At 37.6% G+C, this 139,127-nt stretch overlaps 4 protein-coding genes and 1 long non-coding RNA gene across 21 annotated transcripts; 3 read left to right on the top strand and 2 right to left on the bottom strand.

Annotated features, from left to right (window-relative positions):
- Positions 1–2,051: 2,051 nt before the first annotated feature.
- LOC106074466 (potassium voltage-gated channel subfamily C member 3-like) lies at positions 2,052–55,741 on the top strand. 4 transcript variants are annotated; one of them, XM_056032898.1, is made up of 9 exons: positions 2,052–2,189; positions 5,072–5,164; positions 5,697–5,822; positions 31,314–31,489; positions 32,179–32,437; positions 33,987–34,130; positions 34,968–35,127; positions 45,387–45,709; positions 51,907–55,741. In XM_056032898.1, the coding sequence occupies exons 4-9, from the start codon at positions 31,335–31,337 to the stop codon at positions 52,381–52,383; spliced, it is 1,518 nt and encodes a 505-aa protein (XP_055888873.1). In that variant the 5' UTR covers positions 2,052–2,189; positions 5,072–5,164; positions 5,697–5,822; positions 31,314–31,334; the 3' UTR covers positions 52,384–55,741. The 4 variants fall into 4 exon arrangements, with proteins under 4 accessions (XP_055888873.1, XP_055888875.1, XP_055888877.1 ...); XM_056032900.1 differs by lacking the exon at positions 5,072–5,164 and having other exon boundaries at positions 2,059–2,189; XM_056032902.1 differs by lacking the exons at positions 5,072–5,164; positions 5,697–5,822 and having other exon boundaries at positions 2,066–2,189.
- Positions 55,742–61,077: 5,336 nt separating this feature from the next.
- Positions 61,078–63,355, bottom strand: LOC129926796 (uncharacterized). Its single transcript, XR_008778537.1, has 2 exons — positions 62,840–63,355; positions 61,078–62,286 (listed from the first exon to the last, which is right to left on the bottom strand). It is a non-coding gene; the product is annotated as an uncharacterized LOC129926796 (long non-coding RNA).
- On the top strand, positions 61,891–85,361 carry LOC106074464 (uncharacterized). 8 transcript variants are annotated; one of them, XM_056032815.1, is made up of 5 exons: positions 64,326–64,657; positions 64,883–64,978; positions 65,712–65,853; positions 78,760–79,029; positions 83,690–85,361. In XM_056032815.1, exons 4-5 carry the CDS (start codon positions 78,843–78,845, stop codon positions 84,397–84,399), a joined length of 897 nt encoding a protein of 298 aa, XP_055888790.1. In that variant the 5' UTR covers positions 64,326–64,657; positions 64,883–64,978; positions 65,712–65,853; positions 78,760–78,842; the 3' UTR covers positions 84,400–85,361. The 8 variants fall into 8 exon arrangements, with proteins under 8 accessions (XP_013090692.2, XP_055888790.1, XP_055888791.1 ...); XM_056032816.1 differs by lacking the exon at positions 65,712–65,853 and having other exon boundaries at positions 64,883–65,003; XM_013235243.2 differs by lacking the exon at positions 65,712–65,853.
- A 10,169-nt stretch (positions 85,362–95,530) lies between these two features.
- Positions 95,531–107,158, top strand: LOC106074456 (uncharacterized). Its single transcript, XM_056034241.1, has 8 exons — positions 95,531–95,702; positions 96,952–97,041; positions 97,624–97,730; positions 98,869–99,070; positions 102,083–102,130; positions 102,517–102,622; positions 102,912–102,982; positions 103,712–107,158. The coding sequence occupies exons 2-8, from the start codon at positions 96,975–96,977 to the stop codon at positions 103,789–103,791; spliced, it is 681 nt and encodes a 226-aa protein (XP_055890216.1). The 5' UTR covers positions 95,531–95,702; positions 96,952–96,974; the 3' UTR covers positions 103,792–107,158.
- A 1,273-nt stretch (positions 107,159–108,431) lies between these two features.
- Positions 108,432–130,654, bottom strand: LOC106074462 (uncharacterized). 7 transcript variants are annotated; one of them, XM_013235234.2, is made up of 7 exons: positions 130,558–130,654; positions 130,121–130,197; positions 128,440–128,626; positions 117,960–118,077; positions 112,947–113,097; positions 112,036–112,331; positions 108,432–108,801 (listed from the first exon to the last, which is right to left on the bottom strand). In XM_013235234.2, the coding sequence occupies exons 3-7, from the start codon at positions 128,600–128,602 to the stop codon at positions 108,678–108,680; spliced, it is 852 nt and encodes a 283-aa protein (XP_013090688.2). In that variant the 5' UTR covers positions 128,603–128,626; positions 130,121–130,197; positions 130,558–130,654; the 3' UTR covers positions 108,432–108,677. The 7 variants fall into 7 exon arrangements, with proteins under 7 accessions (XP_013090688.2, XP_055889487.1, XP_013090687.2 ...); XM_056033512.1 differs by lacking the exon at positions 130,558–130,654 and adding an exon at positions 129,149–129,285 and having other exon boundaries at positions 130,121–130,170; XM_013235233.2 differs by lacking the exons at positions 130,121–130,197; positions 130,558–130,654 and adding an exon at positions 130,272–130,531.
- Positions 130,655–139,127: the final 8,473 nt, after the last annotated feature.

Here is a 139,127-nt window from a genome sequence, read left to right on the forward strand (position 1 = left end):
TAGGTCATACAGTTGGTGATATTACAGGTCTAGGCCGTACAGTTGGTGATATTACAGGTCTAGGCCATACAGTTGGTGATATTACAGGTCTAGGCCGTGGCGCTAATCGTTTTTCTGTATTGCTGAGCTTCAGAAACTCTTCCATCTGGAATCTACAATGCATTAATACTATAATAAAAAAAGAATTACATTAAGAAGGGTTGGAACGGATTGATACTGAACTGTGAGAGATATTCGAAGCGGAAACAGCATGTCAGTTTGTAATGAGCTTGATCGTCGTATTCGTGAAGACGTCTCGTAGCGGTCCATTCAGTTCACGCAAAGGACAGAACCGCGGTATTTTACTCAAGAAACATTTGTCGTTCTTGATGTTAAAAGATGAAAGACTCTAGAGTTGTGTTGGTGAACACGCATTGAAATTTCTTCTTGAAAAGTACTTTTGGAATCGATTTCATATCTAACGTATTTCACTAAAAAAAACGTTATGCTTAAACATTGAATTTCTTAAACATTGGTCATAATTTCGTATTTTCTCATATATGGAGTATCTGAATTACAAAGACAACTGATGTTTTTCATTAAAAATAGTTCCCCCCCCCCTGCAGGCCCTTGTGACGCCACTGGCTGAGATACCCCCACACCACCACAAAAAAGATTGGACTATAACGCCCTGAGAATGCCATAAGCATGAAAGAAGGTACAAAAACAATTAAGATTCTCACAAAATCCCACAAGGGACACTACTTTGTTTAGTTTCAACGTTTTGTATTCTGTTGTATAGAATGTCAAGTTGATCAAGGTAAGAACTACATACATGTTAGACGTAAGGTAAGAACTACATACATGTTAGACGTAAGGTAAGAACTACATACATGTTAGACGTAAGGTAAGAACTACATACATGTTAGACGTAAGGTAAGAACTACATACATGTTAGACGTAAGGTAAGAAGTACATACATGTTAGACGTAAGGTAAGAAGTACATACATGTTAGACGTAAGGTAAGAACTACATACATGTTAGACGTAAGGTAAGAACTACATACATGTTAGACGTAAGGTAAGAAGTACATACATGTTAGACGTAAGGTAAGAAGTACATACATGTTAGACGTAAGGTAAGAACTACATACATGTTAGACGTAAGGTAAGAACTACATACATGTTAGACGTAAGGTAAGAAGTACATACATGTTAGACGTAAGGTAAGAAGTACATACATGTTAGACGTAAGGTAAGAACTACATACATGTTAGACGTAAGGTAAGAACTACATACATGTTAGACGTAAGGTAAGAAGTACATACATGTTAGACGTAAGGTAAGAACTACATACATGTTAGACGTAAGGTAAGAACTACATACATGTTAGACGTAAGGTAAGAAGTACATACATGTTAGACGTAAGGTAAGAAGTACATACATGTTAGACGTAAGGTAAGAACTACATACATGTTAGACGTAAGGTAAGAACTACATACATGTTAGACGTAAGGTAAGAAGTATATACATGTTAGACGTAAGGTAAGAAGTACATACATGTTAGACGTAAGGTAAGAACTACATACATGTTAGACGTAAGGTAAGAACTACATACATGTTAGACGTAAGGTAAGAAGTACATACATGTTAGACGTAAGGTAAGAAGTACATACATGTTAGACGTAAGGTAAGAACTACATACATGTTAGACGTAAGGTAAGAACTACATACATGTTAGACGTAAGGTAAGAACTACATACATGTTAGACGTAAGGTAAGAACTATATACATGTTAGACGTAAGGTAAGAACTACATACATGTTAGACGTAAGGTAAGAACTACATACATGTTAGACGTAAGGTAAGAACTACATACATGTTAGACGTAAGGTAAGAACTACATACATGTTAGACGTAAGGTAAGAAGTACATAAATGTTAGAAGTGTACAAAGAGATCCACTGAGAATCACGTTGTCTGATATGTAGTGCAGAATGTCCAACTTTGTATTTTAACTTGGAGTGAATGCATGAACGATTTTGTCCTTGTCCAATATGACTACTCTGCTTACACAAGTACGTTCAATGTCTGAGACAAGACAGGACCAATTACCTGTGTTGACAGACTACAACACATGAGCAGACAGTGGCTTGTTGTCTGGTTCTCAGGGGAAATTCGTTTACAATGAACGTGATTGACAGCCAACAAGTAAGTCACCTACATTAAAAGTGTTTAAAACCTTATGCTACAAGGTAGTCTTCAAAAATGTCCATTAAGTTGACAGAGAATTTTTTGTAATTGCAATAATAAAACTGGCCTACTCTCAGAGTCTGGAGGTGTACATTATATCATGTGGCTATACAGGCCCATATGTGACCTATATATTTTGTCATATTTGATGTAGACGTGCTCTGTCTAAAATCTAATTAGTGGCGTCACTGGGGGGTGCAGTCCGCACCGGGCGATACCCACAAAGTATTTAACACCCAAGCGACAACTTTAAAAAAGAAATTAAGAGACTCTAACTAGATACTAGATAACTAGATACTAGATAACTAGATACTACATAACTAGTTCAAAAATAATGTGTTTTATTCTATTAATTTATAGTTTAACTGTCCAAAAAGTTAAATGCTGACAAAGGGAACGTGAAAGAGATCTTTTTGTTTTAAATGCCAAATAGTGGTTTCATGTGCACTGTACTTGTTCTATATTGACGCTAGTAGCTAGTAAAAACGACATTACTTGCAAAGTTTAAGAAATGAAGTCACCTTGTGAAGTCGTTTCTTCCTTTATGATATTAACAATACCATTCAAAATGTTCTTTGAAAGTAGTGTAAGGCGCTTTCGTGATGTGCCTTGTGCAGATACATCAGACGAGGTAACTCTAGACAAAACGAACTCAAAATAACACAGGCAAAAGGACAACAGTATAAGTCAGTCGACGCTGGTAGCGAATGTTGAACAAGACGTTTCATAATAACGAAGAGAACCGTCGACTGTCGTCAAGCTCATAAAAACGTCCTCTCTCTACAGCCGTCAATGGTATTATGGTTACGTTTCGCTATTCTTCTTCAAATCCTGTTCTTGTTTTTACTAGTCGCGTCATTGTCTCGAAGTCAAAACTTCCCTCTTCATGAAACAAATAACTAATTCCTAATCATGCCATAACTGTAGACATTTGTATGCCCCTTCACCCACGCGATTCTAAAGTATTTCTATGTCTTATAGCAAAGCTAAAGTCCCATTTCTCACGGCTACTAGACGATTTGTTGAACACAGGACGATCAAGCTCATAACAAACTTACATGTCACAACATTTCTCAAACTTGGGGAGCACAAACTAGGAGTTGGGGGGGGGGGGGTTGCGACGTCCATTCAACGGGACAAGACGTCCTGACAAAGGTGAAGGTGACTAAGAAGGTCAAATGTTGGGGAAATAATAAAAGTTTGTAGTTCTTTGTAGTTATCAATTAACGTTTATATGTTCACCCAGTAAAATGATATTATTATCAATGTTTTACAAAAATTAAAATATGGTAAAAGACGTCTTATCATCTTATAATAAAATGTAGACTTTTTAAAAAATGTAGACCTTTTTTAAAATGTAGACCTTTTCAAAATGTAGACATTTTTTAAATGTAGACCGTTTTAAAATGTATAACTGTTTCGTGAGAGACATTGGCAACACTATCATCTCAAAATTTTTGTAAAAGATATTTCGAAACATTTACAATAAAGGAATCATTTTCAACTTTCTTATGTCAAAATGGTACATCGTTATGTTGACGACTTTTGTGTGACAAAAAAATAATGTCCGAGGCCAGACGTTCCACTAAGACAAATATAATCTTATACGATCACGTCCATTACAGATGTATGTGCTCTATATGTGCCTGGTATTCTCTTGTATAATAGTATAGGCCGCTTCCTTCTTCATTATACTTAATTTGACTTGAGACATTTTTTAAAAACTTTAATGAATAGTGCGCTAAGACTTAGCTTTAAGAAACATCAATTACGTAACTATGGATTCTAAATTATGCAAAATAAAATCGGAGAAGCGTGATATGATTATATGCTTTAAGGTTTCCTTTCTTTTGTTACATTATTGAGTCCCTCCTAGAGCTCACTGTTGGAGCCTTCAGAATTCCACCAGGTCCCCAGCTAGTTAATTCGATTGGGGTAGAGGGGGGGGGGCGAACGAAATTTATTTTGACTAGGGAGTGCCAACTTTTAAAGTTTGAGAATTATCGCTCTTTAGCTTCGAATGTCTCTTACTCGGCGCGTCCAACTCATTCATATATTTTTTTTTAAAACTTGGAATCTACCAAACTAGGATAAAAAGCAATCTAGACCCAAAAGACGAGGGAAAAAAAGCATGACGCCCGGGGCTCCGCACCGAAACCCGGTGATGTAGCTTTCAGCGCTCCCCCGACCAATAGCTGAATAAGGGGGAAGCGAACGTACAATTTTGTATATATGGATGTCACTAGTAAAAGTTTGAATAACACTGGAATAATATAAAACCTATTCCGTTACGTTTAAGAGTCTTTCAAGTCTTTAGAAAAAAAGTGTCAATAATATTAACTATATTTCCAATTTTAATAATACAAAATCTGTATACTAATATTTGTAATAACTGTTGATAAAATGTCATATATATTGAAATTAAACAGAATCAACTCGTTTTACAGGTGTGTAGCAATCAATGAATATAGGTAACAGGCTCAATGTATTAACTCTTTCTCTCCGTAATTATTTACCACATTCTGGTGGAATCAACGTTGGTATCGTCAGTTAGGAGAGAAAGAGTTAACGTTTAACGTATAGAATAATTATAAACTAAAGATAGCTTCTTGTGGGAATTTTGTGTGGGAACGTTTTTTTTTTTTTGGGGGGGGGGGGGTAAACACGGAGTTAACTTCACCGGATGACACCAACCCTAATGACGCCACTGAGTCTGACTAGGGGATCAGAAGACGTTAGCTGTAATAAATATCTACAAAATGAGGTGCATTTGTGATATTATATGAAAGATCAGTATTATAACAAAAACAACTTCATTAAAATGTTTGTCGTATTTGTAGGCTTGTCTGTCTCTCAGTCTCGGGTTCTTTCAAAGACTTGATGCATTTGCCGACCTTGTTATTGATTGTTTGAACACACCTACAGAAACAAAGGTAGTGCGATTGTGTTTTCACCTTAAGTCATAAATTATCATAAGTTAACACTTTTTTGTTGTTTGTCACATGTCACGTATGCAGTCTTAGCCTTGGAAATAGTTTGCTAACAAGTTTCATTCCCAGTTAGAAAAATGTCCGGTCCACCTTTTTAGATTATAGTCATCCGAACGTCAAAAGCTCAACACTGTATAATCTTAATTTTGAAAAATTCAGAGCTTTAGGCCTCTCTTTTGCCTTGATAGAATACATCATTGAATTAGTAAGAACACAGATAACAGGGGCCTAAAAGGGACTGTCTAAATGCATGTGCCCTAGAGTTGTATCATTGTCAAGACTATCTTCACTAAACCTTCTTCTGTCAGGTCACACAATGGATTCTCTCCAACCACTCCTTGTCTGTATCCCCGCCCTGTATCCAGAGTATTAGACTCAGTTTTTTTGTGTCATAGCCTTCACAGGACAGGTGAAATTTATTATTGACACTCTCCTTCTTTCGTCCCACTTGTGATTTCTCAAGCTTATTTCACAGGGAGACGATAAGGGAACAGATCTAGCCTCTAACAGCGGGACATAGGTAGACACACATTCTGAAGTAATGAACATTGGCATGCAGTTTGTATAGAATAATCCAAGTTCAGTTTGATTCTTTAAACATGTAAGTAACTATGAGTAGCATTACTAATAAGTAAAGGATACTGTTTTTGAAGAGATTCCTAAAGATAAAAAATATGTTCCTATACGATTAAGTTTCACTCTGTTCAAATGAGTCGATGACAGATATTCCTATCTCCTGAGCAACTCTAAGCAATCCCTTGGTGAGAAAAAAAAAGTGTGAGAAAGATAGTAGAAGAGCGACCAATCTGAAGATGAACCTATTTGCTTTTTAAAGTCTTTACACACAGTTGGTTTGCACGCGGTGTTTATACCAGATCTAGCAAAGCGTTCCTTGAGATGTGTTGCATACCTTTTATGTTTTGTCACTTTCTCTTCACTTAGACTTGTCATGGCCAACGTATTTTTGATTTCAATTAGCTTCAAGTCATCTTCTACATTTCTTAGTGCAAAGAAACTTTCATTAAAAATATCTTTTTATATAATTCTCTTCTTCCCTCAAGAGTTTGGACGAGAAGAAAGGAAGATCACTCTCTTATTTCTGCAATTTTTTTTTTTTTAGTTTTCAAAAGATTTTTAATAATTTTCCGGATATTTCCATGACTTTTTCGTATATTTTGTTAGAAGTTATAAAATGGTTTAATTTAATAATTTACACCTAGAATTAGCACGGGTCCTTTAAAGGTGCAGGGCACACTGCGGTCATATAGGGCCTAAGGCCGCCCTGCAAAATAACGGCGTATGCTACGCCGTGGGTCGACTTGTGACTTTTTCTGTCGCTACTTTTGCAACATGGAGTACAGATAATGGAGCATTCTGTTTATTTTATAGTTTTCTAAAAAAAAAAAGACTTCTACGTGTTTCTACTAGCCAAAACTTTGGCATTTTTTTCTCAAGGAAATGAAGATATAGATCACGATATTTTTCACTTGGATACCTAATGACTTCTGATGTACTAGATTCCAATCTGAAGTAGCACTAACCTACTTTATTTGGATACAGTATTGTGGTTGAAATGTGATTTGGCCCGTTAATTCAAGTTATACACTTTCCTTTTATGAGTTCCGGGTGGGGTGTAAAGGTATGGCAGGGTAGAAGATTGTTCCAATTTGTTTCTTCGATAACAATCTTAGCATCCTCTCTATTCCCTTTTCCTAGAAAACGTATCGCATCAAGTAAGGTCAGATTCGGACATTGACCTTCCTACGATTTGTCGTTATCTTTTTTTTTTTTTTATATGAAAAAACAATGTCACTTCTGGCATGAGTGCTACGGAAAGGGAGGGGGCGGGGAGGAAATGAGCTCAGTTACAACCAGGTAAGTCCATGCCTGTCTTGTATAAATTGGCTACATTTTATGGTGCGGAGATAAGTCTGTAAAGCCTACATATGTTAGTGCGAATATGTTAGGATAGTCTCCTTAGCACATTCAAACTCAGTCATAATAAAAACGTTGTCTTCGTGGCAGCTAGTATGACGTTAGAGAAGATACAATTCTGTCCTAAATGACTTTCAATCCTTTGTCGTCATTAGAACGATGTTATTAAGACTTAGGTCAAAGCTGTTAGTTTATTAATGTTTTGATACAACTAGAATGTTTTCCCCTGATATTTCCTAAAATAGCCTATTAACTAGATATTGTACTAGACTCTAGACTCACTGTCTGGTACAATATTCGTACACGATATTTCTTCCACATCCATTCATAAATCAAGGCGTTTTTAGTTTTTTTGGCGATAATCGAATTTTCGAAACAAATCTTAAAATATCTTCACCAAAAAAAAAAAAACGCCTTGAATTCATATTACTGCAAACGCCTTTCGAATAACTAAAGAGATGAAATGACCTCACTAAATTGAATAATTTAATTTTTAAACATTGTAAATGTTTCACTTGATACTCAAATAATAATTATAATAATAATAAGGCTTGTCTACGAGTCCGAAGATTAATGAGGAATGCAGTATTTCCCTTGACTACGCATCCTAGCTGTGATCTACATATTTTGCCACATCCAGGGAAAGCATAACCATTGTCCATCGGTGGTCCATAAGATTTTCTTTTCACCGTCTGCGTGAATCCTCGGCAGCGGATTTTCTTTTAGTTTCAAATGTGTATCCGCGGCCTTTGTGAGTGACCTCCAACTGTCTCGTTCTAAGGCCACATGCAACCGGGTGCTCTCTTCTATGTCAATTTAGGCAAGTTGGCTTCTAATCTGGTCTTTAAAGCGTTTCCCTGGGCAACTCTGTTACGTTGACCACATTTTAGCTCACCAAAAAAAGACTGCCTTTGGCATACGTTTGTGGCCCATACGGAATACGTGTTCTGCCCAGCGTAACTGTGAGACCATAAGAAGTCCCTCTATACTGTCCATTCCGGCGTTAGCAAGAACATCACTGTTTGTAGTGCGGTTCTGCCACCGTATGTCCATGATGGAGCGCAAGCATCTTTGGTGAAAGCGCTCAAGTAGTCTTAGTTGCTTTCTGTATAATACCCGTGTCTCAGATCTATATAGAAGGATTAAGAGAACCACCGCCTGGTAGACATTTGATTTTTGTAGGCAGGCGGAGCGATTTGTTCCGCCAAACTCTTGCCTGAAGGCGTCCAAAATCACTATTGGCAATGTCCAGACGGTTATCATCTTCCCTTGAAAGTGAGGCGTCATTTGACACTATACTACCTAGATATGTGAAGTGGTCTACCACGTTAAGGCGCTGTCCGTTTACGGTGATCTTTGGAGCTGAGTAGGTTTTTAGTGGGTTATTTCTGGAACATGACTTCTGTTTTCCCGAGGTTTACAAACCGAAAGAGGCTGCAGCGTATGCAAATTCAAATGTAGATAACTATATAAAACTATATAAAACTAATATAACATGTTGGTGTTGTTCTTATTTTAATTCCACCCACCAACCTGCCTTCTGATAGGTGGACACTGGGTGAGTGGAAACTAAGTTTGAAAACAGTTCTAACGATTTTCCTAGAAATTTGACAGTTTATCCTTATTTCAAGAAAAAAACAAAATAACTAGCTAATTGCCACAAAGTGAAATATCTGGTTTGACATATATAAATTTCCAAAAATATAATAATAAATCTTAAAATTAAATGTGGCCTATTTTCAGTTTAAGTGTGGATTCATGCACCCATTCAAATTTGAGCGGCTCCCCCCCCCCCCGAAAGTGGAATAGCCGCTATTAGTTTTGTGTGCTTATCTATATAAATACATCATTTTTACAACTATTCAACATAATAGTAAAAAAAAAAAAAACACAACACGGGAGACTATTTAGTAAGGGAGGTAACTATTTAGCATTTTGAAGCATATTTATGTAAACATTTTTAGATTGTTTTGTAAAAATAAAAGATTTCTATTGCTTAATTAAATACTTTGTGTCATGTTAGCTACTTACATTCTAAACAAAATGTTTACTTTTTTTAAAAAAGAGAAACATATATGCAAAAAAAGTCAAACATGATTTAAAACAACAATTGGTAACTAGTGTTTCATATTATACAAGTTCAATGTCAACATTCCCCAGCCGGACTATGCCCATTGCAATCAATTCATTGAATGCATACAATCTATATATATAAATAGCTTCTCCTTCGCGATGGGAGATGAGCACATTTCTCATTTCCTATGGACTCGAAGATGACAGTAAAGGCCAATCCTTGCTTTAAAAAGCCGGCAGCATACGTGGGTGGGTTTGGTCAGTTGCAGATAGGCCTGCTTCTTCTCTTAGCTTTTTGTTGGTTCGGCGCTCTTTCACCCTGGCCACTCTTCTTGCTTCAAATTATGAGACTTCAATACTCACAGCTTCAAGCTGTGAGGAGCGATCGAGAGCTAGTGCTTCCCAGCCGTGAATGTAGAGTGTCTTCATAGCATTTGTATTGACCTCTCTGGGAGCACCTTCCTGCACACAACTCCTAGTACAGAAGTCGTTTGGAAAGGCGATTGTCATGCGGACTACATGTCCATCCCATCGAAGTTGGGACCTTTTTACTGTCGCATTGATATTGTTCATGTTGGACAGCTTTAAGATTTCTGTGTCTGGTATCTGGTTGGACCAACGCACCTTATGGCTACTCCTTAGTGTAGTGTCTGGTATCTGGTTGGACCAACGCACCTTATGGCTACTCCTTAGTGTAGTGTCTGGTATCTGGTTGGACCAACGCACCTTATGGCTACTCCTTAGTGTAGTGTCTGGTATCTGGTTGGACCAACGCACCTTATGGCTACTCCTTAGTGTAGTGTCTGGCATCTGGTTGGACCAACGCATCTTATGGCTACTCCTTAGTGTAGTGTCTGGCATCTGGTTGGACCAACGCACCTTATGGCTACTCCTTAGTGTAGTGTCTGGTATCTGGTTGGACCAACGCACCTTATGGCTACTCCTTAGTGTAGTGTCTGGCATCTGGTTGGACCAACGCACCTTATGGCTACTCCTTAACGTAGTGTCTGGCATCTGGTTGGACCAACGCACCTTATGGCTACTCCTTAGTGTAGTGTCTGGCATCTGGTTGGACCAACGCACCTTATGGCTACTCCTTAGCGTAGTGTCTGGTATCTGGTTGGACCAACGCACCTTATGGCTACTCCTTAGTGTAGTGTCTGGTATCTGGTTGGACCAACGCACCTTATGGCTACTCCTTAGTGTAGTGTCTGGTATCTGGTTGGACCAACGCACCTTATGGCTACTCCTTAGTGTAGTGTCTGGCATCTGGTTGGACCAACGCATCTTATGGCTACTCCTTAGTGTAGTGTCTGGCATCTGGTTGGACCAACGCACCTTATGGCTACTCCTTAGTGTAGTGTCTGGTATCTGGTTGGACCAACGCACCTTATGGCTACTCCTTAGTGTAGTGTCTGGCATCTGGTTGGACCAACGCATCTTATGGCTACTCCTTAGTGTAGTGTCTGGTATCTGGTTGGACCAACGCACCTTATGGCTACTCCTTAGTGTAGTGTCTGGTATCTGGTTGGACCAACGCACCTTATGGCTACTCCTTAGTGTAGTGTCTGGTATCTGGTTGGACCAACGCACCTTATGGCTACTCCTTAGTGTAGTGTCTGGCATCTGGTTGGACCAACGCATCTTATGGCTACTCCTTAGTGTAGTGTCTGGCATCTGGTTGGACCAACGCACCTTATGGCTACTCCTTAGTGTAGTGTCTGGTATCTGGTTGGACCAACGCACCTTATGGCTACTCCTTAGTGTAGTGTCTGGCATCTGGTTGGACCAACGCATCTTATGGCTACTCCTTAGTGTAGTGTCTGGCATCTGGTTGGACCAACGCATCTTATGGCTACTCCTTAGTGTAGTGTCTGGCATCTGGTTGGACCAACGCACCTTATGGCTACTCCTTAGTGTAGTGTCTGGTATCTGGTTGGACCAACGCACCTTATGGCTACTCCTTAGTGTAGTGTCTGGCATCTGGTTGGACCAACGCACCTTATGGCTACTCCTTAGTGTAGTGTCTGGTATCTGGTTGGACCAACGCACCTTATGGCTACTCCTTAACGTAGTGTCTGGCATCTGGTTGGACCAACGCACCTTATGGCTACTCCTTAGTGTAGTGTCTGGCATCTGGTTGGACCAACACACCTTATGGCTACTCCTTAGCGTAGTGTCTGGTATCTGGTTGGACCAACGCACCTTATGGCTACTCCTTAGTGTAGTGTCTGGTATCTGGTTGGACCAACGCACCTTATGGCTACTCCTTAGTGTAGTGTCTGGTATCTGGTTGGACCAACGCACCTTATGGCTACTCCTTAGTGTAGTGTCTGGTATCTGGTTGGACCAACGCACCTTATGGCTACTCCTTAGCGTAGTGTCTGGTATCTGGTTGGACCAACGCATCTTATGGCTACTCCTTAGTGTAGTGTCTGGTATCTGGTTGGACCAACGCACCTTATGGCTACTTCTTAGTGTAGTGTCTGGTATCTGGTTGGACCAACGCACCTTATGGCTACTCCTTAGTGTAGTGTCTGGTATCTGGTTGGACCAACGCACCTTATGGCTACTCCTTAGTGTAGTGTCTGGCATCTGGTTGGACCAACGCACCTTATGGCTACTCCTTAGTGTAGTGTCTGGTATCTGGTTGGACCAACGCACCTTATGGCTACTCCTTAGTGTAGTGTCTGGTATCTGGTTGGACCAACGCACCTTATGGCTACTCCTTAGCGTAGTGTCTGGTATCTGGTTGGACCAACGCATCTTATGGCTACTCCTTAGTGTAGTGTCTGGTATCTGGTTGGACCAACGCACCTTATGGCTACTCCTTAGCGTAGTGTCTGGTATCTGGTTGGACCAACGCACTTTATGGCTACTCCTTAGCGTAGTGTCTGGTATCTGGTTGGACCAACGCACCTTATGGCTACTCCTTAGTGTAGTGTCTGGTATCTGGTTGGACCAACGCACCTTATGGCTACTCCTTAGTGTAGTGTCTGGCATCTGGTTGGACCAACGCACCTTATGGCTACTCCTTAGTGTAGTGTCTGGTATCTGGTTGGACCAACGCACCTTATGGCTACTCCTTAGTGTAGTGTCTGGCACCTGGTTGGACCAACGCACCTTATGGCTACTCCTTAGTGTAGTGTCTGGCATCTGGTTGGACCAACGCACGTTATGGCTACTCCTTAGTGTAGTGTCTGGTATCTGGTTGGACCAACGCACCTTATGGCTACTCCTTAGTGTAGTGTCTGGCATCTGGTTGGACCAACGCACCTTATGGCTACTCCTTAACGTAGTGTCTGGCATCTGGTTGGACCAACGCACCTTATGGCTACTCCTTAGTGTAGTGTCTGGTATCTGGTTGGACCAACGCACCTTATGGCTACTCCTTAGCGTAGTGTCTGGTATCTGGTTGGACCAACGCACCTTATGGCTACTCCTTAGCGTAGTGTCTGGTATCTGGTTGGACCAACGCACCTTATGGCTACTCCTTAGTGTAGTGTCTGGTATCTGGTTGGACCAACGCACCTTATGGCTACTCCTTAATGTAGTGTCTGGTATCTGGTTGGACCAACGCACCTTATGGCTACTCCGTAGCGTAGTGTCTGGTATCTGGTTGGACCAACGCATCTTATGGCTACTCCTTAGTGTAGTGTCTGGTATCTGGTTGGACCAACGCACCTTATGGCTACTCCTTAGTGTAGTGTCTGGCATCTGGTTGGACCAACGCACCTTATGGCTACTCCTTAGTGTAGTGTCTGGTATCTGGTTGGACCAACGCACCTTATGGCTACTCCTTAGTGTAGTGTCTGGCATCTGGTTGGACCAACGCATCTTATGGCTACTCCTTAGTGTAGTGTCTGGCATCTGGTTGGACCAACGCATCTTATGGCTACTCCTTAGTGTAGTGTCTGGCATCTGGTTGGACCAACGCACCTTATGGCTACTCCTTAGTGTAGTGTCTGGTATCTGGTTGGACCAACGCACCTTATGGCTAATTCTTAGTGTAGTGTCTGGCATCTGGTTGGACCAACGCACCTTATGGCTACTCCTTAGTGTAGTGTCTGGTATCTGGTTGGACCAACGCACCTTATGGCTACTCCTTAGTGTAGTGTCTGGCATCTGGTTGGACCAACGCACCTTATGGCTACTCCTTAACGTAGTGTCTGGCATCTGGTTGGACCAACGCACCTTATGGCTACTCCTTAGTGTAGTGTCTGGCATCTGGTTGGACCAACGCACCTTATGGCTACTCCTTAGCGTAGTGTCTGGTATCTGGTTGGACCAACGCACCTTATGGCTACTCCTTAGTGTAGTGTCTGGTATCTGGTTGGACCAACGCACCTTATGGCTACTCCTTAGTGTAGTGTCTGGTATCTGGTTGGACCAACGCACCTTATGGCTACTCCTTAGTGTAGTGTCTGGTATCTGGTTGGACCAACGCACCTTATGGCTACTCCTTAGCGTAGTGTCTGGTATCTGGTTGGACCAACGCATCTTATGGCTACTCCTTAGTGTAGTGTCTGGTATCTGGTTGGACCAACGCACCTTATGGCTACTCCTTAGTGTAGTGTCTGGTATCTGGTTGGACCAACGCACCTTATGGCTACTCCTTAGTGTAGTGTCTGGCATCTGGTTGGACCAACGCACCTTATGGCTACTCCTTAACGTAGTGTCTGGCATCTGGTTGGACCAACGCACCTTATGGCTACTCCTTAGTGTAGTGTCTGGCATCTGGTTGGACCAACGCACCTTATGGCTACTCCTTAGCGTAGTGTCTGGTATCTGGTTGGACCAACGCACCTTATGGCTACTCCTTAGTGTAGTGTCTGGTATCTGGTTGGACCAACGCACCTTATGGCTACTCCTTAGTGTAGTGTCTGGTATCTGGTTGGACCAACGCACCTTATGGCTACTCCTTAGTGTAGTGTCTGGTATCTGGTTGGACCAACGCACCTTATGGCTACTCCTTAGCGTAGTGTCTGGTATCTGGTTGGACCAACGCATCTTATGGCTACTCCTTAGTGTAGTGTCTGGTATCTGGTTGGACCATAGCACCTTATGGCTACTCCTTAGCGTAGTGTCTGGTATCTGGTTGGACCAACGCACCTTATGGCTACTCCTTAGTGTAGTGTCTGGTATCTGTTTGGACCAACGCACCTTATGGCTACTCCTTAGTGTAGTGTCTGGTATCTGGTTGGACCAACGCACCTTATGGCTACTCCTTAGTGTAGTGTCTGGCATCTGGTTGGACCAACGCACCTTATGGCTACTCCTTAGTGTAGTGTCTGGTATCTGGTTGGACCAACGCACCTTATGGCTACTCCTTAGTGTAGTGTCTGGTATCTGGTTGGACCAACGCACCTTATGGCTATTCCTTAGCGTAGTGTCTGGTATCTGGTTGGACCAACGCATCTTATGGCTACTCCTTAGTGTAGTGTCTGGTATCTGGTTGGACCAACGCACCTTATGGCTACTCCTTAGCGTAGCGTCTGGTATCTGGTTGGACCAACGCACTTTATGGCTACTCCTTAGCGTAGTGTCTGGTATCTGGTTGGACCAACGCACCTTATGGCTACTCCTTAGCGTAGTGTCTGGTATCTGGTTGGACCAACGCACCTTATGGCTACTCCTTAGTGTAGTGTCTGGCATCTGGTTGGACCAACGCACCTTATGGCTACTCCTTAGTGTAGTGTCTGGTATCTGGTTGGACCAACGCACCTTATGGCTACTCATTAGTGTAGTGTCTGGCATCTGGTTGGACCAACGCATCTTATGGCTACTCCTTAGTGTAGTGTCTGGCATCTGGTTGGACCAACGCATCTTATGGCTACTCCTTAGTGTAGTGTCTGGCATCTGGTTGGACCAACGCACCTTATGGCTACTCCTTAGTGTAGTGTCTGGTATCTGGTTGGACCAACGCACCTTATGGCTACTCCTTAGTGTAGTGTCTGGCATCTGGTTGGACCAACGCACCTTATGGCTACTCCTTAGTGTAGTGTCTGGTATCTGGTTGGACCAACGCACCTTATGGCTACTCCTTAGTGTAGTGTCTGGCATCTGGTTGGACCAACGCACCTTATGGCTACTCCTTAACGTAGTGTCTGGCATCTGGTTGGACCAACGCACCTTATGGCTACTCCTTAGTGTAGTGTCTGGCATCTGGTTGGACCAACGCACCTTATGGCTACTCCTTAGCGTAGTGTCTGGTATCTGGTTGGACCAACCTACCTTATGGCTACTCCTTAGTGTAGTGTCTGGTATCTGGTTGGACCAACGCACCTTATGGCTACTCCTTAACGTAGTGTCTGGTATCTGGTTGGACCAACGCACCTTATGGCTACTCCTTAGTGTAGTGTCTGGTATCTGGTTGGACCAACGCACCTTATGGCTACTCCTTAACGTAGTGTCTGGTATCTGGTTGGACCAACGCATCTTATGGCTACTCCTTAACGTAGTGTCTGGTATCTGGTTGGACCAACGCACCTTATGGCTACTCCTTAGTGTAGTGTCTGGTATCTGGTTGGACCAACGCACCTTATGGCTACTCCTTAGTGTAGTGTCTGGTATCTGGTTGGACCAACGCACCTTATGGCTACTCCTTAGTGTAGTGTCTGGTATCTGGTTGGACCAACGCACCTTATGGCTACTCCTTAGTGTAGTGTCTGGCATCTGGTTGGACCAACGCATCTTATGGCTACTCCTTAGTGTAGTGTCTGGTATCTGGTTGGACCAACGCACCTTATGGCTACTCCTTAGTGTAGTGTCTGGTATCTGGTTGGACCAACGCACATTATGGCTACTCCTTAACGTAGTGTCTGGTATCTGGTTGGACCAACGCACCTTATGGCTACTCCTTAGTGTAGTGTCTGGCATCTGGTTGGACCAACGCACCTTATGGCTACTCCTTAGTGTAGATGGTGTGTCGGAAATATAGTACACTTTCGACACGAGCACGTCTCTTCTTTTTGTATCGGCCGAGATATGGTTGTAGTTGTTGATAGGGTTGTAATTGTTGATAGGGCTGTAGTTGTTGATAGGGTTGTAGTTGTTGATAGGGCTGTAGTTGTTGATAGGGCTGTAGTTGTTGATAGGGCTGTAGTAGTTGATAGGGCTGTAATTTTTGATAGGTTTGTAGTTGTTGATAGGGCTGTAGTTGTTGATAGGGCTGTAGTTGTTGATAGGGCTGTAGTTGTTGATAGGGCTGTAGTTGTTGATAGGGTTGTATTTGTTGATAGGGCTGTAGTTGTTGATAGGGCTGTAGTTGTTTATAGGGCTGTAGTTGTTGATAGGGCTGTAGTTGTTGATCGGGTTGTAGTTGTTGATAGGGCTGTAGTTGTTTATAGGGTTGTAGTTGTTGATAGGGCTGTAGTTGTTGATAGGGTTGTAGTTGTTGATAGGGCTGTAGTTGTTGATAGGGTTGTAGTTGTTGATAGGGTTGTAGTTGTTGATAGGGCTGTAGGTGTTGATAGGGCTGTAGTTGTTGATAGGGTTGTAGTTGTTGATAGGGCTGTAGTTGTTGATAGGGTTGTAGTTGTTGATAGGGTTGTAGTTGTTGATAGGGTTGTAGTTGTTGATAGGGTTGTAGTTGTTGATAGGGCTGTAGTTGTTGATAGGGCTGAAGTTGTTGATAGGGTTGTAGTTGTTGATAGGGTTGTAGTTGTTGATAGGGCTGTAATGGTTGATAGGGCTGTAGTTGTTGATAGGGTTGTAGTTGTTGATAGGGCTGTAGTTCTTGATAGGGCTGTAGTTGTTGATAGGGCTGTAGTTGTTGATAGGGTTGTAGTTGTTGATAGGGTTGTAGTTGTTGATAGTTTGTAGTTCATAGTTCTTGATAGTCTTTCTGAAAATATTGAAGTCTGTCTTTTTACCTGTCTAGGTGGACCACTTCGGGTCCGAATTTGAGTTTGTGTGTTCCACACAAACTGTCTAAGTAACCTTTTTGTTTTTGGTATTCAATAAAAAGTTAAATAAATAAATTGATTTTCAGGAACATTTTGCCCACCGTTTTATGTACAAACTAGACATATGTTACCCGCGACCCGCGGGTCTTTATTTGCGCATTACTGTCGATATAGTCACTGAGAGTGTTTTGTAAACAATTAAACGAAATAATAATGTAATAAGTAAAGCGAATGTGTCAATGTAAAAATAGTGTGAATGAAGCTATCAAATTAGAATAGCTAATAGGCTTAAATCCATTTGTTCAAATTAAAACATTTGCTTGTAGGCCTACATATATTTGATTAAAATTTGAGATGAATAGACTTAATTTAGTATGTTCATGTGTTACAGTATAAAGTAGATCTTGAGGTAGACATAGATCTAAATCTACACTAATCTAGAGTTAAAAATTGGCTTTTATGGAGTTCATTCTGTGTTGCGCATGCGTGACCTTTTTTCATTAATGAATATAGGCCTATCTCAACACGGCTACGCAGCTTTATTTAGCGAAAAGCGAACGAATGTATTAAAAATGCTTTAGAAAAACAAATTTGAATATTAATTTGATTAAAATATGAAATGAATGGACAATAATTAGTATGTTTATGTGTTAAAGCATAAAACAATCTTTACGAAAAGAAGTTTTATCATCTTAGAGTTCAATAAGAGTTTTAGACTTAGGCCTAGGAAAAGACTCAGTAGAGAGATGTATTAATCACTGTTAATGTATAACCATTTGGTAAAGGATGTTCGCCAGACATTACCCGCGGCCTACGGGTCTTAGTTTGTGTTTACTAATCTAGTGGATTGGATTTAGATGTATATTAAACTTAACTAATGATCCTTTCACGTTTTTTCTCTTTCGCTACGAAAATAAAATTAGTTTGGCGAAAATGGGTTTACCCGAAGCCGATACATTCATATCTATTAAAAACGAAAAGAGCGATAGCTTTGTTAAATGAATGGGATTATAAAGTGAACAATTAAACGAAATAATTTTTAGTACGCGATTCATGAATGGATATAGATCTAAGCCTATCTCAACTCGGCTTCGCACTTTTCGTAAACGAATGTAGCTTTAGAAAACCAAATTTGAATGTTTATTTGATCAAAATATGAAATGAATGGACTTTAATTAATATGTTCATGTGTTGAAGTATAAAACTATCTGTGCGAAGAGAAGTTTTATCATCTTAGAGTTGAATTAGAGTTTTAGATCTAGGGATGGGATTATAAAGTAAGCAATTAAACGAATTAATTTTTAGTACCCGATTCATTACGGTATTGTCTAAGGAAAAAAGTTCGCCAGGAAATCTGTAGTCACAGATATCAGTAACTAATTTATGTAAAAAATGCTTTTGAAACACAAAATTGAAGGTTAATTTTATTATATAATGAAATCAATGGACCTTCCTTTGTATTTTCATGTGTCAAAGTAAAAAACTATCTGCGCAAAGTGTATTTCTTAAAATTAGATCTAGGTCTAAATCCTTTCGATCTTTTCTCATGTCAACATTGTAGACATGGCCTAGATCCATAAAATACTATAGCTGTAATAGAGTCGGACAACTTTATTTTTTTTTTAGGGTCTTAAGTTTGTTTTAGGGCTACAATACATACACTACGGTCAAAGTTGGTACCCAAGGAACATTCCTGCCTAGTTTTATCAAGATTGGTCAAGCGGTTTGGATGTCTATAAGTAACATACATCCATACATACATACATACACCATGTAACATAATAGTATTATATGTACATTTGCACACTAGCGCGTCAGTGCAACACCGCTTGTGTTTACGTAATAAACGGAGTTCCTAATATGTCTTCCCTCTTAAACACTAGTTTGTTATTTGTGTAACACGAATATTTTACATGGTGTCAGAATAAAACTTGAAAAGCTGTCCAGACAAAGGTTTTTATTAATCTAATAATGGCTTCTTTTTATTTTGAGCAACCAATCTTGAATTGGAATGCTAAAGATCTGTATCAAGAGTTTTTAAGGTTTCAACAGCAGGTGAGCTTTTGTTTCAAAGGACCGTTAGCTGGTGCCGATAGTAAACAAAAAGCCGGATGGCTGGGAATGTGGATAGGTCAACAAGGCCGTGAAGTTTACAAAACTCTAAATATTACTGATAGTGAAGAGGGAGATCCGCAATTTCTATTAAAGAAAATAGAAGACTACATAAGGCCAAGACAAAATAAAAGAGTGTCTAGATTTAGAGCACATCAGAGAAAGCAGGTAGAAGGAGAAAGTTTTGATAACTTTGTTAAAGACCTAAAGCTTCTCATTATGGACTGTGAGTATGACAACCCAGACGATATGCTTATTGATTTGATCATTAGTGGAGTCATACACGAAAAGGTACAATTAAGACTTCTTGATCAGGGACAGAAGTTGACCCTTAGCAAGGCAATAGAAATTGGACAACAATATGAGATGTCGCAAAGCCAAGTGAAAATGTTTAGGGGCCAAGAAGTTCTAGCGATCAAGAGAGGGTCACACAATGTACTAAAGCAGAAGTCTAAAGATAACTCAGATAAATTATGTAGTAAATGCGGCAAGAACCACGAAAAGGGAAAATGTCCAGCAATAGGAACCACATGCAATTTCTGCAAGAAGAAAAACCACTGGTTTCAAATGTGCAGAAAAAGACGCAACGTCAATCTAGTAGAAGATGACAGTCACAGTGATGAAAATATTATACCTGTTAGCACTGCAAGTAGCCAGTATAAAAAGGGTAATATTGAGAATATCAATGTCGTTGAAGACAAGTGGACTGTAAAACTAGTTGTGCATGGCAAGACATTAATTTTTCGTATCGACACTGGTGCAAGATGTAACATTCTTGTCAAGTCAGAGTTTGAAAAGCTCAAAGACAAAGTAAAACTTGCTTATTCAGCAAAGTCGCTCAAGTCTTACTCTAATCATGTTATTAAGACTTTAGGAGCAGTAGTGCTACCTTTGAAAAATAATATCCAAGAGGTGAAAGCAAGATTTGAGGTAGTAGACATTAGCCAAGAGAACATTTTGAGTGGTGACACAGCAGAATGTTTAGGACTACTACAACGGATAGACAGCATAGAATCCAAGGCAGAAGACGAGTTACAAAGAGAATTTCCTGAAATGCTGAAAACAACTGGAACACTGCCAGGAGAATACAAGATTCAGTTACAGGAAAATGCTAAAGGAGTTATCCATCCACCAAGTCGCTTAGCAGCATCGCTACGCAATAAAGTTGAAGAAAAACTTAAAGAAATGCAAGCTGATGGATTTATTACTCCAGTACATGAACCTACTGAATGGGTTAGCTCCATGGTTGTTTCGTTCAGGAATGACAAAGTGAGAATATGTATTGATCCAAAAGATCTCAATAAAGCAATCAGACGGGAACATCACCCGATGAAAACTATTGAAGATGTGATCACTAATATTCCAGATTCGAATATATTCTCAGTTCTCGATGCCAAGTCAGGGTTTATGCAAATAAAGCTTGAAAGAGAATCTTCATTTCTCACAACTTTCAACACACCCCTGGGAAGATATAGATGGTTACGATTACCTTTTGGTATTAAATCAGCGCCAGAAATTTACCAAAGAATTATGGATGAAATGCTTCAAGGAATTGAAGGAGCATATGTCATCATAGACGACATTCTAGTAGCTGGTAGAGATGTTGAGCATCATGATCACATTTTGAAACAAGTCATGCAAAGAGCAACGAAGTACAATCTAAAGCTGAACTATGACAAGTGCAAGATAAGGCAAAACAGAGTACCTTATATGGGTCACATCTTGTCAGAGAAAGGTTTAGAACCAGATCCAGCAAAGATAAAGGCAATTATTGACATGCCAGCTCCTCAAGACAAAGATGGAATCAGAAGATTTCTAGGTTTAATTCAGTACCTAGCAAAATTTATTCCTAATCTAAGTCAAGCAGATGCTCCAATACGAAAGCTTCTAAAAGATGATATAGAATTTCAATGGAATCATGAACAAAACAAGAGTTTCAAAGAATTGAAACATCTTTGTACAAACCCTCCAGTTTTAGCATATTATGATGTCAACAAGAACGTAGAGATAGAATGTGATGCAAGTACAGATGGACTGGGAGCAGTATTACTCCAGGAAGGTCGTATAATTGCATACGCATCAAGAGCTCTCTTCGATACAGAAACAAGATATGCTCAAATTGAGAAGGAAATGCTCTCAATTGTGTATAGTACAAGCAAATTTCACTGCTACATATTTGGTAAAGAAGTAACAGTTTATAATGATCACAAACCTCTGGAGCAAATCTTCAAGAAACCTCTATTGTCAGCACCAATGAGAATACAGAAGATGCTAATAAGACTACAGTGGTATGATCTGAAAGTCTGTTACAGAAAAGGCAAGGAAATGTTTATCTCTGATACACTTTCTCGTGCACATCTACCAAATACTGATACACAGACATGTGAATTTACAGATGATTCAGTGCATATGATCTCTGTAAGTGATTCGAAATACAGTGAAATTAAAGACTGTACAAGCAAGGAACTTTCAATGCTTCGGGAAGTAATTATGACTGGTTGGCCAGACACAAGAAGCGAGACTCCAATTGAAGTCAGACCATATTGGGATTCAAGAGACCAGTTATCAACTTCGGATGGTATTATATACAAAGGTCTGAGAATAGTCATGCCACCAAGCTTACGTAAATACATGCTAAATCTGATTCACAAGTCTCACTTAGGAATAGTCAAGTGTAAGCAGCGAGCCAGAGAAGTCATGTATTGGCCAGGCATGAATGCAGACATTGAAGTGACAGTTAGGGATTGTAGCAGGTGTGCTGAACATCAGAATCAAAATGTGTCAGAACCGCTGATGCCTACCAAGACACCAGACCTTCCATACAGCATGGTTGGGTGTGATCTGTTTAACTTTGAGGGTAAAAAGTATGTGCTTCTAGTTGACTACTTCTCAAAGTTTATTGATGTCAAAGAACTGTCACAGGAAACTACATCAGATATCATCGAAGCAATGAAGAGTATATTCGCATGCCATGGAATACCTAGAAAGTTAAGGTCAGATAGCGGGCCACAGTTCTCTTCAAGGGAATTCCTGAATTTCTGTAAATCATACGGAATAGAGCATGAAATGTCGAGTCCTCATTTTCAGAGTTCTAATGGTGAGGCTGAAAGAGCTATTCAAACAGTGAAGAAACTTTGGAAGAAAAGCGAAGACAAATTTCTGTCGCTATTAGACTACAGAACTACTCCACTGAGTAATATTAATTTGTCGCCAGCACAATTACTCATGGGACGCCGACCCAGAAATTTGTTACCTTCTAGCGAGGAAATACTCACACCTAAGACACCAGATCTCAAGGTGGTGAAGAAACACTTTGACTCCGAGAAACAGTCTCAGAAACATTATTATGATAAGAGGAAAGGAGTTAAGAGTCATAATCCACTACAAGACGGAACGGCAGTCAGAATGCAACTTAATTCTAAGTGGAAACCAGGAACAGTAGTTTCGAAGCATTCTAAGCCTAGATCATATAATGTCAAAAGTGGAAATAAGGTCTACAGAAGAAACAGAAAACACATCAGAAAGTCTTCTGAGAAAGCAAACAGATTTGACAACAATTATGACTTTCCAGATGACATCTCAGAACAACCAGAACCACTAGATCTAGAGAGTCCAAGATTACAAACTACACTAGATTTTGAGCCGCCACTACACACTGCTTCTTCTAACACCTCTAGACCAAATGAACCTTATGTAACACGCTCAGGCAGAGTAGTTAACAAACCCAAGAGACTTGATTTGTGATGAACTGATTAGACTTTTTAGTTGACTAGTTTGTTAGTTATTCTGATAAATAGATTTTCTAAATTAAAGAAGAGAGATGTAACATAATAGTATTATATGTACATTTGCACACTAGCGCGTCAGTGCAACACCGCTTGTGTTTACGTAATAAACGGAGTTCCTAATATGTCTTCCCTCTTAAACACTAGTTTGTTATTTGTGTAACACGAATATTTTACACACCACACATTCTACTTTATAATATAGACTAGACATATGTTACCCGCGACCCGCGGGTCTTTTTTTGCGCATTACTGTCGATATAGTCACTGAGAGTGTTTGTAAACAATTAAACGAAATAATAATGTAATAAGTAAAGCGAATGTGTCAATGTAAAAATAGTGTGAATGAAGCTATCAGATCAAAATAGCTAATAGGGGAAAATCCATTTTTTTAAAAATTAAAACATTTGCTTTTGAATAATCTAGTGGATTGGATTTAGATGTATGTTAAACGTAGCTAATGATCCTTTCACGTTATTTCTCTTTCGCTACGAAAATAAAATTAGTTTTGCGAAAATGGTTTACCCGAAGTCGATACATTCTTATCTATTAAAAACGAAAAGAGCGATAGCTTTGTTAAATGAATGGGATTATAAAGTGAACAATTAAACGAAATAATTTTTAGTACGCGATTCATGAATGAATATAGATCTAGGCCTATCTCACCTCGGTTTCGCAGCTTTCGTAAACGAATGTAGATTTAGAAAACCAAATTTGAATGTTTATTTGATCAAAATATGAAATGAATGGACTTTAATTAATATATTTATATGTTAAAATAGTTGGATTAGAGTTTTAGATCTAGGGATGGTATTATAAAGTGAACAATTAAACGAAATAATTTTTAGTACGCGATTCATGAATGAATATAGATCTAGGCCTATCTCAACTCGGCTTCGCAGCTTTCGTAAGCGAATGTAGCTTTAGAAAACCAAATTTGAATGTTTATTTGATCAAAATATGAAATGAATGGACTTTAATTAATATGTTTATGTGTTAAAGTATAAAACTATCTGTGCGAAGAGAAGTTTTATCATCTTAGAGTTGAATTAGAGTTTTAGATCTAGGGATGGGATTATAAAGTAATCAATTAAACGAATAAATTTTTAGTACGCGATTCATTACGGTATTGTCTAATGAAAGAATGTTCGTCAGGAAATCTGTAGTCACAGATATAAGGAACTAATTAATGTAAAAAATGCTTTTGAAACACAAAATTGAAGGTTAATTTTATTATATAATGAAATCGATGGATCTTCTTTTGTATTTTCATGTGTCAAAGTAAAAAACTATCTGCGCAAAGTGTATTTCTAAAAATTAGATCTAGGTCTAAACCCTTTCGATCTTTTCTCATGTCAACATTGTAGACATGGCCTAGATCCATAAAATACTATAGCTGTAATAGAGTCGGACAACTTTATTTTTTTTTAGGGTCTTAAGTTTGTTTTAGGGCTACAATACATACACTACGGTCTAAGTTGGTACCCAAGGAACATTCCTGCCTAGTTTTATCAAGATTGGTCAAGCGGTTTGAATGTCTATAAGTAACATACATCCATACATCCATACATACATACATACATACATACATACACCTCACATTCTACTTTATAATATAGATTATTAGCTGGACTGTTAATATTAAGTTGTGACAATATACAGATGTATATAATACATAGTACTTATACAATTTATCAATACACAATGCCAATATTCGAGCTGTATCTCTAACTAGATCCAGTATTCTTGTCTAGACCAAATACCTCTAATGTTTATTAAGTCTGGATCTAGATCAATAAACTAGAATTTGTAAACATGGGCGTAACCAGGAATTTTCTCTGAGAGTTGGAAAGGTGAATCGAGCCGGGTCAAATATTATCTTATCATTCACTTTTAACGTAGAGCGAAGTAAAACAAAGTCGTCTGCTTCATTAAGGAAAAGTTGATTTAGACACGTGGCATATACATTTTGTTGATTTAGACACGTGGCATACACAACTTGTTGATTTAGACACGTGGCATACACATTTTGTTGATTTAGACACATGGCATACACAACTTGTTGATTCAGACACGTGGCATACACAACTTGTTGATTTAGACACGTGGCATACACAACTTGTTGATTTAGACACGTGGCATACACAGCTTGTTGATTTAGACACGTGGCATACACAACTTGTTGATTTAGACACGTGGCATACACAGCTTGTTAATTTAGACACGTGGCATACACAACTTGTTGATTTAGACACATGGCATACACAACATGTTGATTTAGACACGTGGCATACACAACTTGTTGATTTAGACACGTGGCATACACAACTTGTTGATTTAGACACGTGGCATACACAACTTGTTGATTTAGACACGTGACATACACAACTTGTTGATTTAGACACGTGGCATACACAGCTTGTTAATTTAGACACGTGGCATACACAACTTGTTGATTTAGACACATGGCATACATAACATGTTGATTTAGACACGTGGCATACACAACTTGTTGATTTAGACACGTGGCATACACAACTTGTTGATTGTTTTAAAGACAATGTAATATTAGGAATTTAGTGACTTTTTGTAGGAAGGACTATTTTACCGTTACTAATGAGGCCTAATGTAGGATATATTATTAAAACAAATGGAACATATTTGATCGCGCCCAATTCTGCTAGAAGAACAAAATGTTGGCTGAATTTTCACATTTCTCTCAGAGTAGATACAATTCTAATGATAGGCCTATAGATCTAGACTTAGAAGACGGTGCAGAAACTTAATGAACATCCGAAACATGTAACATGTATGTAAATTATGTTTTTATTATACCAGAGAAAATAGAGATTTCCCAGAGTTGCCAATTAGCTAGTAATTATTTTCCCAAAGATATACATTGACTTACAAATTTCTAGGAAAATTTTAGAGCAGTTTAAACAATTGATTACAAACACTTGGATTGCGTTATTGTCTCTATGAGCTTACTTTGGAGCTTACAGGTTTAAATAACAATCTCTGTAATGTTCAGTTTCATAAACTAAAACATTAAATTCCTTTTTTTTTAAATGATAATTCCTCCCTTATATGGTTTATAGAGCGACTGTGTTTCTCTTAATAACTAGTGAATGGTAAAGTTAAATAAAAGGGAACATTTTTTTACAATGCCCTAGTTGTCCTCCCCTTCCAGAGAAAGAATCTTGGTTAAGAGAAAGTATTGATCTACAGAAAGATCTACTAGACTTTATACTATTCCAATTGCAGTCCTTTAGATCTAGATTTAGAAGATGATGAGAAGAATATTTGTTTACATATTATAATCTTGAACAAATACGTAAATACTCGAAGACGTCTGGGTAGAGTCTGTTCAGGAGATTATAATTTCCTTTGCTTGCCAAATTTAATTTTGTTTTTTTGTTTTGCTTTGAAAAAAATTAAACTGTCAAACTAGAGCTTTCCCGATGTGGCCAACGAGCAAGTAATTCTTTTACTTACAATATACAGCAACTGTCACATTTCTAAGAAAGTCGTTAGAGCCGTTTTCGAGAATCGAGTCCACCCATTCATAAATTTCCACCCAGTTTTTTGTTTACATAAAGTTACTATTTGAATAGAGGTATCGTAAAAATTTTACGTTTTATATTAAAGAAAAAAAAACAAACAATTGTCCTTGCTTAAGCTCAGCCAAAGCAAATAAAGTTGAAGCCAACCAGTGTGTGTGTTTTCTGAGTTCAATGTCTCTTCCTACCGATCTTGAGTTTCGTTTCGTTTATAAACAATACAATCAGGTCACTGTCTTGCTTCCTGTCTTGCTACCAGACCAACTCAAACCAATCGGCTGTAATCGAATCAAAACAATGTGATCACGTCACTGTCTCTAAGAATAAAACTGGCCAATGGGAACTATACAAATGTAAAGCAAACTATATGCGTGTAGATTAAGTTTAATCAATTTTCGAATAGTGTGAATAACGCATATCGAATTCAAGCTTCTTAAAGAAAACATACAATGTAAAATAAGTGTTGTTAATAATAGAAGACGAATCCTGGCTTTTACGATTTAGAATAGCGATTTCTGGGTACAAAGGAGTTTCTTTCCCACTGTCGAAACAAGCAAAAGAGAATCCGGTCTAACAATTAGACTTGCCATGAAGTAAAATTAAAAATCATGCTCCTAGCCATGTCACTTTGATAGCAACGTCCGTGTTTTGGTTGCCAGAAACAAATTGTTTTTCTATTATTTGAACAGCGCATACATTATAAAGTACACAGGCATCGGCGTAGACAGGATTTTTTCAGGGAGGAGGGAATGGTTTAAAGGGTAATTTTGTTATTAGCTTTCACACATGCACACACACACACATAAATACATACATACATACATATATATATATATCATGGGCGTAGCCAGGATTTTTTTTTTTTGGGGGGGGGTTTGGGGGATATTTTCTCCCCCCCCCCGCACCCCCCCCAAAAAAATGTTTGTATGGATGACTGTGTGTGTGTGTGTGTGTACATAATTAATCTCTATTACATTCTGACCCTTCATTCTTTTGACAGACGTTTATTGTGCCCCAGAATGGGTTCTTCCTGAAGTTAGTGCCCCGCCGCCAAGCACTATTTCTGGTATTGTAAGCCAACAAAATGCATATTCTGAGGTACCTACAGAGCATTATTTTGCTATCAAAAAGTTTTATTTCAAAAACCTAATGAGCTATTCTTACTGACTAAGACCCTCCCGCGCCGATCGGAGCATTTGCTGGCAAGCTGCTACCACAAAAATCTGTCACTGGTAATGTCTGAAGCCTCTTCCCACCTGCTCCGAGGACCTACCTGAATGTGTGGCGCCAAGTTGTACTAGGATGTCATCGCAACTCTTATTATGCGTAATTCATTTTGTTGGAGAACGTGTCCCGCAAACCTCATGCGTCGCTCTCTCACAACCTTACTAAAGGGTTGACTCCCAGTTCGGCAGAGAATTTCCTTGATTTAGACCGATCTCTATGACTGACTCCTAAAATCCGTCTTAGCCATCTCTGTTGGGGGTTTTAAACTCAAAACCCCTTGGCTGTGCTAGGGCAAATGATGGTTTAGTATTAAAATTTCACCTAAAATAAACAAAATTAAAGCAAAAGATCAGTCACTAAAGTCCGAGTCACCCCCCTGCAGAAGGGGGGGGGGGGATTTCATCACTTTTTTGGACGTCTTTTGTACCCTAGTATCACGGTCAATGATCTTCTTGACTTCCTATCACGATCATTGAAGATCTTTGATAATGATATATGTCACGATGAATAAGCTCTTGAAGTAGTAATGATCTTGAATGAGCTTGTGTCTCTGGAATGAAGATCCCTTAACCGCAATGCCGGGGAAATGTAATCTAGAAATGAATAGGCGAACATTTTTCTCAATTCAAATACAGAAACTTTTAAATTTAAAACTTGAAACAGCAAATATCTCTATATATAATTCTCTTCTTCCCTCAACAGGTCCAACGAGGAGTAAGGGAAAGATCACTCTGCGGATAGTCCACGAGAAAACAAGAGTAATGTTCACTCTACGGATAATTGGATGCGCGCTTGACTGTCGTTTAAATTTATCAAACCTTGCCAGCTCCCATCCCCCTTTGTCCAACGGGAGGTTTCGACTACGAACTAATCTAAGTAATCTATTATGTATATATATATATATATATATATATATATATATATATATATATATATAGGTAACTAGCAGGGCCGGACATAACCATTGTGGGGCCCTGTGCGAAACGGATTTCGCGGGGCCAAATTGGGTAGGGAAAAGGATAATAAGTGAAATTTAAGTGTTTGTTTTAGAAAATAAATTCGTCTTATGAATTTTATTCATTCTTTACTACGTACAGAATTACTTTACGAGCCTTTGCGTGTAGCAAAATCATACAGTATATCATAGTAATTCTGTTTCCTACATAGATCACGCTCAATAGCAAGAATTACCGAATGTTTCAATCTATCTTTGAGAATTGTTGACCTCATGTAATTCTTCATTAGTTTGAGGCGCGAGAAGCTTCTTTCACCAGATTACGCAATTACGGCTGATGCATAATGCCGCGCATAAGATTGGCGTTTTCCATATTGAATGACACCCCAAAATGACAATTTGTGTGTATATTGTTATGACTTTTCCATGCGCATCACCATCCAGGCTAGTGCAGAGATGCGCACTTCTAGTAACCAGACTAGAACAGGATGTGGACATGGGGAGACAAACGATTTCCGCCCAAGAGAGAGCTAATATGGAGATGCTGTACTCAAGGCAGACGCCCTTTGTGTTTTTCATGTCTCTATGTAAATAAACGTCTATGTTCTCGTTGAGTTGCCTCACTTAAGTTATTACAATTGGTGTCAGAAGTGGGATTATAGGCAACTCAACGAGAGGAGGTAGGATTTACAATGGCAGCTTTGAAACAATCAGACCAACTCTCAGTTAAAGAGCTTAGGAAGGAACTTCGTTACCGATATGAGATAATTGGTGGTACCAAGGATGTGCTTACAGCTCGTCTCCGGCAAGCCTTGATAGATGAAGACGACGAAGATCCAGATACCTACTTATTTGAAATTAAACCGGAGATTCATGAGCTCATTGGCAAGATACAGGAAGAAATTGATGCAATGCGTGAAGAAATTAACAGGATGGGGAGTAAGGTAGATGAAAGTGTATTGCAAGTGGAGGGAAAAACAGATCAATTTGATAAAATGGTGTCTCAAGCGAAAGGAGGAATAGACTCGTTAGTGAAGGAGCAGTTGCCTGTAGACTCGTTGGTGAAGAAGTTGCATGGTCAGGACTGTGGCTGCACAAACAGTGGTGACGGAGACGCTGGGGATTTGAGCGCCGTCTGTGTCTGTGTTGTGGGCAAGTCTTGTGGTTGTGACTTTCAAGACGAGAAACGTGACAACGATTGCTGTGATGATCTCAACGGAATGTACCGAATTGAAGGGAAAGAGACAAATGAAGAAACTGAAGTACCTGTTACCAATACCTCAATGAGCTGGACAGATCAAGACAACGTTGGGTCTGCGTTCAAGCCTGTTGCTATGGACTTTAAAGACCTCTGCCTATCTGCTGGTGGAGAATTGTTGAAAGCCAAATCAATGTGTGGAATGTAAGTCTTTAGTTTGCATTGACGTAGAATTACTTCATAGGCTCCAACAACTTAAATAGTAACTATAGTTTTGCTTTAATTCTTTTTTGTTACGTGGAAGGGTTAACCACAAAGTCTCTTTTGGCTTCGCTCATGGACCTTTTTTTTACTATGGTTTTTCTTTTTTTTTTTATTGGGAGGGGTTTTAACCTCAAACCTCTCTTGGCTACGCTCAAGGAATGGGGAGATTAAACTTGGATACGCTCATGGAGTTCGGTATTTGTAGTTTGCTTTGTTTTTATGTTATTTTATTTATTTTATTATTATATTTTAAATTCAAACTCAAACCCCCATTGGCAACGCTTGGGCAAGTGATGGTTTATCAATAAAAACCCCCTTCCAATATTACTATTGGTCTCCTCTGCTCGCAGGTTGCGACGTTGCAGGCCACTGTTTAGGCCTACTATGGCGACTTGTCTCGGTGAGATCGAGAATTCCTTTTTTGTGGTGTGCTTAAAGAGTTTGGAATTTGTATCCTATTTTTACAAAGCTTATATCAACTCACTCTGTCTGTCTGTCTGGTACAATGTTTTTGTACATGTTATTTCTCCGACACCCAATCTCGAATCAAGCCGAAATTTGGAGATGGACATCTATTTTTTGTACCTGACAACACAAGAATCAAGTTAAAAAAAACAGTTAGTTAATAAGCTATTAGTAATTAATGATTATTTTTGATATCTCAGACAAGAGAAATTATACTTGACTGAGGTGGTGGTAAAAGCGGAATTAGTCCCCTAAAAATGTCACCGCTTTAAACTAAGTTTGAACCAAACAATAGCTAACTATACAGTCTTTTTTATACACACCTCCTTAGGAGATGGACTAGAATGTCGGATTGAAGAGGCTTGAGTCATGAGTTCGAATTAAGGCTTACCCCCTCCCCCCTTTTTTTTTTTGTAAAATTAAAAAAAAAAAACGATTACTGTAACAATGCCCCCCAGATATCCCTTCCCCCCCCCCTCAATTTCCCCAACTGGTCCAGATAAATTATAGTATCATAGAGTATTGAGAAAGCATGAAATAGCGCTAAAACAAACAAACAAAATTATAAACCTATTTTTTTAATGCTGTTCTTGTTCTTCTATCTTAATTAGCTAGACTACTAGGAGTAGATAATGAGCCTAAGTAAAGGGACACTCCATGCACTGCTGCCAGGGGCAAGGATTGATAAGCATGCCAAGAGGATTTACGTTCACGCTGGCACCAGCAACGAAATCATTCGGATAAACGTTGGCGGGACGGTGTTTGAGACCTACAAGTCAACGCTCAGGTAATGCAGAGCCTTGTCACGTGGTAGGTCTAGTAGGTCAGGCTACCCCAAGCCAGAATGTGACAGGCGTAATTTTGTGGTTATGATAGCGTTGAAAATGGAGGAATGGGAGGTTGAGACAATAAAATAAGCCGTGAAACTGGGACACACATTCACACCCCACCAGCCAGTGGTCCACAACAGAGATTGGACCAAGACATAGAGAAGGTAATAGAGAGAAAAAGAGATAGTATGAGAAGAAAGATAATTAAAGTGTATGCACGCTTCCTTAAAGAGAGAATGTAAGTAATGATATTTAGAATAGGTGAGAGGAGAGAAAAGGAATAAGAAAGGCAAAGAGACGAAGCGAGAACGCAAGAGAAAGGGAGGCTTTAGAGTAAAATGTAAGAGAGAGAGAGAGAGACAGAGAGTAACTGTTATAACGACAGTAAAAATTCTTGGATGTTTACTTACATTTTCTGCCGGTTCAACTCTCTTTCCCCTGTCAATGTTCCCTGTAGAGTCTATCTTACCATCACACTGTTAATCTTTTGGCTATGTCAATGCCAAAGATAACCATTAATATTAAATATTATTTTTCCTTAAGCAGAACCCCATTAGTTTTTGTGTTCTTATTCAAAATTGTTAATTTTCAACATGTCATTTCTGACCCCATGATCAGCCAGAGTAATTTTGTTTGCCCTTTACAGTGCTCATCCATCGTGCCATCTTTCCGATCCTGTTTTCCTGGCCAAGTATTACCGAACTGAACAGAATGACTACTTCTTTGACAGAGATCCGGAAATATTTCACTGCATCTTAAACTACTTCCGCAGTGGAGAGCTCCACCTGCCCACCTCAGTGTGCGGTCTGGTCATCAAATCGGAACTGGACTTCTGGGGCATTGATGACATCAGCATTGAGGAGTGCTGCTGGAGCCGGTACGCCACATGGGCATCCACTTTACATGTGAGAATAGAAATAAATGAATTGGCCAAATGTTTCTTTGAATAGATTAGTGACATTTGTTCAAAAAAAATGTGCACAGGAAAAATGTTAGCATTAATTGTCAACCTTAAGAACTTTATTTACTTCACCACTAACATTCAATTCAACCTTTAGTGTGTAAACTAAAATGGCGTGGACTTTGATTTCGAAAAGTAAGGGTAAGTGCAGCAGCAGTTCACGTGACCGTGCTAATCCATTCTGACATGCATACTTCACCACACCTAATGCAGACAAAGATGTTGTCAGCCGTAGATCTATTTAAGTTTTCATCTCTGTGGGTATCTTCGGCAAAGGTTTTTTTCTCTCCCAAACTGTATTTTTCAGAAGTCATCTTCTGTCTTCTGCTTTCCTAAGTGCATTGGAGAGGGTGACCACATGCCAAAGGGGATCTTTTATTGGCCAGCTCAAAGGTGAAAGTTAAAGAGATATTCTTCTTGGAAGCGCTATAAATATTAAATTATGTAAACTATTATAACTATAAATAACAATAAAATAAGTAATTCCTAACCCATTTAGACGCAATATTCACAACTTTTGCTATTTACCTTTTCAAACCTATACCTCAACATGTCATGTCTATTGAGTTTCTCAATGTGTCCTCAGTTTGGTACAATTGTAATAATCCAGGAATCACAACACTTTGACCAAATGTTTGAAAGTCAGATTATTTTATGCCCTAAAGATGCGAGGCCCATTTAGAAAAGAGTGGTAGATTTTATATTTAGTACAAAAGAAACATTCTGACTGAACAATGACAACTTCTTTTTCGTTTTTTTTTTCTTATATATTTTTATAGATAGATTTTATAATCATTGAACAATCAATGAAAAAAGAAAACACACACAAAACATATTTCATTAAATTTTGGTATGTGTAGCTGAGAGACATACAACTCTTTGCTACATATGGAGTGGACTCAAGCTTGAAATCCCATTCCAGCCGAGTTGTGGTTACTGAGCGCCTTAAAGCAGCGCATAATCCTTCTCCCAGACACCCCGCCAGCCACAAAAGAGATTGGACCAAGTGGACTGCGCTAAGTTAGAGCCATGGGAGATGTGCTATCAAAACGCTATAAAAAGAATTGTTCAGAAATTTACTATTCGTAATGTTTTCTTATTTTGTATCTAGCACATCGACAGATTTCAAGCCATGACGTGCACTACTTCGAGATTCCCAAAATGAGAGGCTGAAACTTGCTACATTTATAATTCACAAATTAAAAAATTCTCCCTTTCATTATTCGTAGAATTGAATAATATAGGCATTATGCTTACGTCTATTTAAAATATGTAGGTCACAGCTGGGGCAGCGCAGCCACTGGAAATACTGCATTCCTCACTAATCTTCGGACTCGAAGACAAACCTTATTATTTAAAATGTCTGACATAATTCAAGTTTCGGACTCGAAGACAAACCTTATTATTTAAAATGTCTGTCATAATTCAAGTTTTTTAAAGTTCTTTATCTATAAAACATGTGCATATTTTCTTTTCATATTGATTGGTCTCAGGCTTTGCGGAGATTGGAACATGACCAGAACTCTCTAGTCATCTCATGGGCATTTCCTGATAAAGACAATCCAAGCAAACTTAGACAAATTCGAAAAAAGATTTGGGAGTTTTGTTCACAGCCATCGTCCTCTAGAGCAGCCAAGGTTTGTCTGTCTGTGTGTGTGTCAGTGTGTCAGTGTATGTGCCTAGAACCATTATGCATTGTTCTTATTTAAATCAGTTTGAGGGCATTCTTTAGATTAAACAATCTTTTTTTTTTTTAAACTATCGACTCACTTTGTCTGTCTGTCTGTCGGGTACAATTTTTTTAAGATGTAATTGTACACTTCCCGTTTACGGATTCTATTGTATTCCCAATGATTCACTGTACCTCACAAAACATGAAGCAATACAAAAAAAAGTTAACCAATTAATAAATTAGCTAGTGGAAATAATAATCTTGTTTGAAAAGGAGAAATAAAGCATACAGTATTCAGAAATATGATGTTTTTATGTGGCGTTCTTCTCTTAGATAAGCTTTGTTTTTTTTCAATTAAATTAATTAACCAAGTAGTCAATTAGTTACTGGTAATTAATTATTTTGTTTGATATATTTCTGTATCTACCTGGATATGTAGTTGTCAATGTGGGGTTCTTCCTATTAGATTACCTTTTTAAAAAAAAAAAGCATTTTCTTTTCATTTTGTCAGTTTTGCATCTATAAAGAAAGAGACAGCAAATTATAGGAATGAAAAAAAGAACAAGAAAGCAATAGGTTTTTATTTTGAGCCTCGTGTTACTCAGTTTGATGTCACGCTACATAAACTTAGCTAGCTCATAGCCGCGATTATATAAGTACTCTGTTTTGTAAATATCCTCAGCGAGATTTAGTTTACAATGACTATGTCCCTTTTTTTAAATACTTTGAACTTATTTACGTTGTAATGAAGAGTTGTTACTTCCATTGACTATCCATTGAATGGTGTATATTACTACTTCAGGTGTTCGCCATAACATCAGTGATAGTTATATTCGTGAGTATCTCTTCATTTTTTGCCAGCACTCACGCTCCATATAGAAAGTACACTGATGACAACGTGAGTCACGCCTCGACTAAGAATGAGACTAATAACAATACTTCCAGAGTCCAAAAGTACACAGGTAATCTTGGGGGGGGGGGGGGGGAAACACATTTTAAAAAAAAAGATGATTGCAAGGGGAAGGGGATATATTTCTGCAGGCAGTGCCCCCCCCCTCCCCCCCCATCATCATCTTCAGGCACTGTGCTTAAACAAGCAGCAAATACCTTAATCGGAGTCATTTCTTTTATTTGATGCTGCTTAGCGCTAAGACAAGTGTGTCTATAAATATTTGATAAGGTTGGCAGCACCTGTTAGAAATTGAAATGTCTCAGACGAAAAGAGTTTGAGTTCAACTTTGGCTTTAAGGTGACAGATGTAAGACCTGTGGTATTAGAAGAGAGAAGTATTATACTTTTACTAAGGGAACTGGTTATGAATATCAAGTGTATGGTCTGAAGAGAGTGTTCACTTGGAAAGACTCGAAATGTTTCCGTTATAACTGAGTGAACTAGAAAAGTTCCAGTTATTACTAAGTGAACTAGAAAAGTTCCAATTATAACGGAGTGAACTAGAAAAGTTTCAGTTATTAGTGAGTGAACTAGAAAAGTTTCAGTTATTAGTGAGTGAACTAGAAAAGTTTCAGTTATTAGTGAGTGCACTAATGATGAGGTTATGATAAGAAAGTGTTAAAGAGGTATAGGTGTTGCCAGAGGCATAGTGAGAATAGTGCCCAGGGCATCATGCCTTATTTTTCCCTCACAAAGCGTCTTGGTATTGCTCGTTATCTTTTTTTAAAGCACTAAATGTCTATTTAAATTCGGTGCTGTGGTGGCGTTAGTTGACACAAACTTGTCCTTAAAGCACTAAATGTCTATTTAAATTCGGTGCTGTGGTGGCGTTAGTTGACACAAACTTGTCCTTAAAGCACTAAATGTCTATTTAAATTCGGTGCTGTGGTGGCGTTAGTTGACACAAACTTGTCCTTAAAGCACTAAATGTCTATTTGAATTCGGTGCTGTGGTGGCGTTAGTTGACACAAACTTGTCCTTAAAGCACTAAATGTCTATTTAAATTTGGTGTATCTGTAACTGAATGTATAATCAGTCGTTCGAATGGTTACAAACGTAGTAAGAATATTTCAACTCAAACATTTCCAGAGTGTCTTCATTATCTCAAGGACAAAGTTAAGGCTATGCGCTATCAGAAATTTGACCTGGATAAACCTTTTTTTTACTATCAGTGTGGCGTCAGGATTGAAAAGTTAGTTGGATGAGAGCCTTTGGGAACCATCTTTTGAGAGACGAATGGAAAAGAGGAAGGAAAGCGTATGCAGCCTGTCATAATGGACTTACAGTTTGTCGTGGCGATGTCTTCCCATTGACATGCACCTGTAATGATGATTTGTTATAGAGAAGGAAAACTATGATTCTTCAAAATAAACAGGTGTAATAAATATGAACTTGCTTAGAATTCTGTTAGACACATGGTCTCAGTAGACGCTGTACATTTCCTGAACATCGACATCGTTGTGTACACATAATATTACAATAACATGATAGTGAAATATTTTTTTCTTATGACTTTGACATTAAATTTCACATTTCTTTTTTTTAATTATTTGCTATATTCTTCTAGGATCTTGTACTATCGATGTTAGACTATCTATTAAGTAATTACATAGAGTTAAACATCTTACGTTAATTATGCCATGCTTGGAAAACTTTTAACAATAATAATTCCATACAAATAAAATATTTTGACAGTTGTCCCCCTTTACCTATAAGGTTGCACAAATATTATTGAAATAATAAACTTAAATAATCCGAGTCTCTAAGACTGTCTCGAAATTTGTATCAAATAATTCAAAAGCATTCTTTTTATTTAGATCATAACTTTACGACACAAGACTCTTCGAAATAATAATACACTCTCAGGTTATTACTCTAGAAAAACTTTAATATTACCACAAGTTATGTACACATGAACATTTCATTTCTCTTCCTGTCAATTTCTCCCGGCTTCCCCTTTTGAACATCCCTTCCATTCATTACACAAATTCGCATCATTATTCATTCACACCGTGCTGCGCTACGACCGTAACACCCCACCCCCCTTGAAGCAAATCAGAAGCCTTTTGGGTCTATGCAACTTTTATAGGAAATTTATCTCAAATTTTTCAGGAATAATTGAACCACTAACAAATATGACAAAGAAAGGAAAACCTAACAATATAGTGTGGACGGAAGAATGTCAAGAAGCACTGGACATAATTAAAACTTTCTTTTCTGGAGCACCGATTTTGAAATTACCTGACAATACTAAGGAATTTATTTTGGCAACAGATGCATCAGCCATTGCAATAGGAGGTTGTCTAATGCAAAAATGGAATGGTGTCCCACTTCCTGTTTTATATGTGTAATATACTAAGTCAATTCATAACCTTAGAAACAAGGCTTTATTTCAATAAAACACGACTGATACACACAATAACACAGTACAGACTGGTCACGATTCACAGACTACGATAATGCGAACACGATTACAAATACTAGCACGATTACAAGCACGGGTAACACACAAGTTCATTTAACGATCACTCCATTCACCCCTCCTTTATTTCTTTCTGGGTCTTAGGTTATAACCATGCGTATGAAGGGAAGGATCCGGAGGTATCTCTGGCGTAGACTTTTCTCCTTGCAAGTCGTAACTGTCCTGTACGGGACTCGAGTCAATATTGACCTCTGGCATTGGGTGGCTCCCCTGTGAGTCACTGATGACTTCTGGCTGGTTGTACATCATTGGGGTGGGACTCTGTGAATTACTGATAGTTTCAGGCCCGTAGCGACTCCCTGGTGAGAGATCCAAAGAGTCACCGACCTCTTGAGGCAGAATACCGTTCTCTGGTTCGAAATAGTCGTTCGTGGAACTTTCCTTTGGTGCCAGGTGCCTAAGCGACACTGTCTCCTCCCGGCCGTTTGGAAATCGTATATGGGCGTACTGTGGGTTGCAGCTAATAAGTTCAACCTCTTGTACCAATGGGTCAAATTTTGAAGATCTTACAGGGGATTTTAGTAATACTTTGCCTGGGTTCTGTAGCCAAGTAGGCAAGGATGTTCCCGTTGGCGATCTTCTGTTGAATTTGAAGATCCGTTCGTGTGGAGTTTCATTAGTAGAAGTACACAGTAATGATCGAATTGAGTGAAGTGCCTGGGGCAACACAGATTCCCACTGTGATAGTTCCAACTTCCCTGAGTCCAATGCTAATAAAATAGCCTGCCACAATGTTTTATTCAGCTTTTCTATTTGCCCATTTCCTTTGGCATTATAGGGCGTTGTCCTGCTAGTGGCTATGCCCTTAGAATGTAGATATTCTGTAGTTTCTGTGGACATAAATGATGTGCCACGATCAGAGTGGATGTAACTGGGTGTTCCAAAGAGGAAAAATAACTGGTCGAAGCACTTTATTACTGTCTTAGATGTCATATCAGGACAGGGAAAAGCGAATGGAAACCGCGAATATTCGTCAATCATTGTTAACAAATACTTGTTGCGAGTAGCTGATGGCAAAGGACCTTTAAAGTCAACACTTATTCTTTCAAACGGCTGTGTGGCCTTGATGAGCGTACCTGCAAATTCCTTATAGAATTGCGGTTTAATTCTATTGCAGGTTCTGCATTGTTGAATGGTCTGTCTGACCTCTTCAACCGAGAAGGGTAAGTTCTTTGACCTGACATAATGTAGAAGTCTAGTGACACCTGGATGACACAGGTAGTCATGGTACGTCTTCAGGCTACTTTGTTTCGTCATGGTTGCACAGTGCCCTCTAGACAAGGTGTCTGCTGCTGTGTTGGCGTTCCCAGGTCTATACTGTATATCAAACTTGAAGCTTGCTAGTTCCAATTTCCACCTTTGTATCTTATCGTTTTTAATTTTCTTGTCATGAGTGTCTTTAAATATGTATGAAATAGACCGCTGGTCCGTAATAAGGGTAAAGTGATTGCCACACAAATAATGCTTCCATTTGCGTATGGCTTCAATTATTGCAGTGGCTTCTTTCTCTATGGCAGATTGATGCCTTTCAGTAGGTGAAAGAGTTCTAGAGAAGAATGCAATAGGTCTTCCCTCCTGATTTAAAGTGGCAGCTACTGCGATGTCAGAAGCGTCAGTTTCCACAATTAGAGGATGGTCATACTTTATGGTGAAAATTGCTGCTTTCTGCAATTCTTCTTTCAAGTCTTCCAACGCTGTTTTTACTTCTGTAGGTACAGGAAAAATTTGATTTTTCATTATAGGATACATTTTGTCGGAGAAATTTGGTATCCAGTGAGCATAATATGCCAAAAGTCCTACAATCCTTTTCTGAGACTTCAGATCTTTTGGAGGTGGCAAATCTCGCAGAGCTTGAAATCTATCAGGGTCCGGCTTCAAATGCCCTTTGGATATTTCATATCCAAGCAGCTTTACCTTCTTAGTAGCAAATACACTTTTACTTTCGTTGAAAGTTATTCCGTATTCCAGAGCTACCTTCTGAAAATGCAACAGATTTTTGTTATGGGAGTCTACATCTGTACCACATATTGTTACATTGTCGACATAGGCAAACGTGTCAGACAATTTTTCTTTTTCTATAATAGTGTCTATGGTTTTCTGGAAGCAAGCTACACCGTTAGTGACCCCAAAGGGTATTCTGCAAAACTGGTAGAGTTTACCACAAGCTTCGAAGGCTGTGTATTTCTTTTCGCTCTGTTGGATAGGTATTTGGTGATAAGCACTCTCCAGATCCAATGTGCTAAAGATTTCATACCTGGAAATTTTCTCCACCATTTCATCCACTCTAGGCATGGGGTAAGCGTCCAGGTAAGTAAATCTATTTATAGTTTGGCTATAATCAACGACCATTCGCTTTTTGTGCCGCTCATTGGTCGTGACAAGGACTTGAGCTCTCCAAGGTGATTTGGAAGGTTCAATGATACCGTTTCGTATCAATTTCTCAACTTCAGCTTTAATAAATTGTGTGTCTTGGAAGGAGTAACGACGAGATTTAGTAGCAATAGGTCTGCAATCAGGGGATAAATTTGCAAACAATTGTGGTGCCTCTACCTTAACAGCATTGAGCGAGCAGACATGAAATGCAGGTCGACCACCGTTGAATGGAATTATCAGTTCTTTGTGTAATGCGAGGAAATCTAACCCAAGCACTACATCAGTGCAAAGTTCATCTAGTAACGAAAGTTTGAATTGATTGTAAACTTCCCCTTTGTATTTTAGCGATGCAAACGTGTGGCCTCTTGTGACGCTTGACAGTTGAGATGACGCCATAGAAATTGTGTGCTTTGAACGTGTCACTGACCAATCGTACTCTCTTGGTATGTTTGAAGAAATGTAGCTTTCCCCGCTACCTGTATCAATTAGGGCTTTTAGGTTCACGCCATTTACAGAGATGTGTACTGTTGATTTAGTTAAACCAGGTACAGACGAAGTAGCAATTAGTGATGTTAGATGTGTAGAGTCCTTAATGCAGCTACAATCTTTACAAGATTGTCTTTTAATCTCGTGGCTAGGAGATGTTTTGACTTTTGTTTTGGTTATAGGAGTGTTGCGAGACCTGCAAACCTTCGAAAAATGTCCATTTTTCCCGCACGAATGACACATGCAGTCTTTGGCAGGGCATTTCGCTCTGAGATGCCGACTACCTCCGCAAAAGAAACATTTAGTATTCACTGTTGCGATTGTTTCTGAGTCCACCATTTCTTCGGTTGAGATTGCCGATGACGAAAGAGATGACTCTACCAATTGAGACGGAGTTCTAAACGAACTGGATTCTTTTTGGGCCATGTCGAGAGTCTTGGCAATATCTAAAGCCATTTTCAAGTCAAGGGATCTTTTCTCAAGTAGCCTCTGTCTAATTACACTCGAACGCATGCCGCTAACAAAGGCATCGCGAATGGCGTCCTCTTCATTTTTGTCAGCACTGACAGCTCGGAACTGACAATCTCTGGCCATCACTCTCAGCTTGTGTACAAATTGATCAAGACTTTGATCGACTTCTTGTTTGCAAGTTGCAAGCAAATGTCTGGCCAATGTTTCATTAGGGGCCTTCACAAATAAATTCTCAAGAATAGATTTTGCTTCTGAGTATTTAGAACAGGTAGAAATATACTGATATAAGGATGGAGACACAAAGTTGCATAGCAGGTCAAACTGTTCGCTTTCACTAGCTCCTACCTTCGTTGCGAATCTGTCAAAACAAGAAATCCAATGTTTCCATGTAACTGAAGCATTAGTTGAACTAGGATCAGCATCCAGTCTATTGGGACGCAAAAACTTGTCCATTTAATAATGGTTTTATTGAAATAAATTGTAATATACTAAGTCAATTCATAACCTTAGAAACAAGGCTTTATTTCAATAAAACACGACTGATACACACAATAACACAGTACAGACTGGTCACGATTCACAGACTACGATACTGCGAACACGATTACAAATACTAGCACGATTACAAGCACGGGTAACACACAAGTTCATTTAACGATCACTCCAATATGTGAGTAGGAAACTGACAGCAGCTGAGTTGAAATATGCCACCATTGAAAAGGAAAGACTAGCCATTGTATGGTGTATAACAAAATTAGGGTTCTATCTAATGGGAGCTATATTTGAACTATGGACTGATCACGCTCCCTTGGGGAAATTAAATTAGAGAACAACAGAATAGCCAGGTGGGCATTGCAACTTATGAATGATAACTTTGAGGTCAGGACAATACCAGGGAAAGACAATGTGATAGCTGACACATTATCACGGTGTACCTAAGAGAGAGAAGACATGGAAGTAAGGAAAGGAGCTATGCCACGTCCATTTTGTTTCAGTAAAATCATTTTGATGAGAACATAATGAATAGCAGTGTAATGAATAGACATGTATAACTGATTGGAATATTTTGTAAATGTACACGTATATGTATATTGGTGTAAGTTAGTGTAATCGAAGACTATATGGATTGACGAAGCTTTGTTACATGTGTGAGGTGTCGAGATATTAATATATGGTGTTATATTGAGAATTTGATGAAACCATTATTACACATTTAATATATATTATTACAGTTACATAGTTAATTATAGCTTATAATTGTGAATTATGAGAGTTACTCTGATTGGTTCGTTGGGGAAGTCTGGACATTATACATTGGGATGGATTAAGTAATTTTGAACCTAAAATAATAATGTAGTGAATGGTGATATATAATTTTGCTGTTGAATTTTGTTGTTGTTGGTTTTTATCTGGTTTAACCGAATGAGAATTAATGAAGATAATATAATTATATTGAACAGTTGTTTATAATTTTATTTGATATTTAAAGGACGTTCGATGTACATCGAACTTGGCAAATAAGGGGGATGTTACGGTCGTAGCGCAGCATGGTGTGCATGAATAAATGTGCGAATTGGTGTAATGAATGGAAGGGATGTAAAAAGAGAAAGCTAAGAGAAATAGACAGGAAGAGAGATGAAATGCTGATGTTTACATACATTGTTTTAATATTAAAGTATTGCTAGAATAACCCTGAGTGTGTATTATTATTTTGAAGAGTCTTGTGTCTTAACACTCCTTCCGATTCAAAAGTAATCAGTTCGCTATCTTCCTGAATAAAATATACAACGAAATATAGATCTGAACGTAGATATACAAACACACGCGCATCGCGTACAACAATCGACTTTCCCCTCCACCCATTATTACTCGATCTTCAAATTGTAATATAGTTGTTTTTTCTCTGAATATATACTACGAAGTCCAGCAGTAAATATGCCCATAATTTGGTCTGTAGAGGATACCACCATCATCAGTCTTATCGCAGGTGATGAGAGACTGTACCATTCAGCTATAAATAGCTTCTACTAATGGTGTATATACAACTTAGTAATTTTGAGTGTCCAGAAAACTAAGTAAATGATTGTAGGTAAACAATCCAACCGTAGATCAAGTGAAAGAGTTTCAGATACCTTGGCACAAGCATCAACAACAAGGGAATGAACACTGTCGAAAACTTCACAGCAAGAAATTTAAGAAACTTTTAAAGTGAAAAAAAAAAAAAAGATTTTCTATCTACAGATACTATCAGTAGTCTAATGAGCTTGGTGATCTCGTGCTGGAACGGGTATACTCCAATGACACTAAGACATTGACTAAATTGACTAATTAAAAAAAAAGACATCTTATGTAAGTCAAACACAGCAACCTTCTCTTGAAAAACTATTTCATGAAAGATGCCTTTCCCAAAACATATAAAATCCTTTGAAATAGTTTGCACCCACAGTAGCCAGTGACATACCTAGGGGAATGATCGGCACCAGTTCATTAAGTTAATAACAGAAAGATGTATAAACTTCATTCATCAAGCGCTGATTGTGTATGTATATGTGACTATGTGTGTTTAGTTGATTTTTTTTACATATGTAATTTTCGAATGTTGTTTGTGTTGGCATCTATATTGTATTTACGTATGTATAAATGTGTATGTATGTATGTATGCATGTATTTATGTATGTATGTATGTATGTATGTATGTATGTATGTATGTGTGTGTATGTATGTGTGTATATGTATGTGTATGTATGTGTGTACCAATAGCCTGTTCCTGTAGCATGTTACGTCTCCAGAAACAATCTTTTCCCTTTGCCATTTCTCATGTGATACACAGCTTCGGTCACAGGTCGGGCATCTGTTATCACCAAGCACTTTCACTCTTCTTTCTACTTCTGGTGTGTAAGCCATATACAATCCAGGACCTTTCCTTTATGCTTGTTCTCTAAGTGGATCCACTTTTTCCCAACTGTTATTGTCGATTTTGAAGAGCTTCAAGTCGAGTTTGCATACATCAGTATTACTTTAAAAGTGAGCAACCAGCGGCTCTTCTGCCTTTTATTAGAATCAATCTTGTAGAATGCTGTGAACATGACCAAGCCAGCCAAGTCGTTTACCGCTATTGACTAAATATTTGTCAAAGCAACATCGAAATACTAGTTCAGAACAAAAACATTGCACCTAACATGATAATGAATGGCCAACAACTGGAAATTGTTGACTATTTATTTAACTTGGCTTCAGCATCTCCAACGAAGTACTACTTGATAACGACATAAACAAAATGATAACAATACCTACCAGGAACAAAACCTTCCTGACTACCAGGAACATTACCTTGCTAAGTACTAGAAACATTACCTTGCTAAGTACCAGGAACAAAATTTTGCTGACTACCAGGAACAATACTTCCTGACTACCAGAAACATTACCATGCTAACTACCAGGAACAAAACCATGCTGACTACCAGGAACAAAACCATGTTGACTATCAGGAACAATACATTGCTGACTTCCAGGAACATTACCTTGATGAGTACCAGTAACAATATTTTACTGAGTATCAGGAACAATAACTTGCTGACTACCAGGAACAGTACCTTGCTGAGTACCAATATAAAGCTCTAGTATGAATATGAAGAAGAACTGTAAATTTGAAACCATATTTTTTAAGCAAAAAGTGAAACAATTGAGCAGTCTGACGTACATTCTGAGGATATAACTCTCTTGAGTAGCAAAACGACCAAAGCTGAATTGATGGGTCGATGAGAAATAAGATTTATCTGGAGAAACAAACAGTCTCTAGCTGCTTTAATATAGTCTCAACATCTGTGAATCTCAACAAAACTGATTGAATACAGATGAAAGCCTTCTCTAATGTACATTATCAGTTGAGGTTATCACAGCCCTCTCTAATGTACATTATCAGTTGAGGTTATCACAGCCCTCTCTACATTATCAGTTGAGGTTATCACAGCCCTCTCTAATGTACATTATCAGTTGAGGTTATCATGTGTTGCAAGAGAACAATGAGGAAGGACAAGGAGAGATATTGAAGCACGCTCAGCTGAAGGCATTACTCAAAGGGTTAAGGTTTTTCACTATAATAAGTACAATGAGGTAAAAAAGTATCGATACTGCTCTCAATTATTTTTCCCACAGGCAAGGCTGCTGCCAACTTTAATAGTTCCGTTACATCTTGTCACCATCATGCATGTCTCACTAAATTTGTGTTCATCGGCTTTACGTTTTTTTTCTTCTGGCATTAAACTAAATGTGTCACCTTTAGATTTGTGACAGTAACACATGTTAGAGAATTGTCTTCGTACTTTCTCTATCCCCACAAAGCCGTCACGGCAAGTTATTATTTCTTAGTAAATTTAGAGTCTGTAGTCAATAATTAAATCTCGTTGTATATATATGTATACATCACACTCTATATAATTTGTTTTGTTCCTCTGACAGAACTGTCTTCCCATCCTGCCCTGGTAATTATCGACATCATCTGCCTCGTGTTCTTTAGCCTTGAACTTCTTACCCGCACCCTGGTGACCCCACACAGGGTCAAGTTCCTCTTGCTGCCGATGACGATCGTAGAGTTTCTGGCCGTAATGACGGACCTGATGGACCACTTGATGAGGGGAGTCCTGCTGTCCTGGACAGGTGACGAGACACTGCTAAGCGTGATCAACTTCATGAAACTTCTGAGGGTGTGCCGAGTGTTTCGACTCATGCGACACGTGCCAGGGTTGTGGGTACTCATGTACACAGTCAAAGCCAGCATTAAGGTCAAATAAGTTCTGTACTTACTTATTTTACAAGTTAAATTTATACCTAGAAGTAAAAATACACCATGCATTGAAATGACACATCGTACTACGTTTACACATTTTGCTAAATTTACATTGTGTAATGCATTCACAAATTGTACTAAGTTTAGATCTTGTACTAAATGTACAACTTACACTAGCACTTTGTAGTAAACATTAAATAACATGATCTTGTAGTTATCATATATTATTAAAACTACATAATAAATGTATTCCTTGTCTTACGAACCTTATTGTAAACGTATACCTTGTAGCAGGGGCGGACTACGTGTCAAAATCGACCCGATCATTTCTATACAATACTGCCCACAAACTGTCATATGATGGGCATCCAATCAAATCTGTCCTCAAAAGCATTATGTAAAGTTTGATATTATATCGAAATAAGTTAACTATATGAAAGATATAGTAGATGATTTTTAAAAATTTCTGATACCATATACATTAACAGGCGCAGTGGTTTAGTGGAAAAGAGCTTGGCTTTCGAACCGGAGGGTTCCGAATCATGGTTAAAACTTGGATTTGTTTTCGGGTTCTTTGAGTTCACCCAGCTCTAAAGGGTACCTGACATTAGTTAGGGAAAAGTAAAGGCGCTTGGTCGTTGTTCTCCCGTTAACCGTGGGCCACATCATCTGCCATATAGACCTCAGAGTTTTAACGGAGAAATTGTTTATATACATTAACATACTCATGTACTTGACATTTACATTCAAGGCATCTGAAGATCCGCCATCAACGAACACATTGTTTATGATTCAGTTCCCCTCCATGCCATTTTCTCAGGCATATAGACTTAAATACACATATACAACTCTTCATTTTCCATGATTGAATTGCCCATCTCACAAGGCCATGGTGCACACTGGCTGAATGGTTAGCGCTTCCGACCCTGATGTCCTGGGTTCGAATGTTGGTGAAGACAGGGATTTTGAATTTCGGGATTTTTAGGGCGCCCCTGAGTCCACCCAACTCTATGGCTGTTGGTCGTTGTGCTGGCCACATGACGCCCTGCTTGTTAACCGTTGGCCAAAGAAACAGATGTCCTTAACATCATCTGCGCTATAGATCGCAAGGTCTGAAAAGGGAACTTTACTCACAAGGTCATTTATATGGAAACCTAGTTTGGCTGTCTACATCTTAGAGCTGGCTACTCACACAACAGAACAACAAGTCCACTTGTTTGAAGATAATTTAATATCCTTACATTCAGCAAAACAAAAGCTGTCAAGATTCTTTTCATGTTTTCACAAAGCCTCTTTGTATTTTAACTTAAGTCAATATCCTTGTCGTCTTGACATAAATGATTCTTATGATGTTGAGCCTGTTCATTCATAAATGATGTCATCATAAGGTTGGTTCTTGTGAAAAAACATTAAATAGTTTTACTACATAAAGGCTGAGGATTCCACGGATTCCATCAATAATTGCTTTTTATCTTATTTATATTCTGAACCTTCATTTTCGATTCTTTTACATTTTGATTTCAATTAATTCATTGCTACACTGTTCAAGATATTAATTCTGATTTATAAAGGTCTTGGTAGCGGGGCCAACTCGAGATTATGTGACAACTCCATCAATATACTAAGAACTCGAGATTATGTGACAACTCCATCAACATAGTTAAGAACTCGAGATTATGTGACAACTGCATCAATATGCTAATAACTCGAGATTATGTGACAACTCCATCAATATACTAAGAACTCGAGATTATGTGACAACTCCATCAATATACTAAGAACTCGAGATTATGTGACAACTCCATCAACATAGTTAAGAACTCGAGATTATGTGACAACTCCATCAATATACTAAGAACTCGAGATTATGTGACAACTCCATCAACATAGTTAAGAACTCGAGATTATGTGACAACTCCATCAATATACTAAGAACTCGAGATTATGTGACAACTGCATCAATATGCTAATAACTCGAGATTATGTGACAACTCCATCAATATACTAAGAACTCGAGATTATGTGACAACTCCATCAATATACTAAGAACTCGAGATTATGTGACAACTCCATCAACATAGTTAAGAACTCGAGATTATGTGACAACTCCATCAATATACTAAGAACTCGAGATTATGTGACAACTGCATCAATATGCTAAGAACTCGAGATTATGTGACAACTCCATCAATATACTAAGAACTCGAGATTATGTGACAACTCCATCATATATACTAAGAACTCGAGATTATGAGACAACTCTATTAATATAATAAGAACTCGTATGTGACTGGAGAAGTTATCTAAAGGATTTAGAACGTTGTTATTGGCCCCTTTATAATAATCATATGTTTATATGAATATATATTCACATTAACGTGAACTCCATATCTCAATAAGAAATTAAGGCCTTACGTTTCTTGTATATTGTTTAGTTTGTATAATGAATTTATGTATACTAGAAACACTATATACGGATGTAGGGTATTTAGGACAATGCTTTAGATTGGTATTAGACTTTATAAAGTGTAAAAGATGTCGTTGTTGTTTTTAATTACAAAGCTCAGAGTGCTGTTTTTAAAGAGAATATTCTAAAACCTTTAAAAAACAAGATGCCCTTTCGATGACCCTGCCGGCCCAATTAGGTATCAGCCCAACGGACATTTTCCCGAATGATCAAATAGCCAGTCCGCCCCTGCCTTGTAGAACATCTATATCTTGTAGTTTATTTATAGGCCCCGTTACCTCGGAATGAATGTATAACGTGTATAAAACGTATACATTGTCAGAACGGACACAGACTGCTTGAATTCTGCACATACCATAAGCTCTGCATTACCAACACAAACTTCAGAACAAAATCACAGCACTGTGTCTCATGGAGGCACCCTAGGTCTGGGCACTGGCACCAGCTGGATATGATACTGACACGAAAAAAGGACATTGGAAATATACTGCTGACACGTAGCTACCAAAGCGTGGATTGTGATACTGATCCTACTTTAGTGTCCTGCCGGACAAGACTGCTGCCAACTAAGATCCACACATCACAGGGAAAAAGAAAATCACGCCTGAATACCACTAGCACAAAAAATCCTGATCTTTGCACCTAATTTGAGAACAAATTAGAGGAAGCTTTTAAAAACTTCTCTGTGACTGAGGTAGAAAAAAGCTGGACGTTTATGCGTGATACAATCTACCAAACATCATCACTGGTCTTTGGAAACAAAACCAAGAAAAGCGAAGACTGGTTTGAAGCTAGTCTACCAGAAATGGAAACTGCCACTACGAACAAGAGAGCAGCCATGCTAATCTACAAGAAGGATCCCACCCCAAGCAACTTAAAAAGGCTCAGAGCTGCACGTAACAATGCCCAAAGAGTAGCGAGACAGTGTGCTAACAAATACTGGCAGGAGCTATGCGAAGATATTCAATCTTGTGCCGACTGTGGTAACATAAGAGGACTATATGAGGGCATGAGAAAAGCCTTTGGACCTCACACCAGCAAGTGTGCTCCGCTCAAGTCAAAAGATGGCTCAATCATCAGCGATCGTGCGCTGCAAATGGAACGATGGGTAGAACACTATGCAGAACTCTACCAGATTGAAAACGCCATCTCACCAAATGCTGTTTCCAACTTCCCATCACTTCCAGTTTTGACGGAATTAGACGAAACGTCATCAGTAAAGGAGCTGAGCATTGCCATTGACATGCTTGCATATGGGAAAACACCCGGAGGAGATGGCATTCCTGCTGAAGTCATTCAGGCTGGAAAACATGCCCTAATCAAACCACTCCATGAACTGCTAAGCTTGTGCTGGGAACAAGGAATGGTCCCCAGGAATTGAAAGACTCCAACATAATTACAATTTATAAAAATAAAGGCGACCGCTCTGATTATAACAATTACAGAGGCATCTCACTGCTTAGCATAGTCGGAAAGACTTTTGCTAGAGTATTACTAAAGCGATTACAGATCCTGGCAGATCGTGTTTATCCAGAGTCGCAGTGTGGCTTTAGGACAGGTAGATCTACAACAAATATGATTTTCTCTCTGCGGCAGCTACAGGAGAAGAGCAGAGAACAAAAGCAGCCCCTCTTCATAGCATTTATTGATTTGACCAAGGCCTTTGACCTTGTTAGCAGAAGCGGTCTGTTTGCTGTACTAGAGAGAATCGGCTGCCCAAATAAGTTAAGAAAACTAATGTCAGCTTTTCACGAAAATATGCAGGGCACCGTTCAGTTTGAAAGTTCTTCCCCCAGGCCATTCTCCATTAAGTGCGGTGTAAAACAAGGATGTGTACTGGCCCCTACACTATTTGGCATCTTCTTCTCAGTCGTACTAACCAGTGCTTTTAAATCCCTGAAAGACGGAATATATATCCATAGCAGATCCGATGGAAGGCTCTTTAACCTGGCACGTCTTAAAGCCAAAACGAAAAGGCGTCGTATCTTGATAAAGGAGCTGCTGTTTGCCGATGACGCGGCACTCGTATCTCACTTACAAGGAGGTGTACAGAAGCTAGTGAACGCCTTAGCAGCTGCTTGTCAAGAGTTTAGCCTTACTATAAGTCTCTCTAAGACCGAAATCCTGGCACAAGACGTCGCAGAAATACCTATAATACAAATTGGGAACCACACCCTTTCAGTGGTGCAGGAATTTACCTACTTGGGTTCAAAAATTGTCAGTAACCTAGACTTAGACATCGAGCTGACAAAAAGGATAGGAAAAGCTACCACAGCATTGGCAAAACTCTCCAAGCGCGTTTGGGAAAATGGTAAATTGACCACAGCGACCAAAATCCTAGTCTACAACGCCTTTGTTGTGAGCACTCTCCTTTATGGCAGTGAAAGCTGGTCAACATACATGTACCAAGAGCACAGATTGAATAGTTTCCACTTGCGCTGCCTGAGACGCATAATGGGCATCTCTTGGAGGGACCATGTCTCCAATCAGGAAGTTTTAAGATTGGCCAATATGAACAGCATGTATGCTCTCCTGACACAAAGAAGATTACTGTAGCTCGGACATGTCACCCGCATGCCAGATGGTAGAATCCCGAAAGATATCTTATATGCTGAGCTTGTGGAAGGAGTCAGACCCAAGGGCCGGCCAAGACTAACATATAGAGATGTCTGCAAGCGAGACATGAGAACCATAGGCATCAGCAAAAGTATGTGGGAAAACATAGCCAAAGACCGGAGTGCATGGAGACAGACTGTGCGTGCTGGGACAACCCTGAGAACAAAAGAATTGAAGCGGCCTTAATCAAGAGGGAAAAAAAGAAAGCTGCCCTGTCCGCTAGCCCTAAATCAGAGGCATACACATGTACAAATTGTGGCAAAGTCTGCCGTTCTAGAATTGGCTTGATTAGCCACACCAGGTTCTGCCCCGTCTCAAGATTAAGCCAAAACCATTGACTCTTTTGGGCGCATCCATTGCCTTTCGAGACAAAAGGAGCCATATATATTTATTACATCTATACCATGCAGATCATTCACATCGTAAATTCATACCTGGTAGCCAATATATATGTAAATAAGTTGATTGTCCTATTTGATAGCTTTAATGTAAATAGGTGTATATATATATTTGTATAAGGCTAATATGTACTGTGTGGCTAAGTGTATTTAGTGAACTAGTATTTTATACCAGGAACTGAACGCCTTGTATAAAGTAAATATTTCCATAATTAACTTAGAAAAGTTTTAAAGTTGGCAATTGAGAGAATAAGAACGTAGCAGAAGTGGGCTTTAAGTAGAATATTAACAATGTGATGTTGTTGTTTTTTCTTTTATTATTTATGGGACGAAGTTATATTTAATTTCTTTAACTGGGCTTTACTCTTTCATTTGGCTGCAATACCCTTTCCATTCTTTTCATTTAGGCTATGTATAAGGTTAATAAACCAGACTTAATCAAACTCTTTAAGTTAAATCTGTGTACACGTCACATCCCATGCGAAGAAGACCAGTATTGTGGACTGATTTCCTGGGCAGAATGACTTTTTCAGGAGTTAATTTCGAAAGTGAACCTTTAAAAAAAATCGAGGTTAAATTTGTCTCTAGAACGCAATGATTGGTTGGAATCATTTTCCAACAAATTTTGGAATACGACATTCAGTGTAGAATCAGATAGTTAAGGCTCATGTACTTGACATTATTCTACAGCTTAACTTTCTTGTGTTTCAGGATCTTCTGCTGCTTTTTCTCTTTGTGGTGGTTGGAATGCTCATCTTTTCTTCTCTCATCTATTTCGCCGAGCAGGCCACAAACCCGGACTTTCACAGCATCCCCAAGTGCTTCTGGTGGGCGGTAGTCACCATGACTACGGTGGGCTACGGTGACATGTACCCCAAGACGACTTGGGGCTATTTCGTTGGCGCTGCCACTGGGATCGCTGGAGTCCTTCTCATCAGCTTCACTGTGCCGGTGCTTGTGAACAACTTTATCTTATATTATAACTACGCATGCGCCTTGCGGACGGAGAGAGAGAGCGGAAGGTCTGAATCCACCCGAGAAAAGCGCAGGAGGCAAGATGCCCCCTTGGCAGAGCTTCAGAAGATGTCGCGTAGTGCGCATTCATGCGATGAGAATGGAGAAATGATTGAAGCTCTTCTGGACAAATGTGGCAAGACAGATCTAAAGGATGAACAGGACAGAAGCTAAATGAGACTTAAGGCTTTAGATTCTGCTAAGAGAGCTTACAATAAACAGCACGGATTAACAGACGTAAACTCTAGTCAATGCTATTCATCTTAAATATCTTGTAAAAAAAAACAATACCTTCTTGTCGTTTATGCACGAACATTTTACAGGAACACTTTAAGACATTAATATAATCCAAGAGCCAGTTCTTTTCAAGTATACTCCATTTGATTAATCAGACCCCTTTACAGTTGTAGCGTTGCAAACAGAAGTCAATTTTAAAGGAGTTAACACTATTTTGAAGACAGCAGTAAATAAAAATAAAACAAAAGCCATTGAATTAGTACCTACTAAGGAAGTTTTTAAGACATGCAAAGCTATGTACATTGAACTGAAGCAATATTTTTGTAGATATTATTAAATGCTGAAACCAAACATGCTTAATTTAACTTTAGAATGCCTTTTTTTTATATTCCTCTCAATAGATGTGCATTTTTTCAACGTAAGTAATAATACATTAAGTCTGACGTTTGCAGTATTGTGTTATGTGCGGTTCACTTGATATTACTTAGATGTTTTTGACATTTTAAGTGCCACTTTAAACAAAACCATCCAATATTTGTTTTATTATTTCCTTGTTAAATAAGAACAATCTGGTATAAACTTTGTCACATGTAAACTATGAGTGAGTCGGGTGTGAATGTACACTTTGATTTTTTATAGTTATAATGTTTTTGTTTGGTGTAATGCACAAATTGTAAGACAAATTTCCATACGGATAATAAAGATTATTATTATTATTATTATTATTATTAATATAACTGGACGTCAGACATGTATAAGAAAACACAAATGAGATTAAGTCGCAATGGCTCCGCTTACAAAGCAGAATCATTGAAATTCACTAGTAATTGTTAACCCGAGCATGTAGTCATTAATTTATAATAACTATTGTAAATAACTTTTAATATTGTTATAAACTTGGTGGTGGCACAGAGAGGGGTAGTGGTGTGTGTGTAGTCAGCCGACGCAAATCGCACCAGGCCAGCGCTAGACGAGCGGTCAACCGTGACGAGTTACGACTGACGGCCGAGACGAGTGTCAACAAGAGGGTTCGGGAAGAATCGCCGTCGTGAACAGAGCTCAGTAGCGTCACGAGAGTTGTAGTCATCTGATCACCTAGAAACGTCGAGCGGCGTTCTGTCCGGTTCTAGAAGGCCAGTAGGGACCCTATATAAAGAGTGGAGGTGTCGCAGTCAAGACGGTTCAGAAAGCGGGTTCACGACAGGAGTTCAGAACACGCCTTTCAGCGCACCCCTTCCCCATGTCTTAAAATGGAACATTTGTTGGTGAAAGAAATTCAACTTTATTTTGACTTATCATTTGATATATATGAGTCTTGCGACATAAAAGACATGGAACAAGTTAACCCTTTTGTAGGTATATGTCTTCCCAAAGTCTAAAAGAAGAACTTCTAGGATTGCTACCGCTCTCGTGACAAACTAGAGGAGAAGATGCAGCTAACGTGCAAAAATACCTTGAAGGCAATACATGTATAATCAATATAAATAAAATATTTTCAATAGCAACTGAGGAGCCAGAGTATGAAGGGAAAAAATAAAGAGGCAACTACGATTCTTTGGCGCAAAATAAACCAACAAATTCTTACGTTTTACTGCATAATACACCAACCAGCGCTTTGTAATCAAGATTTATAACAGCATCTTGTCAAAAGCATTCTACCATCGTCAGTTAAAGGAATTTTTAACAAAATGGAGACTCGTCATTTCGACCTCATTCTTTACAACAAAGTGCGATGGCTTTCCAAAGGTATGGTATTGAAACGTTTTGCTTTGTGCTTAAATAAAATAGATACATTTCTAAATGAAAAAACATGAATCAAGCTGAATAAGAGAACGATAAATGGTTACAAAATTTTACTTATAGTGGACAGTGAAATTAAATGAGCTGAAACTAAAACTGCAAAGAAAGGAAAAGCCAGCCTATGTGTTGGTAGAAGAATTGGTTTGTTTTGAAGAAAAAATTATTTTCGCAGAAGATATCAGAGCGCTCAGTTACTTCATTTTCAATTAGTAAAGCAATATTGCGATAAAACCAGTGCAACTGTTGACACGAGTTACTTCAGCACAGAAAGAAGCCAACTAACAAATGAAAATAAGATTCATGTTTGATACTAAAAACAACAAGTTCTGAGACAAATGTCTCCAAACTTTCTAAAACCAGGCAAATCCATTGTTCCCTCTGATTTTGTTTGCACAATTGTTTGTTATTGAAGTAAAAGTTAGTGTTTTATGTAAATGTTTAATTGTTTAAATTTTATACTTAAATAATAAGTAATTATGTAATAAAACCATGTATATATATATATATAATCTCATTTGTTGTGAAATACATTATTTATATGAAGTTAAATTGATATATTTTCTAATGAATAAATAGATTCGTTGTTTTCTTAATAAAAAATCTTAATTATGCGAGTACTATTTATTGTTTGGAAGAAAAAAATGTGTGGCTCTTTAAAGGCGTTGTTGAAATTTTGTAAATTGTAATTTTTGGCTATTCCGACTCAAAAGGTTGCCGACCCCAGTCCTAGGGTCTGCAATTGCTAACATGCTGCTTGGTGTTTGTATTATATGACCAAATGAGTTTGATGTTTGTATTATATGACCAAATGAGTTTGGTGTTTGTATTGTATGACCAAATGAGCTTCACGTTTGTATCATATGACCAAATGAGTTTGATGTTTGTATTATATGACCAAATGAGCTTGGTGTTTGTATTATATGACCAAATGAGCTTGATGTTTGTATTATTTGGCCAAATGAGCTTGGTGTTTGTATTATATGACCAAATGAGCTTGGTGTTTGTATTATATGACCAAATGAGCTTGGTGTTTGTATTATATGACCAAATGAGCTTGGTGTTTGTATTATCTTCTCATCTTATATAATACAGACGTTACTTCAAAAAAGAAGATGATTACGTCCTATGACCAAATGAGCTTGGTGTTTGTATTATATAAGACCAAATGAGCTTCATGTTTGTATTATATGACCAAATGAGCTTAGTGTTCGTATTATATGACCAAATGAGCTTTGTGTTTGTATTATATGACCAAATGAGCTTCATGTTTGTATTATATGACCAAATGAGCTTCATGTTTGTATTATATGACCAAATGAGCTTAGTGTTCGTATTATATGACCAAATGAGCTTTGTGTTTGTATTATATGACCAAATGAGCTTGGTGTTTGTATTATATGAAAGTCCACTTTATGCTTGCATGCTTTAGTGCATTAAAATGGCGAAATTCGCTATCAAACCAACACATTTTAAAATAAAGTTATATTACAAATTATGACTCAGTGTTTTCTAAGTTAATGCTTAAAGTTTAATTATTTTTCGCCGGATACATCAGAACAAATTGTTAAACCTTGAGAAAACAGTTGGAAGAAAAAAACTATTTTAAGCACGGGGCTCACCATCACTTGTCCAAGAAAAGCCAAGCACTTTAGCACTTCTGGTGTAGCGTGTTCAAAGAGAGGGCAGCTCTTGCTCTAGTTTGCAGGCCCTGTGTTGTAGAAGCCTCCCACTTAACTCCTTGACCAATTGAAACTCGCCAGTTTGACCATCTGTGAAGAGTCCTTTTCATTCTACTCATGTACTATTTATCAATCTTATTGAATGACCAATAGCGAGCGACGAAGATCTATCTAATCATTAATCATTAAGATGCAGCCAGACCATCCAACCTGGTCCAGAGGCTGCGCGCTACGTAGATAGCACGAACCAATCGTAGTAATGGTCGCTGCCATTCTGGAACCATTAAACAGGACTTGGGGTGAAGAGATTCCGGTCTAGGCCTGTCTGTTAAGAGATATCCATGGTAAAGGTCAACGGGATAATGGGGACGCATGACACTCCGATTTCTAATGAACTGTTCTCAATGTGTAATTGTAATGTTGCGATAATTATAAATTGTCTCTTTGCTTTTTCATGACATTGTTCGCAAGAAGTGATAAATAGATTCTATTACATTAAATATCCGGTATGATCAGGGTTTAATCAAGAAAGAAAATGCCTTAGGCCAGTGATGCCCAAACTACGGCCCACAGGCCAAATCCGGCTTGCGACGCGTTTCTATCCGGCCCGCCAAAACATTGGAACAAAATGTAAAAAAAAAAATGTTGCAAAATTAGAATGTTGAAAAAATATTCTCACTCTTTCCTTGAAGAATTCCATCTTTATGTTTGGTTTTCTAATATTTATAGTTAATAATTTTTTTTTTATTCTAAGAACACAAGTGTTTGTTTTTTTTTCAATGACGATAAGACTTGACACTACTCGACAGCTATTTTTAATTTTTGGAGAATTCCGCTTCTGTCTTGAGCTAGCCGTGTCATTGAAACCTTGTGTGTGAAACAGAGAGCATCATTGATGCACCATTTTGGGTCGTTTTCTTTTGATATCAAAGCGATTGGTACCGCATTGTTTAATGTTTGTGATTTAATGAAATGGGAGAGCCTAAGAAACGAAAAGTGGACTCTGAATGTAGAAACTTTCATGAAAAGTGGACAGATCTTTACTTTTTGTGGAATATGATAGTATGCCAACATGTTTGATTTGCAAAGAAAGTGTGGCTGTTTTTAAAGAACAAAAGATTAAAAGACATTATGAAACCAAACACATAAACACATATGGTGGTATTCTTGGTTTGAGCCGCGAAGACTAGATTTCTAAGTTACGACTAGAGATTGGGGGGGGGGGGGGGGGGTTGACGAGAATATATAACAAAAAGAGACAAGAAAATGAGTCGGCGATAACAGCCAGCTACAGAGTTTCTCACATCTTAAATAGACCAATGAAGCCTTCTTCCGAATGTTTAAAAAAGTGCTTGTTAGCAGGGTTGGAAGAAATGTGTCCTGAAAAGAAGAATGCAGTAGAAGCTGTCAACATTTCTCGCATGATAATTACAAGGCGAGTTTAAAATATGGATAAAAATCTCCATTCACAATTAAAAGAGAGAGCAGCAGAATTCGAAATGTTTTCTATTGCCGCTGACGAGTCCACTGACATTACTGATACCGCACATTTCTTGGTATTTATTTGCAATACAAACTGCAATTTTTTATATAACAGAGGAGTTAGCAGCTATAAGGAGCATGCATGGGACTACAACTGGAGAAGACCTGTTCAAAGAAGTGTCAGCCATCATAGAGGACCTTGCTCTTCCTTGGAATAAATTAGTTGGAGTGACTACTGATGGCGCTAGAAATATGGTTGGATGTCTAAGAGTTATTTAAAAAGTGGTTGAGTCAAATGGAACTGAACTTTCAAAGATTTTCTGACAGAGTCCGAACATGAAGACGTTCTATTTCACAGTGAAGAACGGGGCTTATTAAGCCGAGGAAAGGTGTTCAAACGTTTTTTTGATTTGAGACACGAAATGGAAATATTTATGACGGAAAAATAAAAAAAAGTGTCACAACTGAACGACCCCTCATGGTTCTGGGATTTGGCTATTTTATGCGACATCACATCACATCTAAATGAACTCAACACCAAACTACAAGGGAAAGACAAATTGATTTCACATGAGTATGCAGACATAAGCGCTTTCCAAACAAAATTGCAACTCTTCATTCAACATGCGGTAAGGGTGCATCTTGTCCACTCTCCAACCTGTACCACTCTACGAAATGATAAGCAGCTAAATATGTCTCTCCCAAAAGAAAGAATGATCCAACTTCTAAGGCTCTTGATGAATAATTTCAGTGAAAGATGTGTAAATTTTCAGAATTTAAAAAACGAAATCCGTCTATTTGAAAATCCGATTGCTGCCGATCTGTCAAGTGCCCCTACAGATCTGCAGCTGGAACTGATTGACTTACAAAGCCAGACATCCCTGCTTGACAAATTTCAAGTGATGCAGACCATTGACTGCTACTCCATGTTACCTGCAGAATGCGTGTCCAAATCTTCGAAAACAAGCGCTAAGGATGATCACAATGTTTTCAAGCACTTTTTTGTGTGAACAAACTTTTTCAATGATGAAACGGGCGGAAACCAAGTTACGTAATCGCCTCACGAATAAACATCTAGATCAGGGGTTCTCAACCTGTGGTTCGCAACCCCCTTGTGGGTCAAAAGACGATTTGCCAGGGGTCGCCTAAGACCATAAAAAATTGTCTATTCTTCTATTGCTGTATATGTGTGTGTGTGGGGGGGGGGGGTCGCGGCAGAGTGGGGGATTGTAAAAAGGGGTCGCCGAGCATAAAAGGTTGAGAGCTGATTATCTAGATTTAGTGCTCCGAGTTGGTGTTTCATCTATGCAGCCAGATATTCAGAAGATGGTTTTGGATAAATTTCATGCATCACATTAATTTATGTAAGTAGTTCCACAAATAAAACTATTTTAAGAAGCTTATTGTATTTGTTTTCTTTTAGGAGATATAGCTCGCGACATGAATGCCAAAAATGAAAATGGCCCGCAGACCAAATAAGGTTGGGCATCACTGCCTTAGGCCATCGGCTTTACTCCATACGACGACCAGGTCTCTCCCCATTGGTAAACAGTAAGCAGAGCCGCTATAACGTCCACACCTGCGTTCGCTAATAAAAGTAATACTAATAACACTACACATTGATACAAAGTATTCATTTGTTAAAAATTTTCATAATATAACTATTTACAAGCAGATATGTTAAATAATTTAATATAGCAAATTTTACTCTGGATTTTTAAAAAAGTACTTAGTAAAAATGGTGCTAATTACCCTGATGAATAATTTACCATGTTTATTACTTTGTTTTGGCTACATAAAATATATTTACATATTTTTAGCTGTTCCTAATTAACTCTCAAACAAATCAGATTTTGATTGTCAGGTTAATCATCTAGGAGTAGACGAAGACAACAGTGCATCTCAGTGGAAATTGATGATTTCATAAACATTTTTTCAAACAACCAATTAAATTATTGATCAAACCATGGGACTATACTCAATTTATTTTTCAATCATGTATTTTTTAGAGTTAACAATGCATTGCCAGATGTGTTCATATTTTTTTTTTTAAAGTTTATATCGACTTACTGTGTCTGTGTGTCTAGTAAAATTTGTACACGTTATTTCTCCGACACACAAGCTGAAATTTCGCATAGTTATCTCTTTTACCTAAAAACACAAGAATCAATAAAAAAAAACTAATTGGTTAATTAGCTATTGGTAATTAATTTTTTGTTTGGTATCTCAAACAAGGGAAATAAATTGAACTTGCCTGAAAAGGTGGTATAAAGCTGAATTAGTTCCCATTATAAGTCACCGCGTAAAAATATGTTGGAAACAAACAAAGATAATCATCTATTTTCATAGGCACCTCACTATATATACATGTGTGTGTGTTTGTGTGTGTGTGTGCGTGCGCGCGTACGTAATTAATAACATCTTTATTACATTCCGACGCTTCTATCTTTCGGAAGACGTTTATTGTATCCAATGATAGGTTCTCCTGGAATTAGTGCAAAGATTGTAGACAACCCGCTCTTGCCAGCCAGGCACCTGACGGAGCCTATGCGCCAAGTACTTTTTTCGATATCATGAAATTTGGTGACTATAGTTAACTTTACTTTTAAATCTAAATGGGATGTTTATCGTCAAACCATCTGTTCTGTTTTAAAAAAAACAACAACAACTAAAAACCATACTAGCTACGCTGATAGAATTTGGTGACTGTTGTTTGCTTTAGAATAATATTGAAGAGAGGACTTTTAACATTAAAACTTTATTCGGAGAAGTTTTAAACTCAAAGTCATCTGGAGGGGGGTTTAAACTTAAAGTCCTCTGGACGGGGTGGTAAACTTTCCCTCCACCCTTGGCTACGCTCCTAAAAATTTGTGACTGTAGTTTGCTTTAATTTTATATCGAAGAGGTGGTTTTTAGCTTCATACCCCGCTGGGGAGGGGATTAAACTCAAAACCCTCTGGAGGGGATTTTAACTAAAGCCCCCCATGAAGGGGTTTTTAAAGTCAAAGCCCCTCTTGGCTACGCTCATAGAATCTGGTGAAAGTTGTATGCTTTAGCCTGATATTAAAGAGTGGGTTTTATCGTACAGAAGAAATTGGAGGGGGTTTTAAACTCAAAATCTCCCTTGGATACACTCCTAGAATTTAGTGACTGTTGTTTGCATTATGATTGGTTTTTAAAGAAGGGGTAAGGTTTAACCGCAAAACCCCATGTAGGTTGATTTTAATCTCAAAGCCTCCATTAGCTGCGATAGTGCTCGTGATGGTTTAACATTAAATCTCACATAAAATAAAAAATAAAAAAAATAAAAAAATCACAAAATTCCACCACCCCCCTTTACGGGGGCTGGGGGTGGATTTGATTTCGGGTTGGGGTTTTAGTGTTATTAAACACTATTGATTATCAACCCTATTCTAGAAATATCTTTTACATAGGTCCTAATCAGTCAAGTAGACCAATGCATGTATTTTAATATTGTCATTTCACTAGAAGACAGACATGTTTTTTCCCCCTTTATTCCTTATTTTACCAGCACGTAAAAAAAAAAAAAAAGGTTAGGTTTACTAGCTTGTAGTTTGTGTGTCTTTCTTGTGTCTTCGGGTTGCCTCATACGTTTTATCAACTTTTTTATGTGTTATCAAGAAATTGAAGAAAACTGAACTCAAGATAATAATAATAATAATCTTTATTATCCGTAAGGAAATTAGTCTTACAATTTGTGCATTACACCAAACAAAAAACATTATAACTATAAGAAACCAAAGTGTACATTCACACCAGACTCACTCATAATTTACATGTGACAAAGTTTATACCAGATTGTTGTTATTTAATGATTTGATTGCCAGGGGAACAAAAGAGTGTTTGTGTCTGTTTGTCTTTGCTATCGGTGTCTTGTATCTCTTTTGTGATGGTAAAATCACAAAATCCTGACACAAAGGGTGATTCTTTATTTCGAGGATCTTGTTAGCTTTTTTATAGATGTTTGTCTCAAACAACTGCCCAAATGGGGTTTGTTTTTTGCCAATGATTTTGCCAGCAGCAATTAGGATTCTATAAAGTTTATTCCTATTTTTAATGCTCAGATTGCCATACCAGGCAGTGATATTGAAACTTAAAATATTGCAGATGTGAGCGTGATAAAACATAGCCATGGCCTTTTCGCTAACATTAAACGAGGACAGTTTTCTTAGTAATCGTAATCTTTGCTGCCCTTTTTTGCTGATATAATCAGTATTTGCAGTAAAATTTAGTTTATTGTCTAGGATAGTACCAAGGTATTTAAAGGTTTGCTCAATTTCCTTGTTGATCAACTGAATTCTACTTCGTATTAAGAGTATACAAGATCGTACTTTGGCCTACAAAAACGTAATGTTAACACAAAAGTTTAGCTGTAGAATTTAAACCTGCCCAAAATTCGTTTCTAGTTATCTATGCCCCATTCAATGCCGTGTTTTGCCCGCACCACCGCGCCCCCTCTCGACATACTTTGATAGCATTCACTGTTCTCTCTTTTTTGTGTCTGATGTCAGTGAGGGCCATGAGAGGTAGAGTGAAATCAGTACCACCTTCTCCTCCTGTACTTTAGCCGGTGTAGACCCGGCGCCAGCCAAAGAACAGGATAAAATTATCAACAAAGAGTAAGTAGTGTATTTACGCTAATTATTAACAAATCATTCACTTAATATTCACACTACGCCTTACCAGAAATAAAGAGAATCAACTTATCAGCTGATGTAAATGCGATTGCGTTAAGAACCTCACCCCTACCCTACAAAGCTTCTATCAACTCACTCTGTCTGTCTGGTCAAACGTTGGTACACGTTATTTCTCCTACACCCAATCTCGGATCAAGTTGAAATTTTGAACTTTCTTTTACCTGACAACACAAGAATCAATTTAAAAAAAACTTAGTAAATTAACTATTGGTAATTATATACTTTGTTTGGTGTCTCGAACAAGTAAAACAAATGTACTGGATTGAAATGGTGGTTTAAGCTGAATTAGTTCCCCTTATAGGTAGCCGTTTTAAAGTAAGTTTGAAACAAACATCCAAGAACAATCTTCAATTTTCATAAGCACATCACTAGCAAGTGGTTAGTATGTTGACTTGAGGAGCCTTGAGGTCGTTCTCTCTTTCTTTATAGATGTTTGTAAAAAGCGAATACGATAACATTCACCCAGATATCCCTTCCTCCCCCCCCCCCCCCCATTTTCCCAACTGGTCCAGATAAGTGATAGGATCATTGCGTATTGCGAAAGCTAAAAGCATGAAATATTTCTAAACAAATACAATTGGTAAAGATATTTCTAATTACACAGATTATTCTTGTTGGTATAGATCTATTACAAATTTAATTACATGACTGATCCAAACTAACAGATACACTTTGTATAAGTGTTTTTTATTTATTTTCTTTAAACTTGATTACCTTAGAGAAGTGATGTTCAAACTGCGACCCTAGGGCAATATCCGGCTCGTGACTTGGTGTTTGTCCGTCTCGTCAAATCTCCTCCATGCACTGCATAACGAAACCAAAGACGCTCAGTTCCATTAGGCGTGACAATTTATTTTTGGCTGTAATTTTACCCGTGGCAAGCGTATAAGGTCCTATGCCTTGAAAAGATGGATACCCTCTTTTAGATTCCTGTAATAATTTTAAAAAAAAATTCAACTGGTTGGGCAGGTATATTGTTTTTGTCACTTTATTCTATAAGCGTGTACTCGCTAAGTAAAAGTGTTTAAGGGAAATACAACCAGGAAGAAGATGGTGTTTCCAACCCAGACATGTTTGTTTCTTTTGACTACTTCCTACTCCGATGTTTGTTATTATATATATATGTTTGTGTGTGTGTGTGTATATAATATCAAATCTTCGATACAATGCCAAAGGTCATGCTGCAACTTAAATTTGTTTGGGTGCGCGGTTTGGACATCTTAGATATTATGTTGCCAAAAGGGAATGTTTTTCAACCCTATTTGGTATAGTGGTCGAATAGAATTCCGAGTCAAAGGCACATAACCGTTAAAAATGTTCAGTCACGGTGTTTCAGATAATGTAATACTGCCCATCCTTTAGCGGTGCTCTATGCCCCCCCCCCCTTTTTCACAATTTGTAGGAATTGGTCATGTTAAAGAAGAACACCTGACATAAGAACACGTTATTGTGTTTTTCAATCCTTGTTTATGAAACGAATGGTGGTCTATACTTTGTCCTTTTCATTATTTATAGTTAGGCCACAAGCAGTGATGTAGCTAAGGTGGTAGGAGGTGGGGGGGGGAATTTGAAAATCCCTCCGGGCCCCAACTTAAGGGGGGCCCCCAAACTAGTGCTGTTTTTTTAAATTAAATATTACACAAAATGCAGAGGCCCACATAAAAGTCAAGCCCCCCCCCCGGGCAACCAAATGATGGCGAATTCCTAGCTACGTCCCTAGCCACAAGAAGTCTTCTCTGCACAATCAAGTTCATCCATTAACAGTCCAGATAAAATTATGTTAAAAAAGAGCTGAATTTAATTTTAAGATGATTTTAATTTGAAAATCACAACAGTCAAACCAGGGTTTTCATTATGTTGCAAGTTATTTAGTATTTTCTTTTCCCCAAAGATAAACATAAACTGTCAATTTTTTAGGAAAATCTTTAGAGGTTTTTTGAAATACGTGTCCACTGAGTATCTGTCCAACGATAAAGAGGTCGAAAGCTGATTAGAGGAATCTAAAATTAAAAAACATATTTTTTGTTTGTTTTCCATCTTGTTTTATTTTTTTTTTCTCTTTAGAGATCTTTTTTTCTTCTTTTTTTATTTTTTTTTAAGAAATCTAAGTTAGCAGGAAATCTAGGAGAAACACTCAACATTTAAATTAAAATTATTTTAAGGGAATTGACATGCTACGAGACTTACTAAGCGTCAACTCATGTCACGGAAATAGTCAGTTAAAACTCATCAGACCGACAGCTTTCTTTTGTTTTAGCATTCCATAGTAGATAGTTTCAGTTTGAAAACAATTTAAAAAACCGGGAGAAGCGCTAAAAACATAGTAGTAACAATTGTTGAACTCAAACTATTGAGTGTACAGTCTTTCAAATTGTTCAACCTACAGAATACTTGAAACATAGGACTATACAGTTGGCCTAAGTACTAGCAGCCTGTGAATTTAACTCTTTCTCTCCGTAATTATTTTCCACGTTCCGATGGAATTATTCATTTTGCTCATTTGTGTTTCACTACCCTGTTAATAACTTTTTGGTATGTAATCAGGAAAAGTTCTATTAGGTTTATAATTCTAGAAGAATGCATGCTCTTTTTGTAGAACACAAATTAAAGCTTATACAACCAAACTTTAATTTAATTTAATTTAATGGGGGTCGAATCTACGTTGGTACCCTCAATTAAGAGAGAAAGAGTTAATGGTTAAATTCAAAATGATGTTAATTTACATTTTAATTGTTATATAATTATGCTGGACACTAGCATTTCAAGTGGACATTAGCATTTCAAGTGGACTCTAAATGGGTGGCAAATACTTTGAACTCCTATCAGAGAGTAGTGTAAAGTAAACATACGAAGGTAAACGAACATATTCTATGTTAAGGTAATGTTGTACCATATTTAAACTTTGTCCTAGATCTAATGTAAAGAATATTGAGAAATAGTCTAAAAAAGCAACAACATAATTTTACTTTTGATAAAGGAAACATTGAGTGTGTGTGTGTGTGTGTGTGTAACATGATATGATCTAGGGAGAGCCATATCGTAATATTACAAGTATCTGGTCTGCAATTCCTTTTCAAAGCCAATGTAAAAAAATCACGTAACGAAAGCATTATTTATGGGTTGATCTTTATTAACCTCATCATTTTCAATTGCAACATGAATCGTTCTAGAATTAAACTTATCAAAATAATTTTTAAAAAGAAATATGGAATATTGTAATTAATTAAGTGAAAAGGAACCACTCTGTCATTGCAAACAAATTAGATTTAATCTCAGTTTTAATGTCTTTGTTATACGGTCTCAATATTTCATCATGACATACGCCGGAAGTAAACAACATATTTCTTATACTTACGAATTTTATAAGATATATATAAATTAATTAATTGGAATTCGAACGCAAATATCTTTTTTTTTGTTTACATCATCTCAAATGTTTCTTCCCTTTTTCACTTGACCAACCCTTGACCTGGACTATATACTATAACTTTTAAATCGTTATCCGTACATTTTTTTTCAATATAAATTTTATAAAGAGTTTTGAACTTTGGGCTAAAAATAACCATAGGTTTACTTTATTTTTTAGACCACTACAATCGTGTGTAGTATAAAGCTCTGTATCAAGTCTCTCAAAGTTTGTTCTGCCTCTTCCACTTAGACGTTGACTTCATATAAAGTCACGTGACACTTATAGATCTAAATTGACTACTCATAAACAGGAGTTAAGGGTAGGTTAATGTTGTGCTTACTCATAGGAAAAATATGCATTAATTAATCAGAATACAAAATCGTTTTCCAACATGCAACAATGATCACTTAATGTGTACAACAAAATCGCTTTTAACCTTTCATGCTTGTCCTGCGTGACAGCTCCTTTCTGAGCTAACGACTTCATCATACTCGATCCATTAACACTATGCCATAAAAGGGTGGACGTAGAAGCTGACTGGTTAAGCGCTTAACCTCCAAACCTAGCGTTCTCGAGTTCAAATCTTGGTGATTTTCAGGAAACCTCTGAGATTAACCAGCTCTAAACCTGGCCTACGTTGGGGACTTAAAGATCGTAGTGCTGGCCACATGACATCCTCATTAACTATCGGCCTTAGAAACGCATGGGCTTTACATGCTCGCAAGGTCTGAAAAGACACCTTTACTGTTATATGGCATATTAAACTTGTGCATTTCATTGGCTCAACTGTGCTCACATGCATTGTTTGAATGTATTAAAATATATTAATAGCAAACAACAAAACACAAGATTTCTGTAGTACAAAACAGCAGGTTATTTCTTCAATGAGGATATAGTATATCATTTAGGACTGTCAGCTTCTTTACTCGGTTCAATCTCAAGCACTAGGACTTCGATCACTGCAGATCGATAATATAAAAAAAAAACTAGGAGTACGAGGCGTTTGATTGTTTATTATTGCCCGATTGGCTCCTAGGCTTTATCTTGTTTATTATGTGACCTTAACACCCATTTCTTATCCTTTTCTTTTTTTTTGTTATTTTAATAAACTGACCATATTTGAACGATCCACCTAGCATACATTTTTAGCCCGTGATTTTACAATGAAATTTCACGGCCCGCTCTCTCTCTTTCTCTCTCTCTCTTTGTTTCGCTCTCTGGAAGCGCATCGTAATTTCTCCCACATAGACTTGATTTGGAAAGACCTGCTTCATAATGCCTCTAGCTATGGTCAAATCACTTCTGTACATGGGCGCCCGCAGGGGGGTGCAAGCGGATTCTGAGTAGCCAAATTCTAGCCACTTTTTTGCACCATCAGATCAAGTAAAATCTAACTAGCAACTGAACAAGTAGTCCACTGGTGACTGAAGTACAGTTGTAGTAGACTAGCCTAGGCTTATCAGGCATTGATGGCTGACCATTCACGTGTACCTCTGAATTCTGGGTAGTCAAATTTTAGCCAGTTTTTTACACCTTCAGATCAATTAACTTCTGCTAGGAAGCAACTTAACATGTAGTGCTTCCATTAAAATAAAGTTAATAAGGATAAGCTATTGTTGTAATAAACTGTAACAAACCAATCTGTAGTATATGTCCGACCATGTTCGCTTGCGATTCAATATTCAATATTCTATAGCACGTTAGTCGTAACGATTTGTTTTCATTTGCATATAATTAATAGTTATCATTATATTTAGTAAAGACCTAGAATATGATAAAAGTATTTTTTTTTTGTCTTAGAGTAAAAAACCTTGCCAGCTGTTTTGATTTGATATATGTCAACGTTTCTTTCAACAAGATTGAGGAGTGCAGTTATCTTGGTAAATGTATTCACGTCTAGCGGAGTTGCGGTCAGTGTTAGCGCTCAATAAAATTAAATAGCAGGTTATACACGTCCACCAGTTTGTGATAGAAGAGATGTAAAAACAAACTCTTCTCATACCACCCGAGTCAAAACGTTGATTTGTATCACTGGCAGCTGCAAGAAACCAAAATATACGAGCAGCAGCAGCATGAATGAACTGCGTTTTCTTTGAATTTCGTTAATAAAATGCAGATATCTCAGACACTGATTTGATTTGATTTTTGTTGATTTGAGGCACATCGGCACAATTTAGGCCATGTCGTGCCTGCAGTCCCCCAAGGACCACTCTCTCTCTAAACAACAAGGGCCAGACTCCACACAGTCATATAATTAAAATCAAGGTCTATTCACAGTTAAAATAGTAAAGGTAGTAAAAATTTTAAATATTTGGTAAAAATCTTATGTAAATAGTGCATGTTCACAAATTCAGAAATCAGATCTTCGTAGATAGCCCCACTTCCCGAATAAAGCCCAGTACCTTCCCAGGGTCGACATTATTAAATAGTGTTTTTAGATTAGTGGCTCTAAAATATTTCGCCCTGACATCCTGGTATCTGGGGCAATCAACGAGGATATGTTCCACGGTGAGGCGAGAGTCACAGTACTCGCAAAGTGGGGGCTCCTCTCTCTTCAGTACAAAAGAGTGCGTGATGTAGGTGTGGCCAATCCTAAGTCTGGACATGGTTGTGCTACCACGCCTTGTCAGACCCTTAGATGTGGGCCGCCACCTGACATCCGCCACAATCTGCCTGAGTTTACTGTGAGTCTCAGACTCCCATCGGTTCTGCCACTCTCGATAGGTGGCAGAGGCAATACTTTGTCTCAGGTCCGAGTAGGGAATTTGGGTTCCTGACACCGCATGATTTAGGGCTCTCTTTGCTTCTCTGTCTGCGGCTTCGTTTCCCTCAATGCCAACATGGGAGGGGACCCAGATGAAGGTGACATCCCTACGGTCGGCTGTTATTAGGTCCAACAGCTTCAGGCTCTTATGTACCAATGGGATGTCAGTCTTCATCCGCCCCAAAGCTTGCAATGCAGATTTGGAGTCGGAGCAGATTATAAATTTACTCCTTTCTGATGCTTTTACGGCCATAAGTGCAAGCAATATTGCGTGCAATTCGGCCGTAAAGATGGAGCAGCCATCGGGGAGTCTACGGGAGATTGTTTTGTTCCGAAAGGAGCAGGCACACGCGACCTTTCCCTCCATTTTGGATCCGTCTGTGTAGATGGTGCCACAATCTCCGTAGCTCTCCTGCAGTTCCCTAAAGTGGACTTGTAGTATGCTTGGGTCTGTATTTTCTTTTTTGAAATTAAGGAGGGATAAATTTAATTTGGGTTTATTCATTAGCCAAGGAGGATTCTGAGGGGTTTCTATTTTAGAGATTTGGTCAATGGGTGGGGTTAAATTTTGGATGGGTTCTCTCATTCGAAGGCCCAACGGCTGTATGACGTTAGGCCTTCGATTGTATAATTCTACCTCTGTGGGGTTAAATATGGAGTCAAAAGCAGGGTTCGTGGGGTTGGATTTTAGCTTGACTATATACTGCATTGCAAGCTTTTTCATTCTTATATCCATGGGGAGTTCCTTAATGTGGGGGAGAAAATTAAATTTGGAATCTAAGGTGAGGCCTAAAAATTTTGTAGTTTTCACGACAGGGATCTTCTTTTTGTGTATAAATAGTTCAGGGTCTGGGTGGAGTCCCCTTAGATTACAAAAATGCATACTAACTGTTTTGGAGTCTGAGAATTTGAAACCATTATAGTTTGCCCAACCCTGAATTTTGTTTAAACATAACTGTAATTTCCTTTCTAAGGTGTTCATGTTTTTCCCATAAGTAAGAATGACAAAGTCATCGACATACAAAGAGCACTCTATGCCAGGGGACAGCGCATTTATGATGCTATTTATTTTAATGTTGAACAGTGTGACTGACAGAATGCTGCCCTGGGGTACACCCATTTCCTGGTCATGAGTGTCAGAAGCGGAGTTGCCCACTCGGACCTGAAATTTTCGATCTTTCAGGAATTCCTCCACAAAACGGGGGAGGTGTCCCTTAAGCCCCATAAGCGCCAGGTCACGTAGAATGCCATGTTTCCAGGTTGTGTCATAGGCCTTTTCTATATCGAAGAATACAGCTACTAGATGTTCTCTTCTGAGTAATGCATTTCTAATATAAGCTTCCAGCCTTACCAGGTGGTCAGTTGTTGTCCGCCCCTGCCGGAATCTGCACTGGTAGTTTGAGATCACTTTATTCCTTTCCAGGTACCAGACCAGCCTACTGTTAATCATTCTTTCCATGGTTTTGCAGATGCAGCTTGTTAGTGCTATTGGTCGATAGTTAGCTGGGTCAGAGCCGTCTCTTCCCGGTTTAGGTATCGGTATAACTGTGGCTTTCCTCCAGCTGTTTGGGAAAGCGCCTGTTTGCCACACACAGTTATAGACCCCTAGTAGGACTGCCAATGAGGGTTCGGGAAGGTGCTTGAGGAACTGGTAATGGATTTCGTCTTCTCCAGGCGCTGTGTCATGTGACTTGTCCAGCGATTCCCTCAGTTCCTCAAGCGAGAACGGTTTGTTGTAGTCTTCATTGTTCTCTGACCTGAAATCAATGGGGTGTCTTTCCTCCCTGGTTTTGACTTTTTGGAACTCTGGCGTGTAGTGTGCAGTGGATGATTTTTCTGCTATTGAGGATGCAAGGCAGTCAGCTATTCTCTGGGGGACGTGACAGTTCGTCCTTGGTTTTTCATATGCCCTATTGCATTTGATTCTTTCCCTTTGATTCGCCTTACTGCCTTCCAAACCGCTCTAGCAGAAGTTTTGGCATCCAGACTGCCGACAAAACTTCTCCAGGAATTCCTTTTGGCTGACCGTATGGTCTGTCTAGCCTTTGCTCTAGCTATCCTGAATAGCTTTAGGTTTTCCTGGGAAGAATTCTTTATAAATGCAGCCAGTCGTTTTTTCCTATCACCAATAGCACTTTTGCAAGCTGTATCAAACCATGGTTTGCTAGGCCGTTTTGGATTTGCAGAGGTTAGGGGTACAACTTTCCTGGCTATACTTAGTAGCTTGCTAGCAAAGGTATCAGCTGGGTTCTGTTCATGGAGGATATTTTCTGTGATATCCTCAGAGCATCTTTTTTGGAATTGTTCCCAATCGGCCTTATTCAGTTTCCACCGCTGAGGTCGTCCCAATGAAGGGAGATTGTTAGTAATGATGATTGGGAAGTGATCACTTCCCCGTAGATCATTGCTAACTGACCATTTAAAATCGTCCAGAAGTCCGGGGACGCATACGGTGAGGTCAATGCATGTGAATGATCCAGTTCCTGGGTGCAAGTAGGTCGGTGATGCATCATTAAGTATGCATAAATCATGTTGGAGGAAGATATCCTCCAGCATACGACCTCTTGTGTCGGTATTGTTGGATCCCCACATGGTGTTATGGGCATTGAAATCCCCAAGGATTAAATAAGGCCGGGGGAGTTGTTTCAATAGGTCCTCCATGTCTGTTCGGTTTAATGGAGCGCCTGGTGGTAGATACAGGCTGCAGCAAGTGATAACCTTGTGAAGGGTTATCCTAGCTGCTACGGCCTGTAGTGTAGTCTGTAGTTCTACCCTCTCATGGGGGATGCTATCCTTCACAAGGATACAGACTCCACCTGATGCTCTCTCTGCATCCTCAACATTCTTGGTGTAAGCACGGTAGCTTCGGAAGCTGATGCAATCTTTTAGAAATGTTTCTTGTAAGCAGACAGCTACAGGAGTCTCAGAGTCCATCAGTAGCTGCATTTCCTCGTAATTGGCCTTAAGGCCTCTACAATTCCACTGTACAATTCTGGAATCCATGGCTTATTCTAGATGACCTACTTGGAGCTATTTGGCCTTGGGAGGCCCCCGGAGGGGTTTCCCTTTATTCCAGTGACCTTGGTATTTTTATTCTTGGGTTTGGATGGAGAGGAGGACAACCCCCTTTTGGGGGAAGTCTTTCTCTCTGGAGAGGGGAGATCCCTCTGGTTAGAGCGGAGGTTATTTCCTCCTCTCTCACCTCGGGCATCCTCTCCGCTTTGATTTCTCCCCTTAGGGAGTTGGTCAACCTCTAACTCGGTAGAGGTTGGGGTGTCTGGCTGGGTTCTCTGAGGAGAACCTGTGTCAGACATGATGTCTCCGGGTTCTCCCGGAGTATTGGTTTTGACATGCTGCTCAGTCTCCATGCTCTCATCAGCGAGCACAGAGAACCTGTTCTTTAGCATGACAACAGGGCTTTCTTGTTTCTTCAGAGGTGTGTTCTTTGGCGGTGTTTTCTTCTGAGTTGGGGGAGGAGGAGGGGGTGGTGGGGTCAATGTGTCCGTCTGTGTGGCTATGGATCTTCCTTTCTTAGCAACAGCCTGGGCGTAGGTCTTTGTTAAGCCGAATTGGCCCTTGGGTAGGGCCAGTACAGCCGATTTCGCCTGGCTAAAGGTACATCCGTTTCTTGCCTTGTACTCCTGCACGGCAACCTCCTGTTTCCACACAGGGCAGTCCTTGGAGTAGGCTGAGTGGCCAGCTTGACAGTTTGGGCATTTGAACTGGGCTGTGCAGCCCTTGTCCTCATGACCCTCTCCAGCACATCTGGCACACACAGTGTTCCTCTTGCAGACTGCCGCGCCGTGTCCATAACCCTGGTACTTGAAGCACCTCATGGGGTTAGGTATGTAGGGCCTCACTGGAACTCGTAGGTATCCTGCCTTCACATACTCTGGCGGTGTCCTAGTTCCGAATGTGAGGATAATAGTGGCGGTTTTGACCTCCTCACCCTCCCTGCGCCTGGTAATGCGCCGGGCATGGGTGACTCCTTCAATGCCCTCCACTATTTCCTTCTCGGAACATTCCAGTAGGTCCCTAGAGCTGATTACACCTCTGCTGGTGTTCAGACTCTTGTGTGGCATGACTTCCACTTGGAGATCACAGAGTCTTCTGCATCTTAAAAGCCCATCAGAGTGTGTCTTGCTGTCTACTTCTACAAGGAGTTCCATTGTTTTGTGTAGCTTAGACACACTCTTGGGCTCTCCCACTACTGACTTGAGTCCCTTATAGATAATAAAAGGGCTCAACTTTGTCAGGCTTTTTCCCTCCTCTGTGCATCTAACCACCAGAAATGATGGCCAGGTGGCACAGCTTTTTGGGACCTCCTCTTTTTTATCGTCAATTCGTCGTTTCTTGCCCAGACATAGGTCTGGGGCAAGTAGTTTTGTGTGTGTTTTTTTGTCCATATATATTTTGGTTAATTCGGCACCTGTGCTCCCCACCCGCCATCGAGTCCAACAAGGGGACGGGCCATTCGGATGTCCAGAATGAGCCCGCCAGGGCTACACAGGTGCTATACTCAGTCAGCTGCTACATCGGACATGTGTCCGATACAGCAGCTCCCTGATTGACCCTCCAGCCACCGCCCTCCAGCATAGGTCGTCGACCTATGCTGGTAGCTCGGCATGACCAGCCGGTTGACCCAGAGCGGGCCATCTGGGTCTCAGGTCTAGGGGAACTTGGAGCCAAAGTATTGTGTTGTTGTGGTTTATCCTCAGATAGCCACCACTCAAACACCAGGATCTCTTTATCCCCCCTTACCCGTCGCAGTCCACGGCAAACGGACTGGTCTAGGACGTAGTGAGAATTTAAAGTTAAGGAGACAGTGTGATGATCAATGAAGGCAGACTTAGGAAAAGAGGAGGCAGACACAATGATAGAAAAGAAGTAGGGCACTTTTGAGCTCCAAAAGTGCTAAGGAAAGAGGAGCGCAGTTTAACGTCATGTCTCGGGACGTCTCAGACACTGAACAGATGTGTTTGAGCGTTAGATTTGTTGATGGCGATCGTACTCGAGAAGAATTCATTGGTTTTGTCTTTGTTGTTAAGAGAGACGCATGGCCTGTGTCCAACTTCATTGTCAGCTAATACATCATATACATTTTTCACATGGACAAACTACTCGGCCAAGGCTACGATGGCTGCACCGTGATGGGTAGCTTTTAAAACTGTGTTTAGGCAAGGATTCGTGAAAATATCCTAAAGCAGACATTGTCCGTTGAGAGTCCCACAGAGTTAAATTTGTTATTATTGTCCTGAATGCCATTTCAGATATACGTAATGCTTTTGGTGTCTTCCAGATTATCTATTTCTTCCATAACAGTCCCAAGAGAGCGTGTTAATGCTAAATTTACCTCTTTTGTGTGAGACACAATGGATTGAGAAATACGAATTCATTCGCGCTTTAAGTCACAAATTTTAGAAAATCTTTGACTGTTTGGCGTATTTTAAAATACCTAACAAACTGCATATCTGTGCCTGTTTCTCATGTGTTTCTGATTTGTCTTTTAATTGTCAATTATTCATCTTTTCATGAACCAGTTTCCGTGATGTTGCAGTTTGTCCATCTTAGCAGAAGTGGCCGCTTCACAGCACATCAGCAGTCACATTCATGAGAACTTGGCCATGTTGTGGAACACTTCAAGGATGGCATTTTGAGGCAGGCGAGACTGATGGCAGCCAAACGCAGTATTGAGTTGGTGCTATCGAGAATTTGTAGTCGAGAGACACACTGAGAGAAAAAAAACATGTGTTTGGATTTCGGGAGTTGATACAGAACACGGCTTTGTTCGTTAGTTTCTTCATTAACGTCTCGCTTTTCAAGCAATACTAATGCTCAGTCCAACTTGTTTCGTCTACATCCTAAAATGATGCACGAGCTGCAACATTATGAAGAATATCAGCACTGCAGATAAGCGTTCATCGCCGGCTTGTCCATCGCGACGAGAAGCAATTCAGTACTAAAGTTTTTGCAGCGTTTGCATTTTTTGTTTGATCAACCGTTGGGATGCCTAAGCTGCACAGATAAACTGACCAAAGTGTACAGTAAATAGTTTGTTCACGTGTTAGTTGTTTGTTTTATTAATAATATCACATAGGTATGGGGGTGGCGTGGTGCACCATTTCTTTTCTTTAATATTCTTTGTAATAAAAAAAGTTTTAAATTTTTAAACCAAACGACCTAATTCTCTACAGGTCTTATTGTCCCTTAGCTCAGTACATTTCTATATAAAACAAAATAATTATTACGACTCTTGGATAAAGTAATTGGTTAAATTTTATTGATTAATGTTTGGTTAAAAAATAAAAGTGTTAAGTTTCAACAGAATTCCAGAATGGGAAGTGGGAGAAATAACGTGTACAATATCATGGCCAGCTTAAGCCGATTTGACCTATTCTCCAATTGGGCCCAGCACCTGCCAGTGGCCTCGTAATTTACATTAAGTTTATCAATATCAGTCATGGCTCTTGTCACAGGCTTTTAAAGATGTAGGATTTCAAGGGTTAACATATTTAGGATAGGTATATCGTACGAGTGACGTTACTTTGATTAATCTACTGGCGATATTGCGTTTGAGTTGTTTCCTATGCATGCTGTATAACAAATTTTGGTAATAATGATTTCACTATTAGTAATGGTTGTCATTGTAAAAAAAAATAGAAGAGGGGTCTCGCAAGAATACATGAAATTGGGTCGTAAGGTCGGAGCTGTACAATATTCTACCCAGACAGACAGAGTGAGTTTATAACGGCTTTGTAAAAACCTCTGCGACATCAAAAACATCAGTCCTTCTCTACCCTCAGAAAACAACCAATTAGAAGCACTCACGGAACTTCCTTGTCATCCAACAATTCAGAACATTCAGTCAACGTAGAGTGCATACTTGTCACGTTCATAGCCTGGAAATATATCAAGGAGAGGAACTCTTTTGTACTTAAATAACTACAACTACTAACAGTCTCAACAAACATTGTACTGACACCGACCTTCCAAAACTTATATTCTAAGGTCATGTTACAATGACCTTTAGGGAACAGTACCCGGAAAAAGAAGAAGAGGCAGACAGAGAAAGCGATGGTCAGACGATATAAAGACATGGGCAAGCCAGCCATTGAGGGAGATTCTGTCCAAGGCAAAAAAAAAAAAAAAGAAGAAGAATGGAAAAGAACGGTCAACAGATCTTATGTAGTGCCCCAATGGTCCAACAGACTAAGTGGTAGATGAAAATGAAGGCCGCGTGTATAATCCAAAAATAAAACCTCCATAAGACTTTCTATCTTCATTTGTTTTTCAAGTACAAGCAACCAAAGTGTTAACAATGAAAACAAACAAGAAAGCAAGGGAACAAACTCAATTTAATTCTCCTTCCTAATGAGCACAGAGTTTGAGAAGCAAGTCAATTTAATTCTCCTTCCTAATGAGCACAGAGTTTGAGAAGCAAGTCAATTTAATTCTCCTTCCTAATGAAGCACAGAGTTTGAGAAGCAAGTCAATTTAATTCTCCTTCCTAATGAAGCACAGAGTTTGAGAAGCAAGTCAATTTAATTCTCCTTCCTAATGAGCACAGAGTTTGAGAAGCAAGTCAATTTAATTCTCCTTCCTAATGAAGCACAGAGTTGAAGCAAGTCAATTTAATTCTCCTTCCTAATGAAGCACAGAGTTTGAGAAGCAAGTCAATTTAATTCTCCTTCCTAATGAAGCACAGAGTTTGAGAAGCAAGTCAATTTAATTCTCCTTCCTAATGAAGCACAGAGTTTGAGAAGCAAGTCAATTTAATTCTCCTTCCTAATGAGCACAGAGTTGGAGAAGCAAGTCAATTTAATTCTCCTTCCTAATGACTATCGAGCACAGAGTTTGAGAAGCAAGTCAATTTAATTCTCCTTCCTAATGACTATCGAGCACAGAGTTTGAGAAGCAAGTCAATTTAATTCTCCTTCCTAATGACTATCGAGCACAGAGTTTGAGAAGCAAGTCAATTTAATTCTCCTTCCTAATGACTATCGAGCACAGAGTTTGAGAAGCAAGTCAATTTAATTCTCCTTCCTAATGAAGCACAGAGTTGGAGAAGCAAGTCAATTTAATTCTCCTTCCTAATGAAGCACAGAGTTGGAGAAGCAAGTCAATTTAATTCTCCTTCCTAATGAAGCACAGAGTTGGAGAAGCAAGTCAATTTAATTCTCCTTCCTAATGAAGCACAGAGTTGGAGAAGCAAGTCAATTTAATTCTCCTTCCTAATGAAGCACAGATTTGGAGAAGCAAGTCAATTTAATTCTCCTTCCTAATGAGCACAGAGTTTGAGAAGCAAGTCAATTTAATTCTCCTTCCTAATGAAGCACAGAGTTTGAGAAGCAAGTCAATTTAATTCTCCTTCCTAATGAGCACAGAGTTTGAGAAGCAAGTCAATTTAATTCTCCTTCCTAATGAAGCACAGAGTTTGAGAAGCAAGTCAATTTAATTCTCCTTCCTAATGAAGCACAGAGTTTGAGAAGCAAGTCAATTTAATTCTCCTTCCTAATGACTATCGAGCACAGAGTTTGAGAAGCAAGTCAATTTAATTCTCCTTCCTAATGACTATCGAGCACAGAGTTTGAGAAGCAAGTCAATTTAATTCTCCTTCCTAATGAGCACAGAGTTTGAGAAGCAAGTCAATTTAATTCTCCTTCCTAATGACTATCGAGCACAGAGTTTGAGAAGCAAGTCAATTTAATTCTCCTTCCTAATGAGCACAGAGTTTGAGAAGCAAGTCAATTTAATTCTCCTTCCTAATGACTATCGAGCACAGAGTTTGAGAAGCAACTCAATTTAATTCTCCTTCCTAATGACTATCGAGCACAGAGTTTGAGAAGCAACTCAATTTAATTCTCCTTCCTAATGACTATCGAGCACAGAGTTTGAGAAGCAAGTCAATTTAATTCTCCTTCCTAATGACTATCGAGCACAGAGTTTGAGAAGCAAGTCAATTTAATTCTCCTTCCTAATGAGCACAGAGTTTGAGAAGCAAGTCAATTTAATTCTCCTTCCTAATGAGCACAGAGTTTGAGAAGCAAGTCAATTTAATTCTCCTTCCTAATGACTATCGAGCACAGAGTTTGAGAAGCAACTCAATTTAATTCTCCTTCCTAATGACTATCGAGCACAGAGTTTGAGAAGCAAGTCAATTTAATTCTCCTTCCTAATGACTATCGAGCACAGAGTTTGAGAAGCAAGTCAATTTAATTCTCCTTCCTAATGACTATCGAGCACAGAGTTTGAGAAGCAAGTCAATTTAATTCTCCTTCCTAATGACTATCGAGCACAGAGTTTGAGAAGCAAGTCAATTTAATTCTCCTTCCTAATGACTATCGAGCACAGAGTTGGAGAAGCAAGTCAATTTAATTCTCCTTCCTAATGACTATCGAGCACAGAGTTTGAGAAGCAAGTCAATTTAATTCTCCTTCCTAATGACTATCGAGCACAGAGTTTGAGAAGCAAGTCAATTTAATTCTCCTTCCTAATGACTATCGAGCACAGAGTTTGAGAAGCAAGTCAATTTAATTCTCCTTCCTAATGACTATCGAGCACAGAGTTTGAGAAGCAAGTCAATTTAATTCTCCTTCCTAATGAGCACAGAGTTTGAGAAGCAAGTCAATTTCCCGATCTATCTAAACTAATAAGCATGACAAAGCGACCCGCTCTTAAAAGAAAAGTTCTAATAAGATTCGTGATATCTAAATCTAAATTGCTTGTCGTTAAACTTCCTGGTTCTTTTCTCCAGTGTTTGGATATCCAGGAGTCGACAGGTAAGACACAGGACAAATAAAGGCTGTGCCCGTTTCAAAGGAATTTTGAAGTAGTTAAGTCAGAACTCGGAAGATAGTTTAGATACTTTAAATATGAAGTCGTCAATAGACGGTTGGTACTTTTACTATCTATCTATCTTTCTATCTATCTATCTTCCTTATGAAGTCGTCAATAGACGGTTAGTACTTTTACTATCTATCTATCTTTCTATCTATCTATCTATCTATCTATCTATCTATCTATCTATCTATCTATCTATCTATCTATCTATTCTATCTATCTATCTGTCTGTCTGTCTTTGGATCTATCTATCTATCTATCTATCTATCTATCTATCTATCTATCTATCTATCTATCTATCTATCTATCTATCTATCTGTCTGTCTGTCTTTGGATCTATCTATTTATTTGTCTATCTATCTATCTATCTATCTATCTATCTATCTATCTATCTATCTATCTATCTATCTATCTATCTATCTATCTATCTATCTATCCATCTATCTATCTATCTATCTATCTATCTATCTATCTATCTATCTATCTGTCTGTCTCTTTCTCTCTCTCTCTCTCTCTCTCTCTCTCTCTCTCTATATATATATATATATATATATATATATATATATATATATATATATATATATATATATATATAATATAATCAATCCTTCTATTGTTTAGGTTTAAAGGTCAAGAGCCATGGGTAAACTTCATGTCTTGTGTCCAGGACACTGCTATCTTAAAAGACGTCAGTGACTACAAGTATGGAGGTCTTCTACTCTTTCGCTTTCAGCTTAGCGTTCGTAGCCATGGTAACCACAGCTTTAGTGGCCTGCGCGATGCGGCGAAAGCCAAAGGTCCAAAGACAACCCAACATAACCCCCTATGGTTATGACGTCATAAACAGAGTCTCCACAACTGAGGGCGGTCTCTACCTTCATCCTTCCATAGGTAATGCCTGAAAAGTTTTTAACATCTAGACTCTAGACAATAGTTGTACTTTAAAAACAAAAATGACTCCTTACAAAATGACTCTTCAGAGAAATAGACTATTATCCAAGTTACATGTAACTGAGAAAGTGTTACAGCCGATAGATGCATGAGTTACGACGGCCACGTCATATAAACAAACAGGGATGACCTCATCCTGATGGTCTTTTTCGAAAATCAAAAATAAGTAGACCTATATGTATTCTGTGTGTGTGGGCAGAGCAGTAAAGTGCTTGAGGGGGATTGCAAGTTCTAGAGCAGGTGAAGACTAGGTTTTTTGTCATTTCCGGGATTTGTATGACGCCCTTGAGTCCAGCCAACTCTAATAGGTACCTGACATAGGTAGGGAAATCGTCGGATAGAGGGATGAGCCTAACATAATCTGCCGCCATAGATATCTTGGTTGGAAAGTTCTACTTTATGTTTCTACACTTACACTTAAGCTCCTCTTTTCGTGGGTTCTCTCAGATCGCTTTCAAATGAAATCAAATATATTATGAAAGTAGTTACTTTTGGGAGATGAGTAGTTTTAAGTCGATTCATTCTTGAGCCTGGAGTGCTTGATCGACGATCAAATGTAACGCAGTTATAAGTACTCTTACAGACCTGTGACGTGGCAACAAGCTGTTGGTCTAAACTGCCCACAGGTTGTGACGTTGCAGGTCAGTGTTCAGGCCTTTTTTAACGATTGGTCTCACACGTATCCCTAATTAGATGTGCTATTTAGCTTAAAGATAAATGTATATTTTAAAATATTTTTTCTTCCAACTGTTTTATCGTTCGTCCGTTCGTCTTTCTGTCTGTTTGTCTGTTTGTTCTATTATCTTTTCTTCTCCAAGTTCGTGTTTTTGTCCTTCTGTTTGTTTGTCAATCTCTATCTTTACATCCCTGTTTCTAAATGTAAAAATCGCAAGAATATTTTTTTTCTTCCACCCAACATCTGTCTACACATCTTTCAAGGCATGTTAAAGTTAAACCCTGTAACATATATTAAAGGCCGATGTATAGTAACAAGGTATTATGTAACAACAATAACAAAATAATCTGTACATACATTTCCACATTACCAATAATAATGGACCTCATTCACCAATCATAAACAAACAACATTTAGCCACGTGATTCTATATATCTTCTATACAAATTATGTAATCCATGGTAGCTGTCACGTGATACGTATTTTTCATTGTTTTATCAATATTATGACGTGGCTAAATGTGTTTATTTACTATTGGTGAATGAGGTCCATTCCTTACATTATAAGCAAGCATATAGTGTACACTTGGAGACCACTGTTTCACTGAAACATTAACATGTGAAGTTTATATCATAAATTTAGTACCATACATTTGGTAGAACGGTTTATAGACTACACGCGTACACATCAAAGAAGTGTACACTGGTTAAAATGTAGGCTAAAACAGATCCGCCCAAGTGTGTGTGTAGACCCTGTTTGACTTACTGTAAAACACTATGTTAACTTGCGAGACGTGTATGTGTGCTACCCTGACTGTGTTTGTAAGACACATTGACATATTTCATTACGTTCAGCTGGGAAACTGTCAAGAGGTCAACACACTATGAATTACTTCCTGTTTACTCATGAGGACGCATCCAATTATGACGTTTTAAGTAAGGACAGAAAATGCTGTGAACGAGGCATTTCGATGACTGTCTGGTCATGTGGTAAGCACTCTCGACGGTAACAGGTACGAAACATACCCACCGCCCCGCCCCTCCATTTTTTGGTAGTTTGGACTAGAATGTAATATCCTCAATTCTTTAGAAATCTGAGACACGTAAAATAAACAATTAAATGGTCGCCCGTGTGGAAGATGCCATAAAGGAGAAATCGCTGTCTGATTATTAAAAAAAAAAAAGCACCCTGATAGTTAAATGTTTAGGTTTGAGAGTCTCCCTAATGGGAAAAAGTCGAGATGTGTTGGTCTTTCTGTCTGTCACGTTTAGATCTTGAAAACTAAAAACCATTGGTAAAAATTCGATTACAGCAGCCTGTTAATAAGATGCAACGCCTTCTTTTAGTCTTCTGAAAATGAAACCTTTTGTATTTATAATTGACAAACCAGTTTTGTTTTTTACAAATACTATACACTCGCAAGGTGGGGGGGGGGTGCAAGCTGGTGCAAATGCATCCTCATGTATTCTGAGTAGCCGAATTTTAGTCTTTGTTTTTGCACTATCAAATCAATTAAAATATAAATAGCAACTGAACAAGTAGTGCTTCCACTGGTGACTGAATCTAAGTAGCAACTGAACAAGTAGTGCTTCCACTGGTGACTGAATCTAAGTAGCAACTGAACAAGTAGAGCTTCCACTGGTGACTGAATCTAAGTAGCAACTGAACAAGTGGAGCTTCCACTGGTGACTGAATCTAAGTATCAACTGAACAAGTGGAGCTTCCACTGGTGACTGAATCTAAGTAGCAACTGAACAAGTGGTGCTTCCACTGGTGACTGAATCTAAGTAGCAACTGAACAAGTGGTGCTTCCACTGGTGACTGAATCTAAGTAGCAACTGAACAAGTGGTGCTTCCACTGGTGACTGAATCTAAGTAGCAACTGAACAAGTGGTGCTTTCACTGGTGACTGAATCTTCCATTCTACATGCATCCCTCTGAATTCTGAGTAGCCAAAGTTTAGCCCATTTGTTTTTTGCACCTTCATATAAAATAAATTCCACTAAGTTAGCAACTTCAACGAGTGGTGCTGCCACCGAAGTTAAGGTATAATGATATGTTATTATTGTAAGAAAGTAGGAAACTAGAAAAGGTTAATCTGTAGTTAATGTCCGACCATGTAAGCTTTATATAGGTTTGCAATTCAATATACTATAGCACGTTATTCGTGGTGATATATTTTTATTTGCATATAATTATAGTTTATATAGTTATAGTTTTGTGTATTTAGATACGGCCTAGAATATGATATGTTTTTTGTTTGCTCTTTTTTTTCCTCGAGAAGATTTCATTTGTTTTGTCCCTTTGTTCAGAGAGACAACCTGTCTGTGTCTAACGTCATTGTCAGCGAATACATTATGTACAGTCTAGTCTAGACAGGGTTGGTGCTAAATTTACCTTTTTTGTGCGAGACACAATGGACCGAGAAATACACATCCGGTTTCAGTCACAATTTTCAAAGATCTTTGACTGTTTGCTGGATCTTACAATAACGGCTGTAAGTGAAACCAGACAAACAGCACACATGTGTAACCAATGGCCTGCATCTCGTGTGTTTCTGGTTGGATTTTTAATTGTCGTCAATTATTCAACCGTTTTCGAACCAGTGTTTCTTATGTTGCAGTCTGTCCAACTAAACATTATGGCCACTCAACAGCACATCAGTGGTCACAATAATGACATAATCGTAACCAACTTGACCATGCTGACGAACTCTTTTGGGGAGTTATTACATAATACAGCTTCACATTCCGTATCTCAATTCGTTAATTTCTTCATTAACTCATCGCAATGTTTATCGCCAGCTTGTCCATCGCGACGAGAAGCAATTCATTAGTAAAGTTATTGACAGTTTCGGCAGCCCAATTCAAAGTTTGCAGTTTTGGTTTGATGACGGTAGGGAGGCAGGGTTCACCCTGATAAACTCAACAACTTGTACAGGAAATAGTTTGTACACATATTGACAGTGTACTTTATATTGCATTGATATGGGATAGGGCAAGGAGGGACCACTTCTTTTCAGTTATATTCTCCGTAATAAGAAAATTGAAGCCTCAAGCCATAGGTGACAACTTGCACCCCCTCGGCGCCCATGTATACACCATTTTCAAAACAATACTTAAAACACAAACATAATATGTACTATTGATTGCAATTGGTGTAGAGTACAGAAGTAAATGGTAAATCAAAATATTGTTGTAACTCTATTTCCGCACTGAGATACATGGTGCGCACTAGGCACTGTTCCACACCAGCGTGGAACAAGGGACAGGAGGAAATGGAGACATGATAGTAGATGCCGGCTTATTTCGTTGAATCAAACTAGATCTAGAACAAATTGACATTCTGTGGTTTGTGTGTGTTCTTTATTTAATTATTAAATCCTTATCTTTATTATCATTAACCTGTTAAGTGTTTTCCTGGAAATTTATAGCAATATTAATGATTTCTATAAACACAAAAGAAAGCTTTTCATAAATCTATATATACTATAACTTTTGTCTTCAGAGTGTAATAGATATTTTATGTATTGTTTTGTTGGTTTTTTTTTTGGGAGGGGGGGGGTTAAATAAGTTCAATGACACGTATGTCTAATGATCAGTATTTCAAAAATCCCTCTATGTTCAAGTTGAAACTATTCAGATGGTGACACGTTGGAACTAGGATTGAATGTGGGCCATTGAAGGCATAATGCTTCTTTGTTATAAAGAAAAAAGTAAATTCCGCTATTACCTAACCATCAGCCATGCCGTCATAACTGGGGCTGCATATCCACGGGAAATACTGCATTCCTCATTCCTCTTTGAACTTGAAGACTAGCCGTGTTATTAATACTTAAAGAACATTACTAACAGCAATAAAGACATTTTATTTTTATTTTAATCCTTATTAAATGTCTTATTGTTGTTGTTTTTCCCTCTGTAGATGGAGGCAATGATTATGTCAATGATTCTGTCACGAGCAATAACGTCACTCCCTCCACTGACCAAAGTCAACGACAAAGAGTCTCGAATGTTGATATAGCTGACGACGGATACGACCTGCCCCTATTTGTCAAAAGTGCAAAAACGCTGCCAACTCCAAAACGAGCAAAATATCATCCCCAACGCTCGAAAGACAAATGCAATGTTTTGATTATGACTTATGGCTCAGAAACGCGAATTTCGTTAGACGGAAAAGAGGTGAAATCAGCCACTCTTACCAGGGAACACTGTGGTGTTACATCTGCTAATAAATCATCTTCTTTAGGGAAACTAAATGAACCTACACCGCATCGCCACGTGGCCAAACCAATCTTGCCTATTCATAGTATTAGTTCTGAAACAAGATTACCTACAAATGGAAGTGAGGCGATACAAGCTGAAAACAACGAGACGCATTTCAAACTGAACAATAAGCCCTTAGTAGGCCTAGCTCTTTCTAAACACAATTTACTAGACATACAGTTGAACAGAACACTGTTAACAAACCCAAACATACTTTTTGTAAACAATGAACAACTCAACAAGAATGAGATTTCACCGAAGGAACTCTCTGAAGAAGATTTGACAAAAGAAGATAAAGAAGCCAATAAGGCTTCCATTCAATCTGATTCAAGTCCAGAGAATAATGTTTTATTCCGAGTTGGACTTTAACTGATGAGACGTGGTCAACAACTTGCTAGCTGAACTGAATATCAACGAGGTTAGAGAGTACATGGACTACAAACAGACTTCCTTCCTAGTAAAACAAAAATAACGACATGAGTACAGTAAAGTTTAAAAGCTTTCATTTTCAAGAATAAACTTTAGCAAACTTCATAAAAAGGTTATAATACAACTATTTGTATTTGTATTAAAGCCAAAGTTGAATCTCAGATTGCCAGATGTATTTGTGAATGTATGTGTGTTTGAAAAGTTGAACATTATGAAAAAAAAAACAATTATCGAGAAAAAACTTGTTTTGCAATATAATAAAACGGTAGATTTTCTTTTCTTATCTTGTAAATGACAAAACTTACTTTAAAACAAGAACAGTGTACATTCCCATGTCGTATCGCTGTGTTCACAAAGAATACAAAGACTTCCACTACATTGCCTCAGTAATATAGAGTCTATTTAAATCAGTTCACTTAATGTCTAACTAAGTCAATTATTCTTTGCATTTTTTAAATAAGTTAATCGACTGAAACCAAAACAATGTAAACAATTAATACGTACAATTAAAAAGTTGTTATATTTTAACCGATTCCTCCATCAGAAAGATTAGAACCCTAATAGAATAGAAAGTAACGTTGGAGTCAAAGAGCCACTGACAGCGTGTTCATAATAAAGGTCAAATCAGAGTTTTAACTGTGTGGCCAATAAGCCAGTATTTTTCCCACTTATAAAAATAAACTATCAAATTATTAAGAAAATATTTAGAGCCCTGCTTTTTTTTTGTGTCCAAGTTCCACACAGTTTTCAACCCTTTAAGAGTTTACTAGCTAATTCTGGCAGTTAAAAAAAATAATATTTTTCTGTAATTTTCTTTAATTTTTTTTAACTGGCTTATTTGATATTAATATATATTTTGTGAATGCAAATTTAGCTTTATAATAAAATTGTGAATTAGTCTATGACAGAATTGTGTTGTTGTAAAGGTTTACGAGTACAAAGTAACAAAACTAAAGTTTCACTGTGCACAGTAACAAAAGTAATGTTTCCCTGTGTACAGTAACAAAAGTAAAGTTTCCCTGTGCACAGTAACAAAACTAAAGTTTCACTGTGTACAGTAACAAAACTAAAGTTTCACTGTGCACAGTAACAAAACTAAAGTTTCCCTGTGCACAGTAAAAAAAACTAAAGTTTCCCTGTGCACAGTAACAAAAGTAATGTTTCCCTGTGTACAGTAACAAAACTAAAGTTTCACTGTGCACAGTAACAAAACTAAAGTTTCCCTGTGCACAGTAACAAAAGTAATGTTTCCCTGTGCACAGAAACAAAAGTAATGTTTCCCTGTGTACAGTAACAAAACTAAAGTTTCCCTGTGCACAGTAACAAAACTAAAGTTTCACTGTGCACAGTAACAAAACTAAAGTTTCACTGTGCACAGTAACAAAACTAAAGTTTCACTGTGCACAGTAACAAAACTAAAGTTTCACTGTGTACAGTAACAAAACTAAAGTTTCCCTGTGCACAGTAAAAAAAACTAAAGTTTCCCTGTGCACAGTAACAAAACTAAAGTTTCCCTGTGCACATTAACAAAAGTAGTGTTTCCCTGTGCACAGAAACAAAAGTAATGTTTCCCTGTGTACATTAACAAAACTAAAGTTTCCCGGTGCATGGTAACAAAACTAAAGTTTCCCTGTGCATAGTAACAAAAGTAATGTTTCCCTGTGTACGGTAACAAAACTAAAGTTTCACTGTGCACAGTAACAAAACTAAAGTTTCACTGTGCACAGTAACAAAACTAAAGTTTCACTGTGCACAGTAACAAAACTAAAGTTTCACTGTGCACAGTAACAAAACTAAAGTTTCACTGTGCACAGTTACAAAACTAAAGTTTCCCTGTGTACAGTAACAAAACTAAAGTTTCACTGTGCACAGTAACAAAACTAAAGTTTCACTGTGCACAGTAACAAAACTAAAGTTTTCCTGTGCACAGTAACAGAACTAAAGTTTCCCTGTGCACAGTAACAAAACTAAAGTTTCCCTGTGCACAGTAACAAAACTAAAGTTTCCCTGTGCACAGTAACAAAACTAAAGTTTTCCTGTGCACAGTAACAAAAGTAAAGTTTCACTGTGCACAGTAACAAAACTAAAGTTTCACTGTGCACAGTTACAAAACTAAGGTTTCCCTGTGTACAGTAACAAAACTAAAGTTTTACTGTGCACGGTAACAAAACTAAAGTTTCCCTGTGCATGGTAACAAAACTAAAGTTTCCCTGTGCATAGTAACAAAAGTAATGTTTCCCTGTGTACAGTAACAAAACTAAAGTTTCACTGTGCACAGTAACAAAACTAAAGTTTTCCTGTGCACAGTAACAAAAGTAAAGTTTCACTGTGCACAGTTACAAAACTAAAGTTTCCCTGTGTACAGTAACAAAACTAAAGTTTCACTGTGCACAGTAACAAAACTAAAGTTTTCCTGTGCACAGTAACAGAACTAAAGTTTCCCTGTGCATAGTAACAAAACTAAAGTTTCCCTGTGCACAGTAACAAAACTAAAGTTTTCCTGTGCACAGTAACAAAAGTAAAGTTTCACTGTGCACAGTAACAAAACTAAAGTTTCACTGTGTACAGTAACAAAAGTAAAGTTTTCCTGTGCACAGTAACAAAACTAAAGTTTCACTGTGTACAGTAACAAAAGTAAAGTTTTCCTGTGCACAGTAACAAAAGTAAAGTTTTCCTGTGTAAATTAACAAAAGTAAGACTTTGCAGTTCATGAGACAGAAGTTGTAAAGCTCATCTGTTTTTATGACCGATTGCTAACTAGGATGTAATGTTGTCAACACAAAGACCAAACACATTTTTTTGGTCTTAAAAAATGTTGAGAACTCACTGGAGTTGGGTGGGCTGTGACATGCTTAATTAAACGATAATTCGAAATGTAGTCATCACTAGAATTTAAATATTCGTAACGACCAACGTTCAGAAGCCAAGCGCTTTGAAACTCAGTCACCACACCCAATTAGCAGAAGTAAAAGGAATAACCAAACCTTTCAAGTGCGCCTAGAGAGTCGATGGTTGCGTCGTTAAGATTCCTTGGTGACAATCTTTGTTGGCTCAGCGTGAAGTTTGTGAGAAGCAGTCAGCTTTACGTTGGATAAGCCTGATAAAACTTTTAGGAACATGTAATGAAATAACAACTACTCGAATACCAATAGCATGGCTTTATTCGACAAGATAGCAGTAGACAGTGAACGAGCACAAACATGTCTCACACGACATTGCTTAACTACTATGAACACACACACACACTGGACATGACCTTCTAAGACGCTGGACACAGGCAGAAAATAAAAAACTCAAGTTACACTACAGGACAAGAACTGCGGTTCAATGAAAAACAACAAAAACTTGAAACACAACTGAAAGAGTCGAAATACAATCTACACAAATTTACAACACAATTGAAAGAGTCGAAATACAATCTACACAAATTTACAACACAACTGAAAGAGTCGAAATACAATCTACACAAATTTACAACACAACTGAAAGAGTCGAAATACAATCTACACAAATTTACAACACAACTGAAAGAGTCGAAATACAATCTACACAAATTTACAACACAACTGAAAGAGTCGAAATACAAGCTACACAAATTTACAACACAACTGAAAGAGTCGAAATACAATCTACACAAATTTACAACACAACTGAAAGAGTCGAAATACAATCTACACAAATTTACAACACAACTGAAAGAGTCGAAATACAATCTACACAAATTTACAACACAACTGAAAGAGTCGAAATACAAGCTACACAAATTTACAACACAACTGAAAGAGTCGAAATACAATCTACACAAATTTACAACACAACTGAAAGAGTCGAAATACAATCTACACAAATTTACAACACAAATGTGAGAGACCGATCAATAGTAAGACATTGCCCGGACTGAATGAGAATTAATAATAAACAACATCTTATCCGGGCCTGATCTCAGCAGTCCCTTTAATTATTATGTGGAGTAAGTCATATGCCCGTTATAATTGAAATAATTTTTATCCTTAGTTTTTTCTTTATAATATGAAAGCTGACAGTTTAATTGTGATGTTTAAAAAGAAATGTTTTTAAAAAGTTACATTGGTTATACTGTATGCTGCAGCTAATATAACATATACATTTTTTAACACCATAATGCACTTTGATAGTCCTACATTAGAAGTTAAACAGTGCTGAGATTCCCTAAAAGTGGAATAGTTTTGAACCTACTGTTAGAGATGATGACCTTGTTGAGATGATACTTCCAAGAACCAAATGAGGGATCCTGAAAACAAATTGTTGCATAAGGAAAAGGTTAATGTCTGAACTGTCCTGTTTCCTGATAGTTCTGTCAAAAAATATAAACTCAAACTCTACAGCCACATCACAAGATCATCAAGGCTCGCAAAGACCTTTCTTCAAGGAACAGTACTAGGAAGACGAGGAAGACAAAAGAAGTGATGGGAAGACATTCATTGAATGAAATTCTATCCAAGGCAAAAGACAGAGGAATGGAGGAAAACGGTTGACAGATCTTGAATGGTTCAACAGACTTGCTTTTTTAAAATTCGTCCAAGTGGTTCGATGATAACCACTTTGTCATCCAGGGGGCCGAGGGCTTTGCACTGGGATTTTATGCCTCCTCATGCGGCGGTCTTTCATTCTGCAGACGTGTCCTGCTGGGACTGCATCAGGATTGTGTGAATGCTTTGCAGACCCTCTCTTTGAAGGACTTCAGTATCTGGTAATTTGTCTTGCCATTTGACATTTAGTATTTTTCTTATACATTTTATGTGGAAGTGGTTCAGTTTCTTTGCATGTTTTCTGTGCACTGTCCAATGTAGGGAGAATGACAGCTCGTTAGTGTTATAGACTTTATTGGGAATTTGACGAGATTATAATTAGACTATTTTAGACGGACATAGGAATTATGGGAATTAACTAAATAAGGGATTATGGGATAGATTTTAACGGTAGTAGACATTAGTAAGATAACAACGACTCACTCCTCTTAGTTAATGGCGAGACCTTCTTTTGTAGTAACTGTCGACATTTGGACTGTGCCCCTTCATTTTCTGGATCAAACAATTTGTTAAGTATCTATCGTTTTCCTTAAGTATATTCTACAAGTTGTTATATGTTGTTGGTTGAACGAACTCCATATAGACCTAAATCTACATCTCAGACATCTGTAATCTGTTCTACTAAACAACCCACAACAATAGATCCCTAGCTTTGTGTTTGTGGTGATACCTCGTCTGTTCCAGACGTTTTTAGACAGTCTGCCATAGGATGCACTGGCCTTGGCAATACGCAGGTCTTTTCCATTATCGATCATTCCGTTTCTGGAGAGTGTGCTGCCAAGATATGTGAATCTGTCCACTGCGTTTATATCATGTCCATTTATCGTGATGCTTGGATCCTAGTAGGCTTTCCCTGGAGCAGGCAAATATTTAGTCTTTTTTGTGTTGATGGTAAGGCCAAAGTCTGAGCATGCTCTTGAGAAGTCACTGACGATGCTCTGCAGATCGTTTTCAGAGCAGGCATTTAGGGCACAGTAATCAGCAAATAGCAAGTCTCTGATTACTGCTGAGTTTGTTTTTGATTTTGCTTTAAGCCGCCTCGGGTTGAAGAGGCCACCATCAAATCTGTATGTTATATTTATCCCGCTGTTTTCTCTATTAGTGAATGCATCTGTCAGCATAGCAGAGAACATGATACTGAACAGGTGCAAGGACGCAGCCTTGTTTTACCCCGTTTGATACTTCGAAGGGCTCTGATGGTTCTCCACTTTCCTGGACACGAGCCTTCATGACAATATGAAATAGTCTCACCATGGTTATGAATTTTCGTGGACAGCCATACTTTGACATAATCTTCCAGAGTCCTTCTCTGCTAACAGTGTCGAATGCCTTTGTTAAATCGACATATATTGAGAACAGGTCAGCATTTTGTTCTTGACATTTTTTCTGGAGCTGCCTTGCCGCAAAGATCATGTCAATGGTTCCACTCTCTTTTCTGAAGCCGCATTGGCTTTCTGGTAGTAGACCATGTTCTAGGTGTTGCATGGGACGATTTAGTAGGATGCGTGCGAGGATTTTTTCAAGCAATAGAGAGAAGAGATATTCTTCTGTGGTTGTCGCATATTTGGCGGTTTCCTTTTCGCTTGTATAGATGAACAATTGTGGCATCTTTAAAGTCTTGTGGTATTGACTCTTGTTCCTACATAATTAAAAACAGCTGATGAAGTCTTTCAATCAGGGCTAATCCACCTTTTTGTAGACCTCTGCGGGAATGGAGTCAGCTCCTGGGGCTTTCCCGTTTGCGAGCTGTTGAATGGCAAGATCAGTTTCCTTTATCATATGGGGGGGGGGGGTCATCCATTTTTTCATTTATTGGTACTTGCTGTAGCCTGTCTATGTCCGCTTCATTTATAATGGAAGGTATATTGAGAACCTCATCAAAGTGCTTGGCCCAGCGTTTTAGGATTTCTTCCTTATCTGTCAATACGATTGTTCCATCAGCATTTAGTAGAGGGGATGATACTGACTTTGTGGGTCCATAGACTTCGTTTATAGAATGGAAGAAGTTCTTCATGTCATGCTTGTCATCAAATTCCTGTATTTTTTCCACTTTTTTTGCTCTGCCGGGAATCTTGCATTTGGTCAATTGATAGGCGAAGGCGAAAAATTCTGTGTTTGTTTTTTTAAAAGGAAAAATATTAAATGTGAACGGTTTCGTTGATAGGTTCTGATACTTTGAAGAAGAGAGAGAGATATTGAGAGAAAGAGAGAGAAAGAGAGAGAAAGAGAGAGAGAGAGAGAGAGAGCGACACTGAGTAAGAGAAATTAAGAAAAAATTAGGACATTGGTTAATTAATAAAGTAAGTTAATTTCTAGTAAACATTTCAAATTCAGTAGTTTGTCTTTGTTCATGTATGTACAAAAAAATAGATAATGTATCCTTAGTTTGATGCCCCTCACCACTTCATGCTACGTGCGGCCCGCACCACTTGCACATGGCTAGTTACGCCACTGCTATACCTTATATTGAATTTACATTGTAAATTGCTCAAGAGAAAAACGCTGCAAGGTAAAGGTTTTCAATACTTATTATAAAAAAAAGAAAATATCTCCGAGTATGAAGATTAAGAATGACAAAAGTATATCACGAGACCTTGCAAACTCAGTTTCGGTTGGCTTATTCTACCACATATGTTGTGGACAAAGACGTTGTTTTTCGCGTGTCTTTTTAAGTTTTACTAGACGGAAGTCTCAATAATTTGTCTGGTTTGCATTATACATGTGATGAACACACAAAAACATATGAAGTGTGTATATTTAGCTTACGCTCTCACTTAATCTCTTTTTCTTTCTCTTACTTAAATTAAACGTAAGCTTATAACCAGGTTGAATCAAGTTTACTAAATTTGTTTAAATCTCTTAAGGCAACGCACATTTACACGCTGACACACATTGCGTTACTCAATTGTTCAGTATGCTGGTTTCATCTAGATCTAGAGCTTATAAATAAATAACTCTAAAATAGCAGAATCTGTCACTGAATGGGCATCGCGAACAAGTTTAAAAAGAATGACAAAGACACAATCTAGGTTATTTCTAGTGGTTTGTGAAATACTTTTCAAGTAGTCTATGATCCACGCCTGAGAGAACATTTGCTTCGACTTAAGCTTAGTTCCAGACCAAACACGTACATGTCTCCACAAATACATAACGAACCTATTGTGATATCGGATGATAATGAGCAAATATTTTAACAGTTCACCTGACATCACAAAACTAGATCAATTTTTCAGAATGTTGAGGTTACTGTCATGGATAATGAACGGGTGCAAATTCTGTAGTCTTTCATTGACATCATCTTCATTCATTATCTGCTCGAACCATTCTCTGAGTTTGGCTGGAATTCGGTCTGAAGCTGAAATCTATTCAGTAACAGTTTTCGGTACACTGGACCGTTTACACACCTTTTTATCGACTTCTACACATGCTAGGACGTCCTCAACAAAATAACTGAAACTTGCCTTCAACGCTTGGTTAAAACGCGCTGGAGCGTCAGAGGAGAAGTTAAGATAATTATGGATTCATTAGAAAATTTATAGAAACTCTAGAGACATTGACTAGAACAGATGAAAACTCTTCTACTAGCTATTCCAATTGTAATGCATTTTTAAAGGTTACAGATGGACACTTGGACAGGCTGACAACAAAAAAAAACAACAATAAAGGCTTTCACCTTTAGGGCTAGTTACATTTTTTGTATTATTTATTGTGTTGTTTTTTTTTCATAGCTTGTTAACCTATTTGTGTAATACATTTTTGTTATCCAACAAATATCGGAGCCCCAAAATAATGTTTAAGAACCACTGCTAAATCAAAAAAATATTTTTTATAAACTTTTTAGGTAGTTGTTAAACCAGGAAGCAAAGCTACGTGTTTGACTCCTCGACTATTCGCATTGTTAAAACTGAAGTGTTTTGTTCAGTGAATTTGTACTAATTGTAGTCCTGACCTTAAGTGCTACTGTTTGACAGTCAGATATTCAGAAAAGTTTGAAGCGCATAAAGGGATGGGTCGATACATTTTCTTTCCATAGCTCTTGAGTGTTAAACTAAGTCACATTTCAATAAAAGTATTCCAGATTCTATGTTTATAAACAGACTCAACCATTTTATTTCTTTCAAAATCAGCGACATGCTCATACAAATATGATGACAATGTTCAAAAGAAAACACCTACACACCAGAATGTGATAAATGGGATGCGTGGTTTCTGAATAGCAAAGCGCTTGGATTCCGAACCGAATGCTGAATGGGATTTTTAATTTCGTGGTATTTAGGGTCTGAGTCCATTAAACTCTAATCGGTACCTGACACTAAAATATTGAGACCTTTTTACCTGCCTGGGGGACCACTTAGGGAGCTGATTTTGACTTTGTGTTTCCAAACAAACTGTCTTTGTAACTTTGTTTATATTTGAGTCCTGAGCAACATGATTCCTCGCAGACATCTTCAAGCTTTCGCCAATTTCAACTTATGAGTAGGATGAATCTAAGCGTTGCCGTATGTCCTCGGTAGGCAAGTTTTTTTCAAAGGTAATAATAAATAATAAAGGCATTCTAGTGTTGCTATGGAGCTAGACGCATTGTCTCCTTAACAACCATGTTTTATATTGATAACAAGGTTACAAAGACAGTTTGTGTGGAAACAGAAGATCAAAATCGGACTCGAAGTGGTCCACCCAGGTAGGTAAAAAGGTTTCAATATTTTCAGAAAGAACATAAGAATGAAATTCTATCAAAGACAAATGACAGAGAAGAATGGAGAAAGAAGGTTGACAGATCTTGTGTAGTGTCCAAGAGGTCCAGCAGACCAAAGGAAAGGTGAAAGTGAATATAAAGTTAGTTGTGAATCTGGCCTAACTGATGTCTTATAATGAATATCTAATTAATCTAACTGTTTTTGTAAATGGTCAATCCCTTATTCAAATCCTCAAGAAAAAAACATTTCCGTAAAAAAATATTTCCTTTAGCTGAGTGTTCTGTATGCAGAGTTGCACTTCACGGGACAATATGAAAAACTACTTATTAATTGTTGTTTTAAATTATGTCCAACTAAACAGATTTTTTTCTCTTTTAAAAAAAGTATTTTTGTGTGTGTGTGTGAAAATGTAGTAGTTAATATGACAGAACTTACTTAACTTAGCAATACGAATTTAAAAAAAAAATGTTGAAAAAAAATCTAAAACAAACTGCACGAATGAGTTGACAATAAAGTAAATTGTTAATATCAATAGTTAATACTTGTAAAAGTGGTGTATTTTTATGTACAAACTGTTTGCATAAATAATATTTAAAAATTAGATTTTCAGATTTTCCGCTTTCAAAAAAGAATAAAGCAGCCGTTGCATCAGAACTTTGAATGGTCTAAAATATTATGATGTTGGATTTTCACAGTCTTTTTTAGTTTACGGGATCTAAACGGGACTGACGGACGGACATTCCACACAAAACTAATAGCGTCTTTTCCCCTTTCGGGGGCTGCTAAAAATGAAAAACTTAAACACAAAATATACACAATAAAACTAAAAACACAAGTAGATCGTCAATAACCTGTACACATCACGAAACAACTTAAAATCTTTCATTGAATCTACCTCTAAAATTAGCTTTAAATTTATCTCTAAACCTATCTTTAAACCTCTTTTGGCAAATCTTTTCGCACACAGAGTGTCCTTACATACAACTTTTGATAATATTTATTTTATTCATCCATTTCTCAATTCTTTTTATGAATTAAATATTCAATGTTGTAATTTATTTAACGAGACAAAAAGTATCCAAGGTTTGTAACACAAGGAGATAGAAATGTCCTATTTGTAATGCTATCAATGTTTACATTATAAGACACAAAAGAAATACTACGGAATTTTGATAAGGTAACTAATTTCCATATTGTTATTTGTCTTTATCCCGTTGTCTTATCTTATCTTATCTTATATAATAATAATAATATAATACGATGGTCACATTGTTAGGACCTCAGTGAAGTACATTTTTTTAAAAGTCTAATTACAAAACTGCGTCCAAGATTGTAAGTAGTTACTTGCAAATTAGAGAATGTCATGACAATGACTGATTTGCTGGACACGAGTTGAGAGTGAAAATCTCTACCACTTACAAGACAAAATTCACTTAACTCCACCGACTCAATGTCGACACAGAGTAGTCGTATAATGTTTCCTATGACAAATGCTTCATTGTACTGCATCCACCCAAGTAACAACACATCAAACAGGACGCATCCCATGGCTAGGGTGTTTCTCGTGGGGTAAAAACAAAAAAAAACCGTAAATAATGACTTAATAAGTAAATGAATAAAACCAAGTGAGAAATACATAAATAAACGAGACAACAATAGAAATATGTTTACACAAAGAAAATCAAATATTCACAAACCCTTCCTCTGAGTTTTAGTACACCAGCTTCCAACACCACATTCAACATTTAGTGTTCGCCCCTGGTTGCTTTTGTTCTTGCACAGACACTAAAAATGTTGTTTCCATTATGACTAACCTTTGGTTTTATTCTACGTTATCTGCTAACATTTGGTCTCATGACACTGGCGGATATGTACATTGCAAGATGCCTAGTTCAATGATGAAACTAGAGTTCATGTGTTTTGATTAGACACATTTTTTTTACTAAATTTATTTAAAGAGAAAGGAGATTTTCATTAGGTAAGAATATTCATTATATACGTAGCTCTCCTAAGAGATTACATTCTTTAGACATCCCGATTAGACAACACTTGGTAACATATAAACGAAATATATCAGATCTTTTAGAGAGAAGAGGTTGACAAACTTTGAGATAACTGTTTCGTCAAAACTAAGCGTAACGGTTTCTCTCTCTCTCTCTCTCTCTCTCTATATATATATATATATATATAGAATCACCCTTTGTGTCAGGATTTTGTGATTTTACCATCATAAAAAAGATACAAGACACCGATAGCAAAGACAAACAGACACAAACACTCTTTTGTTCCCCTGGCAATCAAATCATTAAATAAGAACAATCTGGTACAAACTTTGTCACATGTAAATTATGAGTGAGTCTGGTGTGAATGTACACTCTGGTTTCTTATAGTTATAATGTTTTTTGTTTGGTGTAATGCACAAATTGTAAGACAAATTTCCTTACGGATAATAAAGATTATTATTATTATTATTATTATTATATATATATATATATATATATATATATATATATATATATATATATATATATATATATATATATATATATATATATATATATATTATATTTAACTCACTGATCAACATGTATGAGTAGATTGGCACATAAATGCGTAGGACATTATTATTTTCCTTTTTAAAGTAACGTCTATAATCTTTATATTTATTCATGTATTAGCCATTAGCCATAGCTCTATCTCTTGCTGACTAACTCATTTCAATTATCATTCATCAACTTGGAGTGGGTGAGAAATACGAATACTTACTTAGGTATTATTATTATATAACGTGGAAGAAAGCGTGGTGGCTAAAGGGTGGTAAAGCACTTAGCTTCCGAACTGGGGGTCCGGGTTCTAGTCCCGGTGAAGACTAACTTTTTTTATTTCGGGATCTTTGGCCATTAAGTTCATCCAGCTCTAATGGGTACCTCCTGACATTAATTGGGGGAAAAAGTCGGTTGTTCGTTGTGCTGGCCACATGGCACCCTCGTTAACCGTAGGCCACAGAAAGAGATGGCCTTTACACAAGGTCTCAAAGGGGATTTTTACTTTTTTTTTATATATCATGAAACTACTAGTCACTTTTGTTGATTTGTTACAATTTCGAGGGTGTCTGCTATTAACAAACAATATAAATTCCTTTAAGTTCAATTAGATATACAAATATAATTATATATATGAAAAGCACATGTTCCAAACTGTTTGATCAGTTGCTTTATCCTTTTCAGTGCCTGTTTCCTGTCGGTGAACAATGTCTCCATGGTTACCGCTGAGTTGGATGACAATAGTGATGCAATACTTACTAGTTGCTGGTCAACGTAATATTTGAGTTTTAATTCATTTTCCCATCACATAGTCTTAAAACTATTTTTATTAATCATTTTATTTTTGTACTCATCTATTTATTCATTGTTATTTTTACACATTTGTAATATCCTTTTTTTTCCGCCACTATAAATGTGTCTTTATCTAGCTCAGTGATTTCCAAAGGGAAGTAATTTTTTTTTTCTATTTGAAGATTTAATCTCAAAATCCTTTAGAGGGGATTTACAACCTGACTCAAGTTGGCAATGCGAGGAGCTAGTAATGGTTTAACGTAAATATCACCCCTCCAAAAAAAAAAAAAAAAGAAAGCAAAAAGACAGCCTTTAAAAAAAAAATTCTACCCCTACCTGAGGGGGGATCTTTCCTTTCGGAAGGGGGTGATTTGAACCCTGGGTAGATACATTATCCCCGCAATTAGGTTCTACTTCTATTATTTTTATTATATAATCTGTTTTTTTGTCATTAAACAGGTCTGACTTAAATGACTACTAGTTACAAAAACAACATCATAACCAATATTTACATAAACCTTTGTACATCTTATGTATAAAACCACCTTTTATTAATTTTCACAGAAATTAGCATAATAGCACACTTAAAATATCAGCAGATTGATACCGATATAGAGATTGATCCATGCCACACATTTCTTGTCGACAGAGTTCGATTCATTGCGTCTCCTGTGAGTTGTTTCGATTATAACGAGTTGTATCTCACCAGAAAACAGGCACAGTTAACAAACTGTTTGACTCTCTACCCTATCCACACTGCCTGTTTTCTTTACGTGTAACCAACTTTTTGTTGGGTGTGGTTTGTTTTACACTGTTTGTCTTTGTCTCTTTGTCTCTCTGTTTCTGTCTCTCTGTCTGTTTCTGTCTCTCTGCCTTGTTCTCTTTCCTTCTCTATTCTCTCTCTCTCTCTCTCTCTCTCTCTCTCTCTCTCTTTCTTTCTTTCTCTCTCTCTCTCTCTCTCTCTCTCTCTCTCTCTCTCTCACTGTCTCTTTTTTTATATTTTGAACACATTGCACTCAAAAGTACCTCTACGAGCTGACGTCATTGACGTATTACGCCCTGCCGTCATGCCTTAAGTTTGGGCTAATACTTAACAATCTCTATGATAGAAGGAACATCACAGTCCTGCATTCAAGTATAAAAATAAACGAAATTTATAGAAAAAATACATTTTTTTTTAGAGAAACAAATCTTACATTTAGGCTTTCTTTTCTACTGTGTAATTGGGAATTCAACAGATGTAAGTATGTCAATGAATTTGTGTAGAAAGGAAATCAGGTGTAAAATTAATGATTAGGACAACGTTAATGAAACAAATCCTAAACAAATTCACTTTATATTTAATTAATATGTAATACACACAGTGTTTGGTAAAATCGTTGAATCAACACACAGTTTCAGATAAAACTTTCACACTTACATTTGATTTTTTTTTCCTCTAGATGTCTTTCAATTCTTATTTTCTAATTATGTACACAAGGTTTATCTCCATTTAGCCAGCTGCGTTGTTTTTTCACATTGTATAGTTTAACAAAATTAATTATTTACGGCATAGTGATAAAATAAATTGAACACGTTTTCGATTCATTCATGTTTTAGCTGCAATTAATAATTGTACAAAGTTTTAGTTTGATCCTAGAATGGGAAGTGAAGGAAATTGCATGTTCAAAAACAGACAAACAGACAGAACAAAATGACAGAATCTTTGTAAAACAAAACAACTTTGTAGCAGCTTATGTCAAAGTAGCGTTAAATATTTAGTTCATAATATAACTTGAACTATGTAATTCCTAAACATTTTTTTTCCAGACATGTAAACTGACCCTGAAAGTCCCAGTGACAGAGCCGGGAGTAGACAAAGAGATACTTGACATTGTAAACAGTATCCAGAAAGGATGCAATCACAAACAGATGTGTCATCTGAAAGATGCTTGGTCTTTCAATCCGTGTATTAAATGTTTAGATGGTTCGATATGGGTCATTGAAAGATTTGAAATCATAGTACTATTGAGTAAGTCATAACTTGAAAATGTTTAATAATTTTTTTGTCAATGTTTTATTCCCGAGGCTAGCTATTGACAATAAAAGATTTAAAAATTGGACAAAGCAATAATGAAATTTTAGCTTTTGTCTATTCTCATTAGATATCCATGATATGTTTGATGGCACGATGAGGATTTGGGCGTGAAAGGGTTACTTGGTTCAAAATAGGAGAAAGTTTTGAATTAACGACAATGATGCGATGAATTAAATAAAAAAAACGACTCGGAATTAGGAAGTAAACAAATGGCTTTTGGCAACCCTAGAATAAGGTCAGCGTTTAGTTTTTAGAAGCAGAGATTTTTTCTTGTCGACAGTCGACTGTTCCCTTCGTTATTATTAAACATCTTGTTCGAAACTCGCTATCAAAGTCGACTTTCTAATATTGGTCGGCCATTAGTCTGTGTTAATGTATTTCGTGATTCTGTTTGACTTACCTACATAAGACACAGTGCACTTTCCAAGCTCGCTGCTAACTGCACCACATGATTTACCTACATAAGACACAGTGCACTATCCAAGCTTGCTGCTAACTGCACAACATGACTTACCTACATAAGACACAGTGCACTATCCAAGCTTGCTGCTAACTGCACCACATGATTTACCTACATAAGACACAGTGCACTATCCAAGCTTGCTGCTAACTGCACCACATGATTTACCTACATAAGACACAGTGCACTATCCAAGCTTGCTGCTAACTGCACAACATGACTTACCTACATAAGACACAGTGCACTTTCCAAGCTCGCTGCTAACTGCACAACATGACTTACCTACATAAGACACAGTGCACTATCCAAGCTTGCTGCTAACTGCACCACATGATTTACCTACATAAGACACAGTGCACTATCCAAGCTTGCTGCTAACTGCACAACATGACTTACCTACATAAGACACAGTGCACTATCCAAGCTTGCTGCTAACTGCACAACATGACTTACCTACATAAGACACAGTGCACTATCCAAGCTCGCTGCTAACTGCACCACATGATTTACCTACATAAGACACAGTGCACTTTCCAAGCTCGCTGCTAACTGCACAACATGACTTACCTACATAAGACACAGTGCACTATCCAAGCTCGCTGCTAACTGCACCACATGATTTACCTACATAAGACACAGTGCACTATCCAAGCTTGCTGCTAACTGCACAACATGACTTACCTACATAAGACACAGTGCACTATCCAAGCTTGCTGCTAACTGCACAACATGACTTACCTACATAAGACACAGTGCACTATCCAAGCTCGCTGCTAACTGCACCACATGATTTACCTACATAAGACACAGTGCACTTTCCAAGCTCGCTGCTAACTGCACAACATGACTTACCTACATAAGACACAGTGCACTATCCAAGCTTGCTGCTAACTGCACCACATGATTTACCTACATAAGACACAGTGCACTTTCCAAGCTCGCTGCTAACTGCACAACATGACTTACCTACATAAGACACAGTGCACTATCCAAGCTTGCTGCTAACTGCACCACATGATTTACCTACATAAGACACAGTGCACTTTCCAAGCTCGCTGCTAACTGCACAACATGACTTACCTACATAAGACACAGTGCACTATCCAAGCTCGCTGCTAACTGCACAACATGACTTACCTACATAAGACACAGTGCACTTTCCAAGCTCGCTGCTAACTGCACAACATGACTTACCTACATAAGACACAGTGCACTATCCAAGCTCTCTGCTAACTGCACCACATGACTTACCTACATAAGACACAGTGCACTGTCCAAGCTCGCTGCTAACTGCACTACATGATTTACCTACATAAGACACAGTGCACTGTCCAAGCTCGCTGCTAACTGCACTACATGATTTACCTACATAAGACACAGTGCACTATCCAAGCTCGCTGCTAACTGCACAACATGACTTACCTACATAAGACACAGTGCACTATCCAAGCTCGCTGCTAACTGCACAACATGACTTACCTACATAAGACACAGTGCACTATCCAAGCTCGCTGCTAACTGCACCACATGACTTACCTACATAAGACACAGTGCACTATCCAAGCTCGCTGCTAACTGCACAACATGACTTACCTACATAAGACACAGTGCACTATCCAAGCTTGCTGCTAACTGCACCACATGATTTACCTACATAAGACACAGTGCACTATCCAAGCTCGCTGCTAACTGCACAACATGACTTACCTACATAAGACACAGTGCACTATCCAAGCTCGCTGCTAACTGCACCACATGACTTACCTACATAAGACACAGTGCACTATCCAAGCTCGCTGCTAACTGCACAACATGACTTACCTACATAAGACACAGTGCACTATCCAAGCTCGCTGCTAACTGCACCACATGACTTACCTACATAAGACACAGTGCACTATCCAAGCTCGCTGCTAACTGCACAACATGACTTAACTTCATAAGACACAGTGCACTATCCAAGCTCGCTGCTAACTGCACCACACGACTCAACCAAGTCAAAAAACTCTGGGGTCTCTCTTCTCTGGGTTCAACTGTTCCGGACAGACTTCACACTGGACTCGTTGTTCTGTTCTTGATCTTAAATCTCGCACGGGAAGCGTCTAGACTCTAGCTCCGAACCGAAATGTCGTGATAGTGATAGCTTCACTCTTTGTAGAAAGTCCCAAGATCCTGTAGAAACCGACGGAACGTCACTCGTCTTTTCAGGGTGAACAAATGATGCATCTGACATAACTGGCCTGAGTAGTCTTCACAATACATTTTTCTTAAAGCGTTGTCGCATCGCCAGTCGTCACGTTTAACCGTCGCCACTCGTCATGTTTAACCGTGGCCACTCGTCATGTTTCATCACTCGTCTAGCACTGGCCTGTATAATGTGTGTCTTATAGCTCCCGCCTGACCATCAGAGTTATAACAATGTCTACAATACATTTCAAAATGAATATATCTTGTAATCTAACATTTCTATAACATTTTTATGGCAGACAAAAACACTTCACTCTGTTCAAACAGATCCGTTGAACATATGACAGGTAAGTAGTTAATAAGTTTTTTTAAACAAATGTATACCCATATCTTGTAAGTTATACCCATATCATGTAATTTATACTCATATCATGTAATTTATACCATATCTTGTAATTTATACTCATATCATGTAATTTATACCATATCTTGTAATTTATACCCATATCATATAATTTTTACCCATATCATATAATTTTTACCCATATCATATAATTTTTACTCATATAATGTAATTTATACACATTTCAAACGCTTACAAAAGTTTGGTAATAAACATTTTGGCCAACCTTACTGGGGCATAAGCCACAAGAGTCTTCTCCACTTTTACTCTCATTTGATTTAAGCCTAATTGTTAATTAAATCTTTTCTTTTATTTGAAACATGCGTTAAGACGTGGTCAAAGAAGGACGTTTCCAGCCAGCCCTACTCTCATTGATTTTCGTCTTATCCAATCTCTTCTTCATCATCGTGATACTGGCGGTCGTCTCAATGAAAAGGTGATTTTTCAATGTATGTTTTTACTTCTCTTTACTAGAACATTTGAAACTGATCAAACCTAACGAACAGGAATACTAAGCATATCATGTTTTGTTGAAATCAAGTTAGTGCTATACCATTAGTCCATTTAGTTACTAGTATCCAATAATGTTTGATTTTTATCAGTAAAAATATGTAGAAACAATTTTTAGTTTAGTTTTGTAATAGTACAATTAGTCTTTACAAATCATGTAGTAAGTACATTTATTATCCACATAACTAGTTGTTACTCTAAAAATGATTTCACAGGATCAGCAATCCAAGGATTCACGTTTACGACCAAACAAATACAGACCAGAGTGAAATTCACATTTACCAAGGTAATAATGAAACCTTGTACTTAGTACTATCTCTTTATCGACTTTATAGATAATATGTATAAACATTTGCAAAAAAAAAAATGATATTTCAATATAATAATACAATAATATATAATATATATAATATAATATATAAATATTATTCTCAAGACATATAAAGATTTTATATAAAAGCATAATATTTATTGTATAGGCCTACTAAATTCCTACTTAAAAACATTACTGGTCTTTGGGTAAAATTTAAATATTACCAAAAATTACACATCTGATTGGGGGGGGGGGGGTCCACCAGTCTTCAAAAAATCAGGCACTCGAACACATTTTCGTCTTTACCTGTTGTTTTTATTGTTTTAATCTTGTAAAACCTATTCAAGTTATACATCATTTTAAAGGTCATCCATTTCTCTTTTTTTTAGAAGTATTTTTTGTTATTGATAGATGTTGTTTTATGTTTTTTTAAATATATTTTGTAAAGTCAGTCTATTGATGTTTTGGAGTTACCTCCCTTTGCTTAGTATTTTAGAGAGATGCTGCTTAGGAATGGCTTAGTAGCTAATGAGTTAAAATTAAAATAAATATTTAAAAGAAAAACAAAAATAATATATTTAATAATTTTTAGCTGAAAAATTTAGTTTAAAAGTTAATAGTCTTAATGTTAAAAGCTAGAAACTCTATTGTATGCTTTTGTTCATATTTAGAGATTTAAAGAATATCATTCTCGTCTTTCAGAGACATCCTTGCCAAAGTCAATAGAATATGATGAGATTACAACAGAATGGACCAATAGTGAATATATCATACCTATTTAAAGATAGAGAACTTCCCTAATGTTACATTTACAGACCTAGATTTTCTAATTGTTACATGTAGAGTTTGTTATGGTCCTTATATTTTTATTATTTGATTTACATTGACGATAAATTTTAACATAATACTTTGTCCATAATGTTCCATTCAACTAATTTGCCTGTAATAGTTTATCTATTGACCTAATTTGTCCATAATGCTCTATCTACTGACTTGCATTATGCATATTATTCTATTTATTGTTCCCAGTCTTTTATTGTTTATTATTATTTGTTTAAACATTATGTTTAGTGTAGACTAACTAAGTACTATTAAATGAATTTTAAGCCAGAAAGAAGGTACTATTCTATTAAGATTTATTCTAAATGTTTGGTATTTCCTCAAAATGTCAGAGCTGTTTGTTGCTTTTTTTTTAACCGTCTGAATATGAATATAGCTTACTAAATATATAAATGCAATGTGATCAATTCCGTAGGGATGAGTGCAGTGTTTACATGACTTCACAAATCCATTTTGTATATTTTTGAGCATCTCAAGCACACAAAGCAATTGCCCGCCGGCAGTCTATTTAAGGTTTATTTTTTGTCTTAAATAAAGGCTTTGGGTCTCCGTGTCCCGCGACCTTTGTAAGAGCTCTAACACTTTTTCTTCCAGAGGCCATCTGCTGACAGCTACTATCCTCTAGTCCAGTGAGGGCGAAATGGGTGTAAATTGATCCTCCTAGCGCTTACGGGGGAGCGCTTCTTTTGTAACTCGTAATTGTATTTGATATTTCCTTTTTTAAGATAAGAAATAAAAGAATTCGTTGGTCAGGAGTATGTGTAGGAGCGTCATAACGTGTGCCATTCCATTGAAAGAAATTAAAAGGGGAAAATGTATTCATGATAAAAAAAAATAATAATAAAAAGCACAAATATCAGGGATACTGGAAATCACAGGCTAATAGTTTACAAGGGGATATTCTATAAAATAAACTTAAATAAAGTTAAACTTTTAGTTTCTCTTTTGGCAGAACACAAGAGAGATTAGCTCATGTTCTAATATTCCAAATCGTTCAAATCGGGACAAGAGTATGTTGTGATAAAATGCAAAGAATAAAGATGGGTGTAGCTTTTTGGGTAAAACAAGGAAATAATAATATTATTGGTTTTATTGGGTATTTGATCTTGATTTGGTTACCAAAGAGTTATAACAATTTTCAGAGAAGGCCTCTTTAAAATCTTACAGTTAATAGGCTGTCCACCCAAGCTGCTAAATAGTATTGTCTCTTTCCGCCAAAACATAATGGGTACAGTACAGTTTAACGGCGCCTGCTCCGAAAGTTTCAGTATAAACAGCGTAGTCACACAAGGATGTGTCCTGGCCGCGTTTGACAATCCACCGAAGGCATATATCTTCATTCCAGATTTGATGGCAAACTTCTAAATATTGCTAGACTGCTAGACAACCCTCTTTGGAATACTCTTTTCAATGCTAATCCACCACGCGTTTGACAAATCCACCGAAGGCATAGATCTTCATTCCAGATTTGATGGCAAACTTCTAAATATTGCTAGACTGAGGGCCAAAACTAAAACCATAACCACCCTTTTAAGAGATATGCTCTTCGCGGACGAGGCAGCGGCGGTAGTGGCACATTCACATGAGTAGCTTCAGTCACTAATGTCCTGCTTCTATAAGGCTTGCAAAGAGTATGGCCTAACCATTACCACAAAGAAAACTAAAGTTATGGGACCATCTGCTACAGCACCACCCTCCATCCTCATTGACGATAACATGCTAGATGCCGTAAACGAATTCTGCTACCTTGGGTCTACAATTCAAGACGACCTGTCACTAGAAGAGGAGATCACATAAGGCATAGGGAAGTCCGCATCAACCTTCGCTAGACTCCGACCAAGAGTTTGGGAAAACCAGAAGCTCACCACAGCGACCAAAATGGAGGTCTACAGGGTATGCGTTCTTAGCACGCTACTGTACAGCAGTGAGTCGTGGACAACCTACAACAAATAAGAGAAAAAACTAAACTCATTCCACTTGCGCTGCCTTCGAAGGATCTTAAAAATAACATTTAAAGAAAAAGTGTGCAATACTTAGATCCTCGCGAGATCGGGACTTCCCAGCATCTTTACGGTCCTCAGGAAACTTCGCTGCGCTGGGTTGGACATGTTCGACGGATGGAGGACAATCGCATCTCGAAAATCATTCTGTAACTTGCGTCTGGCTTTAAAAAAACTGGTCGCCACCACCTCCATTACATTGATGTGATAAAAAGGGATTTAAAATCAGTAAACATTGATACTGACCATTGGGAAGGCATAGCCTTAGACCGCACTAGTTGGAGAGAGACGGTGACCAAGAAAGCTATAGACAGCGAGAAAACATGGGCCTCGATTCTTGAAGAATAGCGTGCCACACGGAAAATGGCCAGCTCCTCTACCACCAAAGCGAAAGCCACCTTGTCCTGCAATATATGTGGACGGGAGTGTCTCTCCAAAATAGGGCTCCACAGCCATATGAAAACGTGTTCGAAATAGAACATAGTCGTTTCTCGACTGTATAGGCCAATGACATGACATAACTATTTGTGGTACGTATCTATGGTCCTCTACGAAACAATGAAAATTGCCTAAAGAGAACATTAAATTAAACAATCGTTCAAATTAAAATTACGTTGAGAAAAAAACTATTACTTTGTTCAAATTATCTTCAAATAAATTGTTTTGACAAAGTTATATGTTTATCTTTAAAAAAAAAATTAAATGAAAATACTATTCAATGAGGAAACAAAATAAAGTGGCTTTGTATTTTCACATAAACTCCTAGGCGTCCACTGTGTGGTAATTTGAATATATTGTTCTTCTGCCTGATTTTCTCTTGTATTTTTTTTTGTCATTTATTTCAAGTCCTACTGGTCGAGATTCTTCTTCCAGTTGTGGGAAAGCTCTAGCAATGTCCGAGGTGTCTTTACCCAATAAGGCAATGTCATCTGGATATGCAAAGTATTGTAGAGGTTGTCTGTATATTGTTCCTGTTGATTGGGGACCTATGTTTTCTCTTCTCAAGTATTAATTGTCAGAAACGTTAAAATATTTAGGAAACATGATACATTCAAAAATTGACCTTATAACAGAAGTAAATCTTATCTTATATAATACAGACGTCATTTCAAAAAAGAAGATGATTACGTACTACGCGTCATGCATTTAGTCATGCATATTAACCAATTACTTAAATTCTGCCAAGTCACTGGTTTTCCTGGCTAGCTCAGGCAACCCATTCCATGCTCTAATAGCACTAGGGAAGTTGGAGCACTTGTACAAATTTGTCCTAATATATGGAACGAGGAATGTGCCATTATCTTTGTGTCTTTCTGAGTATTTTATTAAATTTTGTTTTTGTATTTGAAGATTATGGTTCAGTGTTTTATGTATAATTGCTACTTTACTTTTGAGGCTTTCTAAATTTAGTGATTTTACTAAAGGTGTTACTCTAGTCAAATGTGTTATGAATCTCACTGCTCTATTTTGTGTCTGTTCCAGTTTCTTAATGTTTTCTTGAGTTGAGGGGTCCCAAACGGAGGATGCATATTCTATTATTGGCCTAACCAAGGTTAAATAACATTTTAGTTTTATGTTCTTATTTCTTTTAATAAACCCTAATGCTTTGTTGGATTTTTTTGATAGTTTCATCAATATGGGGATTCCATGACAGTCTTTCATTTATTATAACACCTAGGTATTTTGCATGTTTAGTCTGTGTTACTGATTTACCATGAATAAGATCAGTGGAATTAATTTGTTTTAGTAAAATCTTGAGAAAATAGTTTGGAGCCATATATGAGTCACCAGATGTTGCACTAGCACCAACAAAGAAAGTACCAGCTATATGAAGCTATATTCTCCATCGGAAAATAAAAATTATAATAATAATAATAAGGCTTGTGAGGAATACAGTATTTCCCGTGGCTGCGCAGCCCCAGCTGTGACCTACATATTTTGCCACATCCAGGGCAAGCATAACCATTGTCCACAGGTGGTCGATTTAGATTTTCTTTTTGTCGTCTGTGTTTGTCCTCGGTAGCAGATTTTCTTTTGGTCTCAAATGTGTATCCCGCGACTTTTTCGTTCCGACGCCGCATGCAGCCAGGTGCTCTCTTCTATGTCAGCCAAGGAAAGTTGACGCCTAAGCTAGTCTTTGTTACGTCGACCACCTTTTAGCTCACCAAAAAAAGACTGGCTTTGGCATACGTTTGTTTCCCATACGGGATACTTGCTCTGCCCAGCGTAGCTGTCGGACCATAAGAAGTCCCTCTATACTGTCCATACCGACGTTCGCAAGGACATCACTGTTTGTAGTGCGGTTCTGCCACCGTATCTCCATGATGGAGCGCAAGCATCTTTGGTGAAAGCGCTCAAGAAGTCTTAGTTGTTTTTTCATATAGTGTCCATGTCTCAGAGCCGTATAGAAGGGTTGAGATTTCCTGTGGTTTTTGTCAGCGCCCAGGTTTCACAAGGAAAATATTACCTAGAAAAAAATGTCAGAGAATAGAGGAGCTAAGATTGTTTAATGGCGCAACCGAAAGGCACGCACCCTCTCTCCTCTAATTCACACACACACACACATACACACAAACACACACTTATGCTTATCATTTTTATTTTTCTCTGATTTCTCACAGAAATTTTAATTGTGTTTTCTGACTCTCGCTTACAAAATTGACGAGCTATTCAATGATTACATTAATTTGTTTTCCTGAAAAAAAAAATCATCACAATTTTCATATGTTTAGAAATACAAATGTTGTCACATCTGGCTATAAAATGTCACATCTGGCTATAAAATGTCACATCTGGCTATAAAATGTCTTCATTGACTTGTCTTCTCATCATCCGTTGTAAACATTGGGACTCTGTTGGAACTGGGTGAAGTCGTGCAGGTGAGAATAGACTTGTGTAGCTTCTTGACTGTTGCTGTAGATGTCACTAGTGCTTTTAGACTCCAGACATTGACTTAAAAGAAGACGAAATCAAGGGATTGTTACAACAAAGTCTGTGTCTTAAATACGTTCTAGCATACATAGGCTACCTACCTACATATACATTATAATTAATGCATAATATAATGTAACAAGCAAATAAAAAATACTTCTTTTAAAAAACGAAGCTTATAGAACGTGTACCAATTAGTTTGGTTCGGTCTTGTAATTAAATTTGTAATAGATCAAGACTAACAAATCCGTGCGATTAGAAATATGTGTACCAACTGTTTTTGTTTAGCTCAATTTCATGCTTTTGTCTTTCTCACTACGCTATGATCCTATCACTTGTCTGGAACAGTTGGGAAATGTTTGGGGGAGAACGTACGAGGTATCTAGGGGATTTGTTTTTTAAATTTATTCATATAAACAAGTGAACAACCTCAATTAGAACTCATGGGCTAAATCCTTCTCAGGCTTCTCAAGCCAACACGGTAACCACTCTGCTAGTGAAGAGCGTATTAAATTGAAGGATTGTATAGTTATCTATTGTTTCTATTTCATGTTTGTGTTTAGTAAGCCTTAGACGACGACCTATAAAGGGGACAAATTTAACTAATACCTACACTTCTGTCAAGTAAAATTTTTTTCCCTTGTTAGAGCTACCAAACAAAATAAATAGCAATAGTTAATTAACTAATTAAAAATTATTTTTGATTGATTCTAGTGTTGTCAGGTAAAAGATATAATTGTGCAAAATCTCAGCTTGATCCGAGATTGGGTGTGGGAGAAAAAACGTGTACAAACTTTTGAACAGACAGACAGACGGAATTGTTTGATATAAGCTTTGTAGAAATTAATGTTTAAGTCGTGCCTTTAACCAGCGCTTGTTGAACAATTCTTTAGCCTTGTTATTAATCCGAATGCTGTCTATGTACTAAAATAATTATGCACTGTTCTAACCAAGTTTACTCTTCCATATTTTAAAGACACGGGTATGATATAAAAAGTAAGTTTGAAGTGATGAATTTCGTCCATATAAAAGACAAACTGAAAATTATACAAAAATACTTTATCATAAGGAACATTTATTTCATGAAACATTTTGGGGTAGAATTGGGCATCTAAAAATAGAACAGTAATGTTGACCTCAATCTAATTTTAATTTGATAGATCACAATCTGTGACTTAATTGTCGTAGTCTACAGAACAAACTATTTATAATGTAGTTGTAAAAAAAGCAATTCTAAAATATTAAAATTATTAAATGAAAAAGAAACAAAGAATTGATAGAAAACTAGCGGTTTTTCGCTAAAAGAAGTCATCAAGTCGCGAATCTGTCAAAAAAAACGAAACTTGTGTACGAAATCTCATGTGTATATGTACGACAATTGAAGACATTTCTCGATCAATGAATCAGCCAGTGAATGCTATTTTACGTAATATTATTGATATTATAAGCGTAAGGACCTTGAATGATTCATGTATTCACTAAATCACATTTCACTAATTATCCTGCTTGCCATGGACGAAAACTTAACCTGCTATGGTTTTGTTGTTTTTACACCCATAAAATTTTGCAAGCCAATACATTGTAAAAAATTAAAGTAAAGAATCATATTTTATTTCTCATTGAAAAAAATAGAAAACAATGTTACAAAAGAAAGTTGGAAACACAAACTCAAAATCGGCCCCTTGGGTAGATAGATAGAATATAATAAGATAGAATATAATAAACTATGGACTACAAACTATCAACAATACAACCATATCTCCATCGATACAAAAAGAAGAGACGTGCTATTGTATTGTTAGTTCGACTAACGACTTGATACCACAGGATACGGAGATTTATTAATGTTATTATTATTACATTGATAATATTCATATATATTTGATGAACTGATATTTATAAAGATATAGTTGAATCCTAGGTGTCACTTACAAAGACCGCATCACGAATGAAGAAATTAGAAAGAGGATTAATACAGCAATAAGACCCCAAAATGACCTGCTAGCCATTGTCAAAAACGTTAACTCCATGACTGTGGCCACATCACAAGGTCATCAAGGCTCTCAAAGATCTTACTTCAGGGAACAGTACCAGGAAGAAGAGTGAATGAAATTTTATCAAAGGCAAAGGACAGGGAGAAAAGGAGAAAGATGATAGACAGATCTTGGGTGGTTCACCCAATGGTCCATTAGATTAAGGGATAAGTGAAGATGAAGCTAAATGTGAACCTGGCCTAACTGATGTTAACGAATGAGTATCTAATAGATCTAATTGTTTGGTCAAACCTAACAAACGAAACGTTTCCCTTTAGTTATATATTGCAACGTCAGCGAGTTTTCGAGTTTATGGGATATAGACGGAACGGACGGACGGACAGACAGACTACACAAAACTAATAGCGTTAGTCGCCCTTTCAGGGGGTCGCTAAAAATGACCAGTATTGTGCTCGAACCCCTACGACATTCGCGTTATTAGTAGAGCGCTCTACAAATGAACTTACAATCACTACCAATATTTGAGAACATTGACACTTTGTTTACGTGCGTTTATTTTGTTTGTTTTTAGCGGCCCCCGAAAGGGGAAAAAAAGCTGTTAGTTTTGTGTGGCCTGTCTGTCCATCCGTCCGTTCGTCCCGTTTAGATCTCAGAAACTAGAAGAGAAAATGAAAATCGGAATCATATTTTAAATCATTAATAATAATAATGATAATAATAATAATAATATTTATAAAGCGCTGTTAACAAGCAAAATGTAGACTCAAGGCGCTGTAATAACATTACAAACACAGACATTACATTTACAATGGCAATTAATCTAAAAAAGTTTTAAACAGATAGTTCTTAATGTTAATTTTAGAAGTGGTCTAGCATGTTGTCTGTCTGAGATCAATCGGGAGTGAGTTGCAAACCTTTGGTCCGTGCACTGAAAAAGTTCTGATGCAACGGCTACTTTTTTCTTTTTCGAAAGTGAACCATCTAATTTTTTAAATTATATATACCAGCAGATTTTTTCTTAAAATATGGAACTGGAAGTCCTGTGTTCGAATCCTGGTGAAGACTCTATGTGGACCACTTCGGGGGCTGATTTTGAGTTTGTGTTTCACACAAACTGTCTTTGTAACCTTTGTTTAATTGTGAAATTGAAGAAAGTGTTAGCTGATAGCAGAAATAAAAAAAAATTACAAAAGACTGCTTTCTGATTGCAACATCACTACATAAAAGCATTACACAATTGTGTAAAGAGAGATCTACTTACAGATTGAATTTCGTTTGGTCCTCACGTATTCGACAGTTTGTATAATGAAATAAATTCTTCTTGACTCTGGAGACATAAGTTTTCTGTTTGTAATTTAGTGTTGGCTCCGAGCCAGAAAATATTTGGCTCTTTAGGAGCGGATTTAAAGGGACTTTGACAGCAACATCTTTTTGTGTCTGCAGTAGGTGACAACTGCTCAAAGAAGGACTGTTGATGTAGAGTTCATCATCGCTAACATCTATGTCACTGTACTTTGTATCTATCACTGTATTGGATACTACAGATGTTGGGGTATCCTAGATATTTTCAGGCAAGACATTCTAAAATTAATAAACAATACAAAGCTAAAATAGCTACTTATACATTTTTATCAACTAGGTAAGTAATTAGAATTACATATCGTTTTTTTATATTTTGAATTAAATAGTTGTAAGATTTTTAAAATAGGCAAATTACAGATATTTTTTTTTTGCTATGACAAAATCACATTGCAGCATTTTGCTATGTTTGTTTATGAGCGTAATATTTAAGTACCGAAAGGCATGGTTGGCTATAAGATGTCATTGCGTTTGTGAAAAGTGTAAGGCACTTAGTCAATGAACTAGCAACGACTCCCTACCTTATGGTGGAACACATGACAATATGAACTTCTAGGTATCTAAAATAAAAAATTCTTTTTATTTAAAAAAATGTCCCTGTAGAACTTTTATCGTTGATGCGGCGTGGCTAAAAACAACTTATTCAACCTTGTACATGGATCTAAGAATTCACATAATAACCTTTTAGAAACACAATTTTTTAGTTTTTTTTCTTTAAATGTACTTAGCCAATCTCTTTTACTGCCTTTAGCAATTACATTTCTTATCATTATTAAGTAGACTATCGATCAATATGTAAAACTATGTACTAACCAGATCAAACAGAAGAAATTGATCCACTTCGCTATTGTGAACATCTATGATGGCATTACACTGATTTGGTAATGTGGTTCTGGGCCTGTCTCTAACAAATCTTGTTACTTTAAATCGGCTCAATAACTTTTGAAGTTTTACAGGTACCGGACTGAGTCAGACATAAAAACAAGAAAATAAAAAGTCTGGTGTGCATTACTTTTAGGCGACATAACAGTGGAGAAGGTCTGGTGTGCATTACTTTTAGGCGACATAACAGTGGAGAAGGTCTGGCGTGCATTACTTTTAGGCGACATAACAGTGGAGAAGGTCTGGTGTGCATTACTTTTAGGCGACATAACAGTGGAGAAGGTCTGGCGTGCATTACTTTTAGGCGACATAACAGTGGAGAAGGTCTGGTGTGCATTACTTTTAGGCGACATAACAGTGGAGAAGATCTGGTGTGCATTACTTTTAGGCGACATAACAGTGGAGAAGGTCTGGCGTGCATTACTTTTAGGCGACATAACAGTGGAGAAGGTCTGGCTGTGACAAGTCAAAAACTCGCTGTCAGAGTCACTCAAATTTATCACAGCATTAATTATTATTTTTCATTATTTATTTATTTTATTTTAGTCATTTCCCCGTCCTATCCCCAAATTCTTCCCCCGCACCCCCTTTTCCGCTCCAGGCTAGGCTTAGTTGACCACATTGGAGATAGCTAGGCCACGTCTTTCGATTTATCTTCCCTTGACCGGGCAAAGATACGCACAGACTCTTTGATCTTATCGGCAGGATGTCTGACAGCCGCAGTGGACACCACCTTGTGTGGAATGCAAGTCAATCCCCCCCCCTTTTTCCTATGTCTCTCTTTGATCTAAGAGATTACTCGGGTCAACACACCGCGTGATACTCCAAGGTGCGACTCTTGTCGGACTTCACCCACGTGTAAGATAATTCTAAGCCTAGGATATATTCTGTTTCCGCCCACATTTTCCAGGCATTTATAAGATAAATCAAATCAAGTCAGACTCTCTCTTCCTCATTCGAGCCGAGCTATCGAGTCTGGACTATATCATTTATTCTCCCTCCTAGAGGAATACCTGGTGGTAAGCCGAACTTAATCACAAGTTCCATCTTAATTACTCTGTGTATATTTCCATTGGATTTTATCATGTGTATTTTGCCTAGTTCATTTATATTTAATTAGTGCATTGTGTATTTCTCACTGGCGTAAGTAGAAAACATAAACATGTCCTATGTATTTACTTATGTATTGCATTAATCTATTAATGCTACGTTGCTCAATTGATCGTTGATGCAACCATGTATATATTTTTGTACATCTTATTTTATTTCTTTTATCTCGGTTGGCCGCCTTGATAATTTTACTAGCGCACTGATACTGCGACTAGTGAAGAGTTATGAGTTATCTCCCCTGTATTGAATTATCTCCCCTGTAGTCATTTCACTCTAACGAGAGTTGCGCCGCTTGAACGGACACCCTCTCCATTCAAGCGCGCTCCATTGTTCTCGACCTACGGTCATATGTAAACAAACCGTCTTGGTCGCCGACCACCGCCCAATTCACCCCCCCCCCTTTTTCTTTCTCTATCCACCTGTGTTGTTTATTTGAGATTATTATTTCCCCTTATATGTACATTTTATATTATTATTTCCCCTTCTATGTACATTTTCATATTGCTACTATCAGCCATCTATTCTCCAAATCCCATTTGTCATCATCTCCCTATTGTGCTCTAAAGCAATTTTACCAATCTGACGAATGCACCTCAGTCGAGGGCATCGATAAGATGCATGAGAGACATGTCCTAACTTGTCTTTATTTATCCGCAGCCTCCCTCAGGTGTCTGCCTATTTATCTATTGGATTTACCTGCCTATTTATTTATTGGATCAACGATCTATTTACCTGCATCTGTGCTTAGTGCTATTCAGCACTGCACTTACCTACTGAGATCTACTCAACTCTACCACTTGGCGCTATCGGCATTGCCCGCCTATTCGACAGCCCACCTGTCAAGCTATTAGGTGCGACGTCCCTATAGATTCAGATCTGTGTGAGACGTCATAGCTACGCCAACCCTCTGCAACTCACTGGACATATCCTGTCAACTACGCTGCCCAGGCAGATCCGCTCTGCCCGCAGTACACGTGTGCCCACGGTAGCCGGCCACCCGCCCTACTGTGCCCACTACAGATATTAGATTTTGGGGATTGAGACTCCACAAGAACTATATCACCGGCGTCCCTCTATCCGCTAGAGCGCCACCTCCAGCTGCAGAACCTCAAGCCAGGACACAGCCAGCTGCGACATCAACAGGACAACCAGCTAAGTCAGAAGACAAAGTGACATACTCTCTTATTAAATGCAAGAGTGATGATTAAAGCTAGTATTATTTAGAGATAGAAGCAAACCCTCCCCCTTTTTATTCTTATATGTATACTTATGTAAATAAATATCCTTCATTTTAACTTTTGTATCTATCTTTCATTGCTTTGTCTCGTTGCGTGTCTGCTCCCGATTCATATGCTGATAGGTTGGTGTGTGATAGCTTTAAAAATAATCATCCCCTAGACATTAAACGTGCCAAACACACATCACATTTCCCCACCTGTCACACTGGCGAGCATTACTTTTAGGCGACATAACAGTGGAGAAGGTCTGGCGTGCATTACTTTTAGGCGACATAACAGTGGAGAAGGTCTGGTGTGCATTACTTTTAGGCGACATAACAGTGGAGAAAAATAATTGTAATTTTATTAGAATTAGCAAAAAACTAGAATCACTCTAGTAACACTTGTATAAAATTCACACAATTTATATACTAATTTATTACTTATGTTAATAATATATATTAATTATTTATATAGTATGTTGGCCGATATGGTGGGGCTGGGACGGACATCAATCCCGCCCCTCCACCATAAAATTTCGAGTGGGGGGGCGGTCCAATTTATTTGTAGAAATCACAGACTGCTAATAGAATCAATTAAATACCTATATGATTAAAATTTGTTATTGGTATTTTAACCGATCTTTATATTATGTCGTTCCCCTGTTGGCTGATCGGGGCGGGAGGACGAATATATCTACTGCCCTTCCCACCTACACCCTTTGAGTGGGAGGGGGGCGGTCCTACTTTTATGGAGAAATCATAGTTTGTGAACAAAATTAGTTGAATCAATATATAAATTTTATACTATGTCGTTCCTCTTCTGGTATTTTGGCCGATTCGGTGGGGTTGGGGGGAGGGCGATTGCATGTACTGCCCTCCCCACTCCAGCCATCTGAGTGGGGGGGCGGTCCTATTTTTATGGAGAAATTATATTATGTGAACTAATCTAGTTGAATATGTATATAATATAAACTACGTATTGATATGTGAAACCATTGTATACTATGTCGCACCACACTCTAATAATCTCAAATTTTATGATTAGTGAATATGAAATAAAAAAGGGTTGTATCACGTGGGAGGGGCGATACATGCAATCGCCTTTCGCACATAGGACAAACCAATACTTTTTCTTTTTGTATTATAGTTAAGAGTTATAGTTAAAAAAAAGTGTCGCTATTATAAATTATATACGCTATAAATTAAATTCTTATATCGAGTCGCCACACTCCTATTCTATAATGCCAAATGCAACCATTAGCAGAAATTATATAAAGGAGCGAAGATTAATCATTTTCACTCTACCGCCCCTCCCCTTTCCAGGCAGAGTTTATCTAATTTCACATGAATTTATCTTAATTATTTTAATAAAGACTTTGCTTTGAAAAAGTTATAATTCAAACGAAATTTTTCAGTACAAGAGTCAAGATTGAGATGAGTTCTAAACCCAGATAATCTTTTCCTAGTCACCTTTTTCCAACCTTTCCTCAATCTGATCTTTTTCTAGTTAAATACATTTAGGACTAGAACTCACATTATGCTCGAATGTTATTGAATGTTATTTATCGAATATTTTTTTTTCGGCGGCGATCATCAAATCCTTAATCTAAATATGTGGGGTATTTTGTCTTTTCAATGGACAAATCGGTTTTATTTGCAATGTATTAAGGACCTATAAATTCATATTAGAATATTTTTCAACATTTTTCAAAAGGTCCTTTATAATAGGATGAATATAATGAGCTTTAGGTCAGGAGAATGCTTTTCTGCAGTGAAGAATGCAAGAAAACGCTTTTGTCGTCGGGGCTTCTCCCCGAACCCAACCGAGGAAGCTTACAGCGCTCCCCCAGACCCCTTGCAAGAGAAAGGCCTCGACATGACTGTTTGTCTTTTCGCCGAAGGTTGAGAGACACTGCTTTACTTTATTCTCATATATATATATATATATTCTGTAAGCACGTTTATGCATATATATATATATATATATTCTGTAAGCACGTTTATGCATATATATATATATATATATTCTGTAAGCACGTTTATGCATATATATATATATATATTCTGTAAGCACGTTTATGCATATATATATATATATTCTGTAAGCACGTTTATGCATATATATATATATATATATATATATATTTATTTATTCTGTAAGCACGTTTATGCATAGGGTTAAGTTTTACTGGGCGTGAGGGTTAGGGTTTCGAAAATCGCCCCCCCCCCCGCCCCACAGTTCAAGATCCGCTAGTGCGTTACATGTAATTATAATAATGAACTAATATTCTGTATTAGGGCTTGATCAAAGTAAAATCTCTGTTACTCTGATATTTTGATTAATTAATATTATTATCAAATATGTTAATATATTATTTGTTGGAAATTTAAACACTTAAAACACATACTAGAAACTATCATAAGAATAAGTATATTTCCTTGAACAATCTTCTCACTCCAACAGAAAGTTTCAATGTTAAGTCTAAGTTAGATTTGACATGTGTTGTATATGTTCTAACTAACAATATAATTCACATTATAATTTAGCTTTTGACACTAGTGTGAGCCCTGGGGGAGATCCACATGAACTCAGACAAAACATAAAGTGAACTTACATTTGGTAGACATAAAAGACGCAGACGATTATCAACAAGGTAATAGCGATAAATGTTATCACTCCCATCAATGACATAGCTATATAGGCAGTTTGAAGTTTGGCTTTGTTTGGTAGACCTGAAAAGAGAGACAAATAAGGATATGCACTTTAATGTTAATTCGTAATCTTTTTTCCAAGTAGGTCTATTTCTGTCAAACACAAAGCCTTAATATTTTAGGGAATTAAGAACAAAATTACAATGACAAATAAATGATGAGATTCTGAAGAAATAAATGAATCATAACATATAATATGCAAGCCAGAAAGAGATGTTAGGTACAATAACGGATTCTCAAAAGAAGCAAAAATAAAAAGTTAATATAATTAACCTAGACTAAATATCAATGAAAATTCAATTTATATATCTGTGATTAAAAGCCATCAATATATAGTTATTGACGACCAAGAAGACTTTATTAAAACTATTTTAAAATGATTAGAAAAACACTCAAAATGAAATGCGTTTTCTTTTTTCAAAAAGAAGTAGCCGCTATTAGCTTTGTGTGATCTGCCTGTCCGCCTATCCGTCCGTCCCGTTTAGAGCTCGTAAACGAGAAAAGATATTGAAAATTCCGACATCATGGTATCTTAGATCTTTTAAAGTTCTGATGCAATGGATTCTTTTTTTCTTTTATGAAAGTGATAAATTTTATTTTTAAAATCAACTATGCAAACACTTTTTTCATAAAAAATACACCATTTTTTAAAATAATATTCACTATTAATAGTAAAAAATAAAAACACTGGTAACATAGTTCTAACACATCGGCACGATTGATTTTAATTATGTATCCAAATTTATTTTTTTTTAATTGTATTACTAACTTACTAATTTCTGTCATACTAACCACAAACATTTACAATAAAAATTGTTTCTTTTTTTAAGAGAAAAAATCTATTTAGTATGCATATAAGTAGAATTGAATTTGAAACAACAATTAATAAATAGTATTTCATCATATACACCTGTAGTGCAAAAGACACACACACAAATACAGATAAATAACTAAAGAGAAATGTGTTTTTCTTTTTTTCTTGGTGTTATTAAAAAAATATAAAAGCAAGCAAAAAAATGAGACAGAGAACCCCAAAAGAAAGCCCACAAAATAGGCAAGTAAAAGAGGCAAAATCCCAACGATCCCAAATATGTAACAGATGTCACAAGCAAAATTGAGGTATCCTAAAAAAAAAAAGAAAGAAAAGATTTTTTCAAAATATATATAATTAACATATTACTCAGGGGCGGCCCCCTTCTGAGTCGGATCCGCCTATTCGCAAAGAATATTCAAGAAGTAATTTTATTTTGATGGTCAAAAGTAATTATGTTTCAAGTTGCATTTGCGTTGTAAAAAATGTTTTTTCTTCTGTTATACATGTTTCGAATGTTTCTTCTAAGTTAAAAATAATTCTCGCTGGACGACGGAGGATGGTAGCGAGCAGGGTATAAACCCGGGACAGTCAAGATAATTAGTTCGGCACGCTAACCGCAAGACCAGGCATTGCTCTTAATAACAAACTGGTTACAAACTAATAGCCTATTATCGATAAAGAGATATATTACACATTACGGCATGGCATCTACTGGATAAGTACAACATATCAGACGAGCGATTTTAGATATTTCAGCATTGATTTGTAATTGAAAACAAAAAAAAGAACATATGTATCGTGCTTGTACTTCGTTGTCTCAGCACAGTTATCAACAGAGCTATTGGCATTTTCATTTAAACGGAACTAGAATAAGGATGTAGATCTACATAAACTAAACTTCTGATTTAGCACTCTTAAGATATATATCTACTAGATCTAGATTTATAATAACAATTTGGAATAATTTAGATGTAATTTAGATAAGATTACTCGGGGCTACAAATAAAGGCAAACAGGAAATGACGCAGAGCCTAGATAGAGAAGCATCCAAAATTGGCCTCCGCATAAACTTGGATAAGACTAAAATTATGCTAGTGGGATATAAGGCAAAGGGTGCCCCCGTCAGACTTGGTGAGTCAAGGAAGAGCTTCAATTACAAGTTCACGTACCTTGGCAGCATCATAACAAATGATGGGGATGCTTACCATGATGTAGTGTGCCGAATAGGAAAAGCAGGGAGCATTTTCCAAAGGCTGAAGCCTATTTGGACAAGCCAAGCCATTGGGCTCTAGAAAAAAAATACACCTTCTCAACACAATTGTTATCCCAACTGCAACACATGCATGTGAGACATGGAAGTCATCTGTCAAAATTGAGAAAAGGCTAAATGTGGCTCAACAAAGATGTCTGAGGCGGATCTCATGGAAATCCTTTGCCGAACTGGGACACTTAGTGAGGTTGTTAAAGAGCGTCGCATGAGGTTTGCAGGGCATGTTCTACGACAAAATGAACTACTTATACCAAGAGTTGCGATGACATGGAGACAAATACGAGAAAAGCGCAAACAGGGACGTCCTTGTATTACTTGGCGCCACACCTTCATGGAGGATCTCAGAACAATAGACACCAGGTGGGAGAAGGCTTCAGACATTGCCAACGACAGATCTTTATGGAGACAGCTTGCTGCCCAATGCCCCGAACGGCGCGGGAGGACCTAAGTCTAAGTAAGTTAGATTAGATTTATGGAAATACAAAAATAGATAATCTATCAATAGACTGAATGCAAAATTAAATTTTAAAAAGTAGAATAGTTTTAGTATATTATGACAGTGCAATATTAATCTAGACATTTGGAAATCAAAATCTACACTTTAAGTCTAGAAATTGAAATTCTTTATAGCCTTTTGAACTAGCCTTTTTCAGTCTAAACTAGACCTAGAAATTCTAGATCTAGAGTCAACAATAATTTTAATTAGAATATAATTCTAGTTTAAAAAATCTAGGTATACTTTTTTTAAAAATCTAGATCTAGTTTAAACAATCTAGATTAGATCTAAATCAAGCTATTACATATTTTAAAAATACGAGTCAAATAACGAGATTTAATAAAATTCAAAAATTCATTAATGAGTTGTTTTAACATTTTATTTAAAGAATCCATTCCATATGACGTCAAATGAGAAAATCCACTACGTCACTCGACCAAGTTAGACTAAAAATGTCTTCAATACGAGCAAGTTATCGAGTGTTCATAGACATTGGTGCACCAAGTGAGTTCTTTTTGCATCTCATTTAAAGAATTAATTCCATATGACATCAAAGGAAAAAAATCCACTACTAGTCAGACTAAAAATGTCTACATCAATACGAGCCAATAATTGAGGGTTCATAGACATTGTGCACTGAATGAGTTCTTGAAGCATTTCATTAGAAAAAAATTCCATTACGTCATAATGGACTAGTAACAAAAAATGCTTTTATTAACACGAGAAATTTTACGAGGGTTCATAGACTATAATGTACCGAATTCTAATAGAATTTATTTCAAGATATATTTATCTCATTTTTATAAGATTTTTCATAAAGATATATACATCACAAAAGAGATACAAGACACCGATAGCAAAGACAAACAGACACAAACACTCTTTTGTTCCCCTGGCAATCAAATCATTAAATAGAATCAATCTGATATAAACTTTTCACATGTAAATTATGAGTGAGTCTGGTGTGAATGTACATTGTTATAATGCTTTTTTGGTTGGTGTAATGCACAAATTGTAAGACAAATTTCCATATATATATATATATATATATATACCACATTTTTGTGCGTTTTGTCCATCAATCTGTCTGTCCGTCATGTTAATACCAAAAATAGAAACAACTAAAAGCTATTGAATATTTGATATACGCATTAATTTTAAGTATCTATAATAGATTGTTCCGGATATTTGTATTTATAGTGAAAGAAAAAGAGAATTCTAGATAAATCTAATTCCGTTAATTAAATTTTTGGGATGGTCTCGTATAGAAATTAAATGTACCATAGCCTTGTGAAGAGATTTTTATACTATATTTTGGTGTTAGGAAGTTGTTTTCCTATGAAATCGGAACATAATATTAACGATAATTAGATTTTAAAATTTTTAGCTAGAAAATTAACTGTATTGTATGACAGAAGTGCAATTTTTTATAAATGGAGTTAGAATGTTTTTCATAAAAATCCGGAACAGCCGATATTCGTAAATGAGAAGAAGATTATTTGTTTCATTTATTAGAAGAGGAATTTCAAAACAGATATTTGTGTAAGAAGATTTTTCATATAAAATTCGGAACAATTTTGGCGACGATTTAAAAGAAAATTTAAGTATTGTAGTTTTATTTAAGTATTTAAGTATTGTAGTTTTATTTATTTTTCTAAATTAAATCCGGAACATTTTTTCAGATTAAAAAAATTTAGGTTTTTTTTTTTCAGCAAAGAAAACTCAATGATAAATTAGTCTAAAAATGTTTTTCAATAATCGTTTCTAGAAAATTTCTAGTAAAATACGGAAAAATTGGGTATCAATAATTAAACTATAGTGACTTGTTGTCCAAGAATATAAGGGTAATATGTAAGTTAATAAAATTTGACATAATTTTTTTAATAAAAGCTATATCAGGAACAACTTCATAGTTAATGAAATATAAGTCAGTGCAAAGATTTCCATTAAGCATTTATATGCTATATTTACTTAAAAAAACCGGAACAACATATTGTTACGATTCTCTATCAACCATTGACAGAACAATGTGGCTAAGTCAAGAATCAGACAACTTGAGCTCTAATATAACGAGGCACTTTAATGAGTGTAATAAATAATAAAGTCAATGTCTCCACATTTCAAGGTGCCTCCGTCAATATTTAGGGAAAATACAAATTTCAGCATAAAATCGAGCCCTATAATTAAGTCGTCAGTGATGTCAGCGATAAAAAAATTCATGTTTGAATGATTGATTCCCTAGCTCGAGTTAAATATATGTCAGTCCATTTATAGGCATCATTTCTCCGCTAGCTGTTTTTCAACGTATAAGCCCTTACAATGGTCGTCTTGTTCTTGTTAACATTTCCAGGCCGAATGATTGATCGAGAGAAACCAGGCTCCAGGAGAAAACTAAACTTCTGAGGTCCAATTTTCCCTCTGACTCTGAGATTTTTACTTTGCCCTAGCACGGCGACTGGAATGATGGTTGCGGGGGCTCTCATTTTCTGGGTCGCCGGTTTCCGCCCCTCGAAACCGCCGAGAGCTAGTTTCCCTGATAATCGTGGGAACCTGGTCTTGTATCCGTTTCTGCTCGGTGCTGGGTTACTGTTTGTCTAGGAGACCTTCTTGCGCAATTTCTTTGTGGATGGCCAAGTCCACCACAGTTCCAACAACGTGCACGGGCCCTCCTTTGACCTTCTGCTATTTGAGATTTTCTACGTTCGTCAGGTGTCTTTGTCACCCTCTTAAAAATTTGAGTGAGATCTTCCTTTTTGACTTCCAGCCTTCGAACTTGCTGAATGTTCTCAGATGACTCTTTAGCGACTTTGTATGAAAGAGCGTACATCAGTGCTTCGCTTGCCACTAATTCTGACGGCTTTCTTCAGCTCTGAGTCTCGAAAAGCATTAATGAAGGCATCTGTGATAATTCCTTCCAGAAAGTCTTGTGCGGCTGTTGGGTAAGCAAGATGGGCTAGGCGCTCTATGTCCGTCTCTAACTCTTGTAATGTGTAAGCAAGATGGGCTAGGCGCTCTGTCCGTCTCTAACTCTTGTAACGTGTAAGCAAGATGGGCTAGGCGCTCTATGTCCGTCTCTAACTCTTGTAATGTGTAAGCAAGATGGGCTAGGCGCTCTATGTCCGTCTCTAACTCTTGTAATGTGTAAGCAAGATGGGCTAGGCGCTCTATGTCCGTCTCTAACTCTTGTAATGTTACATCGGGACGTTGTTGACGGGTCTTCAGTTGGACTCGATAAACTTCTTGTAGATGCTCGTCCCCGTATCTGAGTTTCATAAACTGGACAAGAGCAGCGTAATCTTGATGGTTCGGAATGGACTGGAGAAGTTCAGAAGCTTTTCCTCTCAAGGCTAGTACAAGGGCTGTCGCTTTCTCCTTGTTGCTGTTCAATTTGGCCGCAGCATCGAATTGTCGTTTGTAGAAAGACCAGAAAACGGAACCAATAAAAGCTGGAGGCTTTATTTTCATAGACACTTATGATACACGTGACATAACGTTAGTCTCCTGTGAATTGGTCATTCCACCTTGTACTTGAGTTTATATTTCTTCAATGGCCAATTCCACAGCATCAACCCTTTGGTTCATCCGCTCGTCTATAGTGTTTATTCTTTGGTTTATTGTCTCCTCCATCGCGTGATTCATGGTCAACAACTCGGTTTTGATTCCCGAATCCATTTTGTCTTTACTTTGATGTTTATCTGACCCGAGTTCATCTGTTCCTGCATTTCACTCAAGAGCTTCACCACATCCGGTTCTATTTCGAACAAATATGTCTCTGGGTCCTCATCTTCATCCAGTAGGGCTTGCCGGAGATGTGCTGCAAAGGCATATTTGTTTCCGCATAACTTCAGCCCACGCTCGCGGAGCTCCCGCTTCAGTTCCTTGACAAGAAGTTGTTCAAAGGTTTTTATAGAAGCCATCAAAGCGTGCCACTTCTAATACCAGTTGTTACGATTCTCTCTCAACCCTTTGACAAAACAATGTGGCTAAGTCAAGAACCAGACAACTTGGGCTCTGATCTAACGAGACACTTTAATGAGTGTAATAAATAATGAAGAGAAAACAATCCAATACTTTACAAATGGGCAGAAGTCAATGTCTGAATAGAACAGCTATACACAACTTGTCGAAACAAATATATCGTTCTTGTCTCTATTTCAGTCAGACTCACTTGATCGAAATACCTTTTTTAAAAACAACACATAGTTCATAGTCAGATACCCCCCAAAAAAAAACACCGTTGACCTACACCTTGCTTTTTTTAAGTACACATGCCTTTGTTGCATGTGTCGGTTGATTACTCATAGGGCTACACTGACCAGCATCACAGTGTGACAAGTCAAAAGCTTGCTGTCAGAGTCACTCAACTTTATCACAGCATTAATTATTATTTATTTTATTTGTTTTATTTTAATTATTTCCCCGTTCTATCCCCAATTTCTTCACCCGCCCCACCTTTTCCTCTTTAGGCTAGACTTAGTCAACCACCTTGGAGATAGCTAGGCCGCGTCCTTTCACTTATCTCTCCTTGATCGGGGAAAGATAAACACACAGTCTCTTTGGTCTTACCCGCCGGGTGTCTGACGGTCGCAGTTGACACCACCTTGGGTGGAATGCAAGTAACTTTTTCTCCCCCCCCCCCCTCTCCCACGTCTCTCTTTGATCAAAGAGATTACTCGGGTCAACACGCCTCGTGACACTCCAAGGTGCGACTCTTGTCGGACTTCACCTACGAGAGAGTCTTTGGCCTATCGCATTTCCTGTTTCCGCCCATCTCTCCCAGACCTTTATAAGGAGACTTAGTCAAACCAGACCCGCTCATTTCTCTCTCGCTGGCAATCGAGTCTGGACTATTTCATTTATTCTTACTCTTAGAGGAATACCGGGTGGTAAGCCGAACTTAACCACAGTTCCACTTAATTACTTTGTGCATATTTCTCACTGGATATTATCATGTGTATTTTATTATTTCATTTATATTCAATAGTGCATTGTGTATTTCTCACTGGCGTAAGTAGAAAACGTAAACATGGCATATGTATATTTATGTATTGAATTTATCTATTAATGCTACGTTGCTCGATTAATCGTTGATGCAACCTTATACGTATTTGTACATCTTATTTTATTTCTTTATCGCGGCTGACCGCCTTGATAATTTTACTAGCGCACTAACCAATAATAGAATATGCATCCTCTGTTTGGGACCCCTCAACTCCAGAAAACATTTAGAAACTGGAACAGACTCAAAATAGAGCAGTGTTATTCATAACAAACGAATATTCACATTTGACTAGAGTAACACATTTAGTAAAATCACAAAATTTAGAAAGCTTTCATGACAGAAGACTCAAAAGTAAAGTAGCAATTATACATAAAACACTGAACCATAATCTTCAAATACAAAATTCAAAATTGAATAAAATACTCAGAAAGACACAAAGATAAAGGAACATTCCTCATCTCATATGCTAGGACAAATTTGTATAACTATTCTTCTTCCCTAGTGCTATTAGAGCACGGAATGGATTGCCTGAGCTAGCCAGGAAAATCATTGACTTGGCAGAATTTAAGTCATTGGTTAATACTTATAACTCAATGCATGACGCGTAGGACGTAATCATCTTCTTTTTTTAAGTAACGTCTGTATTATATAAGATAAGATAAGAAGATAAGATAATACACCATGCTGTTCACCTCTTAATGTGATACTACGGTTTACATAATAAAAAATCTGCACCTCTTAACTGTAAGAAGATAAACCATTTGCTTAATAAATTTTAGATGTAAATTTTGTTCAAATTGTTTAATACGTTTAAATCTAAATCCAGATCTACATCTGGCCTCTATTGAGTCTAATTTAGATTCTTGAGAAGTGTATCATGAAGATATGTCAAAACTACTAGCTATAAAAGAAGTTCGTTTTTTTTTTTAACTTTCAACTAAAACAAAGTTCGTATTAAAATTATTTTTAAAAACAACATTTGAATCAGTATTCTATTTCATGAGATAATTAATAAATGGAAAATCTATTTTATAATGATCTATTGATACTTTTCCATTGTGACCTTAGATGCATATTTTTTCAACCAAAGCGCAAATCTATGAATGAAACTTAATTTATTAATGAAGAAGCTTGTGAACATTTAATAAGACTTACTTCCCCTGAATTTTTTTATTGAAAAGTGGTGTATTGTTTTGAAAAATCTGCTTGCATAGATAGTTTTAAAAATTAGATGGTTCACTTTCGGAAAAGAAAAAAAGGAGCCGTTGCATCAGAACTTTGAATGATCTAAAATATCATGATGGCCGATTTTCATTTTCTCTTCTAATTTCTGAGATCTAAATTGACAGATGGACGGAAGACGTCAGACAGGCAACACAAAACTAATAGCGTCTTTTCCCATTTCGTGACCGCTAAAAATATTATGAATAGAGCTAAACAATAGCTAATCGACCTAAATCCAAATTTTTAATGAAAACATTGTGTATAGATATATATTTACAAGCGCTCGATATCAAGAATAGAGTTGCATCTATGGCGAACGAATGTACGTAAAAATTCTTAAGAAACACAAATTTGAAGGTTAATTTGATTTAAATATTAAATAAATGGACTAAATTTAGTATGTTCATGTGTTAAAGTATAAAGTAGATCTGTCATCTTAGAATTAGATCAAGATTTAGAGTTAGGCTTAGGCATCGGATTTTTGTGTGCAAGCGTGGAGCCTTCGCTCTGCGCATGCGAAACCTTTCCCTTTTGTCTCATGTAAACATGTTTAATTGGATTCTAAAGTACGTCAGGACTTCTAAATTCGCAGATATAAGGAACGAATTTATGTAAGAATGCTTTTGAAAAACACATTTGAAGATCATTTTATTAAATAATGAAATCAATAGACTATATTTAGTATTTTCATGTGTCAAAGTGTAGTTCTTAAAATTAGATCCAGTTATAGATCCTTTCGATATTGTCTTATGTAAACATGGCCTAGATCTACGAAATAGTAATACTTTCATAAAGTTGGGCAATTTTTTTTTGAGGGTCTTAAGTTTGTTTTAGGGCTACTATACCTGCGCTACGATTCCAGTTAGTACCCAAGGAACATTTATGTTGGTCAAAAGATTTTTATTTCTATGCGAGAAATACATACATACGTCTTACTTTCTACTTTATAGTGTAGATAACTTTTCTTTGAGGTTTGTCTGTGTACCCTTCTTAAGGATGAGTATCTACGACTTAACTGCATTTCGCATTTGTTTAGCAGCCATAGTTTATTGGGTTTGTTTTTTCAATTTGTCGATCTTACTTCTCTACAGGAAGATATCGAAGGGATTGTAGGTTGAATCTACACTAGTCTAGATTCAGCAGTGGGCCAAAGTTGTACTGTTGTTGCGTTAAAGCCGAATACTCACGAATATGTGTGTTAGTAATATAGGACAGCAAGGTGCAGAATGCTTATTTATAATTAACATAACAGCTATAATATAAATGTTAAATTCAATGATATATTACTTCTTCTTGTTGTCCATTGTAAATTACTTTCATCTCATTAAACGTTATATAGTTAACATCTAGTTAGTTATTTATTCTACGCACGAAGGTGCATGTTGATTGTCCGGGGAAACGAGCTAAGGCTTCAAACGTAACCCTGACACGAAGGAGCGAGGTCAGCTATATTCTGAGAGTTAAGTGAGCGAGATTCATTCAATGACATTTCTTATGGTCAATTCACTTTGAGTGTTACTTTCATTGTCTATTTAAGTTGTGATCACCATTTCTTCACAAACAAATGTATTTCTCACTCTTACGTGTTGGCCTGCTGTCAGTCCGAAGAGACGATGTTAATGTCTTTAGTACTCCAGAGACATTAGTACCTGTTGTATTCAAAGTGACTTGATTCGTTGTTTTCATTGTAGATGTTGTTTTCATTGTAGATGTTGTTTTCATTGTAGATGTTGTTTTCATTTTTTCAAATGTAACGTATTTAGCCTGAAACGATAAAAAAATGCTTTTAAAAATGCAGAAAAAAAATTGACGGCAAAAAAAAAATTAACAATTATTTTATGGATTACAAACGTTAGTTCAAAGAAAAGATAAATGCGCCCTACGTATTTCATGTGAATCTAGTCATGAATATTAATCAGAGACTTAAACTCTTCTAAGGCGTTGGTTTTCCTGGCTGATTCAGGCACCCCATTCAATAATTTAATGGCAATAGGGAAGAAGGAGCTCTTTTACGAGTTTGTCTTAGCATATGGAATAAGAAATGTGCATCTGTCTTTGTGTCTTTCATAATATTTTATTAGTTTTTTTCTATTTGTTAATTATGATTAAGTGTTTTATGCATTATTGCTACTTTACTTTTTATTCCTTTGTTCTGTAGTGTTTCTCAATTTAATGATTTTACTAATGATGTTTATAATGTGAATATGAATCTCATCTTATTCCATTACTATTTTACAAAATACCCTATTCAACGCTGAATTAATTAATGAGGAGTACAGTACTTACGTGGCTATTATGTTGTGACATATATTTCCTTCAGCATAAAACAAAATTGTAACCATTATTGTTAATACATAAAACTAGCTGGATCTAACAAAGTGAAGCTCCAATACAAGATTCTTAGGACTCTCGCCCCCGGCAGTCTTTCAAATAAATAAATCTTCAATTAAACTTCACTTAATAATATTAGTACAATAGCAGTTCATGTTTGTGAGGAAATCAAATACAGTTAATTTCAATTTATTTTCTTTTAAAATAAATTTGCACATTATAAAAATGTATATTCCTTATTTTTTCGGGGAAGGGATCTCCCTTGAGGATGACGTCTGCATTGCCGATGATTTTATATAAAAAAAATGTTTCAGTTATTATTCACGTACTTTATAGAGAACATTTATAGAAAGTAAAAGAGCACTTGTTTTTATGATGGAAGTATAGCAGAAACATAGAATAGACTTACATCGACAATTTATTGTACTTATGTGAATCCACCGATGTGTTTCAGAGGTTGACTTCTGTTAGATTATTTGACAACATAGATGGACTGCGTGCAGCGAGTACACATTACTCATGTTTGCTTTATTTATTTTTGTTTAGAGTAACAATGAACGAGCTCTGACGAGTCAGGAAACGTGTTGTTCAAATGAGTTCAAGTGACCGACGTCTTACACCTACACGCCATTGTGGACAACGTTTTTTTGTTCAGATTAAATCTAATGGCGGAAATGTCGCAATGATGTTCAGGATTTAAAGTTGACACGATTGTAATGCTTAGCGTACTGTCGTAATACATAATATGGAAGGTTGCAACTTTGAATCTTAAGGTACTTTCAAACAACGTATAATATAATAAACGTTATCTTAATCAGGCGACATGTGTCTTAGAAAATCCTGACACAAGTCGTAATAATGCGAAAGGCACTAAATAATGTTTTAAGACTGTTAGTATAAAGGTAGTTTTAAAAAAAAAAAACTTACCTTTTCGGCAGATTGAAGACAAATTTATGCCGCTATTCAAGTATCTAGATTTGTAACGCCCAGAAAGAACTAGCAAGCTAATTAAATGCAAACATTGTATCAAATAGGAAAAATATTGTAAGAAATGAAACAGAATGTGATACCTTATTACCTTTGATGTGACAAATGCTGGACAAGGTTAGCTTGAAGAAAATGGATTTAATAGAATGGTTATGGATAAGATTTGTCAGCTAAAACATTAAGACAATCTGTTAGAAAAATATGCTCTTGTGGTAAATAATATCGGCTAACTTGTGTGGTATGCGCGTCGGACTGTTGTCATAATTGTCCCGAGTTTGAATCCTGCTCACAACCATCCCCCGCAGTTTTAACATGCTTCATCTATGAAGATTTGAAAATAAAAACCTAATACACTTAGGCTAAAGATAATTGTTTACTTCTATGAGGGTGTGAAGAAACAAGTCATTTTAAGTATAAACTGCCTTTATTGTGAAGCATTCAAGCATAACAAATTTACAAGGCTAACATTATCTACAGATAACCAACTTTCTTCTGCATATTTACAAACCACTCGTCACTTCCCGCAAGTCCCCTAACTCTCCGATACCCAACACTTGACCGTGTGTCACAGTAGACCACACATAGTAACCGTGTCACAACAGAGGGATCTTTTTTATTTTAAATAATTAAATCTAAAATTAAGAATGATCTAGATAAGTTTGTTAACTTGTTGCTTTAGAAAATGCTAAAGATATTCCATTCAGACCTTCACATCTAAGGTGGCAGATGATGTCAAATTCATCGGTTTTTATAGCCGACGATTAAAATTATATATAAAGTGGCCAGCCCAACGACCAACCGCCTTTACTTACCCTAAGTATGCCAGATTACAATTGGAGTTTGGTACAATCTGTGGCGTTCTAAAAATCATTAATTCAAAATCCCAATTTTCACCGGGATTTACCACTCAGCCATCACTCCCCATAGTGGCTCTTATGAAGAATGTATTAGACGCGTGGTTTGGTAAAGTAAGCACATATATACCTACAGGGGCCTAGCCAGGGGGGGGATTTGGGGTTCAACCCCCCCCCCCGAAATGAAATCCCCCCTCCCGGCAGAAGGGGGAATCGGAATTCAGTAATTGATTTTTTGCTTTGATTTTGTTTCTTTTGGATGACAAAACCCCTTACCAGCGGGTTTTGAGTTTAAAACCCCCTACCAGGGTTTTTTGCAGTTAAATCCCTCTCTTCTAAAAACAAAACAAAACAAAAGAACAAACAAACGACTATCCCCAAATTCTAAGAGCACAGTTAAGGAAGATTTTGATTTTATAACCCCCTATTCAATAATAAACAAGGTTACAAAAGACAGTTTGTGTGGAAACACAAACTCAAAATCGGCCCCCGAAGAGGTCCACCCAGGCAGGCTTCAATATTTTCAGAAAGAACATCCAAATAAAATTATATCAAAGACAAATGAGAGATAAGAATGGAGAAAGAAGGTTAACAGATCTTGTGTAGTGCCCCAACGGTCCCGCAGATCAAAGCATAGGTGTAAGTGAATGTAAAGTTAGATGTGAACCTGGCCTAACTAGTTCCCCTTTCAGACCTTGTGGTCTAAAGGGCAGATGATGTAAAGTTCATCTGTTTTTGTGGCCTACGTTAGCGAGGGTGTCATGTAGCCAGCACAACGACCAACCGCCTATACTTTTCCCCAACTAATGTCAGGTACCCATTAGAGTGGACTCAGAGGCGCCCAAAGATTCCAAAGATGAAAATCCCAGTCTTCACCAGGATTCGAACCCGGGACCCCCGGTTGGGAAGCCAAGCGCTTTACCGCTCAGCCACCGCGCCTCCCCTGGCCTAACTGATGTCTTATAATTGATCTAATTGTTTTGAAAAGACTCAATCTCTTATTCGAATCCTCATAAAAAAAATATTTTAAAAAAAATTTCCGCAATAAAAAAAATGTTCAGAAAAATGGAGTTTATAAGATTACTATTCATATTAAATTAGGTCTAACTTTTAATGCATACTAATTAGCTTTTTCTCTTTAAAAAAACTGCTTGCATAACTGATTTTAAAAATTAGATTTTTCGCTTTAAGAAAAAAAAAAGTAGCCGTTGCATCAGAACTTTGAATGGTCTAAAATATTGTGATGTCGGATTTTCAATATCTTTTCTAGTTTACGAGATCTAAACGGGACGGACGGACAGAGACAGACGGTCAGACGGACAGACGGACAGAAATTTTGCACAAAACTAATAGCGTCTTTTCCCCTTTCGGGGGCCGCTAAAAAAAGTAAATTACACACTCAAAATTCTATGAAGGTTTTGAGTTTACACCCCCCCCCTCTTCAGTAGAGTTTGAAGCTAAAAAATACCTCTTCAATATAAAAAACATGCACTCAAAATGTTATGAGCGTAGGTAAATGGGTTTCGACTCAGTTTTGAGTTTAAACCCCCATAAAATGCTTCTTCAATATGAAAAAAAAGTAAATTATGCATTTAAAATGTTATGAGCGTTTAAACCCCTTTCAGAGGGGTCTGAAGGTAAAAAATACCTCTTTAATATTAAAAACAAAGCAAATTATACATTCAAAATTCTATGAGTGTAGTCAAAGGGGTTTTGAGTTTAAACTCCCTCCAATGGAGTTTGAAGCTAAAAAAATAACTCTTCAATATAAAAAAAAAGCAATTTACCACTGAAAATGCTGAGAGTTGCCAAAAGGGGTTTTGAGTTTAAAAATCCTTTCAGCGGGGTTTGATGCTAAAAAAATACCTCTTTAAAATAAAAAAAACATATTACAAAATAAAAATTATTTAAGCGTAGCCAAGCCAATTGGGGGTTTTGAGTTTAAACCACTCTCCTACAGATTGCTTTTCTTAAAAGTTTAAAACCCCTCCAGATGGTTTTTGAGTTTAAAATCCCACTACAGATAGTTTTGAGGTGGAAAACCTCAATCTTCAATATTATTGTAAAGCAAACTACAGTTACCAAATTCTATGACTTTAGCTAAATGGGGTTTTGAATTTTAAAAAAAATAACTCCAGAGATTTTTTAGTTTAAAATCCACAACAGATGATTGTGACAATAAAACTTCCCTTTTTGTTATAAAATCTAAAGCAATTCCAAGAGCGTATTCAAGAGAGCTTACACATTTCTACCAGTGGCGGGGCTCCATTAATAAATGTAGTGAATCTGCCGAAATTGAAAAACACTAAATGTGGCTCAACAAAGATGGCTAAGACAGATTTTAGGAGTAAGTTATAGAGATGGGTCTAAATCAAGGAAATCCTATGCCGAATTAGGAGTCGACACCTTGGTAAGGTTGTGACAGAGCGTCGCAAGAGGTTAGCGGGACATGTTTTTGACAAAATGAATTACGCATACTGAGGGTTGCGATGACATCCTAGTACAATTTGGCGCCAGTAAGGCAGTAAGAATAGCATTTTAGGTTTTTGAAATAAAACTTTTTAATAACAGAAAAATTTACTGTAGATACCTCAGAATATTCATTTTGTTGGCTTTTAATACTGTTATGACCCTATTGGCGGCGCAAAAGGGTTAACTATAGGCTCAGCTGACACACACGTGAATCACTCAGGTCAGCGGGGCCATGGACAAGGGACAGTACTACGATTACACGATTACACGCAAATATAACCAATGTTATGGTCATGTGATCGAAAGCCTGCGTGTACGAGTGACACAGTGTGTAGGAAAGCGGCAGTTCAAGACCGGAGAGCGTCGAGACCGGGACTGTTAGTCGGCCATGAAGTCGGTCCTGGTTGAGTCCTCAGGTGTTGATGTTCAAGTCCAGAAAGAGAGACAGTAGAGTTTTGTACGGTGATGTACAGAGTGACATTTTAGTTGTTGATGTTTGATGCCAATAGTCTAGTATTGGCTGTTATCTACTTATTCACTCATTATTAAAGTACCAGATTATTTGGAGCCTTGTTGTCAAGTTCTTGATGTGTTGATGTGTTGTGTTGTGTTTAGCAGTGTTTACAGAAGGCCTGATTAGGAAGAGAGATCGTAACACTGGTGTCAGAAGTGGGATTTCCTATGGCTTCTGTAAAACTGCTAGATGAACTGAATCTGAAAGAACTGAAACAAGAGCTGAAATGGCGAGGACTGAAGTACTACGAAAGGAGCAACGAAACTCTTAAAGAAGTATCCGGCAAGCCCTGGTGGATGAAGAGGAAGATCCGAACACATTCCTCTTTGAACTCGAACCTGATGTGGTAGAGCTCTTGATTACATTTCAAAAACATATGTTGGCTGGCTTTCAGAATGTGATCAATGGTGACTCGCAGAAAGAAACAGATGAAGAAACGAGAGAACAGACCAATAGCTCTACCAACGCTTTTGCTGTAGACGTACCTGATGTGAGTGCCTCCATCAGCCAGATAGAACAAGACAACGTTGTGTCTTTCCCCAAGCTCGTAGCTGAGGACATTAAAGACATCTGTCAATCTGCCAGTGCTGATGAGAGGAACTCGAATCTTGATGGCTGCAACCAGATGTTTGGCAAGAACTTTGTGTCGAGCTTTGCAGGGAGAATGCCAACTCCAAGGAACCCATCGGCAAGGTCTGCACTCAACAGACGTTTCCAACTGACGAGACCAGAGTGAGAAGCCCTGGTGATGGTCAAGTAAGTGAACTGGAGCCTGATGCTGAAGATGAGGGACCTTCGCAAGTGGAGTGCTGCCAACTTGCTCCACTAGTTTGCCCTTCGGGCAAGCCTGAAGATGATGTTAGCCACAATTTCCCCTCCTGTGAACTTGAAACCCAACCCCTATGTCTTTCTCTTCAAAGCCCTATGAAGAAACCTGTTAGACCAACGATCTCGGTGACCCCTGTCCTGACATATCCCTCCCCATGTGTTAAATGGCTGCTCTCAGTAGTGAGCGACCAAAGAAGGCGACTTTTTCTGAGTCCAAAGTGCAGTGCGATGCAACCAAGACGTCAGTGCACCAGGTGAAGGTCAACTGGAGCAGGAGAAAGAGACATACGCTGACTACAACACAGATGGCTCCATCGAAATGGCAATATAAGCCCATTGTCGCCCCCACCGATAGACCTCCTCCTGCATCGATTCATCTCCACTGCCCATGTCGTGAGATAGATTTTGTCCGGGACGGACAAATCTGAGAAGGGGACAGTGTTATGACCCTATTGGCGGCGCAAAAGGGTTAACTATAGGCTCAGCTGACACACACGTGAATCATTCAGGTCAGCGGGGCCATTGACAAGGGACAGTACTACGATTACACGATTACACGCAAATATGACCAATGTTATGGTCATGTGATCGAAAGCCTGCGTGTACGAGTGACACAGTGTGTAGGAAAGCGGCAGTTCAAGACCGGAGAGAGTCGAGACCGGGACTGTTAGTCGGCCATGAAGTCGGTCCTGGTTGAGTCCTCAGGTGTTGATGTACAAGTCCAGAAAGAGAGACAGTAGAGTTTTGTACGGTGATGTACAGAGTGACATTTTAGTTGTTGATGTTTGATGCCAATTGTCTAGTATTGGCTGTTATCTACTTATTCACTCATTATTAAAGTACCAGATTATTTGGAGCCTTATTGTCAAGTTCTTGATGTGTTGATGTGTTGTGTTGTGTTTAGCAGTGTTTACAGAAGGCCTGATTAGGAAGAGAGATCGTAACAATACCAAAAATAGTGCTCTAAGCGCCCCCCCCCCCCAGACCCCATTGCTGGAAATGGCGGGGAATCTACAATTTTTCGTCTAACTCCAGGAAAAAACATTCTAGGGCATAATAAATGTCTTCCAAACGAATAAAGGGTCAGAATGTAATAAAGATCATGTAAACACACACACACACATACATACTTTTTTTTGGGGGGGGGCGGGGGGGGGGGGGAAGAAAAAATTCCCCCCCCCCGAAAAAAAATCCGGGCGTAGTATACATGTAGGTATGGGAAGGAGGTTCAGATACATTGAAATCTAAAACCGAAAATATGGGCTAAAAAAAACACAATAAAATGTTGTACTTTCAATAATAAAGAATTATACTAGAATATATAAAATTAATGTAATCACAAATAAGAAACGGAGATTTAAAAAAAATGTTATTAGTTTTTCTAATAGCTAGACTTTATAATTGTTGCATCCAGGGATAGCTTGTATGCGTGATCGCCGAATATGTACTAGTAAAGAAAGTTTTCCTTTTTTAATTTTGTAAGCAATTAGTTAATAATTTCAATAATGTATGTTACTTATTGATATTTGTGCGTGTGTATGTTGTTGATACCTAATTAATCGTTCCCTTTCAACCAGCCTTTCCTAAGTAATAGTATTGACTTGTGGGGATGCAAGTTTCATGAGTACTACCTTTTCATTGTCTATGGGAAACATCGCAATGCATGGAACAAGGTTGTTTCTTATAGTGAAGCCAACGCCAAATATTCTTGCCAGAAGAATATCATTGCTTTCTGTAAGAGACCACTGTCTGCCAGTCCGGTTTCTTGCATACAGGCTAGATCAACGTTTAGTCTGCTGAGTTCTCTGTCGATGACAGCAGTTTAACTTGAATGGCATTAATGTTGAGGTATTTTTTTTATTGTATTGGCAGGTGCAGGTGAGCAGCTTGATTTTTTTTTGCCTAAGCACTAATCATCTAGTGGTGCAGCAACTGTAGTCTGCCCCCCCCCCTCTTTTTCTATTTATTAGGAATCGGATCAAGCAGATAGAGCGATGGACAGAACACTATCTAGATTTCTTTGCTACACAGTATACAGTAGACGATGTCGCCCTTGTGTTTCTACCAGATCTTCCAGCATTTGAATGCTTATATGAGCTACAGGGCCCTGATGATCTTAAAACAAAAATAAACAGCATGAAAAAAAGAAAATCTTCACGAAGGGAAGGCATTCCAATGCAAGTTGTTAAGCTCCCTGAACTCTGTAATCTCCTCTACGGCTACAGGGAATCAGGTCATATCCCACGGGACATGCGATGACGCAAATATAGTCACATTATATAAGAACAAAGGAGATAAGCGTGACTGCAATAATTATAGGGATATCTCTCTCCTCAGCATAGTTGGCAAAATCTTTGCTAACGTGGCACTATCCAGGCTGGAAGTGATAGCTTCTAGAGTCTACCCAGAGTCTCAATGTGTCAATCGAGGATGTGGGTTCGCACCTACTCTGTTTGGCATATAAATGCTACATTTATCTATAGCAGGAATGGCTCATTTTGTTTTTGCCACTTTGTTACACATAAACGTTAACTCAAATATGAATATTTAAATTAAAAATCATCACAATCAAAACATGTCAAGTATTCCAAGAAACAGATAAAGACTACAGGAAATTACAAAGTAGCTGCGATGATTGTCTTGCAAAGAACACATACCAGTCACTTCAATTATGTGTAGCCTATAAGTGTGTATCTATTGACCGTACTGACTTTCTGTATATGTTGTGGTTAATTGAAATCCGGCTAGACTTTTTCCATTGTAATAATAGATGCCTGGAGTTAAATTATGAAGAAAAATGTCAATAAATGTCTTATATATAAAGCAGAAATTAGTGCGTGTGTATGTATGTATTTTTATTTGTGTACATGGGCATAGCTGGGGGAAGGGGGTTGGGGTTCAACCCCCCCCCCCCGGAAATGAAATCCCCCCCCCCACAGGGGGGATCGGAATTTAGTGACTGATTTTTTGCTTTGATTTTATTTATTTTAGGTGAGATTTTAATACTTAAGTATCACTTGCCCCAGCACAGCAAAGGTGGTTTTGAGTTTAAAACCCCTTAGCAGGGGGGTTGAGTTTCAAAGCCCCCTACCATGGGTTTTCGCAGTTAAACTCCCCTCTTCTATAATACAAAGCAAAAAAAAATGCAAACGAAATTCACCAAATTTCACGAGCACAGTTATGGAAGATTTTGATTTTTAAACACCCTCCAAAATTTACGATAAACCCCCTCTTCAATATAAAAAAAGAAAATTACACACTCAAATTTCTATGAGCGTAGCCAAGGGGTTTTGAGTTAACCCCACCCTCTCTTCAGTAGGGTTTGAAGTTAAAAAATACCTCTTCAATACACGGTATAAAAAAAACGCAAATTACGCACTCAAAATGTTATGAGCGTAGCTAAATGGGTTTTGAATAAGTTTTGAATTTAAATCCCCCTTCAGCGGGGTTTGAAGGTAAAAAATACCTCTTCAATATCAAAAACAAAGCAAATTATACACTCAACATGTTATGAGTGTATTCAAAGGGGTTTTGAGTTTACACTCCCCTCCAGTGGAGTTTCAAGCTAAAAAATACCTCTTTAATTAAAAAAAAAAGAAAATTACACACTCAGAAATCTATGAGCGTAGCCAAAGGGGTTTTGAGTTTAAACCCCCCGCAAGCGGGGTTTGAAGCTAAAAAATACATCTTCAATGTAAGAAAAAAGCAAATTACGCACTCAAAATGCTATGAGCATTGCCAAAATGAGTTTTAAGTTTAAACCCCCTTTCAGAAAAGTTTGATGCTAAAAAATATAAAACATAAAAAAAGCAAATTACACAATAAAATTATCTAAGCGTTGCCAAGCCAATTGATGGTTTTGAGTTTAAACCCCTCTCCTACAGATTGCTTTTTTTAAAGTTTAAAACCCCTCCAGGTGGTTGAAGTTTAAAATCCCTTTACAGAGCGTTTTAAGGTGGAAAACTTCTATATTCAATATTATTCTAAAGCAAACTACAGTTACCAAATTCTATGACGTAGCTAAATTGGGTTTTTAATTTAAAAAAAACAACTCCAGAGATTTTTTAGTTTTAAAATCCCATCAGATGATTTTGACGATAAAACTTCCCTTTTCGATTTAAAATCTTAAGCAAACTACAGTCACCTAATTCCAAGAGCGTATTCAAGAGCGTATATCCCGCACTGGGGTAGCTCCTAGCGCTCCCCAAAACTCCCTTGATGGCAACGGCGGGGAGTCTACTAATTTTTCCTCTTACTCCAGGAAGAACCTATTTTAGGG

Source organism: Biomphalaria glabrata, chromosome 6, assembly GCF_947242115.1.
Source record: "Biomphalaria glabrata chromosome 6, xgBioGlab47.1, whole genome shotgun sequence".
NCBI classification, from domain to species: Eukaryota; Metazoa; Mollusca; class Gastropoda; family Planorbidae; genus Biomphalaria; species Biomphalaria glabrata.

What these genes read in the sequence shown, in the direction of transcription:
- LOC106074466 (XM_056032898.1), top strand. Translation starts at nt 31,335, where the DNA reads ATGAGCCTAAGTAAAGGGACACTCCATGCACTGCTGCCAGGGGCAAGG. An exon ending in CGTCCTCTAGAGCAGCCAAG is followed by an intron (nt 34,131 to 34,967) that starts GTTTGTCTGTCT and finishes TTACTACTTCAG; the next exon opens with GTGTTCGCCATAACATCAGT. An exon ending in CAGAGTCCAAAAGTACACAG is followed by an intron (nt 35,128 to 45,386) that starts GTAATCTTGGGG and finishes TTCCTCTGACAG; the next exon opens with AACTGTCTTCCCATCCTGCC.
- LOC106074464 (XM_013235238.2), top strand. Translation starts at nt 78,843, where the DNA reads ATGGAGGTCTTCTACTCTTTCGCTTTCAGCTTAGCGTTCGTAGCCATG. An exon ending in CTACCTTCATCCTTCCATAG is followed by an intron (nt 79,030 to 83,689) that starts GTAATGCCTGAA and finishes TTCCCTCTGTAG; the next exon opens with ATGGAGGCAATGATTATGTC.
- LOC106074456 (XM_056034241.1), top strand. Translation starts at nt 96,975, where the DNA reads ATGTCTCCATGGTTACCGCTGAGTTGGATGACAATAGTGATGCAATAC. An exon ending in CTTACTAGTTGCTGGTCAAC is followed by an intron (nt 97,042 to 97,623) that starts GTAATATTTGAG and finishes TAATTTTCACAG; the next exon opens with AAATTAGCATAATAGCACAC. An exon ending in ATCCGTTGAACATATGACAG is followed by an intron (nt 102,131 to 102,516) that starts GTAAGTAGTTAA and finishes ACATGCGTTAAG; the next exon opens with ACGTGGTCAAAGAAGGACGT.
- LOC106074462 (XM_056033512.1), bottom strand. Translation starts at nt 129,169, where the DNA reads ATGTCACAACATAATAGCCAC. An exon ending in CAGCAGGCCAACACGTAAGA is followed by an intron (nt 118,078 to 128,439) that starts GTGAGAAATACA and finishes CTCTCTTTTCAG; the next exon opens with GTCTACCAAACAAAGCCAAA. An exon ending in GTCTTTTATGTCTACCAAAT is followed by an intron (nt 113,098 to 117,959) that starts GTAAGTTCACTT and finishes TGTCTGACTCAG; the next exon opens with TCCGGTACCTGTAAAACTTC.